The sequence below is a fragment of the Budorcas taxicolor genome, chromosome 5 (genome assembly GCF_023091745.1).
Source record: "Budorcas taxicolor isolate Tak-1 chromosome 5, Takin1.1, whole genome shotgun sequence".
NCBI lineage: Eukaryota > Metazoa > Chordata > Mammalia > Artiodactyla > Bovidae > Budorcas > Budorcas taxicolor.
The window spans coordinates 112513841-112658019 of record NC_068914.1 but is presented as its reverse complement, the minus strand read 5'-3'; the positions used below and the strand labels follow the sequence as shown (position 1 = coordinate 112658019).

Sequence of the window (144179 nt, the reverse complement as noted above, 5' to 3'; positions counted from 1 at the left end):
TCTTGCAAAGAAGTTCTTCAATAATGTTGACTGGGAGACTAATAGCTTTAAAATCCAAATCAAATTCTCACCCTGATATTTAAGAACCAACTGAATGCAGCTATTTACAGTTCTTTCTTAAGACAAAAATAACTTTAAATACAACAGATCTTTTCTCAGACTGTCAATGATATAGTAAAGAAAGGTTTTTTTAAACCCATAAAATGTCAATAAGTATCTTTTGTATGAAAGGTAATTTCTAAAGACGTATTTATTTCCCCAATTTGAAAAATAAACATGAAGGTAAATCAACAGTTTCTATTGGGTTCCTTTTAGAGTTTTGCAAAACCAAGATTTTTCTCTTTTGACAGCATTCTTCTTTCCATAAAAGAAATAATGTTTAGGAGCACATTTCATTATTTACAAATGGAATGACCATGGCCACAGACTGAGAAAAGAACATGCAGGTCTGTTAAGCATCTTGAGATGAATGGTTCCCTTGGAAACTGACAACACCCCCTGTTTCCTCCTGTCTACGGCCAAGGGGAGGGAGCCACACATCCGCTAGGTAAAAGGGTTGATCTGGGGCTTGCATTTGGGACTAAAGCACAGACTGAGGGCAGAGAGAGCCATGAAGCCATCTACGGGGCCACAGAAGTTCTCTTGTGCTACTTCTTCAAAAACTGTTTAAACCTCTGGGCATAGCAATCTAGATCCTGTTTGTATAATATATACTTAATAATGGGGTAATTATCTGACATACAAATGGGCCTTTTCTCTCCTGCTGTAGTTGGTAATATGTTACAGTCCCAGATCAAAGTAAGCATAGTTAAAAAAAAAAAAGTAAGCCCTGTTAAAGCTACATTCAATAAGAGAGCAGTTGGCCTGGTCTCAGGACCCCAAGGACTTCATATATATGTAAAATTTGTTGAAGGGTTACTGTGTGCCAGGGTTTGCTTGACATACATTTTCTGCATTAATGCTCACAGCGGCCTGATAAGGCTGGTATTAATCTTTAGGCTTAAATACTGAGACAAAAGAAGGTTAAAATTTTGCCAGGGATCTTCCAGCTAGTCATGGCGTTCAGATTAGCTTACATTGACTACCGTGGTTAATGATGCATCTACCACCAGTATCCCCCTTACAGCCCTCACCAACTCAGTGTGCTCCAGCTGATGGAGCTCGAGCATGGGCATCTTGGGACCTAAAGGGCTCTTTTTGGAAACCTTTAAGGCACTTGCAATGACATGTGTTTGCAGCAGGCTGGAAACACCAGGAAATTATTGCAGCTTTGTCTCACTCCAATGACCCTCCTGCTCAATCTACCCCAAGCCCTTGTCCCTCAGGTAGGATTATTCTGAGATGTGTGTTTCATACTGTTTCCCAGAATTTCCCTATGGTATTATATTTCAGTTGCCCACTGAGGCCACTGGTTTCATAACACCTTCTTTACTGGCTTCATCCTTTCCCCTGTAGCACTTGTCCACTCTCCTAACAGTGTTCCTTGTACTTGCCAATAAGCAACTTAACATTCAAATCCTTGCCTAAGGGTTTGGTTTGGGAAGAAACTCTAAGACAGTCATGTAACCCAGCTCAGATATATAACTAGTCTTCAGATCCATAACTAGTCCTTAGGAGTATACTTCTTCTCAGGTTTCTACAAAGATCACAAATGAAGAGTGTAATGGAACACCATATAGAAGGAGAATTATATGCATTTTATTATTCAGTTAAAAATAATGGTATTGATAAGGACAGGATAGGATGATCAAATAGTTAGCTTAGAAACCCTTAGAGAATTGTTGATAGAGAACTTTAGGGGAATTTGGCAGACCACAGTAAGACTAATGATCACTCAAGAAAATAATGGGAAAATTCTGAAACAATGTGAGCCTGCTTGACTCATAAAGTAAAACAAGTCACTTTGCATCAAAGTCAGATGGGCTTGCCTAATGATTAAATCAAGCTAACTTGCTTAGCAACAAAGCCATGCAACAGAAATAGGAGACATGCCCCCAAACAATAGAACATTGGTGGCATGAGACCCACATCCTACCCAGGGAGCTCAGTGAATTAGTAACCACAAAGTATGTTCTTTGTACCATGCCCCCCAAAACAATAAAACAATAGTAGAAAATAAGGCCTACCAACTACCCAATGAAATCATCAAGTTAATGACTTCCAAAACAGGTTTGTGCACACACACACACACACACACACACACACACACACACACACACACAAAACGGTCATTTATGGGAAGGTGACTTTTCAAAATGAAAGAACCTCATTGTACTGACACCCGAAAATATTTTTCCAAAGTGTTAATGACAGTCCTGGCCTGACTGTATAGGGAGGGACAAGTAAACTTCCCTGCCCTACCTGGGGGAGGAACTGATGAAGGAAACATGATGTCTACTCAAGAAAGACAAAGAAGATCAGCTCCCCCCCCCCCACCTTCTTTCTCTAATTATAAAAACATAACCCATTGAGTACCCAGGGCAGCGAGCTCAGTGTTTGCCTGCCAGTTTGTGAACCTTACAAGCATCCTATTCTAATAAATCACTTCTTATCTATCACTTTGTCTCTCACTGAATTCGTTTCTGTGTTGAGACATAAAAGACTAAGGTGCCAGAGCTCTTCAGACACCTATAACACCTAACGGTTTCAGTATCACCCACTACCTCGTAGTAGTCTGAAGCCATTCATTCTGCTGATGTTCCGTGTGCACAGTTCTGACAGGATGCAATCCCTGCTAATGGACTTTTTCAAGCATTAACTTACCTACCATTTTCAATCAATTGCTCCCCTGTGGACGGGCAGGGATCCAATTCCATTACTCTTGATGGACGGTGTAACTTCCTGGATGCAGTTCAGGAAGATTCTTCCCTGGGACCTGATGGTAGGTAACATCATCAACTATAATTTGGGACCACAGGAGTTACTGCTCAAGGCGGCTTTCTTCTCCATTTCATTTTCAATCCTTTTCTTGCTCAGTATGCCATGAAGGCAGTGGTTCCCAGTCTCATTTATCTAGTGTCATTTGAGAGGTGACGGAGTTTTCTAATGATTTACACTTATGGTTTTCTAAATTTGAGAAGATTCCTGTTATCCTTCTAATAATTGGGTTTTCACTTTGTTTTCCAAAGAGCTTTCTCTAGTAAGAAAGAAAGGGATGGAATTGAAGCTAAACCCCAAGGGCCTGGAGATGAAAATTTCCTTAGCACATGGGAGTAGCATGGGGAGGACTGAGAACTCCTGGGAGGGCAGGCTCCAGTCACATGAGGCAATGCTCAGCATTTGGGAAAGCTGACATGAAGTGGGGGAGGGAAAAGGCTAGGGACTCAGAGACTTGAAGTTTTACCAAACAACAACACAACGATTTATTACGGGCCTGTCATTATTTAAAGAGCTTTATATGTATTATCTCATTTAATACTCAAACAATAAGAAGCATTTTTACTATCACACTCAATTTTTTTTCCCAGAGAGTTAGAGAACCTACCACAAGTCACAGAGCAGCAGGATGGGAACTGAACTTGGCAAGTCTGACTCCAGATTCCGTGGTCCTCAAAATACTACATCACTCTGATTATTGAGACTCATCTCGAGAGTTTCTTCGTGTTAATTCCCCTATTTCCAAAACCCACCCCTTCTGTTAATTACATGAAATTAAAACAGAGAAGAAGGCAGGCTCCTCTGCTACCATCCTCACTCACTCATTTGCTCATCCATATATGACACTGACAACTTTACTGAGCACCAACTATGTGCTAGGTGCTCTGCTCCCTATGTGAGGATACAGCAGGAAACAAGACAGAAAAGACCCCTCCCCTCTCAGGGGAGTTATACCCTTTGGGCTTGAAATTGACAATAAATATATAACAAATAAGAAAATTGAGACAGTGATAAGTTCCCAGGATATTATAAACATAAATGATGGAGAGGGCCTAAGGGGCGATTTTAGATTCCGTCAGCAATGACATCAGGGCTGAGACCTGAGTCACAAGAAAAGCCTTAATGACAACATCCAAGTAAGACAGCCCCAGTCAGAAGATAAAAGAACCAACTTGATGTCTTTGAAAACAGATGAAAGGGCAGCATTCTTGGAGTGAAGCAAGTCAGGTTCGGGTCAGGGAGCATAGGTAGGCAGGGACCAGATTAGGCAGAACCTCACAAACCATGGAAAAGACTTTAGATTTTACAGAAATTTGATGAGGAAACATTGGAGAGCTTGAACTGGGAAGTTAGATGACCTGCTTCACATTTTTAATGCTTTTCATTCCCCTCCGTCACTGCTTGCAGAAGGCAAAGTTCCCTCGTGATTCATAGACACTTATCTTTGCCAGTGTTGATCCTCAAACAGGTAGCTACCACTAAGTTCCTTTCCTGATTTCTGGAATTCTGTAGCATGTGTGCGTGTTCAGTAGTATCTGACTCTTTGCAAACCCGTGGACTGTTTAGTCCACCAGGCTCCTCTGTCCATGGAGTTTTCCAGGCAAGAATACTGGAATGGGTTGCCACTTCCTACTCCAGGGGATCTTCCCCACCCAGGGATCGAACCTGCGCCTTTTGCATCTCCTACAGGTAGATCTTTACCACTGCAGCACCAGAGGTAGTCTTAGCGGTACAGCTCCCCAGTTTGTGACTTACTCTTACAGCCCATGATTAGGCTACAACATCGTCAGCCAGCCCCTAAGGCAGTGCCCAAACTCTGTTTGGCCTGTGTGCCCCTCAGTGTGTTGGGAGCTTCCTGGGCGTCCTCTAGCTTCCCAAAGAGATCCCTGAGCCATGTCTGCTAAATTGTACCCTAATCTTTGTGACCCCATGGATCATAGCCCACCAAGCGCCTCTGTCCATGGGATTCTCCAGGCAAGAATACTAGAGTGGGTTGCCATGCCCTCCTCCGGAGGATCTTCCCAACCCAGGGATCAAATGCAAATTTCTTATGTCTCCTGCATTGGCAGGTGGGTTCTTTACCACTAGCGCCACCTGGGAAGCCTGGAAACATTAAATTCACAGCTCATCTGCATGACAAATATGTGGTGTGTGTGGGAGAATCCCTGACGAATGACTCCATTTGAAAAAATTAATAATATTTGAAAAGATAATATTGGGCAGATACATATTGAAAAAAGTTTGCACAATGTGAGAGTTTTAAGTTAAGGTTTATTTGGGGGCAAAATGAAGACTGCTGCCTGGGAGACAGCATTTCAGATAAACTCTGAGAAACTGCTCTGAAGAGGCGAAGGGAGGAGCTGGAATGTATAGGAGTTTTCCATCTCTCTTTACATTTTACTTTTACATTTACTCAGTTGAGAAAACTGAGGCGCATGAGGGCTGTATGCTTTGCCAAGTCATACATTTAGAACGTGGCAATGTTGGGCTTTGAACCAAGATCTTTTGACTTCAATAACTGGATTCTCCTCTTCAGCACACATTATATTAAAGAAAATGTTAAAGAAGCATTTGCTTCACCTAGATGTCCATCAGCAGATGAATGGACAAGAAAGCTGTGGTACATATACACAATGGAATCTTACTCAGCCATTAAAAAGAATGCACTTGAATCAGTTCTAATGAGGTGGATGAAACTGGAGCCTATTATACAGAGTGAAGTAAGCCAGAAAAATAAACACCAATACAGTATATTAACACATATATATGGAATTTAGAAAAATGGTAATGATGACCCTATATGCGAGACAGCAAAAGAGACACAGATGTGTAGAATAGTCTTTTGGACTCTGTGGGAGAAAGCAAGGATGGGATGATTTGAGAGAATAGCATTGAAACATGTATATTATCATATGTGAAACAGATTGCCAGTCCAGGATTGATGCATGAGACAGGGTGCTCAGGGCTGGTGCACTGGGATGACCCTGAGGGATAGGATGGGGAGGGAGGTGGGAGGGGGGTTCAGGATGGGGAACACATGTACACCCATGGCTGATTCATGTCAATGTATGGCAAAAACCACTACAATACTGTAAAGTAATTAGCCTCCAATTAAAATAAATAAATTAATTTTTTTAAAAAGAAGCATTTGCTTCAAACATAAATATATTGTTGGAAACACAATAATGACATTAAGTAACATTTCTTTGAATGTTCATTATGCATTGGGCACTCAGTCGTTGCAGCAACTTATGATGTAGGCAACTGAGACACAGAGAGGTTAAACAACCTGTCTAAAGTGACACAGCTAGAAAGCGGCAGGGCTAGTATTCAAACCCAAGGTTCACATACTTACTAGCATACAGCCCCTCTGGCTAACTGAGTCTACCACCTTGCAACCTCTTGTGCTGGAAACCTAGGTGTGGCTCAGCTAGAGGAAGACCCTGGCCAAGAGGTTGGTGGCTTCTTAAGAGTCAAAAACAAAAATCCTTGGACTTCCCTGGCAGTCCAGTAATTAAGACTCTGCACTTCCACTGCAGAGGGCATGAGTTTGATCCCTGGTCAGGGAACTAATATTCTACATGCCATCCGGAGTGGCCAAAAATGAAAACAAATCACAAAAGTTCCCAAGACAGGAAAGTGAAAAAAAAAAAAAAGATCAAAATTGTATCTGACTTAGGAAATGGTAATCCACAGAAGCTAATTGAAAGTAACTTAAAAGATAGAGAGAAAAAAAAGACCATCTTGAATACAAATCCAGTGGGCAACAAGAAGTTTTATAAATTAATAGTGACATTTATTGCTTGGGAAACTTTTATTGCATTTCCTTGAAATTACATAGTGAAATTATTTCAAAATGGGCCATTTAAGTTGATTAGCACTGAATATCCCTCCCTAGCATGAAACAAAAGAGTCTAACACAGTTGCTGCTTTTATTTTGCTTCATCCTTATTTTTTTCTGCTGAAAGCAGCATATTTTGCATACAGACTTTGTATCTGTCTCTTGAATAGACTCTAGGCTTCTCACAGTCTCCCATCCCAACTGCAGGAAGGTTTATGTCACACTCAGCAATGCCTTGGATGGCTGAATACTTTTTCTTCCCCAGATTCTGATGAACTGAAGTCCTTCTGTGCTCTTTTAGAAAGAAGTTCTTCAAACTATCTTGAATCCAGTTTTGACATGTGGTGGCTTCTGTTTATAGTGACAGTTCTGTAGCATCACAGTCTACAATGTTTAATTTTTTATCCAGATGCATGATAAAGCTTTATCAAGACATTTTTCACAATCAACTATAGGTATTTTCAGCTTGTACATGTGAGTTTATGTTAGAATGTATACATGCTGGAACAGAATAGAAAACAAATTGGAATTTGAAACATTACATGTGTTAAACAGAATTTGAGAAACAGAGACCTGATTGAAATAAAAAGACGTTTATTTGGGGTTTGTTGGGACTATAGCCTGGGAGATGCAGATTCAAGAGGCACTTGAATTGCTTTCTGCCAGACTACAAAATGGAGCAGACCTATATAGGCAAAATCTCAGGCTTACAACTGGTTACATGAGTTATTTATCAAGAATTATAGCTGGATCTGCAAGGAGATCAAACTGGTCAATCCTAAATGAAATCAACCCTGAATATTCATTGGAGGGACTGATGCTGAAGCTGAAGCTCTGATACTTTGGCCACCTGATGCGATGAGCAGACTCATTAGAAAAGACCCTTATGCTGGGAAAGATTGAAGGCAGGAGGAGAAGGGGCCCATGAGGATAGGATGGTTGGATGACATCGCCAACTCAATGGATATGAGTTTGAGCAAACTCCTGGAGATAGTGAAGGACAGGGAAGCCTAGCATGCTGCAGTCCATGGGGTCACAAAGAGTCGGACACACTGAGAAACTGAATGATAGTTGGATCTGGCAAGAAGTAAAGGTGTTGTTAAGTAAGGATTGGTTGTAATCCAAAATGGTTGCATAGATACAAGGGGAAACCTTGAGACCATAAGGTTGTAGCTGGCAAGTGATGTTCTGAATATGGCTGACGATATCCTTGGGTCTGGTACAGTACACAGAAAGTTCAAGTTCTCAGTGCAGAGATCTGCCTGAGACCAGATCCTCAATGTACACTCAGTTCCATGTTTATTTGCCTGAGCTGTGCTCCATTATTATTTCAATTTATCATCACTTGTATTCAATATAGAAAATTCCACATCCACATTCAGAACAGGCTTAGTAACTGAGGGAACCTGACATTGCCAGGAATGAGAAAATCTGAGTTCCTTCCATAATAAAGCTCCATGATTTGGGAAAGCTTGTTAACTTTACAAATTCATTTCCCCATTTGTAATCATAAATTGAGATTGATTTTATTGCCATCACTGAAGCTTTTCCCCCGGAGCTTTGATTACTTTCTCAATGAGATTATTTTCTATATTCTAGCAGGAATTTCATATCATATAAACTTCAGCTAAGTCTGACATTTAATACTGTTAATCTGTTTCTAAAAAGAATCTTTCTGCCCCGTATCGGTTCAGTTCAGTCACTCAGTCATGTCCAACTCTTTGCGATCCCATGGACTGCAGCATTCCAGGCTTCCCTGTCCATCACCAACTCCCAGAGCTTGCTCAAACTCATGTCCATTGAGTCCATCTCATCCTCTGTCATCGCCTTCTCCTCTTACCTTCAGTCCTTCCCTGTATCAGGGTCTTTTCCAAGGAGTCAGTTCTTCACATCAGGTAGCCGAAGTATTAAAGTTTCAGCTTCAGCATCAGTCCTTCCAATGAATATTCAGGACTGATTCCTTTAGGATTGACTGTTTGGATCTCCTTGCTGTCCAAGGGACTCTCAAGAGTCTTCTCTAACACCACAGTTCAAAAGCATCAATTCTTCAGTGCTCAGCTTTCTTTATAATCCAACTCTCACATCCATACATGACTACTGGAAAAACCATAGTTCTGACTAGATGGACCTTTGTCGGCAAAGTAATGTCTCTGCTTTTTAATATGCCGTCTACATTGGTCATAGCTTTTCTTTCAAGGAGAAAGTGTCTTTTAATTTCATGGCTGCAGTCACCATCTGCAGTGCTTTTGGAGCCCAGAAAAATAAAGTCTGTCACTGTTTCCATTGTTTCCCCATCTATTTGCCATGAAGCGATGAGACCAGTTGCCATGATCTTTGTTTTTTGAATGTTGAGTTTTAAGCCAACTTTTTCACTCTCTTCTTTCACTTTCATCAAGAGGCTCTTTAGTTCCTCTTCACTGCCCCATATACAGTATGCTAATAATTAGCACTTCGTGAAAAGTACTCAATATTTCAGGGGGAAAAAAATAGGTTAAGACCATAAGTGGTCCAGCCAAGTTTCATCACTGAAAGTAAAAAATGATCATTGCTTTACATTCTTTTCTTCTCCCTCGCCATTCCATTTCTCTTTAACTCTTTGCTTGAATCCACTTACTTAAGCCAAGCATCCCTTTTCTATAGTGGAGAATGTTCCCAGCAGTCAGCTTTGAGCTCAATTCTGCTCATTTCTAAGAAGGTTTTCTTTATCTATGAAGGTCCCAAACAAAAGTTATTTTCCATGAGGCCTCCTCAGGCCATCCCCTGTAACCCTATCCCCCAGAAAGTTTAATCATTCCTTCCTCCATATCCAGTAACACTTTGTAACCACTGCTGGTACAGCACATAAAACATTGTACTATTTTTGGGGAGGAACTGTTCCTTACTTATCTTTGTACCCTCAGTGCCTAGATTTATGGCTTGTATATCAGTGCCAAGCATAATGCTAGGCCTTATTATTGAATTTATTGAAAAAATGCAGTAACATTTTAGGGACCTCACTTAAGATCCTTGATTATGATGAATATCATGAGGAGAAGGATGGGTTTTTATGGCAGAGACTGTGTACAATCTTCATTTTCCATTTCCTCCATTATAATAGAACCACTGGTTTTTGGTTGGGCATATGGCAATACAGAATAAAGGTTGAATTTCTCAGCCTCCTTTGCTGTTGGGTAAGGCCATGTGACTCAGTTCTGACCAATGGGTTCTAAGCAGAAGTGTCATGTGATAGCTTCCAGGGATCCTCCTAAAAGGAGGGCAAGTTTATACCATCTGTTCTTTCTATTTTCTACTTCTTCCTGCCTTGAATTAAATTTGATGGATACATCTGTGTCTCTTTTGCTGTCTCACATACAGGGTTATCGTTACCATCTTTCTAAATTCCATATATATGTGTTAGTATACTGTATTGGTGTTTTTCTTTCTGGCTTACTTCACTCTGTATAATCGGCTCCAGTTTCATCCACCTCATTAGAACTGACTCAAATGTATTCTTTTTAATGGCTGAGTAATACTCCATTGTGTATAGGTACCACAGCTTTCTTATCCACTAAGTAAGCTGGTACAAAACTGAAAAAAAAAAAAGAAAAATTTGATGGATAGAGTCGAGCAGCCCTCTTGGGTCAAGAAGTGACTCAAGAGGTCAATGGATGGTGAAGCATCAAGACAGAGAGAGGAACAACCTAAGTGTCTGTGGATGGATGAATGGATAAAGAAATAGATAACTATACATTATTCATTTAAAAAGGAATGAAATCCTGCCATTTGTGACAACATGAATGAACCTGGAGGGCTTTACACTCAGTAAAATAAGCCAAACAAGGACAAATATGGTATGTTTCATTCTATGTGGAACTTTTTTAAAAAGTCAAATCATAAAAACATAGTTGAAAGGTGGTTGTCAAGGGCTGAGGATGCGGAAAATGGGGAGATGTTGGTCCAAGGGTATAAACTTAGTCATGAGATAAATGTGTTCTGAGGATCTAATGTACGTCATGGTGACTATAGTTAATAATTATGTACTGTGTACCTGAAATAGGCTAAGAAATAGATTTCAAGCATTTTCATAAAAAAAGTAACTATGTAACATGATGAATGTGTTCATTGACTTGATTGTGGTACTCAATTCACAATGTACACATGTATTAAAGCATCAAGTTGTACACTTTAAATATACATACTTTTGTAAATTATACTTCAATAAAGTTGGAGGTGGGAGGGGATTAGAGACAGCCTAAATCTCTGAGGACCTCACAAAGTGCCATCCTGACATTAGACTACCATTTCTGGGCTTTTATGTAAGAGAGAAATTTCTATGTTGTAGAAGCCACAGTTATTTGAGGTCTCTGTTATTGCTGAACCTAATCTTGATATTATATTGCATTTTGTTGCTTCTTTGTTGGTATATTTTGTAATATCTCATATCCCAAAACCTTCCCCCAGAGGTTTAGATGAATCATATCTGAAATCTCTAGACTAGAAAATTAAATTTATTATGTCATCAATTACACACACACATGCATTAGGGGCATCAATTAGCTTTTGTTATTGACTGCTTAGTGTAGGCCAGATTTGATGTTATACTTTATGTGCATGATTTTATTTAATTATTATAAAAAAGCTTATGATGTCAGGACTTTTATTAACTTCTTATCAGTGAGGAAGCTGTAGATCAAGAAGCTAAGTAAACAGCTGGCTGGTAACCAAAGCAGGGCAGCCTTCCCTCTAAACCCATGTATTCACTGGACACTTGCTACAGGAGGGTCTCAGGAGAGACCCTTCCTCTGTCTACCCATCAGAGAGCTTTACTTGAAAATCCATTGACTGCCAATGCTGCAAATGCCAAGAACTCCAGGAGTGAAATTTTGCTATTGGCCAGGTAACCTGATACCCTCCTGGGAGAGATGCAGAAAACTAAAGAGTAAGGAAGGAACCCTCTGCTGACCTCTCTAGAGAAAGCCAGAGCCCAGAGGAACTCACCTTTTGGTGAGTAAATTGGCGGGGGTAGTGGGAGGTGAGCGTTGGATTCACAGCACAAGCAGAGCTATGAAATGAAACCTGAAGTCAGAATGACACAGGCACACAGAAGCTATCAAATCAGCTTCATATCTAAAGATTTAGAGCATCATGGACCTGAAACTCACATTCACAAGAAATGCATTCAGAAAAAAAAAATGATTTATACGTTTTGCTACCCTGACCACAATGATAACGCCCCAAACATGCTGAAAGGAGTTCGGGGTGGAGATTAGGAATAAAGTATCCTGTGCTCTGGGAAAAACTGGCAGAACAGGCTTTAAGAGAGTTCAATATTTTCAGGAGGAGGTTTTATGAGCTCGAATTCTTGCATCTTGTCATATCTACAAAAGCACTAAAATCGTTAACAGTGACATCTGCTCCTCATGACTAGCAACAACCCTCTGCCAAAACGTGTGTCTGACTGCACGTACCTGCCTCTCCACTAAAACCATCTGTAACACTGACCCTCCCACCTCCTCTTTGAAGCAGTTCCTCAGAGCTATCTGAGAAGCTGTCGCCCCCTGGGGTATAGTTCTTATTTTGCCCCCAAAGAGCTCAACTCACAACACTCATGTGCTTTATATATTTTTTTTCAGACAACAGTGATTATGTTCCCTTCATCATCCAAGGCATAAATGCTCATTCATTCAAGAAATATGTATCGAGGGACTACAACATGCAATGGCTTTGCTAAGCAGGGACTGGGTCACACCCAGATAGGAAGGAACCCTCCAGGATGGTGGCATCAGGTAGGAGACTCAGCTGTAAACAGATCTTTATAGCGCAGGGTGCCATCCACCTTTATGGAGGTAGGTACAGTGAGAAGCCATCTTCGGGTCAGTGAGTGTCCAAGACGATGGGGCAGGAGGGACATCTAGGAAAGAGTGGCAAGAAAGGGAGAGAATGCTCCTAAGAAAGGAAGGTGCAACTGTGCAGGCTCAAGAGAACCTGTTGCCTTCCAGAAAGTGTGCTTTCTTAGAAAGGCTGGAGCCCAGGTGTAAGGACAGAGAGTAGTTCTTAAAGTGATCAACTTCATGAAATGCTGCAACAAATTTACATTTTGCTGGTTGACCATCATTCATAGCTCCTGCCTTCACTTTTCATGGTGTTTGAAAAACATGATTGTTTCAAACTTCTCTCCTCCAAGAACAATGCTGTAAACCACTGTAACCTGGAAGGGTTAATTTTCACTCCATGCTGGATCTGTTTCTATGACTTTAACCTTTGTTTTTGTTATTATATTCATACATAAACCTAGACAGTGTATTAAAAAGCAGACACATCACTTTGCCTACAAAGGTCCATATAGTCAAAAGTATGGTTTTTCCAGTAGTCATGTATGGATGTGAGAGAAGGCCATAAAGAAGACTGAGTGCTGAAGAATTGATGTTTTCAAACTGTGGTGCTAGAGATGACTCTTGAGAGTCCCTTGGATAAGAAGGAGATCAAATCAGTCAATCTTAAATGAGATAAATCCTTAATATTTATTGGAAGGACTGATGCTGAAGGACTGAAGCTCCAATACTTTGGCCACCTGATGGGAAGAACTGACTCATTGGAAAAGACTCTGATGCTAGAAAAGATTGAGGGCATGAGGAGAAGGGGTTGACAGAGGATGAGATGGTTGGATGGCATCACTGACTCAATGGACATGAATTTGAGCAAATTCCAAGAGATAGTGAAGGACATAGAAGCCTGGCATGTTGCTATTCATAAGCTGGCAAAGAGTCAACCCACTGCCACTTCCAATGTGTCAGAGCTCAGCTAGGGTCATCATTTAAATGCAAGAAGTCTAGCGAGAGACTGAGGCAGTTGATATGGTCTGTCTGGACTCTCACAGGCCCTGGAGAGACCCAGACTATTCGACAGTGACTAGCACTTAATAGATGTGTGTGGAAATTATGACCTCTGCAGACTAAGAAGTCCAAGATCAAAGTGCTGGCCAATTCCTGGTGAGAACCCTCTCCCTGACTTGCAGACAATCGTCTCTTCACTGTGCCCTCATATGGTGGGGAAGGAATGACCTCTCTTTCTTCTTGTAAAACCACTAACCCCATCACAAGGGTCCCACCCCATCTCATCCAAGTCTAATGACCTCCCAAAGGCCCCATTTCCAAATACCATCACATTGAGGGGTCAGGGCTTCAACATATAAATGAGTCGTTGAAGTTTACTTGCTAAATCATGTCTGACTTTTCTGTGACCCCCACGGACTGTAGCCCACCAGGCTCTTCTGTCCCTGGGAATTTTCTGGCAAGAATGCTGAAGTGGGTTGCCATTTCCTTCTCCAGGGGATCTTCCTGACCCAGGGATCAAACCCATGTCTCCTGTGTTGCAGGCAGATTCTTTACCACTGAGCCATCTTGGAAGCCCATATGAATGGGGGGGAGTGCATAATTGGGTTCACAGTATGCCCCAAATGAGACTTCATCTCTTAAACATTTCTACGATTCTCTAAGTCATAAATAACTCCTGAAAGTGAGACTGGTCCAACTTCCCAAAATATTTGTTTTTTTTAGCCATGATTAAGTGTGAAACATTTTATCTCAGCTGGGAGAACATCAGGAAAAAATCAGTTCTGTATGAGTCAAAGTTCTTTAATATAGAGGCTTTGTGACATTCCTCTTTCCTCAAGAACACTTAGAAGTTACACGAGGGCAGAAGGTCACAGAGAAGTGAAGGGAGGATGGAAAATAAGCCTATGTCACCCAGAACTCAAGCGTCCAAACAGCTCTGTTCTCTTGCTCGTTAGCCTGAGCTCAGCTCTGGAAACAATTGCACAGCAAATGAGACACACACAGTTTTGATTACAAGGAAATACCTCTAATTTGTTTATTTTGGCTGTGCACAATGCAGGATCTTGGTTCCCTGAACAGGGATAGAACCCATGCCCCCTGCAGTGGAAGCACAGAGTCTTAACCACTGGACCACCAGGGAAGTCCCATAAATCTCTAGTTTGTGAGATAGAAACAATTAGGGGAGGGGACAAGATTAAAAACAGTAGTCAGCATTGAGTGATTTTCTTGAACTGGGGGAATTATCCCTGGAATAATTTAGTGAGATGGCCTGAGCTGGTGCAGGGGCCAAAGGGCTGATTTCATGTTCATTCCACATTGATCTCTGCAGTGGTTGAAAAAAACGAAACAACTCTGGCAAGATCAAGCATCCATCTCTTGGTACCTGACAATGAAGCAGAGAAAGAGAATCCTGAGCAGAAGGTGGAAATAGAGAAAGTCTTAAAATATGTATGACTGATTTGGTTACCTCTTAGGAGGCGCTGGGGAAGAGGGAGGAAGTGAAACCACATTTCTTGAGAGTTCACTGGAACATGAGATCTTAGAAGGAAAGGAGCCGGTCCGTTTGTTCTCTAGTTTGTTTCCAGCTCCCAGCATAGGTCCTGACGTGCAGCAGACATTCGCTGTTTGTTGAAGGAAGGACAGACATGGCATAGAGCAACCAGTGGCAACCAGTAACTATTTTGAAGGAATGAATCTATCAATGAATACCCACTGTATGCCAGGCACTGTGTCATTCTTTCATTCAATTTACACTGAGTAATGTTTTACTGAGTGAGCTCCTATCATTTGCCAAGCACTCTACTGGACACCGAGGATTCCAACAAGAAAAGAAGCAGTTCTTGCCCTCAAAGAGCTTACAGTCTCGGCAACATAGACCTACAGGCAATGGTGATGCAATATATAACGATCACAAGCTGTATATCAGAGCTCAGGCACGCATAGAAGAGGTCTTAAACCTTCCTGGAAGAACCAAGGCAAGCCCCACAGAGGAGGCAGCCTTTGAACTGAGACTTAAAATGCGTGAAGGATCTCAGACATTTCAGGCAAAGAGGATGGTGTGAGAGAAACTTGTTTACTACAAGAAGCTCATCCTTGGAGGAGGAAAAAATTCTGTGCGGCAAAGAAGTGGGAGAATGGATAGAGAAAGGAAGGAAGAGGCTTCCAGCTACTCATAAAAGGTCCAGTATTTCATTTAAAACAGTTGAACTCACCCTACAGAAAATAGAAATCAAGTTCGGCTTCATGGGTGTGTAGCTGATGCAGTCCCACGGGACTTCATGCTTGGTTGGGCCCCATGCTTGGTTTAATGCTCTGCTGCCAGCTGTTCTGAAATTCTCAATAATTTAGTCTTTTTTCTTATTTATTTATTTAATTGAAGTACAGTTTTTGATGTACAGTGTTACTTAAATTATCCTCATGTTTAGTTGTGTCTGACTCTTTGTGATCCCGTAGGCTATAGCCTACCAGACTCCTTTGCCCATGGAATTTTCCAGACAAGAATACTGGAGTGGGTTGCCATTTCCTACTCCAGAGATCTTCCCAGCCCAGAGACTGAACCCTCATTGCCTGCACTGGCAGACAGACTCTTTACCACTAGCATGAATTATACAGTGATTCACAATTTTTAAAGATTTATGGTTATTATGAAATACTGGTTATATTTCCTGTGTTGTAACTTACTTTTTCTAAATTTCTTTTTCAAAAAATTAATTAACTTAATTGGAAGATAATTACTTTCCTTGTAGCTTACTTTATACATAGTAGTTTGTAACTCTCAACCCCCCATCCCCACGACCCCTATGTTGCCCCTCCTACCTTCCCTCTCCCCACTGGTAACCACTAGTTTGTTCTCTCTGTCAGTCTATTTCTTTTCTGTTATATTTGCTAGTGTGTTGTATTTTTTAGATTCCACACATACGTGATATATATGGTATCATGGTATTTGTCTTTCTCTGTCTGACTTATTTCACTTTAGCATAAGACCCTCTAAGTTGACCCATGTTGTTACAAATGGCAAAAGTTCATCCTTTTTTATAGCTGAGTAGTATTCCATTGTATATATATATGCGTATATATCACATCTTCTTTATCCATTCACCTGTTGATGGAAATAATCTTATCTCTGAATTTGTGTTTCGTAGTGAAGTCCAATAAGACAGTGGTGTATACACACAAGCAGAGGAGGTATATGCCACGTGTACTTCTGCATTATCTTGCTGTTTCACTCACCTGCAGTCTTCACTGATGCTCCATGAGCACAAAATTAAAGTAGGCACACTAGAGCCCCCTAGGCATTCTTAGCCCCTGAAAGCAAGAACAAGGGAGGCATATTATGAAAGGCTCCAGCTCCCCCTAAGTGTTGATAGACCATGTGCATTTTAAGAAGTGAGATAAAACAGCTGGGCTAGTTTTGTTCTGTGGGCTACAAATACAAATTATATCACTTCAGTGATTCCTCATATGACTTAAACACTCATATTTCCATTTAAAACTGGCATGCGCAGATGAACAGTAAAGTTCATGCTAACCATTTCTCATGCAAAATTTTCTTTTCTTAGAATATTGTGGCAAATAAACATACCATGACACGTTGAAAAAGAGATGACCGAAAAGGGGAGAACTTTATATTTTAGTAAATTTAATGGCACTCTCCCCTTGCTTTCTCAATATTTTGCGCCAGGTCCCATAAGCTATGTAGCCGGCCTCGATGGGGAGCTGTTAAAAAATCTTGACCAGGGAAGAAAGACACAAGACAAGTTATTTTTTCTTTAGAAAAATAACTCTCAGCAGAGTGGGGAAGTTAATATAGAAGGAGTTACAACAAAAAGAAAGAACACCTATTATTACCATCACACAGATGAAGGATGGTGAGTCCTGTGCCAGGGCAGTGGCGGGGGATGGAGAGAAAGTGATAGATGTGAGAGGAACTTGTAGACAGAGTTCAAGGGCTGGGTGAGTCATTCCACTATGGGAGGGGAAGATAGCTCGACTCCAGACTCCTGGCTTCAGCTACTGGGTGAAATTATTCACTGAGACGTGGAATAGAAGAGAGAGTAGGGATGGTGAGGGAGGAGGGATAGGTTGAAGGCTGAGTTTGGTCTGGGAGAGGGGGTAGACTCCTTAAGCCTGAATTTATGCAGTACTTCCTCTGTTGTCTTCCGGTAACCCCATCTCCTCCAGCATCAAGGGTGTGGTCCTGACCTGGGCCAAGCCCTTTGTGTTTTAAGGTAGCATGTGCACACACAGCCACAGTTAGTGATCCAAGGAGTGGATAAGTAGGGGTCCTAAGGCAGGATTACCAGAGTCCTTAACTAACTAAAGATGGAGACATTCCTTTGCTCTTCAGTGCCAGAGATGAGCCTGCAGCTGCCAGCAGACACGCTTCTAGAGCCTGGGACTCAGGGCTGAGAGAAGAAAACCCACATGGAGAGGATGACTGGTGGGGAGCCAGCCCTGAGGATTTTGAGTTTCTCCTTCCAACAGTTTCCAGCTTCATGAGTGCCCTTCCTGGTTAGACAGTCTCAGAAATCCAGCCTTCCCTCATGCCCCTCCACTTTCTCCCAGCTGTTTATATTTTCCTTAAGCTAATCAGAGTTCTGCCATGTGTGACTGAAAGAGTCCTATTTAAAACAGTACAGCTGGTCAGGTGCCCATGGAAACAGGCTTTGTAGATACTATCATTCCCATACCATACAGAAGTGATCTGAGGCTCAGAAGGTTTGGAAAACTTGAATAACTTGCCTGACAGTTTCACAGCTAGCAAACCACGATGCCAATGGTTGAATATAGGTCTAACTGCAAAGTCAGTTATCTTTTTATAATGCCACACTTTCCTCATAATCTGTTCATTATTCTTAGCATTCTTTTCTATAAATAGGGGGCTTCAACTTTAGGGATGGTCTTCCTACTGAACATCCAAGTTTCTTGCTTCATAACCAAATGCTATGAGGACCAGACAGTGGTTACTCTGGAGCATTGCCCAGGCTCTGACTATTCCAATTTAAAAGTCACTGCTAACAGAGAGCCAAGTTGTTAATTTTGCAGAAGTTTAAAGTCAATGACCTTATGACCAAGACACTATTTTCTGAAACTGTTTTGTTTTATGAGTTCAAATGGAAAGTCATGTCTTTAATCTTCAGCAAGGAGGTGATGATAAACTGAGCCCATGGCATTAGAACTTGAGAATATCTCTCTGGGAGTTTTCTCAAGCCTGCTTCTCTGTTCATGTCACGTACTCTTCTTCTTTTAAAAATTGAAGTATAGTTAATTTATAATGCTGTGTTAGTTTCAGATATACAGAAAAGTGATTCAGGATACATACATACAATCAGGTTCTTTTTAATATGGGTTATTATAAGATATCAAATATACAGTAGGTCCTTGTTTATCTATTTTATATATAGTAGTGTATATGTGTGGAGAAGGAAATGGCAACCCACTCCAGTGTTCTTGCCTGGAGAATCCCAGGGACAGAGGAGCCTGGTGGGCTGCCATTTACGGGGTCGCACAGAGTCAGATACAACTAAAGTGACTTAGCAGCAGCAGCAGTGTGTACCTGTTAATCTCAAACTCCTAATTTATCCCTCTCCTTTTCCCTTTGGTAACCATGAGTTTGTTTTCTATCTGTGAGTCTATTTCTGTTTTATAAATAAGTTTATTTGTATAATTTTTTAGACTCCATATATAAGTGATATCATATGTTTGCTTTGTCGAACATACTTCACCTAGTATGATAATCTCTAGGTCCATCCATGTCACTGTAAGTGGCATTATTTCATTCTTTTTTATGGCTGAGTAATATTCCATTCCTAAAGGAAATCAGTCCTGAATATTCAATGAAAGGACTGATGTTGCAGCTGAAGCTTCAATACTTTGGCCACCTGACTCACTGGAAAAGACCCTGATGCTGGGAAAGATTGAAGGCAGGAAGAGAAGGGGATGACAGAGGAGGAGATGGTTGGATGGCATCACCGACTAAATGGACATGAGTTTGAGCAAGCTCCGGGGGTCGGTGATGGATAGGGAAGCCTGGCGTGCTCCAGTCCAAGGGATTGCAAAGAGTCAGACATGACTGAGTGACTGAACTGAACTGAATATTCCACTGGGCTTCCCTGGGAGACCAGGGTTCAATCCCTCGGTTGGGAAGATCACTTGGAGAAGGGAATACCCACTCCAGTATTCTTGCTTGGAGAATTCCATGGACAGTGGAGCCTGGTGAGCTACAGTCCATGGGGTTGCAAAGAGTTGGACACGACTGAGCTACTAACTCTTTCACTACTTTTCAATATTCCATTGCATATATTTATCACATCTTCTTTATCTGTTTATCTGTTGACGAACATTTAGGTTGCCTCCATGTCTTGGCTATTGTAAATAGTGCTGCTATGAACATTGGCTGGAAAGTCCCAAGGACGGAGGAGCCTGGTAGGCCACAGTCCATGGGGTCACTAAGAGTCGGACATGACTGACCGACTTCACTTTCACTTTTCACTTTCATACATTGGAGAAGGAAATGGCAACCCACTCCAGTGTTCTTGCTTGGAGAATCCCAGGGATGGGCAAGTCTGGTGGGCTGCCATCTATGGGGTCGCACAGAGTTGGACACAACTGAAGCGCCTTAGCAGCAGCAGCAGCATGAACATTGGGGTGCATGTATCTCTTTGAATTAAAGTTTTTGTCTTTTCCAGGTATATGTTCAGGGTTGGGATTACTGGATCACCAAGGTACATTCCCACCAGCACTGTAGGAGGGTTCCCTTTTCTCCACACCCTCTCCAGCATTTATTATTTGTAGACTTTTTGATGATGGCCATTCTGACTGGTGTGACGTGGCACATATTCCTCTTTACAGAATTTTTTCCCCTTTTATTCAAATTAACCTAAATGCAACCCAAAGAGAATCATCAATTAACTCATTCTAGGAAACTATAGCAGAAATCACTGTCCCCAAATTATTACTCCCCTTTCTTTTTTTTCAATGATTGAATAGTATACCATAACACCACATTTCATTTATCCATTAATAGTTTTTTAAATAAATTTTTAAAAATTGACATTTTTGGCTGTGCTGGGTCTTTGTTGCTGCATGGGCTTTTCTCTAGTTGCAGTGAGGGGGGCTACTCTCTAGCTGTGATGTGCAGGCATCTTAATTGTTAAGTGACTTCTCTTGTTGCAGAGCATGGGTTCTAGGGTATGCAGGAATAGTAGTTGCGGCTCCTGGGTTCTAGAGCACAGGCTCAATAATTGTGGTGCGTGGACTTATTTGTTCAACAGCATGTGAGATCTTCCTAGACCAGGGATTGAACCCATGTCTCCTGCATTGACAGGTGGATTCTTTACCACTGAGCCACCAGGGAAGCCCTATCTATCGATAGTTGATAAACATTTGGGTTGTTTCCCACTTCTTGGCTATTATGAATAATGCTACCCTGAACATTCATGTATAAGCTTTGGTGCAGAGAGATCTTTTCAATTCTCTTGTGTTTACACTAGGAAGGAGTTGCTGGGTCATTTGATAACTTTATGTTTAATATTTTGAAGAGCTGCCAAACTATTTTCCACAGTGCTATGCCATTTTACATCCCCACCAGCAGTATATGAAGAGAGTCTTTGGTTTTAGCTGGGCATACTAAGCCTGGGAAAAGGTCAATTTTGTAGCTTCCCACATATCTGTGTGTGGCCATAAGAGTAAGTTCTGGCTTTGGAGATGGAATGTAAGAAGAAGAAGTATGTACACTTTCTGGGGGAAGCATGGCCCCTGCTGGTTTATTCAACCTGCTGGTTTGGAAGGTAGACTTAATGACCAGAATGCCAGCAGCCATCTTGGGCCATGGAGTGACTTTGGGAAGGGAAGCTGGAGGACAGGATCGAAGGAATCAGTGACTGATACTGTGGAAGGCCATGCCACCACCTCTAGACTTCTTAAGTACTTAAGAGAAATAAAGTTCTATGGTGTTTGACACCATAATCTTTTTCTTATTAGTTACAGCCATATTTAACTCTATTGATACCTCACTGAGCAAATTTTCATTGAAAGCCAATTATAAATCAAGTCCTAAGCTTGGTGTTGAAGAAATAAAGATGTGTGAAGTAAGTCCTGAGAAAATAAAAGCAATCAGAAAAGAGCTCCTCCATTTTTCTCCATTTAATCTACCAACCTACTGTCTTATCTGTCAACCTGAATGCTCTATCCCTGCTTCTATTCCCCCCATGGGTGACTAGGTTCCCACTCCTTTTTGTCTGCTCAAGGATTGTGTTCCTGCAATTATCTCTCCACCCTTCTGTATCTTCCATTTCCCCTGTTCCACTGGTTCATCCTCATCAGTGTACATAAAACCTAAGAAATACAGTCTTCTCATCTCTCCGTTTCTCCCAGACCTTTATGTTTTCTCTAAGCAAACAGGAGTTAGGTTTCTGTCAGTTGCAACTGAGAAAGTCCTGACTAATACAGGACACATAGATAGTTGCCTATGGAAACAACACTTGTACTTTTCCCCATTGGTCTTCAATGGGTAAAAAGATTGAAGCTCCGTAGAGTTCAGCTGTCTCACCCCAGAGGACATGGCAACTCTAAATTGTCCATTTCTCTACTTCCTGTCAGCAGCCTCACAGCTGTCCAGGGATCTCAGATACAGCTGGGTGGATGTTTGCAGTCTACCCTCACAAGGGGTTAATAGGGGCAGATACTTATAACAAAAAATGTCTCTTGTTTACATAAAAACTCCTCTTACATAGTTTTGTACAGATTAACTATTTAAGAGGAGAATCCTTGGCTTCAGAATTTACATGAGAATCACAAAGAAGGCAGTAAAATAAGTGGGAGACACAGTGCTTAACATCGAGCAGCCTATATTTATTACATGAATGAATAACTGGATAAATTAATGGAATTAATTAAACAGTTACAAATGTGTTGTATTTCCAGGTTGGTTTTATAACTCAGTTGTTTTGAATTTGGGATGCATTTTCCCGTAGAAACAATTTTATAAATGGTACTTAAGTGCCAAGAAATCCCACTAAGGCTGTTTAGCCCATAATGTAGCAATAAAACATAGAAAAGTAATGGCATCATGTAAGAACACAGTTTAAACAATCTTGAATACTGGTGTTTCAGGAAAAGTAACTTTAATCAAGAGATGAGGGGTGCATGAAAAATGTTGTGGTAATTCCCAATGGAACTTCTGAGACCTTTCAAGTATTCTGTTCCCTTTTTATACCTATTTCAAATAAAAATGCATGCAATATCTCTCCCTTGATACACTCTTGTACTATTCTTATCTTCAGGACTTTTAGTGTTTGTTTGGTAGGCAGTTAACAACTGTTGTGTTTCCAATTGAATGGAAGGGTAGAAACAAAAAGCAAGATGGAAGGTTAAGGGAAATTCTTCTTAATTGGAAAGGAGTTGGAAGAAATGAGTGTGCTATAAATAGCAAATTTGTATTTGTTATTATGTGTCTCAGTATTCAGAATAGAGGGAAGGTGATAGAGACTCACTATTTATAGACAGAGTAAGACCTGCATATTAGAAAGAAAAGGCCCTACCAAGTAAGTCATGCTGGATGACAATAAAGTCACATCAGATGACAGTCAAGACTCAGAGGAGGTAGCAATCTTTGGTGCCAGGAAGGGAGAAGAAAGTGTTTGAGTCTGACCTTGTGGAAAAGGATTTCAGTCACAAAAGAGTTGGGAGGGGGTATGCAGTGAAATTAACTGAATGATGTGCATGAGGGCTAAGCAGCTTGAGTCGTGTCCGACCCTTTGCCACCCTATGTACCGGATCCTGCCAGGCTCCTCTGTCCATGGGATTCTCCAGGAAAGAACACTGGAGTGGGTTGCCATGCCCTACCTGTAGGGGATCTTCCAGACCCGTGGATCCAACCAGCATCTCTTACACCTCCTGCATTGGCAGGTGGGTTCTTTACCACTAGCGCTGAATACTTGATAGAAAATATAGGAAAAGGAAGAAACATGGTATGAGCGTGATTCTATTCAACAAGAAGAAAGAATATGGTGGGGAAATGTTGGTGGATGATTTCCCCATGGAGCCTACACCATGGCTCAGGAAAGGTTAATGCTGTCTAGAGCCAGACAGGGAATAATGGGCTTGGAGTTTTCAAGTGATCAGGCAGAACATCACTGGCTTTTCAGAGGTGTTTGCAATTCAGACTGTGCCTTAATATACCTAGGTGTTTCTATAAAACACAGAATTTGTATTTTTTTAAAAAGTCATATTCTGCTTGCCTTTTTTGTTTGTTGGTTTGGTTTTGGTGTTTTTGTTTGTCTGTTTTTGGTGATATGTCCTATTACAAAAATCTTAGATTCCTAAAGGAGGAGATTCTGAAACCCTTGCCTTTGGTATAAGAAGATACCAAGTTTCATTTGCCAGTATTCACCATCACCTCCTCTTCCCTCTTTCTCTTCTTCCTCTAGCTTCCATTAACTGACTCTGACCAAATCATTCTTAGGGTCCCTTAAAAAAAAATCTCTAAATGACAACACTGAACTAGATCATCTACCCTAAAAACTTAATTAGGACATTTTCCAAAATGATAAAACATAGCAGTTCACGAGGATGAGACCTAACCATATTAACCAAATAGCTGTGGTTTCCCAAAAGGTTACTACTAAATACCACAAATGATTCAGTTACCTACTTTTTTTTCCCCTAGAACTAGCTCACCTCTCTGCTCTCAGAGCTGTCCCGAGGGCACTGAGATTTTTCTAGAAAAAGTGGTACGGGGAGCTTAAGATTTTCACACAGCACTTCACAGATTTTCAAAACCTATCGGTTGTTAATCTCCTTTACTCAAAAAGTCTGGGTACCACAAGCAGATAAAACCTTATCTTTGCGCTCTTGTGGCTTAGCTGGTAAAGAATCTGCCTGCAACGCGAGAGACCTGAGTTTGATCCCAACCCAGGAGAAGGCAAAGGCTACCCACTCCAGTGTTCTGGCCTGGAGAATTCCAAGGACTGAATAGTCCATGGGGTCGCAGAGTCAGACATTACTGAGCGACTTTCACTCACTTCCGCTCTTGAGTTCCCCCTCCTGGGCTTTAGATGCATTCACGAGCTTAAGCTTAAGCTGCTGCTGCTGCTGCTGCTGCTGCTGCTGCTAAGTCGCTTCAGTCGTGTCCGACTCTGTGCGACCCCGGAGACGGCGGCCCCACCAGGCTCCCCGGTCCCTGGGATTCTCCAGGCAAGAACACTGGGGTGGGTTGCCATTTTCTTCTCCAATGCATGAAAGTGAAAAGTGAAAGTGAAGTCGCTCAGTCGTGTCTGACTAGTAGCGACCCCATGGACTGCAGCCCACCAGGCTCCTCTGTCCATGGGATTTTCCAGGCAAGAGTACTGGAGCGGGCTGCCATTGCCTTCCCCGACGAGCCCTCACACTCTACTCGCTCTCTGGGAGCCGGGCGGGGTATGCGGTTTCCCGCGAGAGAAGGGCTCTGGCGGAAGAGGCGGCCGCCACACTTCCGGTGGCCGCGTAGGGCGCTCGCCACACTTCCTGTTGATCCTGCTCAGCTGAGGGCTGGGCTGAGAGGAGGGCCGGCGGGCGGACGGCGGCGGCCACTGGCCAGGCGTGGGCGCGCGCGGGGCCACCCAGGGCACAGAGCAGACGCTCGTCGCCTGAGCCTGGAGCACCCTCGACTGCCGTGCCATCCGCTCTCCGTCCTTCCATCCGGCCCTCGGCTCTCCGCGCGGCACCATGCCCGCTGTGGACAAGCTCTTGCTAGAGGAGGCGTTGCAGGACAGCCCCCAGGTACCTCCCGCCGCCAGGGTCCCCCTCGCCCGAGGGCTTGAGGCCGAGGAGGCCCTTCCAGCCTCGGGGTGGAGGCGGGGAGTACGCCGGGCCACCTTGGGGGCAAGGAGGGGCCGGGTCCCGGCCCAGAGTCCTGAACCCGGGATGCTCCGGGACATGGCATCCCTCAGGCAGAGCTGGAGACACCGGGAAAGCAACTCTCAGTCTTTGTGTCCCGAGCCCTTTCCAAACTCAATTGAAACTGGGGCTGCTTGGCCTACACCTGGGCTCCACTGCTTACTAGCCGAGCGCCCCGGGCAGATAATCTTTTTCTGCCTCAGTTTCGTCATCTGTAAGATAGGGATAATAATTGTACCTGCCTTCTAGAGTTGTTAGAATTAAAGAAATGCCTGTAAAGTTGTTAGCGAGTAATGTCTGGCACAGAATAAGAAAGAAATCAGTCTTATTACTGCTGCTGATATGCTGGGACCTGGTGGATTTAGGGCCAGAGTGAGAGGCAGAGAGCCTCGACCTCTTTCCCAGCGGTGCCAGACCTCCCCTTGGCCCTATTTTCCCATTTGTGAAGAGGAAATTGTAATAATACAATACCTCTCTCATTTGTCGCAGAGGGAAACTTCATTAGCACTCCCGAGATGAGATTCAAGTCCTTTGAGCTCTGCAGAAAGCTGGTGTGTAAATATAGTGAGTGCAGAAGGACTTTAGTTCCTAAATCAGTACACCTTTCCCCAGGGAAGCTGTGTTCACCTTCATTAACGTTTCCCCAGCTTCTTATTTACCCTAGTGGCTCTGCGTCCCTGGGTTATATAAGTAAGGCTCTTTATTGCCTAGTATCTCAACTCTTAAAAAATGGGAATAAGATTTTAAGAGGAAACTGTTTTCCTCTCACAGCTTCCCTTGGCTTTTTACTTCCTTTCGATTTGCTTCTTAATGTAGTTGGGCCTCCTGGAGATGATCCTTTGAAGAACTTACCCACTCTGCATTTCTCCACTTCGGGCTTAGTAATCGAAGGACTCTGAGCTTAGAAACTTGTGCCCATTTCTTTGCGATCTTCCTTACATAGTCAAGAAATCGTAAGGAAGCCGTGATTTATTATTTTTTTTAATTGGCATCCTCAGGTCTGATTGACTTTTTCAAAGACTGCTTTGAAGTCTCTGCACTTCTGGCATTTTGATGGGACAAAAGCCCTTGGTAGAAGGCATTTTGTCCATCCTCAGACTTGTTATGTGGGATCTGAAGATAATAAAGTGGGATTTGTATCATTTTGAACAAGGATTTCCACTTGCTTTGTAGTTGGAGAAACTGAGATGCAAAGATACATTGCTTTCCTAATGGAGCATGGTGATGGCTGAGCCAGATTAGAGAGGCTGCACTAACTGAATCTCAGTGTTGCCCTCACTGAGGAGTTAATATTTGGAATTTTTGGCTCTCACCTCTGTGAATATGCACTAGTTCTGAGTGTTTTCAGGATGTACTCAGCTATCAGGCAGGCTAAAGAGGACTGACAAGCAAGTTGGGACACCTGGGTCCTAATTGTGGCTCTAACATTAACTCATCATTTGATTTGGGTGAATTCCTCATCCCTGTCCTGTGACTGGGGCTTCCCAGGTGGCACAGTGATAAAAAACACACGTGCCAATGCAGGAGACACAAGAGACCCGGTTCAAACCCTGAATCAGGAAGATACCCCTGATGGAGGAAATGGCAACCCGCTCCAGTATTCTTGCCTGGGAAATCCCATGGACAGAGCAGCCTAGTGGGCTCCACGGAGTTGCAAAGAGTTGGGCATGACCGAGCGGCAGCACGAGCCCAGTCATGTGACTGGGTCGGTTTTTCCCATCTGCAGAATGAGGAGCAGATGATCTTTAAGGGGCTTAAAGTTTTATCATGCTTGAGGAAGAAGAGGTATGGAGGCCTTGTCATTCGTCTTTAGGGTTCCTCTTTATGTGATGAATTTGTCATTGCTTTTGAGATGTGAATGCCACTTACAAGGGTTCTTAGTGAGGTTTGAAAGGAAGCTAACTTCTAGGACGATCTCTGATAACCATCAAAGTATAGTGTTCTTGTGTGGGGCCTGTGCCTAATGCAGCTTTCCTCCCAAGAGGTCCATAGACTTATAATTGGAAAGAATCTAATCCAACTCCTTTGTTTTATCTATAAAGAATAAAAACCACAGCAAACACCTGTATCATATATGCATTTTATGTGCCAGGCACTGTTCTCAATACTTTACATATGTTAACTCATCTAATCCAACAATCTTTTGAAGTAGGTCGTCTATTAAAATTACCAAGGAGCAGAGAAGTTAAGTAATTTGCCCCCAAGATTATACATTAGAGTATAAGAGCCAGGATTGGAATTCAGGCAGTCTGCCTATGTTGTTGAAGTTAGCCCAGCCACCTAGCACCTGGCTTTTCTGTCATCGGTGACCTAGAATATTTCACTAAAAGGAAGCATTCTTAAGAAACCATCTATTGTTTGTTTCCTCTTGTTTTATGTGGAGTATTTATGAGGGTTACTCCAGTAACCTGGTTGCATAGGATTCGTTAATGAACACAGAAGCTTTTATGTTTAAACTCAGTGACCCAAGAGGAGCTGAATAACAGTTCATTGACCTTAGATACATCTGTTCACGTCCTTTTTTCTTTATAGTTCACAGCCCTGCACAATGTATAAGACTAGTTGATGAGTGTACATGTATTATCTCTGGTTCAGTTCAGTCGCTCAGTCATGTCCGACTCTTTGCAACCCCTTGGACGGCAGCATGCCAGGCTTCCCTGTCCATCACCAACTCCCAGAGCTTATTCACACTCATGTCAGTTGAGTCAGTGATGCCATCCAACCATCTCATCCTCTGTCATTCTGTTCTCCTCCTGCCTTCAATCTTTCCTAGCATCAGGGTCTTTCTAAGGAGTCAGTTCTTCCCATCAGGTGGCCAAAGTATTGGAGCTTCAGCATCAGTCCTTCCAGTAAATGTTCAGGACTGATTTCCTTTAGGACTGATTGGTTTGATCTCCTTGCAGTCTAAGGGACTCTCAAGAGTCTTCTCCAACGCCACAGTTGAAAAGCATCAATTCTTCAGCGCTCAGCTTTCTTTATAGTCCAACCCTCACATCCATACACGACTACTGGAAAAACCATACATAGCCTTGACTAGATGGACCTTTGTCAGCAAAGTAATGTCTTTGCTTTTTAATATGCTGTCTAGGTTGGTCATAACTTTCCTTCCAAGGAGTAAGCGTCTTTTATTTTCATGGCTGCAGTCACCATTTGCAATGATTTTGGAGGCCCCCAAATAAAGTATCTCTCTGTTTCCACTGTTTTCCCATCTATTTGCCATGAAGTGATAGGACCGGATACCATGATCTTCATTTTCTGAATGTTGAGTTTGAAGCCAACTTTTTCACTCTCCTCTTTCACTTTCATCACTTTCATCTTTAGTTCTTTGCTTTCTGCCATAAGGGTGGTGTCATTGGGTGGTTATTGATATTTCTCTCGGCAATCTTGATTCCAACTTGTGCTTCTCCAGCCCAACATTTCGAATGATGTACTCTGTATATAAGTTAATAAGCAGGGTGATGATATACAGCCTTGATGTCCTCCTTTCCCCATTTGGAACCAGTCTGTTGTTCCATGTCCAGCTGTAACCGTTGCTTCTTGACCTGCATACAGATTTCTCAGGAGGCAGGTGAGGTGGTCTGGTATTCCCATCTCTTCAAGAATTTTCTACAGTTTGTTGTGATCCACACAATCAAAGGCTTTGGCCTAGTCAATAAAGCAGAAGTAGATGTTTTTCTGGAACTCACTTGCTTTCTCAATGATCCAGTGGATGTTCACAATTTGATCTCTGCTATATGAGCAACAGAAAGTTTTAGGGATTAAGATACTTGTCTCTGTTGCTGTTTGGGAGCCTCTGATCCTGGCTGTTCTGTGCTAAGTCACTTCAGTCGTGTCTGACTCTTAGCAACCTTATGGACTGTAGCCCGCCAGGCTCCTCTGTCCATGGAATTCTCCAGGCAAGAATACTGGAGTGGGTTGCCATTCCATTCTGCAGGGGTTCTTCCTGACCCAGGGATTGAACTTGTGTCTCCTTTGTCTCCTGCATTGGCAGGCGGGTTCTTTACCACTAGAGCCACCTGGGAAGTCCCCTGCTCCTGGCTAAGTGCTGGTAAATGCTGGAATGTAATGACAAATAAGATAAGAGTGCCTGCCCTCTGCTGGTTCACAGTCTGTTCTGGGAGACAGATAAGGAGAGCAGCAGTTCCTGCACTGTGTGAATACTACTGTGATAGGAACACAAATGCAACTTTGAGCTGCTGCAGCTTGCCCTTCTCCAGGGGCTCTTCTTTTTCCGTATGTGGTGTGCTTTTGATATAAAGTGAAGCGCTGTTGCTTGCTGTTTTGTTATGGTGTTTGTTTCCTTTGCAGTTGGCACAACTGAAGCACAGACAATGTTAAGACTAAGTTCTGAGATTATGCAGTGAGAGGTCCAACTGGGAAACCAGGCCTTTTTTAGCTCAGGCAAGATGCATCAGAACATTACCTAGTGGTTTTGTCTTCATTGTGGAAGACTTTTGTCCTGCTATACTCTTTGTTTATAATACATTTTTATTTCAGTAGACTTGGTTCTCAGGGCAATGGCACCCGACTCCAGTACTCTTGCCTGGAAAATCCTATGGACAGAGGAGCCTGGTAGGCTGCAGTCCATGAGGTTGCGAAGAGTCGGACACGACTGAGTGACTTCCCTTTAACTTTTCACTTTCATGCATTGGAGAAGGAAATGGCAACCCACTCCAGTGTTCTTGCCTGGAGAATCCCAGGGACGGAGGAGCCTGATGGGCTGCTGTCTGTGGGGTCACACAGAGTCGGACACGACTGAAGTGACTTAGCAGCAGCAGCAGACTTGGTTCTACTGAGACATTTCTGTCCCTCTCCCATAATATGGGAATAAGAGTTTTGTTTTTACCTTAGATATAATATGTAGTATTTATACTTGTATATATTATATGTGATAAATATTGAAACATTTTAAATATATATAAAATATACACATACGTGTGTATAAATTTTATAATCACAGCTATTGAAGTTGTGCCATTATATAATTAGATGCTGTTTTTAGGTGTGAAAAATGTTTAGGACTATTTTATTAGATTACACTTGGTTTCTTTATTGTAAGATAGAAGGTAGTGTGGAGCTAAGGCTAAGGTGTTTGGTTTTGTTCTTCTATCCAGGCATACTCTTGAAAGTACAGAGTAGTAGAGAAAGGATGGAATTTAAATCTTGATCCAGCAGGTGACTCAGCCTCTCTGAGCTTGTGTTTCAGCCTGTGTAAAATCACAATAAAATACTTGCTTAATTCTTATGAAGAATAAGTAACGTACGTAAAGTATCAATATCTCCATGCTTGCTTGTTACAGTAACTCCATAAAGGATTGCTGTCATTGTCCTTATAATTATATGCAACAGTGTCCTCTGGATTTTTTGGTAGAACTTTCCAGCAACTAGTGTACCTTTGACTGGTCCTATTCCTTCTTCATATCTCAGAACATTCCTGTTGTTCCATGTATAAGTTTAAACAGATAAGAGAGCTGATAAATGTGGATATTAAAACAGTGTCTGAGATAGCTGGGTATTTTTTTTCAAGGATGATCGTGGCCTCGTGCAGTTAGAAAGGGAAGATAGGAATGTTTTTGTCAGTTTTAATGAGTATCATGATAAACATGTTCAGGATATAAAAAAAAGATTTGTGATGTAGTTTTGGCTGTTATCACAGGTAAGAGCGTGATAGTAGGATGACCAAAGAGAAGCCAGCTCCAGACAGCTGCATCCTGCCTCCAGACAGGATGGGGGGCTGTGGGCCAAGGAGCATGCCCATTGACGAGACCCACCTTTGCTGGGTGATGGGTGCAGACTCCTGTGGTGGGAAAAAGGTTGGCCATTGGTGCCAGCCTGACTTGGGTTTACATTGCAGCCCTGCTGCTTCCCAGTTGTGGGAGGTTTCTTAACCTTGATGAGCCTCAGTTTTATCATCTGTAAAATGGGTTAGTTTAACTGTGGTATCTAATAAAGTTGGTGGAAGGATTAGATGAAGCAGTATTTAGTGCTTGACACAGTGTCTGATACATAGGACATACAGAGTAAATGGTAGTTTTTCGTTTTCTTTCTGCTCTCTTTGTGGAGGATATTTATACAAGCCCTCTCATTTCATCCTACAGCTCATTTTCCATTCTGTTTTGTTTCTAAGAGTTTTAAAAACAGTAAGTAAGATTCAGCTAAATGGTTGTGAGTAGTGTTTTAAAAAATTAAATAGCCTCGATCTAGTTGTATCACTCTTTCTTTCTCTTAGACATACTGTTATAGCAAAGAAAGGAGCCCGAACCATAAGGAACATTGAAGAACTCCGTCATCATTGACGCCATGAGTACCGGAAAGGTCTCTCCTATTAGCTGATGTTTATGTCAGTAGTTAACTGTGTAGATAATGTTGCCGTAGTGTTGAAATGAAATCATGCGTGTGAAGCCAATGTGTAATAAGCAACTGACATTCATTATCTGCTTCGTGATCACTATCCTCTGCTGCCACTATGTGTTAGACACTGGTAGGCACCTTAAGTACTTTTTCTACTTCTAGTGCTACCTGCAGATTAGTGTTAGGGCCTGAACCTGGACCCAGGACTGACATGGTCCCAAGGGGATCGCAGAGCCTTTGAGAGGCCCCAGTAGACTATAAGCTTCTGGAGAACAGAGTTGGTTCTGATCACCACTGAATCTCAATTCCCATCACAGTGTTTCATCCAGTATTGGATGAAGGCCGAAGTATATACATGAATGAATGACTCCAGAGTAATAGACTAGTCACTGTAGGTTCCAAAAACATCTTTTAGCAATCTTTTTTTCAAATAGTATATTTGAAAGAGATATAATAAAGAATTCTAAACCAATGTTTTTCACCTACTCATTGACATCCAGTGATGGATTAAGAGATCCAGTGGGTCACAGCCATGATTTTTGTTTTATTTGTTCTGATCCTTCTGTTGATAGGAATTGGTACTGAAGAGTTTATTGGTTTCAGAGAAGGTATTTTTAGCCATAAAGACCTCAGGCAAAGCCAGGATAATATATACTGCTGTGAAGTGCCCCAGAGTTTGTCAACAAAATCAAAGGTCAGACAATTCAAATGCCTGGATTTCTCTTCTAGTTTATTGGGGGATGCTTTTGGGTCAGTTATTGTTCTCTTGCCCAAGATAAGTTAGAAAAAGAAAGAAGGAATTGAAATTAATTTGCAGGGAAATTATGCACCTTAATGGATTGTTCTTTGTAAGCTGCCCTGGAATCACCTTATTAAAGACATTTCTGTAGTTGCCTCTCTGTTCTGTGCCTAGTGGGTTGTCTTCTGAAATAGAGATCCCATTGTCACTAATGTTTCCCATTGTGCTGGACACATTAACAGTAGTCCCTTGAACAGACATGGTCTCTTATGTGATGCCGTGATACTTCTTTAGACATCTTCCAATATATAACTGTTTTCTTAGTGCTCAGCAGATCAGGCACTCTGCATGAAAATGGTAGGAAATACCTTTCATCTAAGACATTGCTCAGCTGTTCTTGAAACCCTGAGTAGTCTTCCCAAAGGAATGGAGCTAGCGTTCTAAGTTTCTATTTGAGTTTTGTGCCCAGAACTTCTGCTGGCATGCCCACAGTACATGAAATTTCCTGGCCGTGAGTTTTAAAACGTGGTTTACTAGAGTGTGACGAAAGACATGGAGATTGATTGTAGTGTCTTAAGCAGAAGGAATGACACACTCCTGCAAGACACTCAAGATTGCAGAAAACCAGACAGATGGTTAACTACTGTGATGATGCAGTGCTGGGTGACCACACCCCAGGTACACAGACAGGACTGACACTGAGTTCAATTTATGGGCTTGAAGGGAGAGGCTGCCCTTTTTAACACTATTTTATTGGATGAACTTTACTGGTGCTTAGGTAGAGGCTAAAGTCGAGACAGATAATAGCCCTTGAGTCTTAACCCTTTAGAAACTGGCTTTCCTTCTCTGTTCCCAGTACTCGAACTGTATTCAGGTTGGCCTTGGCCTTGCACTGTAGTCTAAAGGATTAGAAAAGGAATTCTAAATTAAAGCTCCAGGAATCAACTTGTATCAGTATTAGCAATAAAAAAATAAAGCCAGAGAACAGGCATCTGCCCTTCCCAGTTCTGTGTGTGTATGTGTATTTGTTTTACTTCTTTTGTAACTTTTCCACTTAGAAATAATATTGGCCTCTTTTCTTGCAGACTCGCTCTTTACTGAGTGTATTTGAGGAAGATGCCGGCACTCTCACAGATTATACCAACCAGCTGCTCCAGGCGATGCAGCGCGTCTATGGAGCCCAGGTATCCTCCTGCCCACTCATCTGGCGAGGAACAGAGTAGGAGCCCTCTGCCCTCACCTTGAACTTCTCTCAGGAGGTCGAGAGATTTGAGTCAGAACATCCCCCTTTAAATTTTTAAAATAAAATCACAATTGTTTTTCTCTTCTCTTCATCTCAAAAAACTAAGGACAGTTTGCTTTCATAGCCTAAGAAAGAGGGTAATTTTCCTGTAACTAGTAGAACCAGTAGAAAGGTACATCACTGCTTTTTAATAGAAAAAAAAAAATGCAGTCCCAAAGGGAAACATTTGGGTCTCCTCTTCCTACTTGTGAATGAGTGGGTTCAGTATTCTGAGGCATGGCTCTTTTGTTTCTCATGAATATCAGTCTTAGATGTCAGTGCAGGCACATAGAGATGTTTTTTCAAGTGCTTCCTCTGAAAAGACTTGAGTCACAGTTCTAGAACAGTTGGGTGGTTCTTTGTTTTGAGGAACAAGTATCTTTGTCTTGCAAAACCATGGAAAATAAATTGCTGAGTAGCAAAAGTGAATCTTTTTAAGATCAAGAATTGCCTATGTATGTTACTTTCTAGGATAAAACTTGAGAGTTACTTTAAAATTTGTTACCTTACACATCAAAATATTATGGCAACCGGTTTCATTATTAATTCCTAGCTGACTTAAATCTGTCCATGTTACTGTTTCTTTTTCTCACCTGTGATCTCTAAATAAATACCACATTCAGTGTATAATAGTATATATTAGTAGTCATGTGTAGTCATTTATTATTACTTATTCTTCATGTATAACACTTATATCATTGTTTTATTAATCATTTGTTCTTATCATATATGGGAAAAAGACTCAGTCCTTGCCATTAGGGAGCTTACAGCTGGGTTGGGAGACAAAGCAGTTAGCAAAGAGTGTAGAGGTGCTGGGAGAGAAAGGGTGCCTAACCCGGAGGATTGTGCTGCATACCCAAAAGGAGGACGATTGTGACAGTTGAGATTTATTGACTACTTCTTAAGGCCCAGGCACAGTTTCAGAGGCTTTTACCTGTAATCATTTCATTTAAATTCACTCACAACTCTGTGAGGTGAGTGTTGTTACTATTTTCTTCATTTTCTAGGTCAGGAGATTTAAGGATTCTGATGATGAATGACTTCCCGAGTCCACCCTGTTAATACATGGTAGAGCAAGTCAGCCTGAAGCCAAAGCACTGACATCTAAGACTGATATTCATGAGAAACAAAAGAGCCATGCCCAGAAAGCCAAAGCAGTTAAGAAACTGCTAAACATAAGAGTGGTAGCCTGAGCTAGGGCAGTGGCAGTGGCAATAGGAAGAGGGAGACTGGTGATTGACTGAATGTGAAGTGGTCAGGTCAGTGAAGAATGAATCAAGAATGATGCCCAGGTCTCTGGCTTGAACGACAGGGTGCACAGTTGGGAGAACACAGGAAGAGGAGCAGGATGTGTGTGGGGGTGTGTGTGAGTGTGTGTGTGGATGTGTGTGTGTGTGACAGTGACAGGAATGGCAGAGACGCCAATCTTAATCCTTGAAAGGCTGAGGTATCCATGGGACATCAAAGCGGGGAAAGAGGGCATATTGAAGGTTCAGATCCAGAGTTCAGGCTAGAGATAGAGATCTGCAAACTACTGTGTTATAAAAGTGTTACTTATTAATTGGAACTAATTTTAGTGACCAAAAGAATCACACAGTTATTTGTGGTTTTGCTTCTGAGGTAAAGCATTCAGAAACTAGGAGACCCACTTCGTCAGTTTTTCAAAAACCCTATTTATTTCGATTACTTTTTTTGTATTTTTTCCCTGAATATTCAAAATTTAAGAGAATAGAAAATTTTTTTACTGAAATTTGCTTGCTGTTCAGGAATTTGAATACTGTTGTCAAATGATTGGTCTGCTGTTTAAGGTTTTAAGAGTCCCAAGACTTAAGGTACCACAACTCCGCCTCTCCCAAGAGTCTGTGCTCTGCCTCTCCTTGTCTGTCAGAATCATTTACTTGGAGATGTCCAGACACTCTCTTATGTGTTTTTTTTTTTTCTTTTGAGCCCAGAAAACTGCATTTTGCCAAAATTAAGTGGGTCTTGCATTCCAAGAGACTGTAACCAGCTCTCAGTTCACACCACATGATCATCACATGGGCTCTTGTGCTGGCAGAAACCCTTCCTTCTGCCTTGGCGTTTCCTGTGGCAGAAGCTTAGCAGGAACGTCTGGCTAATGCTGCCAGCGCAGTGACGGATTCTGGCAGTGTCCGGTGGCACTCAGATTGGCTGAGGTCAGGGCTAGTTGTTTTTCAGGTTTATTTGAACATGTTTTGTTTCTTAAGAAAACTTCTCTAACTCCTCTTTGATCCATTTGTTTATGTCCGTGTATGTGGTTGGGAAGAAAGAGAGAAAGAGAGGGAGGGAGAAAGAGAAAGAGCTGCTACGATTTTCATTCAGTGTTTTCCCCTTAGGTTATGTTTTCTTGGTTTTATTTAACATTCTTCCTTAAATACTTTACACCTAGACCTGTTAAATTATATTAATAGAGTTTTGTAATTTCATTTTAAAATACAGGTGCTTAGCAAGATGTTTTTCATTATTACATTTTTGAACCAGGTTAATGCTGTTAATAAATGATAAATGTTCATAAAAGATATTTTAAATCAAGCCACATGGTAATTTTCTGGATTTTAATACAGTGAACTTGACCATTTGGGCCTTAGTTTTAGAAAGAGGAAGAGTGAAAAAAACTAGAGGAAAGTTCTGTGAGCAGTTTTGCTGATATTGGCTGGTTTGGGGGAAATCTGTAATTTTGTTTGTCTTAAGCAGTAGAATGAAGCTATGGGCTCTAAGCTGTTTTCAGCATTTTGCAGCAGTCCTTGGATCGCTTGTGGTTTCCTAAGTGTCAGACACGCCATTGCGCACACAGGGGCTGCGTACTCTATTGTGGGTCATCTGAATGAAAGAATTTATCGCCTGCTGCAGAGATGGTTTACATACTTAGAAATCTCTGCTGTCTTTCAAACTATTGACTAAGTAAGTTTAAAACTTACATAGTATTTAAATATATGCATGTGTATACATACTCAGTAAAAATCTGCCGAAGTTTTGCATTTAATATATTTGTTTTGATTTCGTGTATCAGCTGTACTTTTGTTTCTTTCCTAGAAAGGTTAAGGTTTTTAAAAATCTTTAAAAAATGGATTTATTAGGATCTGGCAAGTTTACTTTGGTAATACAACTTCTCTCAGACACTGTACTGAGGAAACAGGGGAAGGTCAAATGATGTTACCAGCAGTGTTAGTGAAACCTGGCATCTCCTAGAACCTGTCTTTCTCCTCCAACAGATGACAAGCCTCTGTAGTTGGTGCCTTCAGTCTGGATTGGTTTTTTCGTTTGTTCTGGTGTTTTTTTTTTTTATTACGTTTGGATGGAATTTTTTGACTTGAGAACCATGGTTCAGGCTCTTTCCCTTTCCTTCAGCAAAACTGGCTTGCTTAAACATGGTCTCATCTCTGCAGCTGTTCCTTTTTTATTTAACTTTTTTTGTTAAAATTTTTTTACAACTTTAAAACACACCCTGCAGCATATGGGATCTTAATTCCCCAAACAGGGATCGAACCCATACTCCTTGCATTGGAAGGTCAAGTCTTAACCACTGGACCACCAGGAACATCCCTTTGCAGCTGTTCTTAAACAGACCTTTTGGCATGCAGAACTCCTGATCCTAAAATATAAAAGTCCACACTGGAGTTGGGAATCATATCTTTTCAAATTGGGCTTAGGCAGCGGGAGGGGATAGGAGTAAAGTACTTTGCAAGATATGCGTACATTTGTTATTATAAAAAGGAAAATACTTTTCTTTAGAAATGATGATATATATATATAGATATAGATATAGCCATCAAGCTAAATAAGTCAGTGTTCCTCTTGGGAAACAGAGTAGTGGGCATCCAGGAGTGTAAGCTTGTAATGGAGAGAGAAGGATTTGGAAGGCATAGAGGATCAGAACTGTGTATTTTAATAATAAAAATAGTACGAGACACATAAATGTACCACACACTTGGCAAGACACCTCTTGTGTATAATTTCATTTAGCTTGCCCAATAAAGGAGAGGCGTTATTATAGTAGGTGTTTACAGGCAGGGTAACTAAGAGAGCTTATGCAGCTTGCCTGTGATCATACAGCTGATGAGAGTCAGGATCAGAATTTGAACTCAGGTCTTTGACTCTAAAACTTTACTGCACTCGCACGCTATACCGCCACGCTGTACTCTCTTGACATACTGGTCTCTGGAAATGTCAGCCGAGGCTAAGGAAGTGGGAGTCTTCAACAGTTGTTCTTGTCATCACAGAACAACCCTGCTTAGCAGCCTAGCAGCTCTGTAGTGTCTTAAAGGTGGGAGCCAGCTCCTTTATGTGTCCCAGGGAAACTCCCCTTGTTTAATTGGGTTTTGTTCATAATGGTTTCAATCAGTGAATTTTAACAGCTCTCAAAGCAGTCACATTGAGATTCATATGACAGGGATAGAGGAATATGTATAGCTCAAGGCTGAGGTACAGGAGCAGAGAGCCCCTGAATGGTTCCTGGAAGCAACCTCAGAGACCTGGGTTTTTACACTGGGTTTGCATATGGAATCTACACCCTGCCCTCATGCCAACATTGAAGGCTTTCAGATTGGTAGAGAAGATTATTCTGGGCCAGGCTCATTGCTTAGGTATGAGGTTTAAGTGTGTGACCTTAGATGTATCAGCTCTGAGTTCCAGTCTTGGCCACTTGCTGGGTGACCTTGAGCAGGTCACTTCATTGCCTGCGTTTCCTTATCAGGTAAACAGAGGTCATAGTAATATTAATAACCACCTCATAGGTTGTTGTGAGGGTTAATGGAGCTAATCCCTCTAAAGTATAAGATCAGTCCTTGGCAGGAAGTGCTCACCGTTAACATAACCACCTTCTCAGCCTTAGAATAATCATAGTTACGATAGCACTGTTACCCTGGGTCCACTGGTTGGATTAAATAGAACTTGGTCCTCTGATCTTGACTTTCCTGAAGGAGCAGTGTAGCTGCGTTCCTGACTCCTCACTGCGTTGTTGATGTTTGCTCCTCATTCTAGACTTCGTCCCCCACTGGCTGCACAGGCCGCTTAGTGCCTGATTCCCAGCCCCTGTCCACCTTCCCTCCTGGGCAGACCCCGATGCTGGTACCAGCGGCCCCTGCACAACTAACTGTCTTTGGTCCCTGTGACAGTGTCTCTCCCGAGTCTCTGCCCACCATTCCTGATTATTTTCTTGTTCTGGCACCATTTGCTGCCTACCCCTTAAGTCTAATTCCACAGGAAGCCTTCTCTGGTTAGTCTCTACTAGCTTGCTGGGCAAGGTCACTGCAGCACAGCCTGGCCATTTCAGAATCTATTTCTAGCCCTCATCTCTAGGTTCTTATTCCAAACGACTTTTGCCTCTTGTCACTGTGGAGAGTGAGTTTTCCGCTCTTACCTGGGCTACTGCAGCACCATCCTAAGCAGTTTCCCTGTAGTAAGGGGATTGTCTTTCACTCTTCTGTCCATTCTTTACTCTCAAGCTACCACATCCAAACCTTCCCTCCCTCCCTTCCTGTCTCCAGATGCTTCTGTGGCTCCGAGATGAACCCCCTCAGTAAGGCACGCAGAGCTCTTTGTGCGCTGAGTCTCGGCCTGCTCCTCTAGGTTCGTCTTCAGCTGGCCCAGTGTGCCTGGCCCTGCACACATCTTGAGACTGTGCTGTGCCATTCCTGCTGCCCGGAATCCCCAGGGGCCCCTTGTCCTGGCAAATGGCCTTCCCAGCAGGTGACTTTTAAGGCTGACTTCAGATCCGAGGTATCTGACGCCTTTCCTGTGTTCCTTTTCTCCCTTCTGACCAAAGCACCCAGACACCCTGCGCTTTTATGGGTCAGAGCTCTGAGGGACAGCGTGTGGGATTTTTTTGCCTCTCTGTGCACCGTGAGCTCCGAGAGCTGGGCACTTTGTCTCCAGTGCCCAGCACCTTGCCTGGCCTCATTCACTATTTGATAACTAGGTGTTAAATGAAGGACTGATGAGAATGTCGCCGTACCCTCACTGTGTGCTTGGTCGTCCCTCCCAGGTCTGGGCCCCGCGATCAGCACCTTAGCCTGGGGCACTGCCATCGTGGGTCATCTGGCCTAGGGTCCGGCCATCTTGGACTCCTCCTCCTCCCCCATTCACTCAAGCCTGATGTTTTTGCCTCAGCGACCCCAGGCAGATCTCTGCTGCCTTCTCTACTTTCTGGCTTCAGTTCAGTTCAGGTCAGTCGCTCAGTCGTGTCCGACTCTCTGTGACCCCATGAATTGCAGCACACCAGGCCTCCCTGTCCATCACCATCTCCTGGAGTTCACTCAAACTCAGGTCCATCGAGTCGGTGATGCCATCCAGCCATCTAATCCTCTGTCGTTGGCTTCAGCCTTTTCTCTTTCTCACTCAACTTCAAATGGTCTCCTGACTCTCATGTCATCCTCTTTCTCCCTTCAAGGTTTCTTTTACAACACAGCCACTTACGGAATTCTGCTCACATCTGACCTTGTTATTCTCCTGCCCAGGTTCCTCAGGGCTTCCCTGGTACCTGCAGAGTACTGTCGGAGTCCTCAGCAGGCATCCCTCAGGGCCTGCCCCAGTCAGGGCTCTCTAACCTTTCTTCTTGCTGCGCTCCAGCCTGGGCTCCTGATCCCATCAGCTTGCTGGTAGTGCTGTGATGAATGAGACTCTCAACCACTTGACTTTAGGTAATGCTTCTGGCCAGATATTTGGTGGAGATCACAGCAGTGCCTATGCTGTGACGGTGACCCTAGTGGATTTCCTCTGCCCCCACTCCCGGCCTCTCCTTTCCTGTCCAGGGGCCTTCAGGCGGTTTCAGGTGACAGTTGCAGTTGGTGAGTGCTCCATGCCACCATGAGGTAAACAGTTCTTTGTCCAAATCTCAGTTTTCCTCCTGGGTTTGTCAACCACTGGACTTTCTGCTTGGCACCAGCCTTGCGAAGTGCTGTTTAAATAGAACATTCTGTCAGTAAACCCTTCGTCAGGTTCTCTCTCTAAGGATTCCTATGACACATCTGATAGAGTAGATAGTAACCAGAGCGCTATCCCAGAGTGCTGAAGGACTCTACTCCCAGAGCTCCATTATCCATAGAGTCTACATTTTAGACCACTGCTTTTGCTGAGCTACAGCTAGAAGAATAGAGAATTTATGCTGATATTTATAGGCCCTACGAGACCTGCCCACGGAGTATAACTAAGTACAGTTTTGGACTTTGGATAGGAATAGTATTGGGTTAGCCAAAAAGTTCTTTTGGGTTTTATAAATGAACTTTTTGGCCAACCCAATATATTGTTAAGAACTTGCGCTTTAGATTTTGAGTCTGACAGTTCTGAGTCGAGTTGTTGCCATTCTGGTTACTAATTGTGTAGTTACAGAGGAACCTTTCTCCTCATTTGTATGAAAGTAAGAATATTCTCTATATTGTAAGTGCCTTATAAGGATTAAATGTGATGGTATATAAACAATGCTTAACAGCAATTCAGGTACTTAGAAAAGACTCAGTAAATATTAGCAGCTACTTTTATTATTGTTACTACTAATATTTACTCTTCACACAAGTTCCAGTTTTACAGGTCTTATTGCAGAGATAATTAGGCAGGCTTACCTCACAGGGTGTGGATTAATTAATTGATGTTGGTAAAGCGTTTCGTGAAACCTTTGTGTACAATAGATTAAGTATGAGTTAAGATTAAAGTTGGTCTAGTTTAAAAAGACTTCATATCATGTGCTCTGTACAGGGGAGTTTCATTTCTTTTCAGGGCAGGTGACAGGCCATTTTGTAACATGTATTTGTCTTTGATGGAGTCATGCTTGTAGAACAGAATCTTGGTGCCTGGAATCACACACATCTGAAATACACAGGATTTTCAGAAACTGTTTCTAGTGGAGACCTGGCAGAGGCCACTGTGCACAGGAGTTTTGGAAGCAGTCGTGTGGTGTTTGCTCTGCCCCTTCTCCCTGCGCCTCAGTGGCGTTGTGCACATAGCGCATGAGCACCTCTCCCCATGAACACCCCCCCCAGGCCTGGACACTGTCAGGTGCCGGCAGCTCCCTGGCAGGTATCTCCACTACATGTGAGGGTGCTTGCCAGGACCCTCCAAAGCAGAGAAGGATTCAAGCAGCCTGTGGCCCTTGCTTGTTATGAAAGCAAGGAGTGTGGTTATCATGTTGATTGGTCTCTAAGGAGGCAGATATGAGGCAGTAATATTTTAGACTTAGCTACAATAAAGAAAAGAATGGGCTAGAAGTGCAGAATCTGTTCCTGACTCTGAAGAGTTGTAGCTTCATGGAGAGCCTTCTGAGGGAGGTGAGGCCGAGGACAATCTGTGAGACGTTTACTGTCTAAACAGGACCAACACTTTATGACCCTTGGACTGGGCTCTTATTTGTAAATAAAGTTTTATCGGAACAAAGCCACACTCTTTTGCCCATGAATTATTTATGGCTGCTTTTGTGTCATGACAGAGACCATCCGTCCAATGAGTCAAAAATAATTGCTCTCTGGCCTTTTATAGGAAAAGTGTGTCATCTCTAGCCCAAAGTTGTGGTCTTCTCAGGTCTTTTGTCTTAGCAGGACTTAGGATCTTAAGAGTGTGGGTTTTAGACTCAGACAGACCTGGACTCATATCTCAGTCCTGCTGCTAACTAGCTGTGTGACCTTGGGCAGATGGCCTAATGTCTCTGTGCCTCCATTTCTTCTGTAAAATCAAGTTAATAGTTAGAACCTGCCTTACAGGGTTGCCAGGATGAAATGACACAATGCCAAGAATGCACTTAGTGTGTGGTATCTGGCTTGAATTAAGAGCTCTGTAAATGTTCACTGCTGTGCTTAGGATGATTCTGTGGCTCTGCAAATCATAGTCTCCATTGTGCTGTCTGGGGTGACTTGAATAGATCCATCTCAGACCCACTGCCATGAGCTCAAAGAAGAGGAGTAGGAGGTTTTCTCACACAGCAGAGTAGCAGCTCAGTGAATGGGCTGAGACCCTTGTTCCCCTGCACCCCGACCGTCAGAACAGCACTGCTGAAGATGGTGCGCAGACTGTCTCCTGGCTGACTGCATCATCCCCGTCCGCTCTGTATTCTATCCCCCCCTTGTTTGTGATGTTGCCTTATACGATTAGGAAGTATTTTCGTCCTTATGCTGTGATCCCAGGCATTGTTTAAAGACTTGAAATTAGATGAGGCTTCTCGCTGTGTCTGTTCCTCATTCATAAGCACTTGTGGAGTGCTTCTCTGTGCCGAGAACAGTTGCACACTCCTGTCTAGGTCCAGGCGCAGTGCTTCTGGATTTGTTCCTTTGCCTCCCTCTTGGCTACATGACTGCCAGCTCTAGTTTGTTTTCAAAGTGGTGGCACCCCAGTAGGATGCCAAAGCTGGGAATTTTCGTTATGTTTGCTGACTTTATCCTGGGGGAGAAGAGAGCATACCGCATTTCAGGGTCTACTGATGGCTGTTTCTTGGGACAGAAGAAGGAAACTGGGGAACAGGTTGACCAGTTATCTGCAAAGAAGGCCAAAAAACCATGGGATTAGGCTCTGATGGATCTTGCAAAGGAGGCCCATGAAAAATAAAACAAGCCCTGGCAGAACTCAGGCCTTCACCCCTAGGGCACAGCAAACCCAGGAGAATTAGAACAGCAGTGGAGGTCAAGGCTGGCCAGTACCCTCCCCTCGTCTGGCACCGTTCCTCTCTTAGGAGTATACCCTAAACCTAAAGAGAATCCTTCACTGAGCTATAGACATGTAAGACACGTTTTCTAGGCCGGATGTGTTGATGCTGGGAGGATAGTGGTAGACAGCTGCTGTGTAGCCAGAGATTAGAGAGAGAAATACAATAAGGTGAAAGTGGACCATGTCTGCCAGTGAAAAACAGTACAAAAGGGACCTTCCCAGGCACTGTAGCTGTGCTTCTGAATTGCCATCCATCATTGGTAGCACAGTGATAACACATGGATAACACTGACTTAGTGCTGTGTTTTTGGTAGAATCCAACTATGTGTCGTGTTGTAATGCTGCTTACAGCTGGGCCACAGAGTCCTGCATGCCCTCACTCTGCCTGCCTTGCCAGGCTTGTCTCACTTCCACACCCTGTACCCCAAGCTCTAGCTACACCCAGCTTTATAGCTTTTCAGACATGCTGGGTGCTTTTCTACATGCCCATTCCTCCTGGAAAGCTCATCCCTGTGGCCAGTTCCTGGTCTTTCTCCAGGGATCTGTCTGCTTGAAACATCTCTTCATTAGAGACCATCCAGCCCCTCCCGTCAGAGCCTCCTAATGCACCCAGTCTTTCCTCTGTGGGTCTCATCATGCTTGTAACTAGTTTTTAATGTCTGTTTCCCCAACAAACCCTGTGAGGGCAGGGACCAAACCTTGGTTGGATGTTTGGCACACTTTAGTGGTTTACTACATTTGTTTACTGACTGAATGACCAGAAGGAGCACTGATTTATAAATGGTGGGTATGAGAAAAGCTTTTTTATAAAAAAATTTTTTTTTTGTTTTGGTCTTCTCTTTCAAATAATTTCTGAACAAAGTATTTTATTATTTTATAGATACATATTATGTTTAAGGGATTCTCTGACATGGCATTATTTTCAGTGACTGTATGTGTGCTGAACAAATCTTACTTTTCTCTTTTCCCTACAGAATGAAATGTGCCTGGCTACTCAACAGCTTTCTAAGCAACTGCTGGCATATGAAAAACAGGTAACTTGATAAATATGTGGCATATGTCTTAAGAGAGTCCTAGGTGGAGTTCTTACAAAGGAATGTTCTGGGGGCATCCTTTAGAGACCTTCCTTCTAACTTTGTTTTTTTCCATAGGCCAGTTCCATTTTTTCTTGTTCTTGCCTTTTCTTATCCACTGATAAATTCTAACTGATGATTATCCGAAAGTCTTTATGATATATTCTTATATATGTATTCTTAAAATTAGCTTACAAAAGTAATCAACTGCCCTAAGGGTTCGTATTTTTTGAGGGACTACAAGTGCATCAACACTAAGAATTCCAGGCAATAAACTGAAAGATACTATTATATCTAGATAGAAGGGTGACGACCAACAACGGGATAGCCTGGGAAAGGCAGCTGACAGCGTGGCTGGGGCAGAACAAGGGAGAGCTCTGGTTCTCTGCAGTCAGACACTCTGACGTCATGTGCTCTTGGGAGGGGAGGAAGTCGATGTAGAGGGCAGTGTCTTGTGGGATGATGCTATAGTGCTGAATCCCCTGGCATTTAGCTAACACCTGGCACTTTTTTCCTTTGGTCTTAGAATTTTGCTCTTGGCAAAGGGGATGAAGAGGTCATTTCTACACTCCACTATTTTTCCAAAGTGGTGGATGAGGTAAGATGGCAACATGGCAATTTTTTTTTTTTTGATTGAAGGATAAAGGTTTTACAGAATTGTGTTTGTTTCTGCCAAACATCAACATGAATCAGCCATAGGTATACCTAGCAAATTTTTATTTGATTCTTTTTTTGAACTTTCTTTCCTCTTTATTTCGGCCTACTTTTTATTTTTAGGTATCTACTTAAATATCTGAGAAGGTATCTCAGCCTTATCTTCCAAGGCTCATTTCATAAATGAGATTTGTATGCGGTTATGTTTGATTTTGGCTTGAAGGGACAGGCCTTGGTACACATAGCAATAGATTGAAAGAAAGACTTCTAAAAATTCAGTTTCCTAAGGAGGAAGAATTAGTGTCTCGGGGCTGCTGTAATAAAGTTACACATAGGTGGCCTGAAACAATGGAAATGTATTCTCTCACAGTTCTGGAGGCCACAAGTATGAAATCAAGTTGTTGGCAGGGCCACGTTCTCTCTGGAGCATCCAGAGGAGAATCTGTCCTTGCTCCTCCCAACTCCTGGTGACTCTGGGTGTTCCTTGACTTGTGGCAGCATCACCCCCGTCTCTACCCCTGAGTTCACATGGCCTTCTCTCCCTACCCTGCCACCATCTGTTTGCTCCATGTCTGTGTCCTATTCTCTTATTAGAACACTTGTCAGTGGATTTAGGGCACACCTGGATAACCCAGAGTGATCTTATTTTAAGATCCTTTATTGTATCTGCAAAGATCCTTTTCCCTAAAATTCACATGGTATAGACATCCCTTTGCGGGGAGTGTGAGTCAACCCACTACAGAGAGATTTTGACAACTGTTCTTATGGCTCTGTTGTATAATATATTTGGAATATTTGTGAATAGCATGTGTTGGTATAGGAGAAGTGTCTACATCCTGATCATAAAAAACTTAAGAGCTCAGGTGCTACAGGTGCTGGGCAGCACCCTCTGCCAAATTAGATGAGCGTAAACGACTTCATTTTTCAAGGCGTTTGTAGCGCTTACAATAGAACATCTTCAGAGAATAAGCAAACAAGACAGTGCACAGGTGCCATTGCATTGCGCCACCGTTGATACGAAGGTGACGCTGTCTTCAGTTTAAAAAATGAGAAACTAATGTTCACATAAATTTGTGCCAGTTGTCTGTTCATTCAGTTCACCAAGTTGATATTCATTCAACAAATACTGACCACCTGCTATTTAGCAGATGCAGTTCCAGGCACTAGGGATGTGGATACAAACTGTCCAGTTGGTAGTGAGCTTTGTCCTCTGTTCCACTGCTGGGGCTCTTTGTATAATAATATGGATGCATGTCTAGTCCAGAAGAGGAGGAAGATGAATGGAAAATGGAATTAGGGAAGAGCAACAAGTAATTTTGTTGAAGGTTAGAAGAATTTTCCTTAGTTAACAGTAAATGAATAGCCCAGGGGGAGAAGCGGTAGTCTGCACTCACTGAAGTTATGTTTTCTTGACCAAAAGAGAGTTGCTAAGGAAATGTGGTTATTTGTGAAAACCCTAAATTAGGATTTCCACTTTAAGATCTTTACTTATAACTATATTTTCCTGGGCAGGAATGATCATTCTTCTTTTTTTTTTTTTAATGAATTGATTTTTATTGAAACATAGTTGATTACAGCAAAGTGATTCAGATATATATTTTTTCTTTCATATTCCTTTCCATTATAGTTTCTTACACAATATTGAATATAGTAGGACCTTGTTGTTTATTTTATATGTAGTAGTTTATATCTGCTAATCTCAAACTCCTAACTTATTCTTCCACACCTTTTCCTCTTTGGTAACTTTAAGTTTGCTTTCTGTGTCTGTGAGCCTGTTTCTGTTTTGTAAATAAGCACATTTGTATCATATTTTAAATTCCATGTATAAGTGATACCACATGATTTCCATAGTAGCTGCACTGGTTTACATTCCCACCAACAGTATAGGAGCCTTCTCTTTTCTCCACACCCTCTCCAGCATTTATTATACCTCACTATAGCTTTCATTTGCATCTCTCTAACAATTAGTGATGTTGAGCGCCTTTTCACGAACTTACTGGCCAGTGATGACTCTGTCAGTGGGGAATGATTATTCCAAAAGGATGGAAGCTTGGAAGTGTGATTTTTATAGGCAGTATCATAGCCTTCTGGAAACTTAGCACTGTGACTTTTCACACAAGCCTGTTGATGTCAAGACTTAAACCAGTGAAAGCAGTTAACTCAGGTGGGAAGTAGAGAGTAACTTTTGAGGTAGTTTTCTCTACCTGGGTCTATATCAGATTGACAATTTTTCAAAAGAAGTAATTTGACTCAGAAATTGAAAAATCCAACTAAAAGTAGAGATTTGTGTCACTTATATTTAATAGGATGTGTTGGATTCAGATCTTTGATATTATAGGCATATAGAGATTTTTATCCTTGATGATTTCACCAAAAGCAAGGTTTCTAGATTACTTATTTTTAGTGCCTCTGAGACAGGAAATTTTTGACATTATTGATTCCATTGCCCAGTGTGTCAGGCCCTCTCCTCTGAGTGTTACTTATTCACGTTATTGTTTTATCCTCAAAAGAGTCATGCAAGGAGCATGCTGCGTTGCCCATTTTCTGTGTGATGATACTGAAGAGCCAAGAGAAGGTCTGTGTTCTTTGCATACTTCTCAGCAGAGGTGGTGTGTTTGGAAGTGATTATTCCTTACCTCCCAAGGCCCCAAAGGAAAGAGTTGGTGACACAGATCCCTTGATCCTTCAGAAGAAATTAGGAAGAAAATGAATAATTCGGAAATTTGCCATTCCTGAGGTATATAACCTTTGGAAAGAAAACCATTTAACCTCTCTGTGTTTTGTTTTTTTTCATCTGTAAATGACAGAAGCAGGATAGTCCACTTAACCAAGCTGTTATAAAGATTATAGTAAACAATTAGAGCATTTGATGCAGAGCCAGTTCATTGAATTCATCTAATTAATTGTTAGTAAAAAAAAAAAAAGGTACATTTCCTATTGCAGTTATTCAGGAAAAGTAGTTAACATGTTCTATCCTAATGTGTTTTTTGGCATGGCTGTCTTCATGTGTTCCCCCACAGGGAGAAAAACAAAAAACAAAAAACTGCCATCCTTTGGCTTGATTGAAAGACAAGGGGAACATTGACTGGCCAGCTGCTCCCTTGCCTGACAGATGGTTGACCTTAGGCCAGTTTTTAATCTTGTCAGAGCCTCTGAAAGCACCACCCTGAAGGACCAGATCTGTTGGGAGATCTGTGTGCAAAAGGGGGATGTGGGTGTGTCTTTGATCGCTGCTGAAATAAACTTCGCCTAACATTTACCCCAAAAAACAATCCCTGGGTGATTTCTCCTTATACACCCAACAGGAATCCCAGAGCATCCTCATAGTATCTGGAAGTCAGGGCCTTCCACTGTATTCATTACCAACTACCACACGTTAAATGTTTTGGCCACTTTGTGAGCATGAAAGACAAACTGTATCCCAGACAATGTTTTGAGAAGAGTGTGAATTTTAGATCTCAGTAGCCTGGTTCCAAATAGGAAAAGGAGTACATCAAGGCTGTATATTGTCACCCTGCTTATTTAACATATGCAGAGTACATCATGAGAAACGCTGGGCTGGAAGAAGCACAAGCTGGAATCAACATTGCTGGGAGAAATATCAATAACCTCAGATGTGCAGATGACACCACCCTCATGGCAGAAAGTGAAGAGGAACTAAAAAGCCTCTTGATGAAAGTGAAAGAAGAGAGTGAAAAAGTTGGCTTAAACCTCAACATTCAGAAAACGAGGATCATGGCATCTGGTGCCATCACTTCATGGGAAATAGATGGGGAAACAGTGTCAGACTTTATTTTTTTTGGGTTCCAAAATCGCTGCAGATGGTGACTGCAGCCATGAAATTAAAAGATGCTTACTCCTTGGAAGGAAAGTTAATGACCAACCTAGATAGTATATTGAAAAGCAGAGACATTACTTTGCCAACAAAGGTCCATCTAGTCAAGGCTATGGTTTTTCCAGTGGTCATGTATGGATGTGAGAGTTGGACTGTGAAGAAAGTTGAGCACCGAAGAATTGATGGTTTTGAAGTGTGGTGTTGGAGAAGACTCTTGAGAGTCCCTTGGACTGCAAGGAAATCCAACCAGTCCATTCTAAAGGAGATCAGCCTTGGGTGTTCTTTCGAAGGAATGATGCTAAAGCTGAAACTCCAGTACTTTGGCCGCCTCATGCAAAGAGTTGACTCATTGGAAAAGACTCTGATGCTGGGAGGGATTGGGGGCAGGAGGAGAAGGGGACGACAGAGGATGAAATGGCTGGATGGCATCACCGACTCAATGGACGTGAGTTTGAGTGAACTCTGGGAGTTGGTGATGGACAGGGAGGCCTGGCATGCTGCAGTTCATGGGGTCACAAAGAGTTGGACACGACTGAGCGACTGAACTGAACCGAACTGAGCCAGGGATTAACATCCTAGCTGTTCCACTGATTTGCTCTGTAGATTTAGATATTTATTTGCCCACTTATAAAACTGAGTATAATAAATAATACCCATCTGACAGAGTAGATGGGAACTAAGTGATATAAAAGCACAGAAAGCGGGCACACAAAGTGGTGCATGAGGTGCTCCAAAGTGTTCATGCTGGTGGTGATGATTTTTATTTCTCCTAGACCTTTTACAAAGACAGGATTTAGTAAGGCCTTGAGATGGAAGAGAGGAAAGAATCAAGAGCTGTTAAAATTATCTGGTGAGGAGGAGCGTATCTGAATAGAGCCTTCTTGCTCCTGGAAAGGTCTGCAGTCTGGCTGGTTGTCTCCGCAGGGAGCTTTCTCTCTCCATAGCATTTCCCAGGTCCCCAGTGCCTACACTTGCAAGGTAGGTAGGTTCCGAGCAGGCCAGTCTTTAAGGTATGACCTCAGCCCCATCTGAGAGAACATGCTCACACAGAGGCCTGGCAAAGTGCTAACCTTACTGCCCACACATCAGAGCTTTTTCCTTCTCTAGGGACATGTGGCTCATGTCAAGAACACAGAGCCAGAATTTGCACAGTAAACAAACAATAACCATGGGCTCAGAAATTCCTTTAGCAAACTTAAATGGTGCATTGGTCAGTTAGAACCTTGCCTTTGGTTTTTAATACCTCTTTGCCTATGTCATTTACTGCTTTATGAAGGGTAATTTATTTGCTGAGAAGTCTAACTGAGCTCTTTAATCACATGGAAGTGTTCAGTGTGATCGCTCGGTGAAATAAGACAGAGTCAGAAATAGTAGGTATTATTTTCTTCAATAGACTTCTCTTTCTTTCAGCTTAATGTTCTCCATACAGAGCTGGCTAAACAGTTGGCAGACACAATGGTTCTACCAATTATACAATTTCGAGAAAAGGATCTTACAGGTAAAGTATCTGAGTTCAATGCCATATACTTTCAGAATATTAATTCTTTTAGTATTTTTTTTTTCTGCAACTATTTCTTTTAAGTGTGTGGATCATTGAGAAATACCCTCTTTTTCAGCTTTTATTAAATCCTCACAGTGTTCTTGGCTCACCTAAAGGAAGTCAAAGGCTAATAAGAAAACAGAGTTGGAAACAATTGTAATGTGACTAGGGCAGCTTGATAGGGCTGTACAGGGAACAGAAACCGCACATAGAAAGGCGTTATTACCCTTTGGAGGGTAGGGTGCCAAGGAAGGCTTCCTAGAGAAGATCTCTGAGCTGGGTTTTGATAAATAAATGTTTACCAAGTAGACAGAGATAACAAGACTCATATTACAGGTTGTTGTTGATCAGTCGCTAAGTCATGTCCAGTGTTTGTGACTCCATGGACTGCAGCAAGCCAGGCTTCCTTCCGTGTCCTTCACTGTCTCCTGGAGTTTGCCCAAACTCATGTTGGGGGCATTTGTAAAGGCATGCTGTTCCTGTGGAGCCATGAATACTTTGGAATGTAAGTGGGAAGCTTCAGGAGGAAAGGCCAAAGTGGGGACCATGCGGTATCCATGCTCGATTCTGGGATGTAGCTGTGAACAACAACAGTGGAGCTCACATTTAGTGGGAGGGAGTACCTGCGACTAGTTCAGAGAGCCTAGTTGCTCTTTTGGGTTAATTTTGGTTCTTCAACTAAAATAAAACTTTAGAATAATTTTATATCATTTGAAATGAAGGTAGTGAAAAAATGTATAATCTTGAAAAAACTTAGTTAATATTACTTTTGGGAATGTGGGTTTTCTAGTCCTTTTGTCCGTTTTTATTTCATTGAAAATGTTCATTGCTCAAAGAGTAAAGAATTGTATTTTCTACAACACCGATATAAAAAATTGCAGAACAGAAAGTCTGAACCTGAGTACTGAAGGCTCTGTTGTTCAGGATAGTACTTCGTCTTTAAAAATACAGCACCTTAAAGTTTTTGTTTTAGGCAGAAAAGATGCCATTCATGGAAGGCCAGATCTTAAACATGAAGCTTTCTTCCCCCTCACTTTGAGATCCCCTGTGATCATGTCACCCTAAACTCCCCCCAAGTAGAGTAGCACTTGGCAGCAGCAATGCTTGATAAATAAAACGTAATACATGTCAGCTTGTATGAAGAGAAATCTCAACTGAGCAGGATTTTTCAGGTTTTTTAGTGTTGCTCATCTATAATCGCATGTAAATCCCAGACCTAAATACAGTCCTGTCCTGTGCTGTTTATCCAGTGGTAACTGAAAACTTCATTGAGTGCATTTTAAAAAAAGATTTTCTCTAAATGAAACTATTAGAAACATGTAGGGGTGTCATTTGAAAAACAAACTCTTAAGTCTTTTGGAGACAGAAGAATCCCCCCTGACGACTTGTATGGTCAAACTGATGTTTCTCAGGTTTGTTGGTGGGAACCTCAGCCTGACATGCCCTGCAGCCTTGATGACATGGCCCTTGTTAGTCCAGAGGGCTCAACTTGTGGAACAGTAATATTTACCAGGATGATAATTTTTTTTTTAAGATAATAAAAGTATCCAGTAATAGTGAAAAGAGAAGTCTCTTAGTATTCATGAAAAAAGTTGTTATACTTTTCTGATAACACCAAGACAGAGATTTGAAGGGTTTGCCTTGGGTCATACCAACTCTTTAGTGACCCCATGGACTGTAGCCCACCAGGCTTCTCTGTCCATGGGATTTCCCAGGCAAGAATACTGGAGTGGGTTGCCATTTCCTCCTCCAGGGGATCTTCCCAACCAAGGGATTGAACCTGGGTCTCCTGCATTAGCAGGGGAGTTCCTTACCACTGAACTATCTGGGAAGCCTGCTTACCCACCAGTAAGTACATAATCTGAATGAATATAATGCAAGAGTTTTTAAGCAAGTGATTTAAAATTGATAAGGAAAAAACTCTAAAACTGCTCCAACGGGAAGTAAAAGATGAGAAAGAAAGAAAAAGAATAGAAAGGCAGAAAGTAGCCTCCATATTAGAAAGAATAACAAAAATGTGAAGAGAAATTTATAAGCTGAAAGCAGTTTTGAGACAAAAAACAACATAGAAAATGTGAAAATGCTTTTCTCTGTTGATAAAGTAAAAATGGATTATTTTAGAATTGTAGAAAGTGTTGCTTCCTTTTAAATATCTTCATGCTTTTAAGTTTTTAACCTTGGATGGTCATTGCTCTCTAACATTGACTTTGTTTTTTTGGTCTTACTTTGTTAAGCCATCTTTATACATGATGTGTGTGGCACCTACATGGGGTAATATTTATTGGTGTTGACTTGTTGCAAGTACAGTATACTAGATCGCTTCAGAAGTTTTTCATTAAAGCAAGCATCCCCAGTCACCAGGACCTGGGAGTGCTGGTGAAGACTTTCCCCTTCCATGTACATATCTTTATTTTCCTGGGAAAGCACAGAGCTCTGGGTTGGCATACTTTCTTTTTCTTTGTTTTAAGATGTTTCTTTTCTCTTATTCAGAAGTAAGCACTTTAAAGGATCTTTTCGGACTCGCCAGCAGCGGTAAGCATCTTCTCTAGTCTTGGTATGAGGGTTTAGTTTGTCTGTGGGTAGAGATGCTGAATGAATGTTCTTGCCTTTCAACCCATCTGGGTGCTAAAATGTCTGTTTATTTTTAGAGCATGACCTCTCAATGGCAAAATATAGTAGGCTTCCTAAAAAAAAGGAGAATGAAAAGGTAAGAAAACCTACCTTCCATGTTACTTTTCACTTCATTTATTTAAGCTCCTTTTATGTTTTCCTGTTATGAATTTGTGGCATTGAGGGTGTCCTGAGAATTTTTTTTTTCCTACACATGGATTTTTAAAAATACTTATTCCAAATCTCTTAAGTAGACTTCTGCTTCCCTGTTCTGGCTTTTCAAACTGGTTTATTAAACATGAACTTGGAACCACTGTAAAATGATAATCATGTAATGATTCTATCTTAAGCTTGATACCTCATATGATTATCTGACTCAGATATACTCAGGCACTTGATCTCCTTGCCCTGGATGTAGCCTCTGATTCTTTAACTCATGCTTTCTAGCTTCTTAGGTGCTATAGAGAATATCGGGGACTTCCCTATAGCTCAGATGGTAAAGAATCTGCCTGCAGTGCAGGAGACCCGGGTTCAGTCCCTGGGTTAAGATCCCCTGGAGAAGGAAATGGCACCCCACTCCAGTATTCTTGCCTGGAGAATCCCATGGACAGAGGAGCCTGGCGGGCCACAGTCCAAGGGGTCACAAAGAGTTGGACACAACTAAATGACTGACACACACACACACGGAGAATATCGAATATTTTCAGATGTATAACTTGCACTTCCATTCCATGATTTCCTGGGAATACAGTCTTATGAGTGAAGCAGAATGTGTATGGCTTTGATTGCATGCTGCCATATTATTCTCCTAAAGGACTGTAGTTCTTTGTAGTACTGCCAGCAGAAATTCTTGGCTTCACCCTCACAAACACTGAGATGCCATTAATTTTGGTATTTTTAATTTGACTTCTTAAAAAGTTGGGGGAGAACCTTATGTTTTTTGTCACAAGTATTGCTCTAATGAATAAACAAACATATTTTGAAGTTGCCAGCCCGTACAGAATTGCCGCTTGCTTTGGACAGCTTGCCATTGGTTTTCCTTTCCTCTCTTAACCAGGTGAAGGCTGAAATCGTGAAGGAGGTGGCAGCAGCCCGGCGAAAACAGCACCTTTCCTCCCTTCAATACTACTGTGCCCTCAATGCGCTGCAGTACAGGAAGCGTGTAGCCATGATGGAGCCCATGCTGGGCTTTGCCCATGGACAGGTAGGGCTGTCCCCCTGCCCCGAGGCCTCAGACCTGACCAGCTGTGGAGAACAGCGTGGTGTTCTGCTGACGAAGCCCCTAGGAGACATGGAAGCATCATCAGAGAAAAAAACACAGATGCACAGCCTTCCTAGAAGCTACTAGATGCCAGCACTTGGACAGCTTCCAGAGGGGCTGGGTCCTCAGTAGCTGGACTTGTTAGGCTGTATGTGCAGGAAACAATGGCCCGTTCCCAGGACTCCCGTGGGGAGGAGCCGGCATGGCCTTTGTGTCTGATTCCAATGAAAGCCAGGCGTGGTCCAATTTTCTGAGAAGCCTCTGACTCCCAGATTGGTAGAACTGGGCCTGCAACCCAGGACTCCGCATGTTCCTTTGTCTTCTGTGTGGGAAGGGCTCTTCTCACAAGATAACCTTGCTGAGGTTATTGCCAGCACCTTGGCTTCTGGGGCATGGGGAAACATTGCCACTGCCTGATGAAGTCTCTGTAGAATACTGATCCACCTTCTTCCTCCCATTTCATGGACTACTGAACACTCTGCAGGGAGGCTACAGTTTCAGGATGAGGCCTTGACCTGGGACACCAGCCCTCGCACTTCACCCCTACCTACCCTGCGTTTGCCCCACTTAGCTTGGCTCCAAAACCTCACTTGGGCATGTGAGAAACACACCTGGGAATCTTCCCAGTTAACCTAGGGACTGAAGGGAATGTGAAGAAGCAAAACGTTGAGAAGAAAAAAAGCAACTTTTAAAAAACCCCCCATGTGAGCATCTATTATTTTTAAAATACATTTTAAGAATACATATATTTCCAAAAAATAAAATATCCGTTTCATTCAAAAAGAGAATAAGAGAGAACCTTCAAACATTTAAGCTCAGCTATCTTCTCAGTATGTTTGTTACATTGTTTAGTGGTAGGGACAGTAAGGTCAGCTTATGTCTTTGGAGGTAATATTTAACTAGGGCAATATAATCTGTGTGTCAGCTGAGTAAAGCTGCATTAAACCAGAAACTAGCGCTGTCCAGCTGTGGGCCCCAATCCTGAGCAAATCCTCGGGCACTGCCCAGCTTCCTCGGAAGGGGCACGTGTGCCTGCTCGTGTATACTCGCACTCTGCTGCCCTCCCCTCTTCCGCTAAATACTGTCCCTCTGCCCCTGCCCTTGTCCTGGCATTGTTAGAGAATGCCAGTACTCCCTTGTTCTCTCTGACTAATACCTCTTTCTACATCTGACCTCCTGGATTAGCAGTTCTTGCCTTTGGAGCAGTATTCTTTCTCAGTTAGAGGCCCCAAGTCAGGGAAGGACCTGGACTCAGCATCTCAGAAAGATGAACAGCTCCAGGCCTGACAGGTCAGTGCTTGGGGAGCTGGGTTGGTCAGAGGAGGGTCCTCACAAGGCCTGAAGGATGGGTTTGATACTGACTTGTTTCACTGGCTTTCACAGCCAAGGATTCTAGCGCATCTCCCAGCCTGGCCGCAGAGGGGAAGACATCAAGTGCAGTAGCGCGGTGTAGCCCCTGCACCTAGGAAGGCAGACCAGAGCACACCATCCTTGTTGGGTGGTGGCAGCATCGTTTTCGAGGACTGAGGATGGCATGTTTCATTTTTTATATGAAAAGTATGCAGATTTCAAGACAGAAGGCTGGATGAAAGTCTCACCCTGCAGACTTCTAAATTCTGGTAAAAACAATAGTTCCTTCCTGTAAATGAGGTTGTTGTCTGACACCGTGAATCTCTGGATGATTCTGAAGCATTCACTGTCCTCCTGCCTCATCAGCCCTCTGTACCCACTGCCCACGGAGCATCTGCTTTGGTAGCTGATGGTCATGTGACCACAGTACTTCTGCTTTTCACAGAGGGCCACAAACTGAGGGCTTCGGATGATGTTGCACCAAATGAGACTTCTCAGCACCATCCACTTCAGTGAAGGTGGTTTGACTCCAGTTTTTCCTTCTCTGGCCCTCGGTAAACAGGTTTCCAATTAAGCTATGATTCAATCTTGATGCCTACCCACAGATTGAGGTTTTGTAATCTGTGTACAGGTACATGAGAACACAAAAAATGTTGTATTTACAGGGTGAGTCGTACATCACGTGGTTGTAGAAGCCGGTGGTGAATGCCTTCCTTCCGTCAGGTGGTTTAAAGGACTGCATGAGCCTCTGCCCTCAGCCTTTACAGAATAGTAGAGGAGCTGAGGTATAGACTTAGTATCAATTCCAAGGAGTTCAGGGCGGGGAAGCAGAGGAAAAGCCACCTTCATGCTGTGCCCTCAGAAATGTAGAATGCTTATTTAACAGACTTTGATGTTTAACATTTCTGGGACTCAGAGTGGCATTTACAGTGTTGATCTCTGTATGGGTCCAAGATCATGGAGCCAGGGCATCTCCCTGCAGGTATTCCTCGCATTAGGAATACCCGGAGCCTTGTGTTTCTGTACCGTAAGAACTAAGTACACTGGTGTATGTGCCTCCCCAGGGTGTCTGGGGGCCCAGGTGTGAGGATGTCAGAACTGTACCAATGACACCTCCTAGCCTCTTAGAGGTGAAAGGTGGATTTCCATGCCCACCACCCAGATAAGACCTGCTTCCAGGTCAGAATGTTGGGGAGCAGGAGGGCCCCGCCCCCAGTGTCCAGCACCTACACAGTGCCACAGCCCTGCTGTGTCCTCCTCATGCACGATCCCCTTTAAGTTGATGTCAGAGTTGGAAGGGCCTTTTAAGGATCTTCAGCCCCATTTTCCTTCTGCAAGCTGGCAGCCAGGTCACCATCTGTCTGGCCTGTGTTCAGAGCCACACGTGGCTCAGTGAGAAGAGGCCGTCAGTGTGGCCTTCCCTTCACTGAGAGCTGCACACTGCTTCTCTGCTTCTTGCTGGTGCTGTGCATGTCACCGTGTTGGCTGCTGGAGACCCAAAGGTGAATAAGACCTAATACTGGCCCTGAAGAGATGACTCTACATTCACACAGGAAAAAGGCAGATGATAATATCTATATAATTATCAGTAGTAGTTATTGATGAGGGGGGTATGTACCAAGCCCTTATACTACCTCTGGTCTTCACAGCCTTTCAGCAAGCTAGCAGGCTTCACCCCCCTCCCTCTACCGATGCACTGAGGGCTTTGGGAGTAACTCTCGGCTGGTGAGGTGGGCCTCAGCTGGAAGGCAGTGAATGCTGCGGGCAGGAGGGCTCACTAGTGTCAACTGCCCTGATGCTGTCAAGCTCACATTTCATGAGTTTTATCAATCACCTTTTCCAGACAGTTTTCAGAATGTCAAAATTGTATCTTTCAGATTAACTTTTTTAAGAAGGGAGCAGAGATGTTTTCCCAGAGTATGGACGGCTTCTTATCCTCCGTCGCAGACATGGTTCAAAGGTAATGCTGTGCTCTGGTTTGAATCTCCTTTGCCTTTTGTCTCTTCTCCTGAGTCAGTCTCTCTGCAAGGTGAGGGGAGGGCCCCACAGAGCCCCCGACCCTGACCGCCTCCACTCCAAAAACGCTCAGAGACGGCACCCATCTTTTCGCTGTGCTCTTTGTGAGTAGTGTGCTTGGAAAGTCATGATTTCTGCAGTTCTTGACTTGGATGGAGCCAGAGTCCTATCTACTACAAATTCTAAATAAAAATTAAAACATCCACAAGGGTACTTTCCCATTAAGTCCAAGTTCCTCTTAACATCTTCTTTTTTAATACTCAAGTTTCACGTTATAAGCCTGTGAGTCCAGTTTAGAAGAGTGGCTTGCTTTTTTCTTTGAGAGCTAATGGGGTTATCAGCCAGAAGTGCTGCAGCTTTTCAGGAAACTCAGCATCATTTGTGAATGACAAATAGATAAATAAGACATTAAGCCTTCTTAAAATTCATTTACCAAACTGCAGCTCAGCTTTGCAAATGCAGACCGTCCTACCCACGTTTAATTGAGGCTGCGGCTGCTCTGAGTCTTCTCGCTTCCTGTCATCAGTGTCCCCGCTAGTGAGCTCATGGAAGGCGCCCAGGCACCGCCAACGCCAGGCTCATTTCATTAACAGCACAGACGTGTGGTCCTTGAGCACGCCTCACGATTCCTGGAATACAGAAATGTTGTCTCTCTGTATATATAGATGTATAACTGACAAGTCAGTGTACAAAATAGAAATATAAGTATAGGATCTTATTTTGTGTGGAAAAATGAGTGTTGTCCATTTTCTTGAGGATGCTGCATTTCAAAGTATCTTTAAAAGGCCAAGGAGCAGAATTTGTTTGGGCAATACATGGAGAGCTGCGGTTCAGGAAAGCGTATATTCCTTCGTGAAAGTCCCCAAACTGTTTTTTTCCTCTGATTGCTGCATGCACATTAAATTTATAATTATGCTAGAAAGCAGTTTGTGAAATCTGAATTCAATTTCGTGCCTTGTAATTTGATTGTGAACCCCAGGAGTGTCAGGAGAAAGTGAAAATAGGGAGCCCATTAACTTGTCACTGCAAAACGCTCTCCTTTATCTCTCGCCGCCTCTCTCATCCTGCTTAACTCTCAGAATCCCATGGTTTTCTGTGTCTCTGCGAGAACTACTTGTGCTTCAGGGTTTTCTCGTGGACTAGATTTTTTTATTAGCGGGTGGCAGGACGTTTGTGCCCATTTCCGGCACGCTGCAGTGCTCGCATCCTCTCCTTGTTGGCGTCTCTCTCTCTGAACTGTCACCAGGGCACCAGCTGTTCCCACAGTCTTGTGACTCGGCCCTGGCCACACACCTGCTCCCGAGGGCTGGGTCTACTTTTGTGAGTTGTGCTTCTGCTGCCTGACGAGGCATTTTGCTACAGAGGCAGCAGGTGGGGTTCCCAGCTGAACCCGGGAGCCCCAGAACCTCCTGGTTCAAACAGTGAAAGCATACAGTTAAGAATTCTCATTTTCCTATCCCTTACATTTTGTTCTGGTGAGTAGATAAATACTGCTGCCCCCCACCCCCGCCAGCCTATGAGAAGGGTCTTACTGCTGCACTGCCATATGTCAGCAGCCACCCCACCTGAGAGGCCAAGGGATGAGTGTCTCATGGCGGCTCTGGGCTCTGTGATGCTTCCCCTGGAGATGGATGCCTGGCCTCCCATACAGGTGTGAGAGGATTCAGAACCCAGCCTGAACCCACATGGGTGGTATTTCAAACCACCTCTGGTGCCAGGGGCTTTGCTTTTAATCCCTACTCCAAGTGATAACATGTCAGCCTTTTTCACTGTTTTTTTTTTTTTTTCACACACACTTTTTAATTAAATAAAACATGATTTTGTAAAAAAAAAAAAAAAAAAAAAACTTTGAAGGGAACATTTGAAGATGGTGACTTTTCTCCCCTGTTCTCTGAATTCCTGCATTAGCTCAGAATCTTTGAGCCTGAGTCCACACGGCTGGGGGAGGGGAAGGGGCTACGAGCTCCCTGCAGTTGTGCGCATGATGTGGTGGTGGTTCACATGAGGGCTCTTCTGGGGGAAAGCATGCTTACCTTTCATGAGCTCTTCAGAGGCTTCTCACAAAAGCTGATGAGCCTACCAGATTCTGTATACGTTTGGCTTCCTCTTTCTACATCCTTACCGCTTAATTTTTTTTTTTTTTTCTCATTTCTTTCTCTCAGCCTTGGCAGTGACAGGCAGGTTAAACTAATGAGGTTCATTGGTGGAGCCCCAGGCATTCCATTCAAATGTCCAAACAGCCAAAATTAACTCAGACTGACTGCTTGTATCAGGGCAGCGTTAAACAAGACGGCAGTAGACAGGCAGTAGACACTGAACCTCCAAGAGGAGAACGTGGAATGACCAAGCCTGAGCTCACTCACCTGCAGAGCGCTTTTGAAAGGAAATGCTGAGGAGCTCACTCTCAAACCCTGGACTCAGTGGCCCCCAGGCTTCGTTCTGAAATCAACAGTGGAGTTCAGTCCTGCCTCCTTACTGCAGTGGGGAAGTGGAACAGTGCCTCCAGTTTGTTTTCTTGGGTGGAGGGACCATCCTGGCAGATTGCGTTTAAGACTTTATAACCCAGGCTGTCCTCACTGGGTGTGATTGCTGTTGGGGCCTCACCTTATCAGGGAGAAAGGGCAGCTAGCTGCTTGTTTCAAGGTAAAGCTTCCAGGTTTTCCACACTTCAGGGCACAAGGAAATGAAGCCAGACCATAGGCAAATTATGGCCCGCCAGCCAGTGCCATCTCTGGGCAGTTGAGTAGCTGTCACACAAGGGAGAAGCACTGGCCTTGCCTTTGTGTTTGTGCTCTAGTTGCTTTCCAGTCTCCAGTGGCCGTCTCCACTCCTGCCCATAATGACGGCCGTCTCCTTCTTGCCTCCCCGGCACTTCCACAGCTGCCAGCACCTGTGGCTCCCGAGGATGGGCTTGCCTTCTCAAACTCACACTGGTAGTTCTGAGCCTGGACACCACTGTGTCAGCAGAGTAACTGCTTACCTGGATTCAGGCCTCACCCAGTGCTATTCAGTTCAGCTCTGTTTGAAAACAGCCATCTTGTTAACACTTTAGGTGACACAGACTGGAGTCCCTGTGGTCTTCAGCTTTCAGGGCCTCAGGTGGAGCCTTGTGTATCCTGTGTGAGCCAGGAAGCCATGGGGAGGCTCCACCATCTGCTGTGACAAGTGACTGATCTGACACCTTCTGTCTCAAGCATCCAGGTGGAACTAGAAGTGGAAGCAGAGAAGATGAGGGCATCCCAGCAAGAATTACTTTCTCTCGACGAAGCTGTTTACACCCCAGACTTCGATGTGGCTGCACCCCAGATCAACAGGAACCTTATCCAGAAGGCCGGTTACCTTAATCTTAGAAAGTAAGAGTGCTCTGCCCGCCCCCTTCTAAAAGCTGTGTTCCCTAGCAGTGGCTGAGAGCACCTGTTACATGCCCCATCAAAGGGTGGGGGTGTGTGAGAGTGAGGAAGAGCTCCCACCAGGCGCCCCTCCCGCCTGGGACACAGGACCTGGACCGGGTCCCAAACTGTGCTGAGAGATGGGCTTGAAACAGTTGTGTGAGTAAGAACCTAGTACGTGGACTCCCAAGACACCACAGGCCACCCCTTCCTGCTCACCAGGGCCATTTGTAAGTAGACTGCTCTTAGTGGTCATCGTCCTAGACCACTGAGACCCTTCCCCAGACTCCCAGTGGGTGAGAGCAGTGTGCCAGTGACCCAGCACTGAGGCCAGCGTCTTGAGGGCCAGGAACTTAATCAGAGTCGCCTAGATTTCTATAGACTGAATCTCATATTTAACCTTCAGGTCTTCCAACTGCCCATTTCAAATGAACAAGACACTCAGGTTTACCTGAGCCTAAGAGCAGAGCAGGTGCAGTGGTGAACTCCCACTGGTCAGACGCCCTGGCTGGGCTGGGGCCCCGATCACTTCATTTATCAAATAGAGCTGAAAACTGAACCTACATCATAAAATTGTTACAAAGATTAACTGAGGTAATTCCTAGCAGGTATAAGCACTCCAGTGTTAGCTGTTACCATTTTTGGAAATTGTAATTATTGAGGCTGGAAACCTAGTGCCCTATACATAGTCACACTCCGTACACACTGAATGAAGTAAATATATTCGACGCCCCCCAAATGGAGGGGGCATGAAGAGAAATTGCCAGCTGCTTTCCTTCCAGGGTAGAGCTCTTCGAGAGTCCGTAAAGCTTGTCAAGATCACAAGCCACATATCTCCTTTAGTTCTGTACCGAAAACTCCACAAGGTTCTGGTGTTACTGGTCAGGAACTGGATTTTTCTCTTGTAAACAGCCCACAAAACAAGAATAACATCTAAGCTGAAACAAAACCCAGTCTGATAAAAAGCACCCAGGATTCTGGGGTATGTGCTGTGGGCTGAGGTGACCCTGGTAACTCTGTAACTAGATTTCGAGCAGTTCAGCTCTGAGTCTTCAGAGAAGTGGTCTTCGAGGTTTTCAGTGTCCGATGGCTGACACTGGGTTGAGAAGCCAAGTCTGGCTGCAGTGGCGTAGGTGCCCCGCACACATCCTGGAGCTGGCCCTGGGACCAGCAGAGCCTGTCAGCTCCCCACTAACTCAGGCTGCACTGTCCCCCCCACTGCTAGTCTTTGCACTTGAGTTCTTTTCAAAGCACTTTTGCTTTAATGTCAAGAAACCCATCGTTTCTGAAACACTGAAGTGAAGTGAAGTCACTCAGTCGTGTCTGACTCTTTGTGACCCCATAGACTGCAGCCTGCCAGGCTCCTCTGTCCATGGGATTTTCTAGGCAATAGTACTGGAGTGGATTGCCATTTCTTTCTCCAGGGGACATTCCCAATGCAGGGCTTGAATCCGAGTCTCCCGCATTGTAGACAGAGGCTTTACCGTCTGAGCCACCAGGGAAGTCCTCTGAAACACTACCAGTACCCATAAAGAGGCAGCAAGACTCTTGAGGTGCCGTTCATGCTCCTAGTGCTCACGGGCTTTTCACAATTCAATTCTCACAGTAAAACAGGGCTGGTCTCAACCACCTGGGAGAGACTCTACTTCTTCACCCAAGGCGGGAATCTCATGTGCCAGCCCAGGGGCGCCGTGGCCGGGGGCCTGATCCAGGACCTGGACAACTGCTCGGTGATGGCGGTGGACTGTGAGGACCGACGATACTGCTTCCAGATCACCACTCCCAATGGAAAAGCGTAGGCCACGCGGGTTTATGTGGGAGGAATGGGCAGTGAGTCCACCTCTGCGAGGGCCTCCTAAGTCACTCTGTGTGTTGGCCCTCCTTGGGGGAGGCCCCGCTCTGGGTGATGTTGACCTTTCCTGAGGGTTGTTTTATGTTCTCTTTAAGCAAGGATACTGGACCATATGGAGTCCAGCCTGCCTTTTATAAGAAGTCCCAGGGAGGAGACTTCCCTGGAGGTCCAGTAGTTAAGACTCCATGCTTACACTGCTGGGGGTGCAGGTTGGATCCGTGTTCAGGGAACTAAGATCCTGCATGCCATGCAGCCAAAAAAAAGAAGTCCCAGGGAGGGTTTGTGTGTGGCTTTGGAGAAGGGGTGACCTACATGTGTAGAGCGCGATGGAAGGAGCTATTGATCAGTAGAGACTCAGAGAGAGGGGTGGTGCCAGCCTGCCTGAGGCGTCCACTGCTCCAGCTGACACAGCTGACGTGAGCAGGACGTTCGGCTGCAGCAGTGTCGTGTCATTAACACGCTTGTCCCCACATACTGCTGTGCACCTTGGGCCCAGAAGTGACCGATCACACACTTACACATATCATATCATCACAGTAGACCCTGTCTGAGCGAGATCCCCTCTCACTTGGAGCAGTGGTCTGAAACTGCTTCACGGAGTCCGGAGCCCCGTGAAGTGTTCTAGGCCTCACCTGCTTGTGGGGAGGAGTGGCCCGTGCTCAGCGCTGCTCTGCTTACATTCCCTTTCTCCACTGGGCTTCTGAGCTGAGATTCTCAGGGGAGGGGGCAGTGTTGTATGGTGTAGACCGTCTCTTCTCCCAGAATGGCAGAGCGTATTCAGACATCATCCTTCCTCCCTGGGTGCTGGGAAATGACTTGGGAATGAAGATACCGGATTCTAGTCACAGTCCCAGGCAGTTATGAAACTCCTCTGGGCTTCACTTCCCTGCGATAAGAAATAGGGATACGATCCACGTTCCCCAGCTCCCAGAGACGTGATGAGGAACGCAGGAACTGGCAGGTGTGGAGTCCCTTCAGGAGCGATGCCTTTATGGAAGTAGGGCAGGATTGCACGTGTCTTACTCCCAGTCCACGGCATGCAGAGATTCAGTTCTTAGGAAGGCGTGGAATGGCTGCTGGTTCTTTGGGTGTGGCTGGAGGAGTGGTGAGGCCACAGTTTTGGCTACCTTGGATCATCTACGCAGGGCCACAAGATGGTCCACGCTGCAGAATCATGACCTTTGGCTAGCAGGTCTGAGTCCAGCTTGCTCACTGTAGAGATGGGAAACCTGAGGCCCAGGGGAGGGAAGTATGCCCCAGTCACAGAGATCTGGGAAGCACTTACTTAGATGTACTTTATTTCAGGGGAATAATCCTCCAGGCAGAAAGCAGAAAGGAAAATGAAGAGGTAAAGATTTCATTTGTTTCCTTCTGTTGTAGTATGGTGGGTGACTTTGGGATTCAGCAGGTGTTTTTTTTTTAATGTCCTTTGCAGTGGATATGTGCAATAAACAACATCTCCAGACAGATCTACCTGACTGACAACCCAGAGGTAATTCACAGCCACCACCCCTGCATCTCAGCACTTTTCTTAGTGTGAAAGGTAAGCGTCCACCTCCTGGACCTGAGTGTGTCTTCCTGTGGATTTTTAGGCAGTCGCCATCAAGCTGAATCAGACGGCTCTCCAAGCAGTGACTCCAATTACAAGCTTTGCAAAAAAACAAGAAAGTCCATGCCCCAGGTAACTAAAGGACAAAAGAAAAGTAGCTTTTATGGAGCCAAACTTTGTATTAGGAATTTCACATGTACTAGAAATTTCATCCTTCCAGACCTCCCAGTTCAGCCCTGTACTACAGAACCAGTAACTCTGACCAGGAAAGGGTAAACACTTTGCTCAAGGTCACACCACAGATGGGGGGCCAAGCCAGGATTCAGAGCTGTCAGCTTTCAACATCAGCGTCCTTCCCAGGGCCCATGCAGCTCCAGCCTGAGCAAATAGAATGTGCATTGAGTGTCTAATAGGCGTTCTCCCCACATTTGTATCAGTATCAACAGAGTTAGGGAACCAAAACAAAATTTTTTAAAATAAGGAAGAAAATCACCTTTTGTGTGTCCATGTTACAGCTGCAGGCCTTATCAGCACATACAGTGTTATTTTCATATGTGCATTTGTTTCACATACATATTTTCATATTTTTACTTTTTTCATAATTGTTGCTTTTAGTTCAGTTCAGTCCCTCAGTCGTGTACGACTCTTTACGACCCTATGAATCACAGCACACCAGGCCTCCCTGTCCATCACCAACTCCTGGAGTTCACTCAGACTCACGACCATCGAGTCAGTGATGCCATCCAGCCATCTCATCCTCTGTCGTCCCCTTCTCCTGCCCCCAATCCCTCCCAGCATCAGTTTTCCAATGAGTCAACTCTTCACATGAGGTGGCCAAAGTACTGGAGTTTCAGCTTTAACATCATTCCTTCCAAGGAAATCCCAGGGCTGATCTCCTTCAGAATGGACTGGTTGGATCTCCTTGCAGTCCAAGGGACTCTCAAGAGTCTTCTCCAACACCACAGTTCAAAAGCATCAATTCTTCGGCGCTCAGCCTTCTTCACAGCCCAGCTCTCACATCCATGCATGACTACTGGAAAGACCATAGCCTTGACTAGATGGACATTAGTTGGCAAAGCAATATCTCTGCTTTGGAATATGCTATCTAGGTTGGTCATAACTTTTCTTCCAAGGAGTAAGTGTCTTAATTTCATGGCTGCAGTCACCATCTGCAGTGATTTTGGAGCCCCCCAAAATAAAGTCTGACACTGTTTCCACTGTTTCCCCATCTACTTCCCATGAAGTGATGGGACCAGATGTCATGATCTTCGTTTTCTGAATGTTGAGCTTTAAGCCAACTTTTTCACTCTCCTCTTTCACTTTCATCAAGAGGATTTTTAGTTCCTCTTCACTTTCTGCCATAAGGGTGGTCATCTGCGTATCTGAGGTTATTGATATTTCTCCCGGCAATGTTGATTCCAGCTTGTGCTTCTTCCAGTCCAGCGTTTCTCATGATGTACTCTGCATATAAGTTAAATAAGCAGGGTGATGCTTTGACTCCACACTATTCCATCAATTATTGTCTGTTTGACTACATTGGTTGTCTTCCCTTCCTTTACTTGCTGTTGTCATTTATAGTGAGCATTTTCACACAGACAGCTATCCTCTTGTTTAGAATGCTGCATTAGGATTTATTCTAGGAATGCCCCCCTGTATCTAAATGGGATTTTCCATTAGTTAAATAATAGAAGGCTGATTTATCTGTTATGCTGATGAAAGTGTGGTATCAAAGGGTGAGTTAAATCATGAGTGTATCAGGCACCCATCTTCAATGGCATGGTAGAAAGAACCCCGTTACGTGTTTTACGGATACCGTCCAGTGATTCCAGAAGAAAGTTGTCAGAAAGCTCAGTTAAGTAACTTCCCAGGGTCTCAGTGCTGTGCAGTGTGGAGCCAGTGTTCACGCACCCAACACGGGGATGTGAGGAGGAAGAGCATGAGATGAAACAGAAGACAGGTTGAGTCTTGAAAGAATGGCAGCAGAGCAGGACTGCAGGCTTTGAGAAGTGGGGAGGCAGTCGGAACGGCGTGGGAAGACTGCTTGGTGACCGTTCCTAGGAGAGAGTGGGTGGGGTGGGAGAAGAGAAGGGCAGAGGGCCCCATAGAATGTCCTGTGAGGAGAACTTGAGCCAAGGGAATGAAAATGAGGAGGAGGCAACAAGTCTTGAGAACACTCCAGTGCCCTAATTTAAGGATATCAGTTTACACACAAGTAGCATACTTATCAAGTGCAGCTTTAAGGAAAGCACTTTATGAATGGAGATGGAAATACAGATCGAGCCAGTGGGGCTCCTCTCTGAGCCTCGGACTGGGTCAGTGTCGGTCCTCTCTTTGTAAAGCCAGGCGGGTGTGAGGGGACAGAGTGGAGAACATGCACTGAAGTCAGGAGACGTGCTCTGCTCTGAACACAGATAGATGTCCCTGAGTGAGTCATCAACACTCCAGGCCTCTGTCCCGACTCTGACATGAAATGAATTAGACCACCTCCGAGACCACCTCTTCCCGCTCTTAAAACACCGTCTTTCTGGGGTGCCAAAGTTAGTAATTAAAAGGTGTGATTCGCTTTCTGAAAAACAGTTTGCAGCTCAGATTCAGTAACTGATTTTTCTCTTCTGCTCTAGAATATGTAAACCACATTCTTAGAAAGGACCCCATAGAAGAATCCCTAGAAAAAAAAGACTAGCCAGCTGGCTGAATCTGCCCAGAGATTGGAAGGGTGACACACGGCTGCCAGGTGGTCTCTGAGCAGTGGAGGGGCGGGGTACTCTCTTAGGGTCCACTCATTAAGGATAAAGAAATGTTTTGATGACAGGGAATGAAGCAGAGAAACTGTTCTTGGGGACAAATTGCGTTCACTTCCAAGCAAATCTCGTGTGGCCTTCACTCGTTCTGCAGTTACTTATATCTGATATTCATTCATTTATCCTGTTGTTCAACACACGTTTGTTAAATTTTCAGTATGTGGCCAGGCAATGAGCTAGAGCATGAAACTTACAGACTTCTAGGGAAAGACAGGCAAAAGGTAAATAAGTTGAAATACAGAAAGCATTATGGTAAAGATAAGAATGCTGTCATAAAGAATAAAGAGGAGACCAATTTAGGGCCTGTCGGGGGAGATAGTATTTAAACTGAGAAGTAAGAGATGAGAAGTAGCCTCTCTTGCAGAGAGCCAGACGTACTGCATTCCCGACATCAGCTGTGGAGGCTGAATGGCAGAGAAGAGCTTGGTGTCTTTTGGGAACTGAAAGGTATCAGTGTAACTAGATGATGGTCAGCCAAGGGGGGCCAGAGAGATGAGCTTGGGAAGGAGGGAGACGGACAGACTGTGAAAGAAGTCAGACTCACACCTTCCTCCAGTGAGTCACTTGTATCACACTCCCCTCTTAAAGACTGCATTGAATAGCAGGTGTGACTCTGTCATTCTGGTTACTAAGGCAGTGTGACACTGTGGGAAAGACTCAGTTCTTAATCTAGCTCGCCCACCAGATGACCGAGCGCATTCAGGATCATCAGCTTCTCTAGAGGCCATGGATTCCTTTTCTGTTAACAGTGGAGGTTAAACTAAGTGTCTCTCCTTGTACTGATCATCTACTCTTCTGTCTATTGTATCCCTGTCCACTTTCCATTCATTATGCTCATTTGTCAAGATACTATAAAATAGTTCCTTACAACATATTAAGTTACTGACACACTTGAGAAATTTGAAATACTGATATACAAAATATCAAATGAATGGAAAGATACTGAGTCTTCTTTTGGTTCAAATAATGTAAGAAATCAAAATACTTTTACTTTCTTTGCCCCTCACAGGCATTTACACTCTAGCTGGGGAGAAAAGACTGTAAACATATGAAAGGTTAAATTATGCTGACACTGGGAAGAGAACAGACAGAGTGAATCACTGTTCAGACAGTGCTCTACTGTCTGGCCACAATCTCCCAACAGCATGTGTGGGTCCAGTGCTAAGCCCCGGAGGCACAGGGAAGTCCAAGACTGTCCTCCTGACTTCCCGAGAAGAAACGCAGGACTGCAGAGGAGGGAGAGGGTCAGGCTGGCTTGCAAGGCCTGGTGGATGGAGGGCGATCTGAGCTGACGCTTGCAGTGTGGGAGAGAGTGGGTGAGCAGTGGAACTGAGGCAGAGTCGGTGGCAGGAGGAGCACAGTGGAGGGCGCACTGAGGGCGGGGAGAGGGAGGCCCTCAGGAGAAGGAAAGCCAGGTGGTTGAGTGCTAGGCCAAAATGTAGTGTTCATTCAGCAAACATTTGGGAGTGCCTACTGTGTACCAGTTCAGCGTTTCTCATGATGTACTCTGCATAGAAGTTAAATAAGCAGGGAGACAATATACAGCCTTGACATACTCCTTTTCCTATTTGGAACCAGTCTGTTGTTCCATGTCCAGTTCTAGCTGTTGCTTCCTGACCTGAATACAGATTTCTCAAGAGGTAGGTCAGGTAGTCTGGTATTCCCATCTCTTTCAGAATTTTCCAGTTTATTGTAATCCACACAGTCAAAGGCTTTGGCATAGTCAATAAAGCAGAAATAGATGTTTCTTATATGCAGAGTACATCATGAGAAACGCTGGACTGGAAGAAACACAAGCTGGAATCAACATTGCCAGGAGAAATATCAATAACCTCAGATACGCAGATGACACCACCCTTATGGCAGAAAGTGAAGAGGAACTAAAAAGCCTCTTGATGAAAGTCAAAGTGGAGAGTGAAAAAGTTGGCTTAAAGCTCAACATTCAGAAAACAAAGATCATGGCATCCAGTCCCATCACTTCATGGGAAATAGATGGGGAAACAGTGTCAGACTTTATTTTGGGGGGCTCCAAAATCACTGCAGATGGTGACTGCAGCCATGAAATTAAGACACTTACTCCTTGGAAGAAAAGTTATGACCAACCTAGATAGCATATTCAAAAGCAGAGACATTACTTTGCCAACTAAGGTCCATCTAGTCAAGGCTATGGTTTTTCCTGTGGTCATGTATGGATGTGAGAGTTGGACTGTGAAGAAGGCTGAGCGCTGAAGAATTGATGCTTTTGAACTGTGGTGTTGGAGAAGACTCTTGAGAGTCCCTTGGACTGCAAGGAGATCCAACCAGTCCATTCTGAAGGAGATCAGCCCTGGGATTTCCTTGGAAGGAATGATGCTAAAGCTGAAACTCCAGTACTTTGGCCACCTCATGTGAAGAGTTGACTCATTGGAAAAGCCTCTGATGCTGGGAGGGATTGGAGGCAGGAGGAGAAGGGGACGACAGAGGATGAGATGGCTGGATGGCATCACTGACTTGATGGATGTGGGTCTGAATAAACTCCGGGAGTTGGTGATGGACAGGGAGGCGTGGCGTGCTGCGATTCATGGGTCACAGAGAGTCGGACACAACTGAGCGACTGAACTGTGTACCAAGTGATAAATATGATTTAGCTACAGCTCCTGCCCTCAAAAACCTGTCTTAGAGAAAGATACAGGAAATTAACAGGTAATAGAAGAAGCAGTCTAGCATCATGTGGAATCTCATGCATAGAACCAGCTGTAGGTAGTGGGAATATCCGAGGAATTTTAACCACGGACGTGAATGACATCTTAAAGGATTTATTGGAAGAGTAAGTTAGATCTTCTCCCTTATCTACCTGTAAAAGTCACATAGGCATTCGACATGTATTCATTTGATTGTAAACTTAAGGTCAAAAGGCATTAAAAAAAGTTTTTTCCAACTTTGTACTCCAGCCAGAATGTGAAAGGTTCAGAGATGGAAAATGACAAGATAGTTCCGAAAGCAACAGTCGTTATACCTGAAGCTGAACAACTAATTGCGCCTGGAACACCTATTCAGTTTGACATTGTACTTCCTGCTACAGAATTCCTTGATCAGAACAGAGGCGGCAGGTATGGGCTAATAAGGGGGGTTATTTCTGGGAGAATGTCATTCTCCTCCCGCCCCTCACCCCCACCCCCACCCCCAGAGACCGTCCCCTTCTTGCGTAGAGTTCAGGTGTTAAGCATTCTTTGAACTGACCCCCTTGGGATTGTTTTGACTCTGGCTGTCCCCCTAGGCGTACCAATCCCTTTGGTGAAACTGAGGATGCAACATTTCCAGAAGCAGAAGGTAAGTGGCTTGTTCTGTGTGCTTTTTCTTTCCCCAGCACAGAATAATCAGGGCCCTTGAATGTGAAGTCATGTTCCAAAAAGCTTTGACTTGAACTGTGAATTGAAATTATGACCCACAGGTGTTCTGTGTGAAAACTCATTAGGACAGAATGCTATTAGGACAGGTCTAGCGTAAAAACTCGGAGAAGGCAATGGCACCCCACTCCAGTACTCTTGCCTGAAAAATCCCATGAATGGAGGAGCATGGTGGGCTGCAGTCCATGGGGTCACTGAGAGTTGGACACGACTCAGTGGCTTCACTTTCACTTTTCACTTTCATGCATTGGAGAAGGAAATGGCAACCCACTCCAGTGTTGCTGCCTGGAGAATCCCGGGGACGGCGGAGCCTGGTGGGCTGCCGTCTGTGGGGTCGCACAGAGTCAGACATGACTGAAGCAACTTAGCAGCAACAGCAGCATAAAAACTGAGGGGTGGTTGACAGATTTTCTGCAAGCATTGTACCATTTAGCCACATCCATTACCTTTTTGTAGCTCCTGCAGAGCAATGTTGCCAAATCTAAATCTGCTATCATATTACTGCAAAACAGACTCCAAGAGGATAAAATCCAGATGTCATAAATATGCTATTTCATTTTAGAAAACCAAAAGCACAAAAACAACTCATTCTTAAATTTGAAGATGACATGAAATTGGGGGGAAAAATAAAAGGTATTTAATTCATTATAACTCAGATTGTTGTTGTCTGATTTACATTCTTGTAAGGTACATAACACACCCGATAGAGCTAACCATAACCTGCTTCCCCACAGAGCTGCAGCTCCCAGCCGGGACAGTTTATAAGTGCTGGCAAGGCCTTTTGTTTTAACATGGCTTCCTGACTGAATCCACAGAATGTCATTAGAATGAAATGCCACTTATTTAAAAGTAGGACTTGTGAAGAGGCAGTCCTCACAGCTTTAGGCAGAAAAATGAAAAATAATGTTATTACACAGGCTGTGCCTCAGATCTGACTCTCTAGCTGACTTTTCACACAGTCCACACTGTTTGTTACCGGTCTAAACAGAAAATATCAAACTTGTAAAAACTATCTTCATATGGGAGTAACCATTTATTTATATAACATGTCAGTTATATTTCCCTAATGTGTTTTTTCACCAGTTGTTTTTTAGGGGCTAGGATACTAATAGGGAAGACAAGTGAAGAAAATGTAGGCTTCTTACTTTCAAATGGTGGAAAGGAGAACTGTTGTTCTTACAGGAAAAAAACGATCTTTCAAACCTTCTTCATGATTTCCAGTTGTGATTGCTGTTACTGTTTGTCAGGTTATGTGTCATTATCAAGAAGCAAATACTGTAAGCTCATTAGCATCAAGTAAGTTAACAGTTTGAGACCTCCCAGAGTTTATGGAATGTCATCACTGCCCTTCAGTAATAAATGATGTGCATAAATTGAGTGAGATCCAACATCAGGTCTTACTTTCTTCAAATAAATTTTCTTCTATAAGAGGATTTTGTCAGCAGGCCAAATGTTCTATTATCTGGAAAAGCTCATTTTCAGAGAAAAGGTAAGATGATACACTTTCTCTTACATGTGGTCACCTAGAGTTTTAGTGCTAGAAGGACATTCATCTGGTTTCTTTATAGATGAAGAAAAAGGTGCTTTTCTAGTCTAATGAATAGTTCCAAACAGACAAAACATAGACAATAGAAGATTCAGAGCTTTGGCAGTTTGTGGTTTACATAATCAGAGTATTGAGAAGTTTTGGCTTTAGAAAGCCCTCCAGAAAGCAAGGAAAATCTGAAGTTGGCCTGTCCTCAGACCAGCACGTGTGCCTCTTGTACGTGGGTCGGCAGGCAGGAAGTGAACATGATCCTGAGCAGAAAATGCTCTCTTGCAGACTCCCTTTTGCAGCAGATGTTTATAGTTCGGTTTTTGGGATCAATGGCAGTCAAAACAGACAACACTACGGAAGTGATTTACGAAGCAATGAGACAAGTATTGGCTGCTCGGGCTATCCATAACATCTTCCGGATGACAGAATCTCATCTGATGGTCACCAGTCAGACTCTGAGGTATGTTCAGTTTCATTTTCGGACTTTCTTACAGCTTCTACTAATTCCCTGTTAAGTCACGTCTAATCATCTAGAATGTTCACAGCAGAATACTTGCTTGATTGGATTAAGTGAAGACACTATTCATGTTTCTGCTTTGCTTTTTATAATACATTTCAATTTCATAAGATACACTGGCTAAAAGAAGTGCCCTTGAAGACAAAAGCTGTTATTTTTAGAAATTGGTGTTTTTAGTGGTGAGTGAATCCTACCCCATTATGCATAAAGATGCTGTCATTTGAGTGTTTCTCTCTCTGTCAGAGCTTACAAATGAAAGGGGTTTTGTTTTTTCTTTTTCACCTCAGTGTACTGTGTAATAAAAATTTAAAAACTGTGAAAACAGAACACGAGCCTACCTGAGATAACTAGACCACCACAAGGAAAACCTGGTTAATATTTCTTGGGCTGAAAATAAACAAGTCAAGCCATATCAACTATGTGATTTAGGGTTTCAAGTAACAAGAGCTGTATGAATGATGGCAAACAGTGGTCAAGCTGTGGTTGGCACAGGTTTTATTAAGACCTGCACTGTCCATACTGCAGCTACATGTAATATCTGAAACCTAAGTCATCTGAACTGAGAAGTGTAAAACACATACCAATATTTAAGCTCTCATACTATCGTACCCACCTCAAAGAGAAAGCAAAGTAATTGTTATGTTAGTAACATGTCTAGCTGATAATAGTTTTGATCTATTATATTAATTTCACTTGCTTTCACTTTTTTTTTTTGATGCAGCTGCTAGAAATTTTTGAATTACATATAAGGCTTGCATTAAATTTCTATGGGACAGCAGCACTGCTTTAGAGCCTTATTCCTGACTCTGGCATTTATTAGTTGTTTGAACTTGAGCGAGTTACTTAACCTTTGTGCCTCGGTTTCTTCAGTTATAAAATGAAAACAACCATATCCTACTCCACATAGTGTTGTCATGAGGAATAAATGAGTTAATTCATGTAAAACATTTACAGCCATGACTGGCACATAGAAAGTGCTCAATAAATGGTAAGTTTCAAAAAAAGTTAACCAGTACTTTGGCAAAAATCAAATATAGTTTCTTCCATTTATTGAAATCAGTCCTTTTCATTTGTTACAAACCTACTAAGAATGAGGGGTTTTTTTAATTATTCATTTTAATTGGAGGCTAATTACTTTACAATATTGGGGTGGTTTTTACCATACAGCGACATGAATCAGCCACGAGTGTACATGTGTCCCCCCCATCCTGAACCCCCCTCTCCATCCTCCCCTCAACCCCTTTGGGTTGTCCCAGAGCACTGGGTTTGAGTGCCCTGCTTCGAGAATGAGGTTCTTACGAATAAAAACTTACATTTATTTAAAGCTTTTCTCCAAGTATGCCCTGGACCTTTCATAGGCATTGGCTCATTGTTCTTACAATCATCACCAAAAAGATTAAATTTATGTAAAAGCACTGAGAAAAAACATAGTGCATCAAAGAACACAATCCAAAAAAAGTGCAAGGACAACACACAGAATGGGAGAAAACATTTTCAAATCCTTTATCTAATACACAGAACTTTCACATATCAACAAAGGAAAAACTCAGTTTAAAAATGGACAAAGGACTATCTATTCCTCCAAAGATATGTAATTGGCCAACAAGCACATGAAAATATGTCTGTGTCATTAGTAACTAACATGTAAATCATATCCAGAACCACTTCATACCCACAAGGATGACTATAGATTAAAAAAAAAAAGAAAATAGCAGGTGTTAGCAAGGATGTGAAGCAACTGGAACCCGTTGCTGGTGGGCATGTAAGATGGTTTAGCCACTGTGGGAAGTAACTTGGCAGTTCCTTTGTAACTTAAACATAGAATTCAATTCCTGAGTTGATAGCCAAAAGAATTTAAAACAAGTATTCATATAAGAGTACTATACACAATAGCCAAAAGGTAGAGAAATAATCCAGTGTCCATCAGAGACATTTGATGGTATATACGTACAGTGGGATACTACTCAGCCTTAAAAAGGAATGGAGGTTCAAGAGGGAGGGGACATATGTATACCTATGGCTGATTCATGCTGATGTATGGCAGAAACCAACACAATATTGTAAGCAATTATCCTCCAATTAAAAATAAATTGTAAAAAAAGGAATGAAGTATATACTACATATGTAGTATATACAACACAGATGAACCTTGAAAACATTATACTAATTGAAAGACAGACACAAAAAAGCCACATACATCCAGAATAGGCAAATCTACAGAGACAAAGATTAGTGAGAAATGCCAAAAGCTGAGAAGAAAGGAGAATGGGAAGTGACTGCTCTAATGGATACAGAATTTCACTCTGAGGTGATGAAGCTAGAACTAGATAGTGGTGATGCTTTTTCAATCCTGTGATGCGTTAAGTATCAAGAATGGTCAATTTGATGTTAGGTCTATTTTACCACTATATACACACAAACCCTTGTATGGGAATTCATATGTTTTTAGAAGTCACACAGAAAATCAGATCTTTAAAAGCAAATACAGGTTACCTGTTATACACAGCAAACTAAAAGTTTTAAATTTCCATTTATAGAAAACTTTTACAAAATACTTCGGTTATCCGAACTTGAGGGAAATGCTTATGATGTGTATTTTAAAAATTATTAAATTCATACTCACTAATGAAGACATAAATAATTATTTAGCTTTGCAGCTTAAAATTCCATGCATATTTTGTTAACCACCTCTTTGAAATTTATGGAGGTTCTTATCCCGGTTTTACAAAGCAAATGAGAGAAGTCACGGTGACTTGCATAAGATCATAAAGTTAGTATCCAGGAATTTGTCTTGGGCCCTCTGATGATAAATATTGTGTTTTAACAAATATAAGTGTATATTTTTCAAATTGTTACCATGGGGTGGGGGACAGCTTTGTTGAAATATAACAACATACTGTATAATTTACCTATTTGCAGTGTTTTTTAGTATGTACATATTTGTACAACTGTCACCCAGTTTTAGAACATTTTCATCATCCCCCCCAAAAAAACTCACACCCATTAGCAGTCACTCCCTTTCCCCTGCACCCTGCTCAGTCCTAGTCACTAATCTGTTTTAACAGATTTTCCTATTCTGGACATTCCATATAAATGGAATTATAACCATCTTTTAACAGAGCGAATAGATATTTCACTTTCACTTATGAAGTAGCACATCAGTAATAATTTATATACACAATACTATGTTTTAGAAAGTAGAAATTTTTATCTATAAAATAACAGTAAATTCTCTAAGGTAGTTTTCTCAGACATGGATGATCCTTAAAACGCTGTTAAGAGAGTATCTAGAATACCTTCCTAAAGTTACTCCTCCTACACCCAAACTGACAAGTTTGGTTAAATCTGGGAACAGCTCTGTTAAATCCCTTAACTGTTCTCACCTCTACCCCATGTTTTTGAGAAAACTTCTTAAAACTGAGAAGTATATGTTTCTGGTACTTTAAGGGAAACAGGCTGATAGGAATTTCTGAGGAGGCTGCACAGAGTATTACCCATCCCTGTTAATTTTTCTGGAGAATAATAATGCTGCCTCTTCGGATAAGCACTAAAATACTGTGAAATCCACTATTTGCCATCATCTTCCATTAAAGATGCCCTGAGGTTTACCTGCACAGGTTCGCTCAAGGCAGAAACCAGAGCACTCACTCCCTTTGGATGGTCCCATGGTGCTCTCACCTTGCCCTCAACCAGACAAAAACGTGGAAATATAGTTTTCATATTTAACGTTTTGTGTGGTTTCCTTCTGAAGTTCTACAAACTCATCTAAGAAAATAATTTTATCCAACATTTGTGATATAATGAATCTCTTAAATTTTCAGGTTGATAGATCCCCAGACTCAAGTAACAAGGGCCAATGTAAGTACCCTGTTGCATGCTAACTGTAGTGATTACTCTTTAATTCACCTTTGTAGTCACCTGAAACAGTGTGCACTTAAAAAAATTTACTTGCCAGATTAAATGTCACTAGTAATGTGCACTGTTTTTATGGAAAGTGAAAGTGAAGTCGCTTAGTCCTGTCTGACTCTGTGACCCTGTGGACTGTAGCCTACCAGGCTCCTCCGTCCATGGGATTCTCCAGGCAATACTGGAGTGGGTTGCCATTTCCTTCTCCAGGGGATCTTCCCAACCCAGGGATCGAACCCAGCTCTTCTGCATTGCAGGCAGACGCTTAAACCTCTGAGCCACCAAGGACCCTAATTCCAGTCTGTTGCATAGTAATAGTCTATTCCTGTTTTTTTCTAGTTTGAACTCACCAGTGTCACCCAGTTTGCTGCTCATCAAGAAAACAGGAGACTGGTTGGCTTTGTGGTCCGCTTGCCTGAATCCACAGGCGGAGAGTCTCTGAGCACATATGTTTTTGAAAGCAACTCAGAAGGCGAAAAGGTCTTGTTATTTCCTTCATCTAAAGATGCTGCAAAAGTGGCCGAAATAGCAGCTCAGTTGGGATAGCATTAGACCGAAGATGCCAAATTTCAGTCCAAAGATAGATATTTAAAGGGTTATTTTGCACAAACCTCTTCAGCATTTAGTTAACTATTCTTCAGGTCCCCACTGAGAAGTTTAAGAATACCTCCTATGAAGGCCCCACTGAAAATTGGAGTAAAATTTCCGTATGGAAAGTACATATCAAGCAAAAAGAGTGAAGAACTTTAATGGTGAAATATAATTGCTTAGGAGAGATCAGGAAATGTTAAAAAGCAGTTCACCTCAGATTTCTTCTTTGCAAAAAGTTACAATGGAGAAAATCTTTTCTCAGGGAGGAAACCAAGGAAGCAGATGTGAGGAAAGTACATCTAAACTGTTCTTTGCTTTAGTACGAAACTTTGTGGCTGCCTCTGCTACTAGAATTAATCAAAATGATTCAAACTTCTTTCATGAAGTATCTGTTAAGCACTGTGTGTATGAACATGCAGTGGCTAAATATGGCTGAGAGGAAAAAAGTACCCGGTAAGAATTTCAGACTGTTTAATACGGTCAGTTTTCACTTAACATTAAGTGGCAACAGCAGGCCAGTCCAGGTGGATGCTAGTGTTCAGAAGCCCCATCTGACGAACTTCCTGCAGCCAGATCCTCTGCCTCCATGGTGATGTGAGCAGACTGTGACCTTGCTGTACTTTCAGAGTCACATTTTCTTCTAAAGTTCTTATCCTTTTCTGCCTTTGCCAAACACTTCGTTTTTTTTTTTTTTTTTTTTGCAGATATGTTATGCTATTAATTTGGGAAAAGAAATCATTGAGGTTCAGAAGGTAAGGTTCATTTTAGTGCTGGCTGAACAACTCAAAGTTATCTGTATACTTACCTTTCTCTCAAAAAGAAAAGCGATGCTCACTAGGCAGGGTGGCCACGTCTGGGACTTCCTTTTAAGCCTTCTGTGTGCCAGGCATTTTTGATCAGCTAGTTCCTGTCACTAGAAACACGTGGCGTTGCTAACAAATACCACGGATACAGCTCCTGCAGTGGTTGGCTGGGTTTCCTGTTTCAGATTAAAGGACACTAACCAGTATCTGCCGTGTGCTCTAAGGCCTCACTCCCCAGAGTGGTCACAGGCCCAGCAACACTGAGATGTTATCTGGAAACTGTCTGGAAGTGAAGACTCTCAGATCTCTCTATCAGTAGTTTATCATCTTTCATTTACCCAACTAATTTTTGAGAGCAAATTCTGTGTAAGAAAAACCCTTGCAGTTATAGCAGTGAGCCAGAGACACAGTTCCTGCCCCCAGGGGCTTCTAGTTCAGCACTGCCCAGCAGAACTTTCTGTAGTAACAGAGACGGTCTGTTTAATAGGCAGATTGAATGTGGCTAGTGTGACTAAGGAACTGGATTTGAAATTTTTAGTTTTAACTAATGTAATAGTAACCTGTAGCTAGTAGGTATCACACTTGTGCAGTTCTAATCCATCAGGGAGGGGCAGGCAGGTCAAGGATTAGGACCAACATAATGAAAAAAGAACACTCACGGCAAGTTTGTATCTTATGGTGTAGATCAGAGTTGGCAAACTTTCTATAAAAGGCCTGATGATAAACCTTTCCAGGCTCACCATCTCTGCTGCCAAACTACTCAACTCTGCTGTTTTAACACAAAAGCAGCCATAGTATGTAAATGAATTGGCATGGCTATATTCCAATAAAACTTTATAAAAACATGTGATGAGCCAAACGGCCATAGTTGGCAATTCTTGGTATAGAGTAAAAGGAAAAAAAAGGAGTTTAAAGACAGCGGTCAGCGCTGTGAAAGAAATTCCTCTCTGGACTCTTTCCACAAAGATGATTCTTGAGTTTGCTATGTAAACGATATTTTGGCTGACAGGTACAACCTTGGCCTAGTTTTTGGGAGAAGTAATACAATTGAGGTGTGTTTTTTTAAGAGATGCAAGAAGGCATACCTAAGAGTCAGAAGAAATGAGGCTAGATTACAGAATATAATGACAGCCAAACCAAAGGGGTTTTAAGTGCATTTTAAGTGTTTTCTTTTCTCCTTCTTAAACTCCCGTAACTTCAGGATCCAGAAGCACTGGCTCAATTAATGCTGTCCATGCCACTAACCAATGATGGAAAATATGTACTATTAAACGATCAACCAGATGACAGTGATGGAAGTCCAAGTGAAAATAGAGGCGCAGAATCTGAAGCATAACTTCCTTGTGCCTCTGGGTGAAGAGCACCCAGGAAGGAGAGCTACCTCCTTAAGGGTTTTCAACTTCTCTGATACATACAGGCTCACCACCTGGTTTCAGAATGCTGACAATCGCTTGTGGAATGTACTCTTGATGCCTTGATACTGAGACTTGGGAGGGAAACAGTAAGAAATGGTTGACAACATACCCATCTACAAATGTTACTTTAGGTGCTTTGTGGTAAGTCCTTTTCTTAGATTGCATTGTTCAGTGCTCAGAATGAAAGCTATGAAAAAAAATGCATTGTTCACTTTATTTCAATGTCATCTCTTTTTCAGTATCCTTTAAAAAAATGGTAAAAGTCTAGATTTATAATTTGATAGACACTAAATATTTCCTATTAATATAATCTATTTTTGTATTTTAATGAAACTGTAAGTGCCTGTCATTCTGAATTGGTCTGTTTATAATCAAGTCTGTCTCATCATTTTGACCTAACAGAATTAATTTGTGCAGTCAGGTGATGAGCCCTGTGCTTTGAAGTCCGCGAGCGCTAGCAGAAACGCAGGTCTAGTTCTGGTAATTGTTCAAACATCACACAATAAAAAGACAAGCAGATTAGTACCACAAAAGATGTCTGATTTTACAGTGGAACCTTAACGAACCAGCATTTGGAAGTGTATGGGCCTTTAGATACTGTTTTTAGGGGTGGAGCACCATGGACAGTGTACAGCTCCACTAATTTCTATTTCTTCTGAGCCAGACCCTCCTTAAAGAAGGGACCAATGAATTTTTAAACTCACTTGAAGCACAGCTGGCCGTGGGGCTTGGTAGAAAAGTTCCTATTTTCACCCTGACACATAGGTTCCAGACATCCTAGCCCATTAGGAAATAAGCATAATGATCTTTAATTGATACAGTGTATTTAATTATAACCAAGCTCAACAGAAATACCAGTCTTTGTAATAAATTAACCTAGCAATAAATGCTAGCAAATAAAAACTATCATTCTGTTTCTTTTTCTTTTTGTGGTTATTTTCTACAACATCCATGAAAGAAAGCTAAAGTTGCTTCTGTAGCTTTAACAGCTAATTAAAAAAAAAAAACCAAACCCCAGGACATAACGAAATCACAGCAGAGGGTATGTATGATGCAAGGTGAATCAAATAATGTGATCTCAAGGCCAAATTTTTAAAAGGTGCTGCTTTTTAAATGAATTAATAAAAGAACTTTTGTAACTCAAAGAGGCACCATCAGAAACACAGTGAGCTGGTCAAAACACTATGAAATTATACACCATAAAATCACAGCATAACTATAGTAGCTCATAGCTCAGTAAGTTCTGACAAGCTTCAAGAGCTACACCCTCTGAATTCTTGCTTAGAACTGTTCAGGGTGTAAAATAATATATCTACATAATAAAACTCAATAAAAATCGATGTTTTTAATGTAAAAATTTAATAATGTGTAGCCTATGGAAAGTATGGAAGTTTCTTAAAAGATGAAACAGAGCTACCATATGATCCAGCCATTATCAGTCCTAGGTATGTATCCAGTAAAGATGAAAACTAAAAGATTCATGCAGCACTATTTACACAATAGACAACTGACTTAAGAAGATGTGGCAAGCACACACAGGCATATTACTCAGCCATAGAAAAGAATGGAATATTGCCATTGGTAGCAACATGGATGGACATAGATGGTACTATACTCAGTGAAGTCAAAGAGCTATGTGTCACTTATATGTGGAATCGAGAAAATAATATAATTCTATATACAAACATAAAAACAGACTGAGGTACAGAAAACATAGAATGAAAATACAAAATTAAATACAAAATTAACTGAGCTTCCCAGGAGATAGTGGAGGACAGAGGAGCCTGCTGTGCTGCAGTTCATGGGGTCGCAAAGTCACATGACCTAGTGACTGAACAACAAATTAGCAAACACACATGAACAAAAATTAGTATCCAGAATATATAAAATATCCCTAAAATTAGTAAGAAAAAAATGAAAAAAAGTCATGAAAACATTTCATAGGGAAAAAAGGCTCAAATAGAAACATGTTAAATCATATAAAAATCAAGGAAATGCAAATTAAAACCACAGATACGATACTGACCAGACTGCAGAAATCCAGCTCCTGGCAGGGAATGGGAGTCACCTCACCCACTTCTGGGATGGGTCAACAGCCTGGCATTCTTTTCCAATGAACCTGCAGGTAACCTGGCCCTACCACCAAGGAGGTTCACTTATGACACACCCCGGGGAAACTCAACACACATTCCCAGAGACAAGTACAATGACGATTAGAGCAGCACTATTCACAGTATCCCAAATTTGGAAATAACCCCGATCTTGTCAACAGACTAAGTATCTGTGTATTCATGTAATCCAGGATGAGGGAAATAAAGCTAAATGAACTAGCTCTATATACATCAATGTGGATGAATTTCAAAAGTGATACTGAATTAAAGTCGTAAGCACACAGTAAAAATACATTTATATTAACTTTAAAAAATAACACAAACATCACCATATTATTGTTTAAAATAATGACAGCTGTAACCCTCAAGAGAAACGCAGTGCACTGTGGTTCCCTCTGCAGCAGAAAAGGGAGCAGGGCAGGAATAATGGGAGCGTCCAAGCTCATAACCCACCTGGTGGCTACACAGGCATTCTTTTTTCAATCACTAAATAGTACATACATACTGATATGTTTTTGCATGTATCTGATTTTTAAATAAAAATTTAAAATTCAGAAACAATGGGTGACTTCCTTTCTGTCAACTGAAATGTGCATTAATGCATAGGAAAGCCCTCTGAAAAATTCACAAGTGCCATGTAAATGAAAGGTGGAGGGAGGAAAATGAGACCTTTTCTTAGGCAGCTAGCCTCGCCAAACTGCATCTCCCAGCACTGCCTTTTCATCGTTAGCCACCTGTCAGACCACCTTCAGGGAGGAGCAAGACCTGCCTCACACTGTCAGCACTCCACTGAGTTATTTAAAAAGGAAGATTTTATGAGACCAACAGAGAGTCAAATACAGACTGTTTATCTTCAAACTTTTCAACAGCTAATAATTACATGCCAAGTAAATTTCTGCCAATAGGAGCAACCATAATAATAGTATTTATAACAGTTACTGTTTCCTAATAAAGTGGCTTTATACATATTAACTAAATCCTCAAACAATCTATGAATGATATTATTACACTATTTTAGGCCTCAGGAAATGAAGCACAGAAAGGTTAAGTAAACTTGTAAGCAGCAACTCAGGATTCAAATCACTCCTGGTTCCAGAATATGCTTCTGCTATATTAGCACACAGGAAACCAGAGACAAAACAACCTCCAAATGTTTCAATGCATTCATCTCTGAAGATTCTGATATTCAGTAATTACATCAACTTAAAAGTGCATCTTTAATGCCTTACTACCTTTCGTACAGATTCTGAAATGTTTACTGTAATACTGCCACCTTTATATAAACAGGAGATTCTGGGTACAGAAGTGTTAACTTTTTGGCCCCTCACATTAATGATAATGACTGCATTACCAGAGAATGTTTCAATACACAAAGATCTTACATTACAGACTCCAGAATTATGACATCGGATCTACACGGATTGAGAGAGAAATTTCACCTATTTTCCCGATTATATTCTCCACTCATGGGAAAAACCAGTGCTATTAGGTAAACTAGGTGATAAAGAAGAACCAAACTATTACAATAGAGGAAAATGTCTATATACTTGCCCAAATCAACCTTTCCTTTAAGAAATTTCTGTATAAACTAAATTCTCATTTGTCATCACCATCTCTGAGTTTACTGCACAGTTCTATGACTTCAGTTAACCGCTACAGACCCACTTATTCTGGACTTCTTTTTTAAAACAAATCTGTGACAATCTAAACTTTTAATTGTCCTAACATCTGAAAACAAACAAACAAAAAAATGTAGCATTAAATCTCTTAAGAAAAGGAATACCATCAGTCCGAAACTTCAGCAACTTAAGCTGGAAAAAGAACTAAAATTATTAAAACTGGCTAAAGTTCACCATTTATATTTGGCCAGTCCAGCATAAAAAAGTAAGAGGACAATGTATGTGATGGTATTGTCTCACCTTTCCCACAACCTTACAAATTTACCACCTCAGAAGAGAAAAGCAGAACATTTTCTCCAGCATAGTATTTAGAACACTCTCCTTTATTATATTGTTCCAGTCCAAGTCATGACTGCAAATGGCACTACAGCAACACAGATTAATGATCCCTTCCCAGGAGTAAGATTTAAAATGATACATTCATTTGGGTTCTTTTATTTGAAAACAGCAAGCAACAGAAAGATTAAAAATATAAAAAGGAAAGAACAAAAAGTCCACCTGGGCTACACAGAGGAGCCAATACTAACTTTATACTTGAAATGTCTTGCCTATATGCATGCAAGTATTTGTTTAAAGACATTTCCACATACTATTAGATTAAAGGGAACTCCAGAAAAAGTAAGAACTACTGGTTTAAGACATTCAATTGTGAACAAACATCCAAAGGAAGTAAATTTTGGAAATTGCATTTATTAATGTTCTATTATACATATTGTATTCTCTTAGAACTGGGAGAGAGGAAAGCCCCCCACTTGAGGGAGATAACAAATTTACCATCTTTTATAAAATCTAATTAGAATTGACAATGTTATGGTTAGTCTTTAATTCCTGAGAATTTGAACATTAAGTTTTCTGTGAATTTACAACAAATGCTCACACAAATTTTAAATTGCAGTATGTCTGAAAAAAATGAAAATGTTAACATTAATACACTGGCAAGGAAGACCATCATCTAAACGTGTGCACATCTAACTTAGGTGTGAGACACTCAGCCCTGTTGCTCTGCACTTTAACAGCTTTTAAATACGCTTAATCTTTTTCAGAGATTTCAAATAAGTAAACTTACTATACCTTATCCAGTCTGCAGTGACATGATTTTGAACTAAAGGTAAAATTTGATCTGTCACACTTTTTGTAATCATAGGTATCCATGGAGTCAGCATGCGACCTCTATCTAGTACGGATAAAATAACTGACTTATGTGGGGAAAATGATAGAAACCTTTGATTCTCTTCTAATTAGAATTTCTATTAAAGGAAATGATTTTAGGGAAGTTAGAGAAGAAAAAAAAATAATACTGTTGCTATGAAATGGTGACCAATTTGACAGAGTCAAATGCAAGATCATTACTATAAACATTTATGATAATAAAAATATAAATTATTAATTATGCAGCATGCTTCAGGGCCATTTCTACAGTTAGTATGAATTACAAATATTAAATGCCTTTAATCCATCCATTGTACATAATTCTATAAGTCATGTTGAAACAATAAAAAACATTTCCTACCTATTCTGTTTCTTCTGAATTTTAACAGTGAAAGTGTTCATCTTGAGCTGGGAAAGTTACCCTGACTGTGATCAATGAGAACAGACACGGCATTGTACACCCATTCCAAAAGCTGGAAATCAAACGTTAGAATTACTCACAAAATTTACCCAAAGAAATGCTTTATAGGCAAGTGCAATGGAAAAATCAAGTATTTCCTAAAATAATATTAGTATTACATGTAAAGTTTCAAACTTTGTTTTCACTGTAAAGGTATCACTGTATTATATTAAAATATTATAGGCCATGATTAACCATTTTACTATTAACTGATATAATCTTTACAAAAATAAAGCTAATAATAGCTTGTTCGGAACTAAATTTATTCTAAATCTTTCTGTACTTTTTAAATCAGTAAATGATTTAGTTATTTAGAACTTCATTCTCACAGTGGTAATTTTTTTAAAGCCTGCACAGTGCTAAATCTGATTTCTTAGATTATACTTGGTTTAAAGAAAAAAAATCTGCCGAAACCATCACCAAGACTTCAACTGAACCTAATGTAGAAGAAACCTGAGTTTGGATGTAGAAGTAAGAGTTCATTCAGTTTTCTCGGGTATCCTATATGCCTTCAGCCAAAAGTAAAGCGTCAAGCAGGACTCTATGGCTTTATCTGTATTTTCCTCCATCTTGAGTATTAAGTAAATCTTAAATTTAAAGCAGTTGTTGGAGGTTAAATAAGTTCTCAAAGCAATGTAAACGAGTTATAAAATATCTCACCGGACAGCAGCAGCTCTTGTGAGCCACACGAAATTAACGATGAACCAGTGCACACTGGACATAAAGGATACACTAGTGCCTCATCTCTAGTATCAATACCATCTTCATATGTCCCTTTTATAAGAATACTGATATTTATGCTTCATGAATTTCAGGCTCAATTCCTTTTGTTTAAACATATTTACTGGCTGTACACAGTATATGCACTGAATTTCCAATGACTGAGACAAAAATACGGATCAAAGACCTATGCAAATACAAATTATAAACATTCATGTAGATTATAAGAGATCTGAGGTGGCAGTTTAGGAATGTGGGTTAATAACCCTTTTAACACTTCATTTCAAATACCAGTTCCCAAGCAGGCACATCAAGCCTAAAAAGTCCAAGAAAAAAATCTAATTTTAAAATCTCATTCTCAACCTTCGAGAAGTACAGCTTTTAGACGGAGAATGGACTTCACTTTAGAGCACTGCCTTAGAGAGATGCAGCATCTAAATGTTTCCCAGAGATGTGGCCCAGGAAACACTCTGTTATTAGCTTATAATATCCATTTCACGTACAATTCTGATGATCTCACAGGGGCAACGCATACCATCAGTATCATTTGACAACAGGATCTGCAGACACAGTGCTGTCGGACAGGTCTCCGTTGCTTGTTTTAGTCTCTTCTGAAAGCATGAGTAAAAATAATGGACATACTTATGTTCATTTAAAAACCACAAACTAAAGTCGAAAAGGACAATATTGCTAAATTTCAAATGAACAAAATGTTGCATCTACCAAATATTTCTCTAATATCACAAATTATATGCAGTTTATCTACCTTCATGTTTTAGAACTCTAGGCTAAATACTGCAAATGTGATGTTCTGACTAGTTTGTAATCAGGGTGTGGAACTGTTGAGACATCAGAACTGTGTCTGGAATGGGGTTGGTTTCACACTGCACATTCCTCCGCATGGGCAAGGAAACTGTAGTGCTGTTACTGGTAAAAACATGACTGCAAATTCACATATAAAACTGTCCAGAATGAATACCTTCCCAATTATGTTTATAGTTTATTTTTAAATGTGATTTTTTATTATGAACATAATAAAATGAATTCTGGCTTTTTGTGCAAAATTTCATATGCATATACTTCATTAACAGAGCAAAACTATTTAGCTAATACATTTAGCAACTCTGAGCAACCTTTAGCTAACAGCCCTACAGGACAGCCACCACCCAGACATCAGGCAGATATCTGGGTGACATACATTAACCCCAAACCCCAGAGAGTTCCTAAAGAATACCAGTCCAAAGCAAGGAGCTCTACTGAGACTGCAATGTTTATTTTGTCTTAATGCTCTAGGCTTTAAAAGTAAATATCCAGTCCACCTGCAGACAAAGTTCTGGCATCATGACAGGCCTGAGCACAGCCTATGCAGTAACTGAACTACTGAATCTAAACGCTTAGATACTAAGAGTTCAGTTACTGAATCTAAACTCTTAGATTCTAATCTAAACTGAACTCACAGTTCAGTTACTACTGACTCAGATTCTTCCAGATGACTCTGCTAAATATTATTTTTAAATGAACCCCAAAGTAGTAAATATGTATTTTTTCATTTAATAAATACTGAGTATCTTCCAGGCAACAGCCTGAAATCATTTTTCAAGCACACTTACTTAGTATAGATTCCAAAAATGCTTGCATATGCTAGTAATACTGATGTAACATTATCAATAGGGAACAGGGTAATGGATGTAAGTGGTCTACTGAAATGAATGATGTCTCTTTGGTGTGAAATACATATTTTAAAAATTTAACTGATAAGATTAATAAAAATATCATAGTTCATGAAGTTCTTTTATTCTTGATCACTGTGAAATAAATACGGGCAAGAAGAAAAGGAAGCAGAGCAAACATGAAACCCGTCAAGTTGCTGTACGTAGTTTTGAGTGTCCACAGAGGAAGCCTAAGCGGCATAACTTCCATAACAGAAAAAAGGAAAATTACCATTTTTCAGAGAAAACAACTGGTGTTAAATTTCAAATCTGGGAAATGATCATGAGGGTCCCTTAAGTATGAAATACTGAAGAATTTACACCTGCATAGATGATATCAGACAGAATCCTCTCCCCAGTGACCATCAGTTACTATGGCTGTACTGCCCTGATTCTCCAAGCTCCGGCTATAGAGGGGCACAGGAGGCTATTCACTCTGATACTGAAAACGTCCTGAGTCACCTGGCCTGGCATTCAGTCAGCATCCAGTCAGCAGTCCTGCCCTCAGAGGCATTTAGTCTCCTCTAATCTGTTCCTTCTCAACTGCTAACAGCTGAAGGGCGAAAGAAAAAACCCAAACTTGGTGCCATTTTAAATTAAGAGAAGATGAGCTGAATAAAGTGTTATTCCAGAACGAAATGCATGTTAAATTTCAGTTTCACAAATGATCCACTTAGGCTTTACTTTTTAAAAAAAGGACATTTCTAGGTTTATATATTTTTTCAAAAAGAAAAGTCTGACTCAATAAAATGGGGTATTCATATCTATTATTGATGAAAGATTTACTAGTCTTTCCAAATAAAAGCCACTCACTAACCTTCTTTCTCTTTCTTTTCTTGGTTTTCTTCAGCTGCAGTCTTGTCAGCTCTGAAGAAAATTCTTGCACTGCTCAGTGAGAAATACAGCAATTCAAATTCCTAAGTAAATAAAAATATCAGAAATAAAAGTTGAAAATATATATTTTAGCAAAATATCAAAATTACCATATTTAATATCTCTTCATTTTTCTAAAATGCTCTAGTGAGTGCAAATCATAAATACAGAAACTGAACTAGGCAATCTATCCATTTTTAAAGATATGAGTCAAATGGCTTCCAAGTATCATTCATTTAAAAATATACTCTTTATGACCATTATTCATTTCACCTATTAAAATGGGAGTTTCAATATGATTGACATTTTTTCAGTGATCAAGAAGTAATGGGTATTAAAAAGTCAAACCAGATTTGACTATTATTCTCCTCTACCTGTAGATAAACATCCAGTCGTTTCTGAGTGAGATTCATGGTTTGTAGTAGTTTTTCATCCTGACTAGTTGACTGTACATTCTGTTGCTTAGCAACTGCTCTCATCTCCTTCAGGTATTTCTCTCTAACAGACTGGAACCAGTGAAGTGAGTCAAATTCCTGGTACTGATCCAAAAGCTTCAGAATGTAAGCCACACCTAGAGTCATCAGCAAAACCAAATCAAATTACAGTGTGTACACAAACTGTATTCCACTCTACCAATAATTCTTAAAATTAAGGCTAACCATTTTAAAATTAATCCTCTTTCCAATTATGTTTTACAGCACAAATGAGAAACTTAGCAACATGGCTTAATTCCTCCTTAAAAAGATGTGATCCTATAAAAAAATTTTTTTTTAAAAAGCCAATCAGGAAGATAAAAAGAAATAATATGGCTATGAAGATCTGCAGATCACCTGGAGATAACATAGGGCTGTAAGAGTGGTTCTACTGCTAAAGAGACAAGTGAGGAAACTATAAGGAAACCAGAGAGACTAAATAAAAGATGGTCAGACTGTAAAACTACAACAAAAACAAAGCCTAAATAATTAATCCAAGTGATTAGCAACACCAAAGGAGCATGAACAGTACAAATGATGGGAAACAAGTATCACCAATCAGATGACCCACCTAAAAAGTAAACAGTAGATAAACACAGCTTGTGAAAAACAAGTCTACAAAGAGCACATAGATCTATTCTCAAGCAAACATTTAGAAAAATTCATTGTAAGGTAAGCACAAAATTCATGGGAAAAGAATTTCATTAAGCTTACCCATGGCAAAGCCATCATCAGTAAAGGCAGCTCCAATTTTATTTTTTTTATTCAATTTCTCCTTGCAACTAATGGAATGCTCTACAAAGTTGAGGGTCTAAAAAGATATAACAACATATCAGAGAAATGACTGTGCTAAAAAGAGTCGTCAGAATTTAGTTCCTAAGACAGACATTTCAAAAATTATAAATAGGATCTCTTCTAAGTTCCTGCCTTTTTGATTTGAAACACTTGCCTCATATAAAAAGCCTCTTGGTGAGGTCACAGAATGTGTAAGTATCTCATAATGGCTCTTTTCCAAATCCTTTAAATGTCAGCACTCCCTCAATCACCACTTAACCCAAGCACAGTGCCTTGTTATAAGATGCTTACTAAAATATGTACATTTTACAGATGAAGAGACTAAGACTTGAGAAGTTTAGTACCTTCCCTAAAGCCATAATCTAAAGCAAAGTTGAGTCAGAAAAGTAGGTCTGCTTTATTTAAAAGCTTGAGTGAAGTCTCTCAGTCGTGTCCGACTCTTTGCGATCCCATGGACTATAGCCTAACCAGGTTCCTCTGTCCATGGGACTTTTCAGGCAAGGATACTGGAGTGGGTTGCCATTTCCTTCTCCAGGAGATCTTCCTGACCCAGGGATTGAACCCAGGTCTTCTGCATTGTAGGCAGACACTTTACTGTCTAAGCCACCAGGGAAGATCAACTTAAAAGCTTAAGTACTCTTAAACACAGCAATGCTTAGTTCTGCCCACCCAATTCATGCTATACTACTATTTCTTACCATATTCTTGGCTTAAAAAGCTTAGTGGTCATTTGGATTAACAAATTCCGGCCCCCCTTGAAAAAGCACTTCCCTAAAAAATTTAGCTCCTGTAAAATACCTTAACTAATCACAGCATTTATTCAACAAAGATTTACTGCAACTTTATGTGTGCTCAGCTGCTTTAGTCTCGTCTGACTCTTTATGACTCTCTGGACTGTAGCCTGTCAGGCTCCTCTGTCCATGGGGTTCTCCAGGCAAGAATACTGGAGAGGATTGTCATGCCCTTCCCCAGGGGATCTTCCCAACCCAGGGATCGAACCCATGCCTCCTGTGTCTAATACACTGAAGGTAAATTCTTTATCCACTGAGCCACCAGGGAGGCTCAATGAAACAATTACAGTAAAAAAAAAGAATACCATCTAACACTCTACAGGACAACACTCCTGACAATGACAGAAATGCAGCGCCTCTACACGGCCCGCCCAGTAAACCACCGGCCACATCTGGCCACTGTGCACTGGAGATGTGGCTGGTGAAACTGAGCAAGTGAACTTTTTATAAAATTATAACCAATTAAAATTTAAGTGGCCACTTGGGGGCTACGATAGCACAGCACAGGAATAAAGAGAGGCCTGTTTTAAAATAACTGTGGTACAATATGATAAGTACTACACTAGCTTACACTGGAAACAAGATTATCAAGTTTCACTTTTTTTTTTGCCTGTAAAACTTACTTGGCAATGAACTGCATTTTGTAAAATCTTTGTTAAAGATTTCTTCCTTAGATATTTCACGTTTTTTTCTGAAATTAGATTAAAACTCAAGAAAAACAATAGTGTCCCATACTTTTCTTCTTTGTAGTGTTCTTAACCCACCTGTTTTCTCCATCACTAACTGAATTTTGACAGCTGCCCTGCAAAACTCCACTCTTCCTCAGACCCACAAATGGTTCCTCACTGATGTTTACTATGGCTTCAAATTTATAAAGAAATATGGTGATAACTCACCGTGAGTTAACTACATTATTACTGAAATATAACTAAGGTAGACTTGCTTCCAGTCTCACAACTATCTGAATATGAAAAGATAATGCTTATCAGATAAATATGGACATTTTTGCTACATGGTATAACAATTATTATGAGAGAGTGTTAACAATAAATGTATTTTAAAAACAATAGAAAGGAAAATGCATGAAGAAAAAAGCCGTCCATAGCCATCAAATACTTTGAATTCATAATAATGGTTCTAAGTTGGCAGACTACAGTCCATGGGGTAGCAAAGAGTTGGACATGACTGAGCGACTAATACTTTCAGGTTTCCCTGATGGCTTAAGACTGTAAAGAATCTGCCTGCAATGTGTGAGACACCGGTTCAATACCTGGGTCAGAAGATTCCCTGGAGAAGGGAATGGTTACCCACTCCAGTATTCTTGCCTGGATGATTCCATGGACAGAGGAGCCTGGCGGGCTACACTCCATGGGGCTGCAAAGAGTTGAATATGACTGAGCAACTAACAACAGTATGTTAGAATATCAGTGTTAATTCAGGCAGCAACATGAAAAAAGTTATTACTCTTGATCAAAGTTAGATGTAATCAGAAGTTACATCTGCTCAGTGATATTTAGACTTTAAAGCTATTCTTTTACAATTTTTTAAAGAAAGAGCTTTGTTAAAGAAACCTTTAGAGAAGAATAACTCTTTTTCCTAATATATACCTCTCTAATCTCTTCACTCCATTTTCCTCACTGTAATAACTGTTTTCATACTGCAATTGTGGTTATTTTTAAGATGTCAACTATAGAATTAGAGTGCCACACACTATACATGATAAAAAATTTAGTTTAGATGTTAATATTTACTACTGAGTAGAGATATGCTATGCTATGCTAAGTTGCTTCAGTCATGTCCAACTCTTTGCAACCAACGGTCTGTAGCCTGCCAGGCTCCGTCTGTGGTTCTTTACCACTAGCACCACCTGGGAAGTCCCTTTAAATAGTATGCTTTTAAGAAACACTTCATATTTTAACAGTCTACATTAATCACTTAAAATGACTATATAATTCAGTCCAAAGATTACATGGTATATATATAAAATGGAGTATATGCAAGTAATTTCAATCACACTAGGATTCCTCTGGCAGTTATTAATAAGAATCTATCTTAATTATAAAGAAGTCTCATTCTGCATAGCTAGTAAGTAAAAATTCTAGGACACATTCACTGAGACCACATTTAGTTTTATCTACAACCAAAAAGTCAACAATACAGTCTGTGTGCATTTCTTGCTGTAAAAAAAAAAAATTGGATCTATTTATTAATACTTTAAAAAATTCATTTTGTGTATTAAAAATACTCACCAGAGGGGGAACAATGATATAGAAATTTCGGAGATGTATATTCTTTGGCCTTCGAAATTCTGGAGCAAAAACATCCACAAGCATTTTGAAATATTCTGTGCCTTCAGCAGAATTTCGTGTGTGATCACTGAGGACTGAATCCAAATGCCTAAAATGCAAAAAAAGAAAAAAAGTATTTATTTGGCTCCTTTCTCAAAAGAAGAGGAAGCTTTTAAAATCCATCTCTTATTAGTTAAGAGCACTCAAAAATATGAATTACTTTAAGACATCTCTAAACTTCCTTGGAGTAAAGGATGAACTTTTTTTTTTTAACGGACAGAAGCTTATCATTGTTTAATTAACTTAGTCCCTAAAAGAGAACATGTAGCGCCTCTTGAAATTTTAGTTTTGTATTTTCTTCTTCTCAAAATGAACCGTGCAGAAGTCCATTTCATTGTAAATAAACTCCTTTTCATTTTAACTCTCTTCACTAACACTTCTACACTTCCTGACTTCAACTGTAATCGATCTCCTTTTCAAGAATCTAGTTTCCCACTCAACCTTCAGCCTTCCCTCATAGCTCAGTTGGTAAAGAATCAGCCTGCAATGCAGGAGACCCTGGTTTGATTCCTGGGTCAGGAAGATTCCCTGGAGAAGGGACAGGCTATCCACTCCAGTACTCCTGGCCTTCCCTTGTGGCTCAGCCAGTAAAGAACCCCCCTGCAACATGGAAGACCTGGGTTTGATCCCTGGGTTGAGAAGATCCCCTGGAGAACCGAAAGGTTACCCAACTCCAGTATTTCGGCCTGGAGAATTCCATGGACTCTATAGTCCGTGAGGTCGTAAAGAGCTCAGACATGACTGAGCGACTTTCACTCATTCACTGAGTCAACCTTCAGAAACATTAGCTGCTGCTTCTACATCCTTATGTATGGCTATTATCACTTTCAAATTACTATTCCTCCACCAATGGTAGAAATCTCTCCTTTGAGATGCATGTGACCCAACTATATCCAACTATCCAACCACTCCCTCCTAAAAGCAGGCATCTATTAACTGGTTTAACCACTGTACTTCATTTATCTTGAACTATGATACCTGTTCCAGAAGACATTAATGTCCATTTAGAGAATCAATTTATTATCATAACCTCATAACTCCCTGACATCACCTGCCATAAACTTTGTTTCACTTGATGAGTAAACATCAAGGCAAGAACACAACACAGGTACTCGCCATTACACTGCATCGGGGGCCCTGTGTCAGCACGTAAGGTGGATACATCAGTCTCTCCATTGGGAAGGTGCTTTTCCCCCTTGGGAAGGCGTTTTTCCCCCCTTCATGATTAATAATCAGTTTATGAGACAACGTTTTCATAGTGAATACTCTATTCTCCAAAAATGTTTGAGAATTCATTGATGGTTTCTGTCTGATGTCAAGTACTACAGTGGTAGTTGCAAAACTGGTTTTTTCCCTAAATTTTCTCATCCCTTTCATATTTACTAGCTGGCAAGCACTGTAAAAAGGAACTTCCCCTCTGTCACTCCAACTTTTATTATCACTGTATCACAGACTCTTAAATTCAATATTATGATCAATTACTACCATTACTCTTTTTGATATTCAAATTGTTTCCACTTTGTCCAAGGGTGCCCCTTCATACCTGACCCAGTAACTGTTATAGTTATTAATAAGAAAACCCGGATTTCTAAATATGTAACAATTCTGCATGCCTTTTCAAGTTTTAAATTGTGTTCCAAAATCACTACTTATAAGTCTATACATCTGCACTGTTCAATAAGACTGTCATTAGCTATTTAAATTTAAATGAAATAAAGATTTTATTTCAATCCCCTAGTCCATTAGCCCTATTTCCAGTGTTCAACAGCTACATTCGGTAGTGACCACTGTACTGGACACTACTGCTCCAGATTACATAAAAGGACGGAGCAGTATTAGAACCATGCTGGCGAAGAGGAATATTAAAAAAGAGTGAAAAGAAAGGTAAGGGGCTTCTCTGGTGGCTCAGTGGTAACGAATTCACCTGTCAATGCGGGAGACACGGGTGTGATGTCTGATTCGGGAAGATCCCACAGGCCGTGGAGCAACGAAGCCCATGCGCTACAACTACTGGGCCTGTGTTCCAGAGCCTGGGAGCCACAACAAGGAGACCAGCGCAGTGAGAAGTCCACGCACCACAACCAGAGAGTGGCCCTCACGCGCCACAGAGAAAAGCGCACGCAACAACACAGATGCAGCACAGCCAAAAATAAGTGAGAAAATAAAATTATTTTTAAAAATAGGTGAAATGAATTTTGTTAGTGAGATTTTTTTTTTAATTTCTTCTTTTTAAAAATTATTGGCTGCACCCAGTCTTAAGTTGGAGCACAAGAACTCTTCGTTGCGGGGCTTGTGGGATCTAGTTTCCTGACCAGGGATAGAAGCCAGGTCCTCTGCATTGGGAGTGAGGAGTCCTAGCCACTGGACCACCAGGGAAGTTCCAATTCTGTTAATGAGATATTTGGCATTCTTTTTTAAACACTAAATCCTCAAAATTAGTTATGAACTTTATACTTGAGCACATTTCAATATGGACTAACCACATGTCAAGTGTTGAACAGTCACATGTATTTGAAGGCACCGTCTAGAAGATCCCTTTTAGTGACACTGGAAAGATCTCAGAATACTGTAGTCTTAAAAAAATTGTATCCCGTAAACAGACCATCATTTGCATAATAAGAACACTGACATATCAGTTTATATGTTATCCTCTAGTCTTTACTGTTTAAATGATCATACATTTTTTAAATCTCCAAATTTAACTTATTTTTCCAAAGATTAGATTACCTTGCTGCTTTTAATGTTTCTTCTGCAAGACCTTCTTCTTTGACTAGTTCTTCAAAATTTACAATATCTTCAAGATCAGGTACAAATCTACGTTAAGAATTTTAGAAGGCATTTATTAAAGCAAATTAAATATATGCAACTGACAGACATAAAAGCAGTACTGTAACACTGAACTTTTCAACAATATTTTTGGAAAGAACTTTGCACTTCAGTTATATTATTAATATCACCAGTTTATATTTGGAACAACTGAGTTCCAAAACTCAATTTTAGCATTTTTAATTATTTACATATAATCATCAAATTATAATCTTTAAAAATCATGTAGTCTATAGAACAATTCAAACTGCATTGATAAAAGAAATTAACTTCAAAAAATACAGCTTTTCAAGTCTGCTATAGTCTTAAAATTTGAGAAAAATATTTAAGTAGTAGGATTAATGGTTTTCTTCCATATTTGATCTCAAAATATATCCACAAGAAAAGAAAAAAGCCCCTTCTACAATATCACTTACAATAAAGACGGATTTAAATGACGTAAAATTTCTAAATAGCATAAATAAGGCAAAAAAATTCCATCCATACCTAATGGCATTGCTGCTACAATGAAGGCCACCAGATCTTATCATTCGTACATAGCCCATAGCATTACCTTAAAAATCACATACACACAAAAAATCAGATGTTTATACAAATAACTCTAAGTTCTAATGATCAGGAATACAGTTATATATAGCAGTCAATTACAAGGTTTCAACTCGTAAAAACTAAAGAGATTTTGCTGTATTTTACTTCAGTTTTGCTCCAAAAAAATATAACTTATGTATTTGTGCACTTAAAATATTGTTGCTCAGTCATTAGTGTCCAACTCTTTGAATATAAATGTACCTAAACTTACACCATCTATATTAAATATTTTAAAAATAAGTGTTTGAATTGATAAATGCATTAAATTGAGCACATTTTAAAAAATCAAACATTTAAAGATTACTGTTATCGTCTGTCTCTCTCACACACACAGAGCTGCAAGCGGTATCAAGAAATCCTTATTTGATTCCTCCCAAATTAGTATCTCCAACCGAGACTATTCCTCTAGGCTTTTTTTTATCCCATGCCTACATCTCCATGTCTAAGAAGAATTTTTAATTTAAGAAGTTTAACTCCAACTAAAGATCTTCACCCCCAATTGTATTTTCTTCCTCAGAAACTGACAAGTCTATCCTTCCAATAGCTCAGGCCAAACCCAGGGAAGTCATCTCTGCCTCCTTCCTTACCCTCAATGTCGTCGTTTAGTTTAGTCAGTAGTGTCCAACTCTCTGTGACCCCATGGACTATAGCCCGCCAGGCTCCTCTGTCCATGGGATTCCCCAGGCAAGGATACTGGAGTGGGCTGCCATTTCCTTCTCCAGGGGATCCTCTCTGTGGTTCAAACCTGTCTCTCCTGCATTTGCAGGAGGATTCTTTACCACTAACCAACAGGGAAGCCCTCCTTTCCCTCATACTTTAATCAATGGCAAATTACACTGGCTCTACCTTCAAAATGTCACCAGAATTCAACCAGTTTTCCCAACCTTCACAGCTCTCACCCTATTCCAAACCACCAGCAGTTCTCGCCTAGAATATTACACTATGCAATGGTTTCCTGATCTATTTCCACCTTCAGTATGTCACCCCCCGACAATGTTTCCTTTATATAGCAGTTAGTGGTTCTCTGATTCTGCCCCTTGCAACTGTTCTGATACCACACCCTACCATCCAGGTCTTCACTAACTCCATTCCAGCCCCTGACTGGTTTCCAAAATTGCTAAGCAGACTCGGGACTTTTGCATTTACCACCACCTCTTCCTGGTAAACTCTTTCCTTAGCTATGCACGCACATGGCTTATTCCCTCATGTTATTTAGGTTCCTGCTCACGTGTCACCTACTTAGAGCTTTCCCTAAATATCATTAAACTATATCATCCCCTGAATATCATTAAAATCATTTAAAATCATTAAGTGTTTAATGACGTGTCACCTTACTCAGCACCTATTACTGATACGTATCTTTCTGTCTGTATCTCCCCCGTTAGAATGCAAGACCTATGATATAGCTTTTGTGTTCTTAAACTGCTCCACCCCTAAAGCCAACATTTCCTACTCAAATGAAATGAAAATACTTGTAAGAACAGACAAAAAGATAAGAAGCAGTCAATACTTCATATATTACAATAATATAATCATGCACTTAACAGATACCATCTGATATTGTTAAAAACCTTCAATTAGGTATCACTGAATCCAAGGCTTATCCCAATATAATGATGTTAAAATGCTTTTTTTATATGCATCTTAGAAAAATGAAGTATCTAGTTTGATTGTTTTCCATCAAATTGTTTTCCTCCAAATTGGCTGATTAAAATTTGCTGCTGCTGCTGCTGCTAAGTCACTTCAGTCGTGTCCAACTCTGTGTGACCCCATAGATGGCAGCCCACCAGGCTCCTCTGTCCCTGGGATTCTCCAGGCAAGAACACTGGAGTGGGTTGCCATTTCCTTCTCCAATGAGTGAAAGTGAAGTTGCTCAGTCATGTCCGACTCTTAGTGACCCCATGGACTGTAGCCCATCAGGCTCCGTGAGAAGCAAATAGGGAGCAGCAGTAAAGAGTAAATCTGTGAGCTAGACTACTGGGTTCAAATCTGAACTCTGTGCTTTTTAGCTACAAAACCTAGGTCAAGTTATAAACTTTGTACCTCAGTCTCTTCAGTTGTTAAATTAAGCTGTAATGGGTTAAAGACTGGGTTTACTGTCATAGATATTACCCGCACCTAGAAATACTGTACTGTCCTCAATAAATGTGTGGAATGAATGAATATAATACTTCATAGCATTGAGTTTTACATGTGTTAGAACATATAAAGCACTCAGAATAACTTTGGCACATAATGAACGTTCAATAAATGTTAATGGTGGTGGTTATTCATTCAGCAGGCAGGTTATAAGACAAAAAGACTTCTCATTTTGCTCCCAGCTCTAGATTCCTTACTCCTTTTCTCAACAGAGTTAACAGACTCAAAAGCACATTACAATTTTTATGGGCAGAGGTAAAGAACTTTTTAGGAAAAACACTGCAAGCCTAACGGAGAAGGCAATGGCACCCCATTCCAGTACTCTTGCCTGGAAAATCTCATGGACGGAAGAGCCTGGAAGGCTGCAGTCCATGGGGTCGCTGAGGGTCAGACACGACTGAGCGATTTCGCTTTCACTTAAGAAAAGGATAAAGAATAAAATACTGGAACAAAGTGAAAAGGATAATATTCACCAACTGTGCAATACATGCCACGGGCAGAAGTGACATGATTTTTGGGTACTAGGGAAAAACGTGTATTTTGATGTATATTGGGGAGGAGGGGGGAATGACTAGCGTCCTAAGCTCATGAATTAATGATTATTTCATAGTACAAAACTACTTTTAGAAAATGTAAAAACATGAAATAAGTACTACCACAAGCAGTAGTCACAAGGGGAAAAAACTTATTGGTGTGTGAATTTTAAAGTTTTAAGCAACACTGCTCTGAAGAAACAGTTCTTAATTTGAGTACCATGGACTCTAGCTTTGGGCATCTGACCTCTGGTATGTTATATGCAAAACTGTATGTGAACATGCATAGGGGCATTATTCTGAGGAAAATCAATTCAGTATTTTCATCAAATTCTCAAAAAGAGTTAAAAACTATTGCTCCATAAATTCACAATCTAATATGACATTAAATATCACTATGAATAAAACAATACTAGACAGTATCTTACTATTAAATTGTTTAAAATTAAAAATTTACAAAGGTAAAAGCCTCTAAGTTCTTGTACTAATACAAAATAGAAAGTTTTAATGTGTAAACCAATTAATTTATACAACTTTAGCTAGTGCTCACTGACTTTATTCCCTAACCAAATGTTTATCATACCTTTCCCACTAGTAAACTTCAAGCCTCTTGAGAACAAAGGCTAATTGTATTTTCAGCATCAAGAAAAATATCTGGTATAACAAAGGCTTTATAAATGTTTGATAAAGGAATCAATGAATCTCAGGAGGCCAAATTTTGCCAAATTAGAGTCAATAAGGGGCTTCTCCAATGGGTCAGGCGGGAAAGAAACTGCCTGTAATGCGTAAGACCCAGGTTTGAGTCCTGGGTCGGGAAGAACCCCTGGAGAAGAAAATGGCAACCCACTCCACTATTCTTGTCTGGAGAATCCCAGGGACACAGGATACTGGTGGGCTACCATCCATGGGGTCACAGAGAGTCAGACATGACTGAACAGTTTCAGAGTCAATAAGAATTTACTGAACTGCTTGCGGTCTGCAACTGTGAAGAATACAAAGCATCTTCGGACATGGAGCCGAAAAACCCTGGTTAAAATGCCAGCAACACCACTTATTTCTGAGTTTCTCTTTTTTTTAATCTTTAAAAAGATGATTACATGCCTATCTCAAGCGTTACTGTGAGGACATTAATAGAGGTAATGCATATGAAAAGCTCAAATAAGTATACAGTTTTTTTAATCTCGGATTATTTTTAAGTGAAGTTCTTCCTTTTAAATAGTGTTACACATTTCAGAAAACAAGTTCTACTTGTAAGCCAGACAGACAACTCAAGAAATTATATATAAATATAAAATGATGGATCATAGGAAAATTATTAAATAACTTTTCACATAAACACTGCATATCTTTGGATTTAGGCTTAACCTAAGGGAATCTCTTTTAAAAGTCTGAAATAGGACCTTGAAAAGAATAGGCACCCAATAAATAATTACCAGTTGACTATTTACTATGAGTATGGCCTTTGAGATGAGTTATATTTTTAATTTAACTGAAAAGGTTTTATTTATCCACAAAACATTTATTTATACTATTTTATTTATAAATATTTTATTTATCTATCAATTATTTGTGCACCAACCATCCAATCATACTTGAAAAACTTTTGGTAAGGAAAGGAATTTACTAGTGGAATAAAGCCAAACTTAGGCACACACATATTAAAGTTTATTCCTATGAGATATTTTTAATATATCAGACAGATTCTAGGCATTTGTACTTTACTTTCCGACATGTTTACAATAACTTACCAATTTGACTGATGAGCTGCCTGAACTGATCAAGGTAGCTTTGTCCCTCTGGGGTTATTCCAAGTTTTCTGATGCCTCGATTGAATTTTTCTGCTCTTTCAAAAGGATACTGAAGAGAAAATTTGAAGACTGCCATTATTAATAAAGACTCCTAAAACATAAAATACCTACTAACTCAATCATACCAATATCACTGTTCTAATTTGGCATTTCCATTGTGTTCAAAAAAACAATTACTGAATTTAATGACAAAAAAATTATATATAGCACAAAAACTACCAATATTCAAGGTCAATATAAATATTTTTAAAGGGAATAATTATGAATGCCACCAAACTTACATTTCCCATTACCAATATTAGTCTTCCAACTGCTCTATCAGATAGATAAAAGAAATCAATGCTTCCTAGAAACATCTGTTCAGAGATTTGTAGTACGTTTCCATGGGCTGAAAAGTATTCAGTTCAGTTCAGTTACTCAGTTGTGTCCGACTCTTTGCGACCCCATGAATCGTAGCACGCCAGGCCTCCCTGTCCATCACCAACTCCTGGAGTTCACTCAAACTCACGTCCATCGAGTTGGTGTGCCATCCAGCCATCTCATCCTCTGTCGTCCCCTTCTCCTCCTGCCCCCAATCCCTCCCAGCATCAGGGTCTTTTCCAATGAGTAGCCTTGACTAGATGGACCTTTGTTGGCAAAGTAATGTCTCTGCTTTTGAATATGCTATCTAGGTTGGTCATAACTTTCCTTCCAAGGAGTCAATGTCTTTTAATTTCATGGCTGCAATCACCATCTGCAGCAATTTTGGAGCCCACAAAAATAAAGTGTGACACTGTTTCCACTGTTTCCCCATCTATTTCCCATGAAGTGATGGGACCAGATGCCATGATCTTCGTTTTCTGAATGTTGAGCTTTAAGCCAACTTTTTCACTGATATAAAAAGGTTTTTCAAGTCTTAGTCAATTTTTTTTAATTATTCATTTTATAAAAGTAACAAATGGAAACAATTCTTATATAACAGCACCATTAATTTCTCTGAACATTAATTTCTGATTCAATAAAAATGAGTTAATATAATTTCCTGCTAACTAATCTATAATTTTATTAATTATTTTGCTGCCCTGACAATGAGAAGAATGAACAGCTAATATATAAGAGGGCTAGAACCAGGTGATGCTTAAGAAGAGTAATAAAAATAGGTCTGGATGTGGCAAATCAAACATAAAATCCATCCAAGCCTGCTCGTTTCTCTATCCACATGGCTATAGGTGGCCTCTGTACTGTTAACACTTACAATTCACTTCACTACAGGAAAATTCAGTCCAGAGGGTGAAAGTAAAATAGCATTCCTATAAATTATTGGTGGGATTGTCAACTGGTGCAGTATTTTTAGAGTACTTGGCAACATGTGTTAAAAATTTAAATAATCATATTCTTTGCCCTTTTCCGCTTCAAGGAATCTGTCTTTCAGCAACAGTCCCTAACACACGGAGATATATATGCAAGGATGTTATCTATAGCACTGCTGGTAGCACAGCGAAATCACAAGCTACTGAGTGAGTATTTCTCAGCAGGAAGTTAAAGGAGTTACAGTATGCATCTTTACTATCAACTGTGCAAAAGACTGAGGTAGATCTACAGGTACTGACATGTGATAAGCACACTGCAAAACAGTATGTTTAGTATCAGTCCATTTTTGTTAAGGAAAAAAGCAGTATTTGTAATGCACAAATACATGTTTATCACACAGACATCTGGAAGACGTTTAAGCAACTGCTCGCAGAAATGGAATTGGGAGAAAACAGAAATGAAGGAGAACATTTAGTTCAAATGTTAAACAATACACTGTTTAAATGTTTCAAAATGAGCATGTTCTGCTTTTGCATTATTTTAAAATGAACAAAAGTAATACCTGGTTACATTCATCATTTCCTTTTTCCTTACACTTTCACTTACAAAGAATGCAAAGGGTAAGAAATTACAAGGGAAAATACAGAAAACTGGAAGTCAAACCAGGGAGTTATGTGAAAAATAAAAAAACAAAATCCCTAATAGAGTAACTCATAATGAATTTCAGCATAAACATTTGCTATATAGGCAACTGCTGAAGATATTGAAGGTTTGGTTCAAGACCCTGCAACAAGGCAAATACTGCAATAAAGTGAGTCATGTTAATTTTTTGGTTTCCCAGTGTAATACAACAGTTACGTTTTCACTGTACTGTAGTCTATTAAGTATTCAATAGCATTACATATAAAAAAAATAACATACATGCCTTAATTTAAAAAAACTTTGCTGCTAAAAAAGGTAACCATCATCTGAAAATGCAGGTTTGCCACAAACCTTCAATTTGTTAAAAAATATAGCACCTGCAAAGCACAAAGAAGTAAAGCACAGCAATGTAAGGTATGTCAATATATTCAGTAGTTGAATCAAACCACCTTTGCAAAAGAATATGTAAAATACCTTATGATCATTTTGGTCCTTGATTTCCCTGAAAAACCGAATATCTTTAATCAATCTGGATTTGATATGTTCATCATACATAAACTGGCTAAATATATAGAACTTCTTTTTCAAAAACTGGTAGGTGAAATTGACCTATAAAATTAAAATTGGAAAAATTAAATATAAAAATTAATTTCAAATCAGTACTACTAAATAATCCATTTATAAAGTCTAATGCATTTTGGACCTGAAATACTTAAATAAATGAGGTTTTTATTGCCAAAGTTTATAGAATCTTCTAAAAGCTCCTCTTAAATATTTTTATGACACAAAAAAAAGAAATTAAAAAATATTCACATAATAATATGACTAAGAGCTATAGTGAGAATCATAAACCAGATTTGCCGACACGCTAGGTTTTATGTCATAAACCACATTCAGGAGATTATTACCAATCTGCATGAATGAACTGATACTAAAGTAAAAAACATGGTGCTCTTTGACCTTTCTTAAAGGAAGACAGTAAACATTCAATTATTTACCCATAAATATTTTGAGCACCTCTTACGTGCAAGACAATGTACCTGCTCTCATGCTAGACACTGCCCTTGTCATCACCAAGTGAATTCCAGTGGGAGGGACAGGCATTTTAAGAGAAGTATAATACATGTTAAATAAACTCGGAAATCGCAACTGCAATAACCTGTAAAATGATAAGTTTAGATGTTTTGAGAATGGATTAAAAGGCCCTGATCTAGACTTAGAAAACACTGAAAAAGTAGGGTTTAAGTTGCGATTAAAGTCAAAATAAGATTAATTCTGATCCACAGATGAAAAGAAATGAAGCTGCTCAGTCATGTCCGACTCTTTGCAACCCCATGGACTGTAGCCCACCAGATTCCTCCATCCATGGAATTTTTTAGGCAAGAGTACTGGAGTGGGTTGCCATTTCCTTCTCCAGGGGATCTTCCCGACCCGAGGATCAAACCTGGGTCTCCCACACTGCAGGCAGACGTTTTACCATCTGAGCCACCAGGGAATCACCCTTGCATTAATTTCCATCCCCACCACCTTCAAATATTGCCAATTATTTTGGCATATGTACACCCATGTTAACTAACAGTCTTCATCACCCAGTTATAGAAATGGGTGCTTTCTCAGAACTTTTCTTGCAGCTTAAAACATTGCTTTTTCTTGATCTCCTCAGTTGTAGTAGCTCTTAGAAGATTATTACCCATCTTAATAGTGCGTAAATCTGCCAGTCTCTGATCTTATTTTTCCTGTGCTCAGATCATCATCACCAGACATCAGGAATTTACATTTATTACTGTGGTTAACTAATTAACAGCTGCTTCTCCCGCCAGAGTACAATTACTGAGACCAAGAAATGTCTGTTTTTCTCATCTCAGCACCCAGCACAGTGCCTGAGACACATAAAATACAAGCATAATTACACATTACATGAATGGTTGATAGATGAGGTCAAAGAAGAGTTTGATCCTGAAAGGTTCAGAAATCTCTATGCAGATGACTCCTGACTTGAAATCTGAAATTCCATCCATGTCTCATTTTTCTACTGGTAACCACTAACAAAGAGTTCCAACCATGTTACTTATCAGCTCAAATACGGCTTCTCCACTACACTAAAAATGGTCCTTTGCAACCTTCCAGTCATGTAACTTCTCCTTATTCCCTTACTCCCAAATATACTTAATAATACTGTACTATTTAAACATTCTCATTATTCTTTCCTCAAGGAGAAACTGTAACCTGAAAAGCAGAGTAAATTAAAAGAGTTCTCTTTTTCCAACAGAGGAAAAACAGCATATAAGCTCAAATGATTCATTCTCTCACATGACTGCCCATTTTTAAGATGTGAGATATTTTTAGCAAATTGCTATTTTTAAGGGTATCAAATAACTAGTAAGTACCCTCCCCTGAAAAAGAGCATGCAAGTGTTAAGTGTTCGTCGCTCAGTCGTGTCTGATTCGTTGCGACCCTATGGACTATAGCCTTCCACGCTTCTCTGTCCATGGAATTCACCAGGTAAGAATACTGGAGTGGGTTAGCATTCCCTTCTCCAGGGCATCTTCCCAACCCAGGGATCAAACCTGGGTTTTCTGCATTACAGGCAGATTCTTTGCCTGGTGGCTTTGCCACCAGGGACTGATGTTAAATAAACTATCAATGATTTGCTTTCAAAAGCAACTTTTCAGAGACTATCAGACAATCCACATAGATATATATTTATGCTGATGTCTTCAAATTTCCGATGTTATTTATAATGATCTTGAGATGGTAAGACATTCTAAAGTGACCTTTGAATCACAAAGCTTCCATTTCCATCTTACACAACTTCAGTGCCAGATACTTCAATTACAGCAAACAGAAAAATGGAAATTCAGGTATAATATGAACAGTTTTTTCAATGAAAAAACTATTTTTAAACTTCCAAATTAAACAGCATCAAACATTTGTACAACACCCCCTCCCAGAAGGTTCTTACTGTTGTATTCATGATTCCTGTGCCATGTGTTCGAATTGAATTAGCAATATGCCGAATATTAATAGTGTTCAAATGTTTGTTATTACTTGTTCGTTCAATAAAAATCTGTAATAGAACAAACACAATCCATAGCAAACACTGGTCAGTTAATCTAAGAATTTTAGAACTCTATTTTATTAGAGATAATAGGAAAGTCATTCAAGAAGATAATACAGTCAAATCAAAGAAATAAATAATATCTCTAAACAATCATTGTTTCCTTTATTTTGCTAACTTTCGCTGCTAAGAATCAATTCTTTGCCCCTCAGCCTTTCCTACTATACACCCACCCACATTAAAAATTGTTTTTAATTTACTTACTTGATTATTGAGATTATAGAGGTATCGAGATACAAATATATGAATGTTTCTCATAATTTCCAAGACATCCAGGCCCTACAAAACAATCCATATAAGTTCTATTATTAGTTTAAAATAATCAAACTTATCAATATAGTAACTTACTGCTTACATTAAGTCACCCAATATTTTAAAATTATTTTAAAGAACTACAGAAAACATACAGCCAAAGGTTAGAATAGGCTTCTGACACACACAATCAGGACTAACTGCTTGGGGAAATCTGACTGTTATACCTTTTGTGTAGAGAGGAAAAGTTAAAACTTCAAAGATCCATGACTCACATCATTTCCCTACCACTTCTGAGAATATGTCTTCTCAAGGATTTTTTTCTCTATTTTTTAGAAAGTAAATTAACAGCCAGATTCTAAAAGGCAGCCAGAATATGTGGTCATCTCTAAAGTATACACTATTTTTCAAGCACTGTGCAAGGTTCTTTACACGGAATTCTCAAAAAGAGATTATTCTTCTAAATTCCACAGCTGATCACCCTCTGTTTTTTCAGTCTTTTATCTTTACTGAGGCTTTCAATGGCTAAGTTAAAGATCTCTCTTGGTAAACGACACATGGCACTTGAAAATGTGTGGACTATTTTCAAGTACCTTTTGATACTGATTTCTAACATAATTCCACAGTGATAAGATAACAGACATTGTATGACTTCAGTTACCTTTAGACCATGAAATTTTTACACTTTGTTTTATGTCCCTGGATATGTTCCAGTGTCTCCTGGTTTATAGTCTATGGGAACTTAAATAGAATTTCTATCCTCCTGTTGTGTGAAAATTGTATAAATCTTAATTATGTTGAATTGATTCATAGTGTTTTTCAGGTCTACTACATCCTTCTACTTTTCTATTCATTTTATTAATTTTTGAGAGTCTGATAAGGAAACTCCAACTAAAAATCTTGATTTATCTTAAAAAATAATTGTATAGTGGACTATATGTAACTTTGTTCTGTATTTTCTAAGTCTCCTATAAATGTGTTACTATATTTTCATAATTTAAAAAATGAAAAAGGACAAAAATAAATTCCACAGCTTAAGAAAATGAAACTAAGAGTTCTGCAAAGTCAAAGAGGTAGGAAGAGGCAGAACCCAGGGATTTTAGAAAGTCTAATTCCAAATCTTTATGCTTCTTTTAATTATACTGCTGCTGCTAAGTCGCTTCAGTCATGTCCGACTCTGTGTGACTCCATAGACTGCAACCCAACAGGCTCCCTCGTCCCTGGGATTCTCCAGGCAAGAACACTGGAGTGGGTTGCCATTTCCTTCTCCAGTGCATGAAAGTGAAAAGTCAAAGTAAGTCGTTCAGTTGTGTCTGACTCTTCGCGATCCCATGGACTGCAGCCCACCAGGCTCCTCCATCCATGGGATTTTCCAGGCAAGAGTACTGGAGTGGGGCGTCATCACCTTCTCCGTTTAATTAAACTAGACCATCCTGAATATAAGGACTTCTCAAATGACTCAGTGGTAAAGAATCCTCCGGTCAACGCAGGAGACGCAGGTTTGATTCCAGGGTCAGGAAGATCCCCTGGAGAATGAAATTGCAACCCACTCCAGTATTCTTGCCTGGAAAATTCCATGGACAGAGGAGCCTGGTGGGCTATAGCCCACGGGTTCATAAAGAATAGGACACGACTGAGCGACTGAGCTCACCCATATGTACCTTTAATATACAAGTTACCTAATAAGAATCCTTCATTCTTCAGTGATTACTCTAATATCTAATGAATGGTATCATGCAAACTATTCCATAGCTTTTCTAACTGGGGCTCAAAGTAATATCAAAACACCCCTTTGATTAAGTTTTTATTATAGACTTTCTCACATTTGAATCTAAAAATTTATTTACTCATTATTTTTCTTCCACTAGGCTACAGGTACATGAGCTAAGACTGTTTCTATTTATTTTTGTATCCCTAAACATACTGAGGGCTTCACAGGAGACCCAGTGGTAAAGAGTCTGACTGCAAAGCAGGCAATGGGTTCAATCCCTGGGTCAGGAAGACCCTTGGAGAATGAAATGGCAACCCTCTCCAGTAACACAGTGCAGTGTCTAGCAAATTTTTGATAAATACTAATTTTATAAATAAGTGAATGAAAGGATATACAAACTGATCCTGGAACTGGCCCCTATATATATGCAGTAAGATGAATGAAAAATTATGATCTTCAAATTTTGAAACTGAATTAATGGATTTTAGTAAATATTATATCTGGATTATCTTAGAAGTAATTACATGCAAATTAACTGAAAACAAATCTTTGTACTCCTGAGATACAACCATACTATAAATTAGCTTACTGAATTTATAAAGCTAAATATTTTGCACTCAAGTTACATTTGTCTAGGATATTAAAGCACATATATTATATCTAGTTTAAAATTCTTAACTGTGACCTTGACTAAACTTGTAAAAGTTCAGCAGAAGTCACCTCACTATCCTGATTTGTTTCTGAAAAGCTGTATGTAAAAATGTATGTACCAAAATTTCAACAAAAGGTGAAGTACAAACATTTGGAAGCATGTGATAAATTCTTTCATAAAGCAAATCAGCACTAATTTTTTATTCTTCTCAACTATGAGCTTTTTATATATAGCAAATATTTTCTTTTCACTTTCAACTTTGAAATATAAACACGGTACTAAATAATTTTTTTTTAATTGTCTTAGAGAGATACTATTAAGCTATCATTAGACTATACTAAGAACACTTTCTACTATACCTGTTCCAAAGTCTGACTAGGAAGATGGGCCTCTGTCATAACCAATCCATAACGCTGAGTAGCTAAATTTCTCATTTCACTGTAAGTAGCCCAGTCATGAAGAGCTACTGTCGTTAGATTGTAGAAAGTCTTGTCTAGGTAGTGAGTTACATAAGCTTCAAAAGAAACAAACAAAAAATTCAAAACTTTTTTTGATTCATGGTAACAATAGGAAAGGAAGAAAAATGACACTAAAAAGCAAACAACTTGTCTCTGAACATTAAATTTCTTCCTTTAAAATAAGGTGCTAGGAATGGGACTTCCCTGGTGATGCAATGGATAAGAATTTGCCTGCCAACACAGAGGACACGGGTTCAATTCCTGGTTGGAAGATTTCACAAGCCATGGAACAACTAAGCCCGAGCACCGCACTACTGAGGCTGTGCTCTAGAGTCCACAGGCTGCAACTACTGAGCCATGTGCTACAACTACTGAAGCCTGTGCTTCACAAGGGAAGCCACCACCACGAGCAGCCCACGCACTACAATGAGAAGTCCCTATTTGCTGCAATTAGAGAAAGCCCACACACAGCAACAAAGACACAGTCCAATCAAAAATAATAATAAAAAATGAATTAATTAAAAAGAAAAGACTGAGAGCTAAAAAGTGTTCTTTAAATAATAAAATAAGCTGCTAGGAAAACAAAAATGAAGAAACAAAAAGGAATTCAAGAATAAATGGACTAATACAAAGAAAGATTTTTCTCAAGGTTTTGTTTTTGTTATTTGTTCTTTAACAGAGCAAACACATATAGAATACAACCCTAAGAAGAAAACCAGAACACTCACCTCGAATGTCAATGAAACGATTGAAAAACCGAATTGGATTCAGAGAGAAAAAAAGGGCCAGGTCTTTCATGCCAACTTTGAAAGGGTTTCTGTCATCCAGCTTTAAATGAGTATGCACAGAAAGTCGCAGGTCCTTCTCTATTTCTTTGCACAACTTGTCCAACAAATGCTATTCAGAAAAGAATTGATATCTTAAATTTTCAAAATGATATTCCAATTGTATGATTCTTCTAGATGTCCATGTTCTCAATGTGAAGAGCTTTATACTCAGTACAATGACGAAAAAATTTGTCAAACTGTCCAACTAAATACTCCCTGGTAAAATACTGTTTCACTGGGAAAGTCAAATTATTTTCCTATCCATTTTAAATCAATGACTCTTTTTAACCAGGAAGCAGTCAGATGAGTTCTAATGAGTTCATTAGTATTTTAAGTATAATACCCTTGCAAAGAAAATCAAAAGCTAATCTCTGGTAGTTTCACCAAAAGAAACATGAATATACAACATGAAGCATAAAATTTATATAAACCAGAACATAGGAAGAAAGATCCTGAGAACATTCAAGAGGAAAATTTTTGAATGCTTCCATGTAAAATTATTAAAAACCCACAAAACTCACGGAGTTAACGGCAATGAAATTAATCATCTTTTCTGGTGTAACATGGGGTTCTAAATACTGACCAAGACATGTACCTTATTTTCTAAATATGAATATTCAGCACAAGAAATTATATTAAAACTCTCACATTTTTATCAAACCTGAGTAAGGTTTATATTGTAAAATTCACTCATTTTTAATTCCTCCCTCTATATAAAAATACTGCTGGCTGAAAATACAGTTTTAAAGATGGCAGTATTTATAACACACTTCTTTAGAACAAAGAGAGATTCATTTAAATTGTTACACAAGAAACAGGATTTACTTTTAAATATAAAAGATTTCAGTCATTAGCTCTCAAAATGAAATTCAACATTGATAGTTGTCTTAACTGTATTACCATGAGCAGCAGACAATATTCAAACCAATTTTGCGTTTGCAGTCTTCTAATGAATAGGACTTTGATTCAAATATACTACTTACTAAAGTAAAAGAAAAAAATAATTCCAAATTCCTAATCTGGATTTCTATACAAAAAATTAGGAACTAAAGGCCAATTACAGTTCCGTTGTTCTAGACAGTGATTCGTAAGTAAGAATCATAAATTTGTGAAAGTCTGCTTCAACCCAAAAAGTTTTTCCAAACTCGGCATTCTAAACACATCTTACGCTTTTCAATCTCAAATGTTACCTCATTTAAAATTTCCGTAATTTCCTTGTCATAGCAATCGAGAAGCATCTCACAGGACTCCAAATGCCTTGCATGCATCATGGCGGGCACACAGTCACGTAAAGCGCTGAACATGTACTGACGGGGGGGAGGAGAATGTACATGCATTTAGAGAAACTACGTCTTTGAATTACATTACAGAAGTTACCTGTCTTAAGACAAAGCCTCAATCTGAAGGCTGTTTTTCTACCCATGACTACCTTACTTTCCTAAGTAAGAGCTGAATTTTACTCTCCAAAGCATATGCTAATACCAAAAAAAAGCAATCACATTAACTAATCCTTTTTATCTTAAGCATTCAAATACGTTCATTTCCACAAGGAAATGGAAAGATCTGAATACCTTGCTGACAAATAAGTCAATTATTTTGACACAAACTAAAACCCAGTGAAATGAGAATGATTAGGAATATGAGAAGAGTTAAACATATATTCAAATTAATTCATTTGTATTAATATAGAATTTATATGCATAGCACTGTTAAAAAAAAGCACCAGTTTTTAAATGGTTTATTAAATGATCTATTTTAAAATTAATTAAAATGGTTTGCACAGTGAATAACAAAAATGAAGAAATAATGCTCTTTACACTATTCTTTTACTTACATGTAGTCTGGCTGCATCAACAGCATTTTCATATACGTCATCTAAATAAATTGGGAAGACAGCTCGATGCCAGTACAGAAAACAGCAGTCACACTGTGTCTGGACTCTACAATGTAAAGTAGTAATTAATGCTACCAAAAGTGAAGTAAGCCCCCAAAATAATGAAAAGAATGGCATTATTTACTGTAAAGGTAAGAGCTGTCTATTCATATCTGTATTCCCTATATCACTTAACCCAAAATTAGCATAGAAAAGTCATAAAATAAGTATTTTTCAAACGGTAACAAAACAGTCCAGTATCTGACACTGTTGGAATTTTATAAATGCATTTTAGTTTTAAAGCATACTTTAAAAAATGTAACTTTACCACAGTTTAAATTGTATTATTTGATATGACCAGACTCACAAGACCTGCACCACACGCACCATTTTACCTGTCTCAAAGCTGAAAAGGAGACCTTTCAAAAAACTGTGACCAAAACAGCAACAACAAAAACCAGTGGCACTCAACCTATTTATCATCTTTGTCAAGTGACTATTTCACACTTTATAGGGCAACAACTTGATCATAAATATCTTATAGTGAAGAAAAGTTCAGTATTTCTTCCATGGATAGAAAGTGAAATGCCACAAACTACAAAAATCTGAGCGTCTCAGAATAACAAACACATTATGCTATAAATACGAGCATTAAATAAAAATTGTGCTGTAATCTTAGTTTGACTGGAAATCAAAATTCCCCTCTAAGAAACTCAATGCTTACTTGATAAAAAGAAAACAATAAAGCCACAGGAGTTATACAAATAACCAAAGATGAATCCATCTTAGTGACTGTCTAACCAACGATGTAACTCAAATTCTGTCCCAAATAAAATTATGGAAGACTATGTGAGATGGCTCTAAGTCTCTCACAAGTAGATGAAGCTTTGTTACAAAGCAGCAATTCTGAGTCTATTAGAGATACCCATCACAATAAGCACAACAGTTCCAGAGTCTGCCAGATGCTCTAAGGCCTATATCACATTTTTCAAGTGAGTTCTTCCAAAAGCTACATCCTTACTACAGAAGACAAGTAAAAGAAATACAAACCCTTGCCAGAGTCTCATTCTAGTCATGCCACAGAAATTACGAGGAGGAACCAAAGGTCTACCTAGATTACATTCCTTCTACTGCTAGACTACTAAAAAAAAAAAAAAAGCCCTGATGTTTCCATCACCCGTATCTTTTGTTACCATTAGCTATCCCTACTTACCTTTCTCGAAGTTCACTGATAAGATCCAGCTTCTTCATGACTACTTGAAGTGGAAAGAGTTCTTCATCTTTAAATGTTTTCTATTAGGGAGGGAAAAAGCACAGAGAAGTTGCACTTGAAGGACAGGTTTCTTAAGCCAGTAAAAAGGGAAGCGTGAAATCTCAGGTCTCATTTTTACTCTGTAAGTAACAGCAATACACTTACCATTTGTGTGCCCACACTCAATGCCAAAGAAACAATCAGTCGTCGCTGCTTTGTGCTTGGTCCATTTAGAGTGTTTTCAGCCAAAACTAGAGCAGAGAGCACATCAAGACGCTGTTCACTATATTTTTTGTCAGAAATTACTCTTTTCTTAAAGATAAAAGGAAACAGGACATACCAGCTTTAAATTCGAGGCAGTAACACAAGACTCATGAGGAAAAATTTTCCAGTTATCTTTTCCATGATTCAACTTAACAGCACTTAAGACAAATACTTTCCCTGTTCACTTCTTATGATGTCAGATGCTTTATTTCCATAACATTCCTGCTAAGCACCATCAGGAACAGCAAATTACTAGGCGTACCTCAAAATTACCGTATCAATTTAACAAGGAAATAATTTAAGAAAGACACAATGTTATTTTAATAATGCACAGTATGTCCTTTTTTAGTAGAACTGTGTTAGTGCTGGAAATTCAGGCTAAAGATAATCCTGATCACTCTCAGTAAAATCATGGAATACCTTGGAGATTATAACCAAGAATACTGTGGATAAACATGCTTAACTAGAACACACAAAACAACAGAAGGGCAAACTAAAAAGACAATATAATTATGCTTTTATACCTTGGCCACAGAAATAGAATTAAGAGCCTGATGCTGAAGGTGCTGTGTTATATGTGAGACTGAATCAGCCACAACCATGCTTCTCCTGTAGAACATATGCTCTATTGCCTAAAAAGAATCAGAAGTGATTCTGTGAGAATCAACTTAAAACTTAAAAATGTTTAGGCACAATTCTAGAATATCTTTATGACTTTGGGCCTGGTAAGAAATTTATAAATGAGATGAAAAAGGCACTACTATAAAGGGTAAGACTGGTCAATCCAACTGTATTAAAATTATAAATTTCTGTTTATCAAAAGCCACTATAAATAAAATTGAAAGATAAACCAATGTATGAGAAAATACCTGCCACACACAAGAGATTAGTACTCAGAATATGTGGACACCAAACAAATCAAACACTTTTTTTAAAAGGCAAACAATTCAACAAATACCTGAACAAAAGAAATGAAAATATTTCTCCAAAAGAAGCAGTTAATAATATTTGAAAAGATATTATCATTAATCATCAGGGAAATGTTAAGCATAAAGTCATCTATAAACACTAATTCATAAGTTGACATGCACACACACACAAAAAGTTGATAATACCAATGTTGGCCAAGTAGGGAACTACAGAAATCTAATATATTAACAGAGGTATGTAAACTGATGTTAACTACCTGGAAAAATAATCTAGCATCATCTTAAAAGCTGATTATATACACAGCATAAAACCCAGCAATCCACTCATAGGTTTATAACACCTCATAAAAACTTTTGCACAATTACACCAAGAAACATAATACAAGAATGGCAACATAATTTAAAATAGCAAAAACTGGAAACAACCCAAAAGTCCAAGCCCAGGAAGACTACACAGTAATGAAACTTAATGAACTACAGCTACTCGTTCCAACATGGTAACACCCTTGAGTAAAAAGAAACCAAGCCAAAGAATACATGAGACATCCCTCCATTAATAAAAACTTCAAAAACATTTATAACTAAACAATGAGTGGTTGATGAGTTCAGTCATATGCCACAAACTAAAAAGAAACAAGGGAATGATAAAGTTCAGGACAGCAGGTCCTCCAAGCGGGTAGATTAGGATGCAGTCTGGGAAGGACAAGACAGGGGGCTTTGAAAATACTGGTAACATTCGCTTTCCTAAATGGGATGATAGGTTTTTAAGTGTTTAGTATTTTTAAATTATGCTTACATATTAAATATAAGATATACATGCATTTATGTATACATATATATACTTCTGTATTTGCATTTCATTAAAAATAAATATAACTAATAATACCTTAAAGGAAAAAATGGCTAAAAATCTAAAGACAAGATCTCCAAACTATATTTATTTCCTAAGCAAATCTAAAGAAAGTGAAGGTGAAGTCACTCAGTCGTGTCCGACTCTTTGCGACCCTGCGGACTGCAGCCTACCAGGCTCCTCCGTCCGTGGGATTCTCCAAGCAAGAACACTGGAGTGTGTTGCCATTTCCTTCTCCAAGGGATCTTCCCAACCCAGGGACTGAACCCGGGTCTCCCACATTGGAGGCAGACGCTTTAACCTCTGAGCCACCAGGGAAGCCCTAAAGCCACTATTAACAGAAATTCACTAGCAAATCTTTAGCTCAGGTTTTACAAAAAGCTACATGTACGCTCTCCCGCCTATAGTTTTATTTTTTTACTTATGAGTATGCTAAGAAACGTTTTACCACATTTTCAAAACCTTTCAAATCCCAAGATTACAACACTTCCTCTAAATTACAAAATAAACAGCCTCATGCTGACTAGCCTCATATGCATTTTAATACTATAACGTTTTATGTGTAGTTTTTAAAACTCATGCAACACATTTAGAACTTCCATGAGTAAAACTACTAATATTTTGACTAATCTTTTCCTTTTCCTTCTTTTCTCTTTGACTACATGTTAACTTTTAATAAAGTTTAAGTATATTGGCCATTCACAGAAAATTATTCAAGAAATTTCTGTCACTGGCTAGTTCCTTTATCTAACTAAGAGACAAATATACATTCCCATAATTTTTTATACTCATAATCAAGAAGTCAAACCTTACCCCCCAAAATCCTACTTTATGCTTGGATCATTTCTCAGTGATAATGGCAAGGTAAAATAATCCAAAACTTACCTTGAGAAGTTCAACAAGCCTGCACAACGCCTTCACTGATGTTTTGGTCATTGGCTTTTGCATGGACATGTAGAGATTCATTGTGGTTTTAATAATGGTACTAATACTATAAGCATATAAAAAGCCCTATAAAAAACCAACATAAAACATCAATTAAAATCACAATAAAAGGTTTCATTTCTTCAAGATTTCATTCTCTGTGTGATAATAATTCTTCAACTCGCCAATATCTAGTGCTTCTAGAGTGCATTTAAGATTTTGAAATACTCTTTACATGCAGTATTATACATGGTGGTGAAGTTTCAAAGTTATGCAACCTATTTGCTGCAGCTTAAGACACGAGCTGAGGGCTCTAAGGAAGTAGGAACTGAAAAATGAGGAGAAAGAGAGCTGTTCTCTGGCCAGTACAGACGTTCCATAGCATTCCTCAGTTCCAAACCAATCTCCCCTTTCTTTCTCATCCAGAACCAACCCCTACCATCCATCTGCTACTATGTCCCCTGCTTATTGCTGCTAATCGACTTTCTCTCCTTCCAGCCCCAAGAACAGGGTCTCTCTTACCCTTCTACTTATAAAGGAAGCCAGAAGTCCTGTGAGGATTAAAAAAAATTTAGTGCTAATAAACCCAAGGAAACATAGAATACAAAATAAGAAAAAGGGTATTACTTCTCAAACATATTTTCATTTAGATCCAAAAGGGACACACAGAAACAGAATAATGCAGATTCTTTGGGTTTATAGAGAAGGACCAAAAAGAGATAAATGTACAGTTTAGAGATGAACCTAAACTATATTACTGTGAATATATCCAAGGAGCCAGGGCAGCAGCTATATGCCAGTGATTCTCAACCTTTTTCTCCAGCTCCACCATGAGTAACAGTGGCTGACTAAAGGAATGACACAATGCAGGGAGGGGGAATTTTCTGTGAACCAATAATAATTGTGAAGAGACGCAACACAATTAAGAAATGAGAGAGTAGGTAGCTTCCTAAGAGGTGGCAGTCAGATCAGAGCTTGGGGGATACATGCAGCAGAGTCGCAAGTCTTACCTTGCCAGCTACAGGGCTATTACCCCAGACCCTGAACCTACTGCAGCACTGGGCACAGTGAAAAAGCAGAGACAAGGAACAGGGAAAGTGTAGCTCTAAGGCAGGCAGAAAAAGAGGTTTTTTTGGGGGGGAGAAGTGGGAGGAGGCAGAGAGGTCACAAGCTACTATTACCTCATTCCCAAATTAATTCATGGCCATTAATTTGTGAAGGATATACGTGAAGGATGACTTTTAAACACCTAAATGGGATGGGGGAAGGTCTGGGGTCTGTTTCTGTAAAAGGCAGAATAAATAAGTTGGACCAACGTTCCTGTATAAAACCACCAGAAAATCTGGACAAAACATTTTCTTTAACTGTTGGAAGGTATCAAAGAGCTATCAAGAAAATAAGAAACCACAAGGCCTTGATAGCAAGAAGACAGAAACCCAGAGACATGAGCTCGGCATTTGAGGCTGCTTTCCCATAGAGGCATTTGCCCATTCCAAAAGAGGATAACAAAGACGGAAACCAGACATATCTTTCAGGATCCCTGAGGATAAAAACAGGAGCTCATGGCCCATCAAGGAGAGGAGGGAGTCCTGCTAAATCAACCAGGGTCTGAATTGGGATTCTTAAAAACTTTCCCCTAAAAAGTCAGGGTGAACTAGAAAAAAACAGCCATCATACAATTTAGGTCCTGATTTAGATCATCTAAACCCAGGACCGGGCTGAGGTAATCTCAGTTACTAGTTGTCCTAGACTAACGTGTATTGGAAGCAAATATTAAATTCTCTCTGGAGGAAGAAACACAATACCCAGATCTTCAAATTATTTCTATAGTTCTATATACAATTTGGGTTATTAAAAATCACTAGGCATAGAAAGAGATAAGATATATTCAAAAAACAAACAAAAAATAGATTAGAAATAGCTAGATAATGCAATCATTGGACATGAGCTTCAAAGTAATTACGCTAAGTATGCAAAATGAAATAAAACACAAAATTATTTCAGAAAATTGGAAACTATAAAAAAGAAACAAACTGAAAATTAAAACTAAGAACTAAGAAAAAGTTTTAAAAGTCAGTAGACTTAATAGTAGGTTAGATGAAGAAATAAAAAACAGAGAATAGAACAGGAACAGTACTTAAGGAGTTGATGACTGAGAATTTTCCACAAATTCCAAAAGCTTTACAAATCCCAAGTAGCAAAAACACATAGAAAACCTCATGTAGGTGCATCAAAAAATACTGCTTAAAAACCAAAAAGTAAATTTTATAAGCAATCCAACAAAGACATATATTGAAAAAAACAGCAAAATTGACAGCTGCCTTGCCCTCTCAACAAAAACAAAGGAAGCCAGAAAACAATAAAAAATTAAGTGAAATTTTAACAGGTATTCCACAAGTAGAAAGATGAGGGGATGCAAAAAGGATAAAAAGCAACAGAACAGGTAAATATATGGGTAAATCTAAATGAATACTATTAAAAAAAAACAGCAACAATGCCTTACATGGTTTAAAATATACATAGAATCAAAATACACAACAGCAGCATAGATGAGAAGGGGTAAATAGAACTAAAAGGGCTTAAGAGCCTTATCTGGAGAAGGAAATGGCAAGTACTCTTGCCTAGAAAATCCTATGGACGCAGGAGCCTGGTGCAGTCTATTGTCCATGGGGTCGCAAAGAGTTGGACACGACTGAGCGATTTCACTTCAAGAGCCTTATACTGTCTGGAAATTGAATTACTCATTTATATTGGAGTTGAATGTTCAATAATGCATCTTAAAATCTCTATAGTAACCACTAAAAGAACAGTAAAATACTGAATGAAAGTAACAGAAGGAAAAATAAACAATTCAAAAGAGAGCAAGAAAAGAATATAGACACAGAACAAGTGAGACAAATAAAAAGCAATTAATCAGGTGCTAATTAAATATGAGTATCAGTATTGACATACATAAGAGTTTCATTGGGGAGAAATACATGTTGCTTAAACACGACCAAGATGATCACAGTGGTGTGATCACTCACCTAGAGCCAGACATCCTGGAATGTGAAGTCAAGTGGGCCTTAGAAAGCATCACTACGAACAACGCTACTGGAGGAGATGGAATTCCAGTGGAGCTACTTCAAATCCTAAAAGATGATGCTATGAAAGTGCTGCACTCAATATGCCAGGAAATTTGGAAAACTCAGCAGTGGCCACAGGACTGGAAAAGGTCAGTTTTCATTCCAATCCCAAAGAAAGGCAATGCCAAAGAATGCTCAAACTACTGCACAACTGCACTCATCTCACATGCTAGTAAAGTAATGCTCAAAATTCTCCAAGCCAGGCTTCAGCAATACATGAACCGGGAACTCCCTGATGTTCAAGCTGGTTTTAGAAAAGGCAGAGGAACCAGAGATCAAATTGCCAATATCCACTGGATCATGGAAAAAGCAAGAGAGTTCCAGAAAAACATCTATTTCTGCTTTATTGACTATGTGAAAGCCTTTGACCATGTGGATCACAATAAACTGTGGAAAATTCCAAAAGAGATGCTAATACCAGACCACCTGACCTGCCTCAAGGCTGTATATTGCTTATTTAATTTCTATGCAGAGTACATCATGAGAAATGCTGGGCTTGAAAAAGCACAAGCTGGAATCAAGATTGCCAGGAGAAATATCAATAACCTCAGATATGCAGATGACACCACCCTTATGGCAGAAAGTGAAGAGGAACTAAAAAGCCTCTTGATGAAAGTGAAACAGAGTGAAAAAGTTGGCTTAAAGCTCAACATTCAGAAAACGAAGATCATGGCATCTGGTCCCATCACTTCATGGGAAATAGATGGGGAAACAGTGTCAGACTTTATTTTTCTGGGCTCCAAAATCACTGCAGATGGTGACTGCAGCCATGAAATTAAAAGACACTTACTCTTTGAAAGAAAAGTTATGACCAACCTAGATAGACAGCATATTCAAAAGCAGAGACATTACTTTGTCAACAAAGGTCTGTCTAGTCAAGGCTATGGTTTTTCCAGTAGTCATGTACGGATGTGAGAGTTGGACTGTGAAGAAAGCCGAGTGCCGAAGAATTGATGCTTTTGAACTGTGGTGTTGGAGAAGACTCTTGGGAGTCCCTTGGACTGCAAGGAGATCCAACCAGTCCATTCTGAAGGAGATCAGTCCTGGGTGTTCACTGGAAGGACTGATGCTAAAGCTGAATCTCCAATACTCTGGCTACCTCATGCGAAGAGTTGACTCACTGGAAAAGACCCTGATGCTGGGAGGGATTGGGGGCAGGAGGAGAAGGGGACGAAAGAGGATGAGATGGCTGGATGGTATCACTGACTCGATGGACAGGAGTTTGGGTGAACTCCGGGAGTTGGTAATAGACAGGGAGGCCTGGCGTGCTGCAATTCATGGGGTTGCAAAGAGTTGGACACAACTGAGTGACTGAACTGAACTGAAAGGAGACACACATTAAATAAAGGAGCCAAACAGGTTGCAAATAAAAGGATGGTAACCAATGGACCTTGCAGACAGACCTAATTAAAAGAAAACTGGTACAGCTAGCTATGTTACTATCACACACAAGAGACCTATGACAAAAAGCATTATCAGACATGATAAGAAGTTTGACTTACCACTAAGCTATAACAATTCTAAATGTTATGTGCCTATTTAGTCTAAAAATACATAAAATAAAAGTTGACAAAGCTACAAAGGATAAATAAGACAAATCTATAACACAGTGGGAGATTCCAACCCAATTATCTCAGTAACTGACAGACTATTCAGACAAAATAATTAAATATGATCCTTCTTGATATATATAAAATACCATGACCAACAAAAAGCAAACTACGTTCTTTTTAAGTGTACATGAAATGTTTGCCAAGGTTGTCCACAGCCTGATCCACCATGCAAATCTCAACAAACTTCAATACTGAAAGTATTTTCATACTGGGAGAAATCAATAATGGTAACTAGGAAATCCTCATGCATTTGGAAATGAAGAATTCTATTTCAAAACAGTCAAGAGAGCAAAGAAGAAATCACAATGATTTTTTTAAAGTATTTTGAAGTAAAGAATAATACAGATACAACACATCAAAACTTATAGGATACAGCTAAGAAGTCAGGACTTGGAAGGAGTATATATTTGCATATATCAGATGCATATATTAAAACTATATATTAGAAAATCTAAACAAGTCACACAGATTCAAGCTTACATAACCAAATCAATTTCAGTTTTAAACACAAAAACATATTTCACCCTTCCCAGTTCTTTCACAGTGTACCTTCTATACAGTGGATTAACAAATAAATGATCCAAACAGATGAAACTACCTGTATAAAAACATTACATCTACTGGTGAGGTCTTCAGCAAATTTATCCATTCTCTGCTCTTTAGATAAAATAGATTCCATTTTCATCATCCATGAGCTCACAAAGACGTAGTAAGACTGTACATCTCTAACAAAGGAAAATATTGAGGTTATTCAGCACAGGAAAGAAAATTTACTTCCATTTCTTCATACTGGCTAGAATAAAATATTTCCTGGCAGCAGTCAATTCATCTTTCAGATTTTTTTTTCAGATTTTCAAAATATACATGTTATACATACACACATAATTTACTTAAGCAACAAATATTCATTGAATATCTATACAGGCCAGGCATTGTTTCTCAGTACTAAAAACAAAAAACAGCAGTAAACAAAACAGACAAAAATTTCTGCTCCCATGAAGCTTATATTCTAGAAAGAAGAGTTGTGCAATAAAGCAATCAGTAACTGAACTCTGAGATGTCAGATATGTGCTTCGGAAAAAATACAGCAGGGAAAAGTGACTGGGACAGCAAGTACAATTTTAAACACAATGATCAAAGTAGCCTTGTTGAAAAAGTGATCGTGAGCCAAGATTAGAAGGAGATAAATAAGTAATCCATGCAAATATGTAACAGATGAGAATTTTAGGAAAGTAAACAACAAATGCAATCATCTCAAAACAGAAGAGTGTGTGCCATGCACAAGTACTAAAAGAAGTCAGGATGACTGAAGAGCAGAGAAGAGGGGTGAGAACAGAAAAGGAGATCAGAGATACACAGGGGTGAGTGGGCTGGAGGAACAGGTAAAGTGGAGAGCAGAAAGGGACTTGTATAAGGCCTGGTAAGGACTTCAGTGGAAAGCCTCTGGAGTGAAGTTGCTCAGTCGTGTCTGACTCTTTGCAACCCCATGGACTGTAACTTACCAGGCTTCTCCATCCATGGAATTTTCCAGGCAAGAGTACTGGAGTGGGTTGCCATTTCCTTCTCCAGGGGATCTTCCTGACCCAGGGATCGAACCTGAGTCTCCCACATTGCAGGCAGACGCTTTACCTTCTGAGCCACCGGGGAAGCCCCTCTTTAGACTCAACCTTGTTGGTACTAAAGGGACCAGTTTTATGGGAGATGATTCTCCCACAGCCTGGGGGAGCTGGAGTGAATGGTTATGGGATGATGCAAGCACACTGCATTTATTGTGTACTTTATTTCTATTATTATATCAGCTCCACCTCAGGTCATCAAGGCATTAGATCCTGAAGGTGGGGGATGCCTGCTAGCGGATTTGAGCGGACTGATCTACTCTAACTCTGAGGAGTATCAGTATCACTTTGGTTGGCATACTGAAAATAAACTATATAGGGGACAATGGTAAAAGCAGGAAAACCACTTAGGAAGTTCCTGTGATAATGCAGAGGAAAAGAGATGACAGCTTGAACCACAATGGAAGTATTTAGAATCTGAAAATATAAGCTAACATTTACTGAATGCTTACTAAATGCCCAATCACTGTTATAAGCACTTTACACAAATTAACATTCAATCCTCACATTAACCCTATGAGGTAACTAACATATTATGATATCCATTTTACAGAACAGGAAATTGACACACAGGGAAATTAAGTAATGGGCCCAACATCATACTAGTACTCAGCTGAGCCAGGACTTAAGCCCAAATCTAGGAAACTGTCCCAACCTGGAAAAGCTGAATCAGTAATAAAATTCTACTAAGCAGGTTGCTTATTAACACTACATCACTCTATCAATACATATCAAATCACTCAGATGAGAACTTTCAGGGCACAACTATTTAAGGTATACTCCTCTTTTATTTTAAAAACAATAAATTAATTTCAATTAATTCAATGTGTTTTAAGGAGGTGAAACCTCACCATCAAATCTGAGAAAAATTATTTTGAGCCAGGATTCCATTAAACCACCACCACCAACAGTTGTACTCTACCTCAAATGGTGCTAAAATTTATTATTTGACTTGTGGATAATTTGATTTAAAAGTCTGGAACACAGATAAAGGGCAGAATCCCAGGGCAACGCCTCCACTTTGAGGAGAATGTGATCAGGACTCAAGCAGGACTCCTCTCTCCTGGGCTTTACTTCAGTGTTGTGAATCTGAGGTTTCTTTGACAGAGTTATGACAATGAAAAAGACACTACCCCCTTCAGCTCAAAAGAGCTCTGCAGTGACTGTGTAGGTATATTTTTGAAAAAAAAAAAAAAAAAGAATTTGGAAACATTAAAATGTTATCATATGGGGGGAAGGAATCTTTGAAAGTCAACTTATTCAATATTTTACTTAAGAAGACTCAGTTCCTATAGCACCTTAGACTGACAGTCCTCTATGTTCTGCCTATGCAGCTCTGGTGTAAGGGTCATTAGTCCTCAGGGCAGCTTACACAACTCTGCTGCAAAGGCTCAAGAGCAGACTGGGCACGGGTCTGCCTGGCCTCTCTGACATGTACCTAGCTATGTGCCCTGGCAACATTCATTTCTCTAAGCCTGATTTTCCTTACCTGAAAATGGGATGAAAATAGTACATTAGAGTAGTGTTAAGGGCTTGCGCTCTAGAGTTGAACTCCCAGCTCTGCAACACATTTGTTTAAATTTGAGTAAGGTCACTCTCTCTGTGTCTCAATTTTCTCAGTTATAAAATGGCCATAACAACAGTATCTACCTCACAGGATTTTCTGATGATTAAAAAAGATGACACATATGAAGTTCCTGGAATACACTGGCTTACTGAGAGCACAGGATAAATATTAGTTATGATTTTACTATTTCCCATATGAGAAGATTGTTACAGGGTTTATGTAAGACTGTGTTTAAATCCTTTAGCAGAAGGCCTACTGCTGCTGCTGCTGCTAAGTTGCTTCAGTCATATCTGACTCTGTGCGATCCCATAGACGGCAGCCCACCAGGCTCCCCTGTCCTTGGGATTCTTCAGGCAAGAGTACTGGAGTGGGTTGCCTAGATCAAGCTTAAAAACGTTGGTAATTACTATTAATATCTGCCATGTTCATCTTTTGGTTCTGATTGAACTTCTGAAGCCACAGGAATTAAATCTGCTCCCTCTTCAACCTGAATGCCCTCCAAATATTTTAAAAAAACACATCATTCTTCAGATTTCTCTTTTAAAGGTCAAACCATATAGAGACTTTTCCATTAAGTCTTCAAAGGTCATGGTTCTCAGATCTAACATCCTGATCAGCTTCATCCACGGATGCTGCACTCTGTGGCCCTCTTAAAATGTGGCACCACCAAACACTAATTATGTGACCAGTAAGAATTCAATGCAACTACCAATTCCCCTAGCCTAGACATGGCAACTAATTTCTAAAATTTGGGTATAATTATTAATGTAATCTAAATATAAACTGACATGTTTAGCAATTGTATTGCATTGTTAAAGAACGTTAAGCCTCTGGTAACAAAAATATCCAAATCTTTTTTAAGATTACTGCTAATAAATCTGATTCCTGTCTCTCCATCCTACTGAACGCATCTCTGAAATCTAACCCCAAACTTATGTCTTCATCTCTCAACTCTGTCTTAGCATGTATTGGAGAGCCCTGAAATCTCTGCCCTGAGTAGTCCTGCCTGAATTGAGTTGCTATCACTCTCCATGACTTTAATCACAGGACTTAGGAGTACTAAAAGATGCTTTAGGGGATCTCATACATTCCACACATACTCCTTCTTTCCCACTGTACAGGAGTGACACAACTTCCCCCTCAATAGTGAAGATCACCAGAAAGTGGGTAGTTTCCCATATTATCATATAACCACGTTACAGATAAAAACTGTGATCAGTACCGGGCCAGTGGCAAAGTCCCATGACACCTCACTTAAAATCTTCATCTAGGTCAACATAAAATTTTAGCACTATACTCCAGGGGGAACGCAATATACTCCAGTGAGTACGCAATATACTCCAGTGAGTAAACTTAACTGTTGAGCTAGATGATGAGAACATGGAGGTTCATTATACTATTTTTCTCTATTTTGTGCATATTTGAAATTTCACATAGGAAGAGAAGCTAAAAGATGTAAATATTAGAAGAAACTAGGAGTTAAAAGTATTCTTTTAGGGAACAGGACTAAGGTATAGGAGGCAATTCAGCAGAGGACAATTATTTTTCCCTTTGAGCCGTTAGTACTTTTTAACTTCTTAAATACATGCATACATTACTTTCATAAAAATAAAAAAGGATGGCATCAATCCTGCAAAACTCAACACTGAAGCATGTACACATGATGCTCTTAATTCATCAAATGGCATCTACTGCAGCAACTTCACTTCACACACAAAAAATATGTAATGCACCTGATAAAAAAGCATGTGTATGTATATATGAGTGCACACACATGTATATGTATTTCCATAAAGCATAACTTGTCCACATCTTAAGCTGAGGTTTATGCCTAAAACATTTAAAACAAGAACACACTCCTAGAAAATAAATCTCGGAGAGACTGCCCAGCCTTTTCTCTGGTAATGAGTAACTACGTTTGATCTTATAATTCAAATGCTTTTCATACATTCAGAATCAGTGTAAGAGCTGAAATATAAAAATATATAAATATTTTCATTATGGGTACTTATAAAACCTACTTGGTAAGTGACTGCGCTTTCTGCTGTAGGAAAGTATCTCTGTGTATTTTAATGGCCTGAAGACTTTTTTTGTCCAGAAGTTTGGCAGCTGCTGGTATTTTCTGGATCAAAAAATTATCAGGAAACCAAATAATATTAGCAGTTAGAGTGATCGCTGGTACCTGAAACAGGAAATATAATAAAGGGGGAAATCATTAAATGCAGGCTAAATAATGAACTGTTTAACAGTCTGACAACAGCCAAAGGAAGACAATTTATTTCAAGAAAATTATAAAAAGATACTCATTAATATGAAAAATTATGTTAACATGGCACAGAATTCATGGCAAGGCATTCCTGTATCTGGTGTGCAGCATGACATTAATTTTATTCTGCCTAAATATTAAACAACATACATATGCATGTGCACACACACTTAAACACACTCATGGATTTTCAGATGAACAAAAATATGTAAAAATTAAACAGAAACTTGAAACATTACAACCTTTACTTTCACTTTATATTAGCGAAAAAAATGCAAAATACATATCCACGATGGCTGGGTTCTCATGGTCACTATACTTGATTCTACACAATATTAAAATTTTCAACTTTGAAATCAGGCACCACACCATGGAAACAGCAATGACAGTAAAAAAAAATTATTTCATATTTTTCCTACTTCAATAATGGGAATGAATGACAAAAAGAAGGAAAAGAAAGAGAAGAGAAAAATGTAGTAATAGTAATAGGAAGTTAATGTACAGGAAAAGATCCAGAAAAGCACCTATTAATCTGTATTTATATTATGGAGTATTTTTATGTACAATGTTACTTATTTTTGGACAGCTTAGTTTTTTAAATGAAGCTTATGCTATTAGTTTTATAACTATTACAAAAATTACCATTTTTGTAAGCAGGAATAAAACACATTTTAAAATATCTAGTTTTATCCAAAATCTTTTCCATCTATTCAAATTGAAAAAAACAGAAGTTACAAATTCTTACCTTCTTACAAATGTCCAATAAAGACTTGTAAAACTTTTTATCAACAGTTCGAAAAATTTGAAAGTGCAATACAAAGAGTCCACAAACTCCCACATACTTGTCTCTCTGATCAATTTCAGAAGGTTCTCCTTATAAAACAACATGAGAGAAAAACAGGGTATACTTATAGTTCTGCTTTAAAGGAAATGAAAACTTTACAAACAAAAACAAAAAAAATGCATTTTACATTACCAAGTCTGGCTTCTACATTTGCAAAAATTGAGCGAATACTATGTGCAAATTCTTCAGCAAAAGTGCTATTTTTCGACACAGATACTCCTCCATTGAGAGAATCAAACTGCTGTTCTATACAGGCCTACACAGAAAACATTTAGAGAAATTTAGACTCTCATTAGTTATTATAACTTAATATGCTATGAAACAATTAAATATAGAGTGATAAAATCCTACACTCATCATTTTAATTTTACTGAGGCTCAAGTTTTTAATCTAATCTAATATCTAATTCTTTCTGAATGGGGAATGTGTATATACTTATATATCTGAGCACCAGTTATGTGAAAGTAATAAAACTGAAGTGAAAATCTGCAATCCTACATGAAGGGACACAGTGGAGCTTGGTAATGTACAGAAGGTGTATCTGATGAAGCATGGGAAAGCATGTTTTATTATCTTAATTTACACTTTTAAGAAGAGACTTAATTTTTTCTGGTTACAATTACTCTCTTAGCACTTTAATACATCATGTGTAGAAATGGCTCCTGGAAAAAGAATCACAGAAGAAAATTCTTCTAAACTTAATGGATTTGTACTTAAATTGGTACAAACAAGAGCTGTGATCATTCTGTTAAAATTGTGACCATCTAAAATATAAATTAAAGGTAACCTTGAAATAGATTTTAAATGGAATATACAGTTGAACCTTGAACAAGTGGGGGTTAAATCACATATAATTTATTGCTAGCCCTCTGTATCCGCAGTTCCTCACCATACTTGGATTCAACCAACTATGGATGGTGTAATACTATAGCATTTACTATTGAAACTATTCATATATAAGTGGACCCGTGCAGTTTAAACCCATGCTGTTCAAGGGTGTACTGTAATGCAACTTCTGGTGAACACTACCAAAGCAGTGCCATCTAATAGAACTTCCTCTGATGATGGAAATGTTTTCTATATGTGCTGACTGGTATGACTGTTAGCCACAGCTGTCTCTCCCACCCCCTCCGCCCCGTTTTACTGGGATACTACTGGCATGTAACATATTAAGTTTAAGGTGTGAGGGCTTCCCTGTGGCTCAGCAGCAAAGAATCTGCCTGCCAATACAGGAGATGTGAGTTTGATCCCTGAGTCGGGAAGATCTCCTGGAGAAGGAAACGGCAACCCATTCCAGTATTCTTGCCTGGAGAATCCCATGGACATAGGAGACTGGAGGGCTACAGTTCATGGGGCTGCAAAGAGTCAGACATGACTGAGCACACACACACAAGTGTGATAATTATATTATATGTGGCTATTAAGCATTTGAAATGTTCCTAGTATGGCAGAGGGTGATTTAAACTTAAATAGCTATATGTGGTTAGAAGCTACCTGAATTGTATAGATCCAAATTATATTCCCTGTGTAGGAAGAATTAAAACACACTTTTAAGAGGCTGTTTCACAAATCTAAAATCTAGAGATAAACAACAAAAAAATGCTTGACACAACTGTTTACATACTAATCCTCAAATAGTTCTATCATTTTACATAATTAAAAAAAACTTTATCCCAAATACAACCAGTATACTGTTAATTTCATTAGCTACTAGATACTGACATAATTATATTTTACAACATAATCAATGTTTTAAGCTTCAGCACTTTTAAAGAAAAATACAGTCACAATAATATGTTATAAAAGTGCCCCACTACAATTCTGAGCTGGGTCTACTAACAGAAGCCCATTTATTACAGTCTGATACAGCTCTCATACCTGAAATATCATTCCATCAAGTAACTGCCCTTCTAGCTTCAGCAAGAACTTTTCAAATGGCTTTAGCTTTTCTTCCTGAATTCCAAATTTTGAAGGATTGTGATGGACAGATTTCAGTAACCTTGTAGAAAAGGAGGGAAAAGACCTTCAATTTGCCAATAAATTCTTATATTAAAACTATCCCCCCAAATCAAAGTTCTATATTTGTCATTACTTATTTGGCTCTACACATTTGAAAATCTGAACAAAAACAATCCTAATATATTTAAATTTCTAATCACATACCTTTTTATATCATCTTCAATTCAGATACCTGGTACTCTCTAGATAAAATTTAGTGAAAACTTAATAGATTGAATAAAATAAAATGCCTTCACTTTAAAAAGTTTGGAATATAAAACAAAATAAAACCAAGCTGAGAATAAATGTTACTTATATAGAACAAGGAAAATAAACTTGGGTCCTAAAATAGTCAAATTAACATTCACTACACTTTAAGAATTAGGATGCTTTATACAAGTGTATCATACTCTCAAAAAGCCCATCTGCAATTAAAAGAATGGTTACTGTTCTCAAAGAAAATCTGAAATGAGATCCTTCTAAATATGTATCTTCAGGTCTCTTAAAGGATCTGTACTATTTATATTTATTTTTTAGTAATACATTAACTGTACAAAGAGAGCATCTTTAACATTTTAGTTGGCTCACCTTTTGTACATAGTCCAGTGGTCTTTTAATGTGATGTGGTTATCAATAATTTCATCCAGGGTAAGCAAAACTGTTAGCAGCTCTCCCAAGTGCTCATACATAGTCTGTCAAAAAACCTTTAATGATTATCATTTAATCACTAGTTAGAAGTTAAGCTTCATGTGGATTTTAAAGTTAAACACACTTGGGATAATTACTAGCTTAAAGCAGTAGGAAAGTTAAGCTACAGATGAAACTACTAATCCTCAAGGTGGAACAGCCTAAAATTGGAAAACCCCTCACCCAAATTTCATCCTTAATCACGATATGGTAGATTCTCTCAGACCACTTACAGCAGGGGTCCCCAACCTTCAGGATCTAATGCCTGATGATCGGAGACGGAGCCAATGTAATAATAATAAAGTGCACAGTAAATGTAATGTGCTTGGATCATCCCCAAACCATCCATTCACCCCCTTTCCCCCCACCCCTGTGGTCTGTGGAAAACTGTCTTCCAAAAAAGTGGTCCCTAGTGCCAAAAAGGTTGGGGACCACTGATTTCGAGAGACTGTATTGGGCCAATACTAGGAAGAGTTACACTCACAGTGGGTCAATAACGCCTCATCAAGTTCACAAATGAGAGAAGAAATGCAAAAGAAAGAAATCCTTTAATAGCTTTGCAATAAGTGTAGTACTCCCCAATCATATAAATGTCAAAGTAAAATACACTAAAAATTATTATTTTACAAGTTAAATTACTTTTACCTGAAAATGAACTCCAGTTGTTTCTATAATTTTGGGTGCAATCCTGTAATAAAATAACATCCAAGTTTAAAAGAAAACCTCATTTTTTGGTCACAGTTCATGTTTATTTTAAGGAAAAAGCCTCATGGAATTTAAAAATGTATTTACTTTTATTTAGGCTTTAGTCACTAAAATTTACACAACACAAGTTTACTATCATAGTCCACACCCAAAAAGAGAACTAACGTACTCTCCTTGCCTATACCCAACTCAGTGGGCAGGCATACATCAATACGTGGCCCATCTAGCTTGGGATGAAGCAGAGAAATAACAAAACTGATTCTCATTTATTGCTAAACTATTAGAATTTTCCCATTTTCAACTAGAATCTTTGCTATCCTACCCAAACTGGCATTTGGAAAGTAGTCCTCTCTCCAGTTGGGTTTATTTCTAGAGTTTTCATTCCTACTGAGAAAACAATGCATACAGATGGGATTACACCAAAATCAAAGCCCCAGGATAATTCAATTTTACCTCCCAGAAAGTCAACCTACTCAACAGTAAATAAATTCTTATACATTAAAGCACGTATAAATATTCTGCAAGATAGAATACTTTAAAAATTAAACACAAAATTCTAATAAATTTCATCTTTCTAGGATGGGGGTGTGGTAGAGAGGGGTCTCTCTGAATCACACACCAGGTTCTACGGGGGGCTGGGGTAGCTATGCTCTCATTCCCTTCTGCCATGAGGAGAACTTTAGTGAAAACACAGAACATAAAATAAATATCTGACAGAGCAGAAACACATGAGAATGAGAAACACACTCTTCCACTTTATAAAGAGTTAAGATGCAGCATGGAATAGGAAGAACAATGAATGGACCGGTGACCAAAAGAATCAGACTGAAACTGCTACGGAATTTTCGCAAATCTTTGGGCCTCAGTTATCTCTCTTCTCACAACTGACAACTCCTAATCATATACCTAAACAAAGGTATTTTAAGATTATAAGTGAGTGGGAAAAATTAAGTATAAAGTTTTAATCAAATGCAAGATATTACTCTGTGGTGGTTAGGAATACTAACTATGACAATTTGATCATTTTTCTTGATTTAGGGCAATGATATCCAAACTTGGAAGATCATTAGAATTATAGATTATCTAGTCCCCTCTCCCTAAGATTCAATAGTTTAAGTGTCACATGATTCTAATGAGCGAAGAATACTTCAATGTAAAGGAAAGCAATAAGTAAAGAGAACTCAGTACATTCTATACTAGCCCTTTTCTCTACAATTAAAGACTGTTCTGTCAACATTCTCATTCAGACAGATAATGGGTTCCTGCACCACGGTATAAACTGTCTTACCTCTGCATTATACACATCAAGGAGTGTTTAAAACATCATGCTTGTTCAAAGAAAGCTGAATAAGTGACTGAAGGAATGAGTGAGTAAACACACGAAAAACTTTTAGATATTTAGCTAGCTTAAGAAAAAACATTCCCCGCATCTCTATTAAAAATGCAAAATGACTTTTAAAATCCATTACTTGTTACTGATATAGAGGGCAGCCAGCTGATGGACCACATTCATCACCACTTCATAGCACCTCGTAACAAAACAAGACAGTTCCTGAAATGACAAGTTGAGTATATGTTACAAGTTGAGTAAATGTCATCATTTCTGACTGAGTTTTATGTTAACAATGCTAAACATGAACAAAACTGTTTTCCAGTAAAAATCTCCAGTTAACCTGCAATAAGACAACTTCAAGCATCCTTCAAGCAATCAGTTCTTCACTCACCTCCCACGATCATTTCTACCTCTTTGCCTCCATAGCATTTCATTCATCCTTGTATTTAAGTCTTGCTTTCACTGCTCATATAATTCCTAAGTGACAGAGGCTGTCTTACTCCCTCTTTAAATAGCCACTGTCCAATATGGTGGTTAATCTTCAACTGCTTCTCAATTTCTGCCTATTATATGAACATCTGAATGAATGAAGCTCAAAAGCTGCCAGTTTAGAAAGTGTGACAAGGAAGGGAAAGGGTCTTCAGAAATCACTCTGAAATAACTTCAAATGTTTATAACCTTTAACTCTACCTATTAACAAGCTTGGCACACATTAAGTGAAATACAGGTTTTCCCAGGAATGTGTGTGTCATTCTTAAAGAGATGGGAATACCAGACCACCTGAGCTGCCTCTTGAGAAATCTGTATGCAGGTCAGGAAGCAACAGTTAGTACTGGACATAGAACAGACTGGTTCCAAATAGGAAAAGGAGTACGTCAAGGCTGTATATTGTCACCCTGCTTATTTAACTTCTTTGCAGAGTACATCATGAGAAATGCTGGGCACAAGCTGGAATCAAGACTGCCGGGAGAAATATCAATAACCTCAGATATGCAGATGACACCACCCTTATGGCAGAAAGTGAAGAGGAACTAAAGAGAGTCTTGATGAAGGTGAAAGAGGAGAGTGAAAAAGTTGGCTTAAAGCTCATCATTCAGAAAACAAAGATCATGGCATATAGTTTCATCACTTCCTGGCAAATAGACGGGGAAACAGTGGCTGACTTTATTTTTGTGGGCTCCAAAATCACTGCAGATGGTGACTGCAGCCATGAAATCAAAAGACGCTTACTCCTTGGAAAGAAAGTTATGTCCAACCTAGACAGCACATTAAAAAGCAGAGACATTACTTTGTCAACAAAGGTCTGTCTAGTCAAGGCTATGGTTTTTCCAGTGGTCATGTATGGATGTAAGAGTTGGACTATAAAGAAAGCTGAGCGCCAAGAATTGATGCTTTTGGACTGTGGCGTTGGAGAAGACTCTTGGGAGTCCCTTGGACTGCAAGGAGATCCAACCAGTCCATCCTAAAGGAGATCAGTCCTGGGTGTTCATTGGAAGGTCTGATGTTGAAGCTGAAACTCCAGTACTTTGGCCACCTGATGTGAAGAGCTGACACTGGAAAAGACCCTGATTGAGGGCAGAAGAAGAAGGGGACAACAGAGGATGAGATGGTTGCATGGCATCACTGACTCCATGGACACGGGTTTGGGTAGACTTAGGAAGTTGGTGATGGACAGAGAGGCCTGGCGTACTGTGGTTCATGGGGTCGCAAAGAGTCGGACATGACTGAGCGACTGAACTGAACTCACAGCTATCTTATTTAGAATCTAATTAAATTTATGGCTGTTCTAAACAATAAGCTCTCTGTGGGCAGAAATTTGTTGGTTTTGTGCACTGCTGTATCCCAAGCACCAATAACGGTTTCTAACATATGCTAGGCTCCCAAAACATTTGTTGAATGTATAAAATCAAATTATATGCAGCTGTGAGATCCACAATTTAAATGTTTTAAAAGTGAAAATAATGCATTTCAATTTTACTTAGCTCCAGTTATCTCTTATTAAACTTCTATAAATCTAATAAAAGCAAAGCAAAGACTAGAAAATGCAAGACAAATAGAAAGCACAAAGCAAAAGGCAGAAACGAGTCCTGATACATAAGGGACTATAAAATTTAGAAAAAGAACCAATTAAAACACAAAAATTTTCAGATTATATAAAAAAGCAAAGTCCAAATAGACCCAGTTTTAGAGAAACACAACTGAAACATAATGACACTGAAAGGCTGAAAGAATAAAAAAGAATTTTAAAAAAAGAAAATGCTAACTAAAGTAGAGCTGGGGCAGTGACCGTAATATCAAATAGATTTTATTAGCATTAGTATAGCTTAATACGTATGTAATTATATATTATATACATAATTATCACAGTTTAAGAAGGTCATCACACAATAAACAATTAGATTTACTGGGAATTATTAACAATTCTAAACTCATAAGCACCAAATAAAATGTCCTCAAAATAAGAAATGCAAAATTTGACAAAACCAGAAGGAGAAACTGACACCTTCGCTTCAACCGTGCAAATCAACATTTCTCAGACCCCAGCTCAGCAGGCTTCCTGTTAGGCTTTGTCAACAGGTGGCACTAAAAGGAGACCTAAAGGCAGGAAAAGGACATCCTTTCTATTTCTTGCTGTTTTTATCAACATAATCCAGGCAGTAGCAGTTCAACCCAGCAATTACAACTTGCCCCAGGCTCCAGCTTCTTTCAGCACTGCTGCTGCTGCTGCTAAGTCACTTCAGTCCTGTCCGACTCTGCGACCCCATAGACAACAGCCCACCAGGCTCCCCCGTCCCTGGGATTCTCCAGGCAAGAACACTGGAGTGGGTTGCCATTTCCTTCTCCAAGGCATGAAAGTGAAGAGTGAAAGTGAAGTCGCTCAGTCGTGTCCAATTCTTAGCGACCCCAGAAGCAATATTCAATTTTAAACTCTACCAGCAGCAGCCAGGCAGCACTGATTCCTCAGAGCTATGATAGTAACACTAATTCCCTGGGGCTCCTCCTCCTAGCTCTCAGATTCTAACAACCTGAACCTTTTTCCTTTTTTACCCTAGATGTAGAGGCGATACTTGTGTCCTCTGGCTTACCGCACTGTTTTTCCTTTCAGCCCTCCAATTCTTATGTAACCAATTCTCTAGATTTAATATATATTCTTTTCTCCTTTAATTGAAGCACAGTTGATTTACAATATTTTATTAGTTTCAGGGGTACAGCAAAGTGATTCAACAATATATTTTTTTCAGGTTCGTTTCCATTATAGGTTAATTAAAAAAACTGAGTACGGTTCCCTGTGCTATGCAGTAAATCACTGCTATTTACCTGTTTTGCGTATAGTAGTGTGTACCTGTTAATCCCATACTTCTAATTTACCTTTCTTCCCACCTTTCCCCTATGGTGACCGTAAGCTTGTTATCTATGTCTGTGAGTCTGTTTCAGTTTTGTAAACAAGTTCTTTGTATTATTTTTTAGATCCCACACATAAGCGATATATTTGTCTTTCTCTACCTTCACTTATAGTATGATAACCTCTAGGTCCAGCCATGTTGCTACAAATGACATGACTTTATTCTTTTCTGTGGCTGAGTAATATTCCATTGTGTATGTATACACCGCATCTTCTTTATCCATTCATCTGTTGACAGGCACTGAGGTTGCTTCCGTGTCTCGGCTACTGTAAACAGTGTTGTATTACTGGGGTGCACGTTAACTTTTCAAATTAGGAGTTTTCATCTTTTCAGAATATATACCCAAGAATGGTATTGCTGGACCAAATGGTTGCTCTTTTAAATCTCCGCTTTTGAAATATCCTGTGTGATACTTGCTTTTGGACTGAACCCTAACTGACATGTACCATCACAGAGGACAAGTGCAACAAAATGCTCTCAATTAGGTGAGAAGACAAAAAACAAAGTAGTAAACATATAAAAGATTTGAACATATTAGCATGCCTGGTTCAATGAAATATATCAAATCTTATATCCAACAGTCAGAAGGTAAGTGGGATTATGGCTATTGTTTCCTGATTTCTAGTTTTTGCTTTCATCATATAAGCACTGCTTTTACAACAGGGAGGGGAGAAACAGAACTTATTTCATTCTTTTGATAAATCAAGAGACCTAGAATAACTTGACACTGTAAAATAAAACTTTACAGTAATGAAAAGTATATCTAAATTGAAACATCTGGTTAAAAGCAGCATTCGGTTAAAACTTCATCCTTGTCCATGTAACAGCTCAATGATCTCCATTCGCCACTTTTTCTAACATAAATTATCTTTTCCTACTAGGTACAAACTTTAAATTGTTTTAAGAGGCATGGTGATAAACTGTCCATAAATTAAATTATACAAAGAAACTTATTTTGATAGCTTATGTCACTAAAAATGCTATGAAAATCTTTCAGGAATTACAATCTCTTTAAATATAATCCAATGGCAACAAAGTGCCTTAACCTCAGAGTACAATTTCTTAGCATCTGACATTTCAGAACTCTTTTCTGATTACGTGATTTACTCAAACTTTTTTGGGGGAAAAAAAAAAACTCAATAAAAAGTAAAAACCACCTACCTGTAAGAATGAAATAAATCTCCCCATTTGAATTTGACAATCACCTTCCACCATGCTGGAATCTGTAGCTTTAAAAGGCAACATGAAGAATATTTCAACTTTTTATCTTAAAGTGAGTCAATATCAAAAAAGGAAAATGATTTTTATTCATTAGGACATCTTCTAATATGGCTAGTATGAAAAATAGAATTTTACACTAAAGAGAAAAATGAAACAATCGTTAATCACACAATTAAAAGCAACCATCTGTCCCACTATTTAATGAATTCAAGGAAAATCCTCATCTAGCTATTGTGCTTTGTAATTTATAAAAATATTCACAAATCAGTTTTACACAGAATTTGCTGCCGCTTGTTCACTGAGGTTTTCACCTATTTACTAAACAAAAACACAAACCAACAAAAAAATGTGACTGTTTACTGCTCAAACTAACACTTCATATGATCATAAAAGTCCTAGAATTGTCAGTTAACTTTATTTCAACCTCAAAAAAGGCACCACAACATTATAATGTGAAATTTTAAAACTTACCTCCTTCTCCATAAAACAAGAGACCATTATAAAATTTAGTTTCAGCCTGTTTAAAAAAATTAAAATAATTTTAAAGGTTGCTATTTTGTTTTTAAATTCCTAGGCTGTCTTCATTATCCTTATTTAATAATACACAGATGACTACATCATACACACAAATTTACTTAACGTCAAAAACTGCTTATAATATAGGTAAATTTAATCTATCTTTAGAATACCAAAGACACTACTGATACTCAAAGTTACTTCTTGATTTCTTTAGCCTTTACTTTGTTTTATCTGACCACTCTAATTGTCCAACGTCCTCTCACAAGTTCATGAAAGAAAGCAACCATGTAGTACCAAAAACGTAAAAAAGAAAAATAAACTTTTTAAAAAATCTAAAGAAGAAAAGATGAAGTTTACCATCTACCAGTTTCAATGGCTCATGGGTGAGGAAACGCAAAACATTAAAAATTCAAAACTTTTAAAAAAAAAATCAGTTATATCCAGAAGATCTGGTATATATGACAAGTAATACAGAAGGAATGCAGGCCCAGACTCAAACCATTACTACCAATAAAATGTTAGATGAGTGACACCCTTTTTAAGCTTCAGTGTTCTCATCTATTCCTCATGTACCTCCCGGAGTGGTTATTACTGTTAATAGGGTTAGCATGGTGTTTGGTAAATAGTATTTAGTGAATGGTCTCATTTATTATTGTTAAATATATAGCTCACCCAATCTTCATGAAATATTTGTGCACACTTACACATATAAGCACATATTTGCTTTCTTTTTCATATTTGCTTGTAAATCATGTTTTTAATGTCTTAAAGAGTACAAATAATTACCTCATATTTTAATTTCTTGATTTCACAACAAAGTGCAGCATAAACAGTGATGACTTTGTTTAGGACCTAGTTTCACGAAGAAAAATACAAAAGGAAAGAAGTAAATTACAGAAGACAAAGCATTTTAAAAAATAGATTTTTAGGTTTAGGAATCTGTACCTTGTTTTCGGTCTTGATGAGTTCCAAAAGGGAAGACTGTTCATAAGGCAAAAGCTATAGAAACAAAGGAAAATAAATTCTTTTTAATTTGAAAAAAATTATTAAAATTCTCAATACACAAATTGAGACTAACTCTATTTTACTGAAAGTTGTGTTAGACCCTGTACTCAGCACCCGTCCCACAGCTGACGGGGACTGCTTCCAGGTAGAGGATTTCTTTCTGGAGTGGTGAAAATGTTCTACAATTGACTGTGGCACAAGTCTATGGATACACTATAAACCTAAGAAATTGTATGATACACGAATTACATCTCAGGAAAGTTGCTATTAAAAAAAGTCAACATTGCTGCCTTAGGACAGCTGTCTAGCACATAATAAATGCTCAAAAAATGTTATTATTTTAGTAAGAGGCTATAGTTTCAAAGATGAAACAAAACAGAACCACCTCAAAATGGAAAAGAGCAGTTTATTTTATATATATATAAAAAAAAACTCCCATATTAAGAGCCCCTAAATAGCATAAAGGAGCTTTTGAAAAATCGTGGAAATATTCTTTATCTTGACTGGGATATGAGTTACAAGGGGACAGATGTTTGGTAAAATTCACTATACAATATATTTTAAATCTACACACTTTTCTGTATGTAAAATAGTCTTAATAAGAAAACAAAGCCCAAATATGCTATTCCAACCCTCTTCACTTTCTTGATAATGAAAAACAAACGTCAGCTCAAAGACTGGAGTTTGCATCATTCTTTAAAAAAAAAAACAAACCACATGCATGGCTTAGAGTAAAGGAAATTAACCATGTTTCTCCAAGTTTCTTTTAGCTCTCTAGATGCCAAATAAAAATATATATCCCATTTTTGAACACTGTTTTCAAGGCATATATGTTCTGAAAATGTATACATAAATTAAAAATGAAACAAATTCCAACCTTTAATGCTATAGGATCAAGATTAAAATCCCACACATCTCCAATGGAGTCGTCCAGTGCATCCTCAATCCTTCTCAACTGAGAGGTATACTCCTCAAGAAATTTCCCATAATTCTTAAGCTGGACTTCAGCATGAATTTCTAAATATAAATTTGAAAAGTTTGTGAAAAGTAATGAATTACAAGACATTTACTTCAAATAATCTCAAAAGTCACAGAAAAGTAGATACTAAGCATTGTTAATGTATCACCCTAGAATGTCTGGACTTCTTGAAAATAAAGTTCTAAAGTTAAACAGTAATTGAACTTTCTGTCTTTTCCAAGTACAATAATGGTACATACAGTAGATGGTACTTTAAGAAATCATCTTAAAACTATAAAGTACTATGAAAAAGTCACTATACCATTTACCACATAATCTAAACAATCTGAAAATGCCTTAGACAACTCAGCGTCCTAATTCTCTATTTTAATCATAAATAACTACTTTGTGCAAAAAACCTGATTTAGGTGCAAAAATCTGAGCTGTCATAGAAGCAAAATTTTTAACTGTAATGCTCACAGTTAAAAGTAAACTAAGTAAACACAGTAAACTAAGCCTAAAAATACACCTAAATATTGTTTTTGAAATGATTTTAGATCTGCTTCATCATATTATTTCTGTAATGCCCCAAATTTATATTGCTAATTTTATATTTATAATGTCCCAAGATATATTGTTTTAATTATCATAATAGAATCGGAAAAGCCAGTAAAGGACACAGAGTACAGAATATTGTATTGATATTTACAGACTTTACACAATAAAGGACTCCAGAAGTCACTGGAATAAACTGGACAAAAAAGTTTCCCTACTCATCAAAATTAGTGATAAAGAACCTGCTTGTCAATGCAGGAGATGAAAGAGATGTTGGGTTCAAAAAATCCCCTGGAGGAGGGCATGGCAAATCACTCCAGTATTCTTGCCTGGAGAATCCCAAGGACAGAGGAGCCTGGTGGGCTACAGTCCATAGGGTCGCAAAGAGTGGGACAGGACTGAAGGGACTCAGCACCATACATTATATCATTACTTATTCCAAAGGGAGCGAATTCAACTCCAACTCAGATTCTCTTACTGATGTGAATTATTTTATTCAATTGCTGACTTCTTAAAAAAGTAAAACTTCTCTCTCCTCAAATTAGCAATGCAAAGCAACTGTAAGTATGTTCCAACTCAGTGAAGACCTAGCTTCACATTCTCCCCTATTTTGCAACTAATGTTCAGAATCAGGTGGATTCATTTAGTTAATACCTGGAATCAGGTGGATCCATTTAGTTAAGGTTCCTGCTTTATTATAGCGTTAATCTAGGCAATTCCGGAAAACAATATAAATGAGTCATATTCCAAAAATTAATGAAAACCAGGCCCAGAGAAGAGAGCTCTTCCCTCTCTTATAGCTTAAATTTTAAAAACTGTGTAAGATTCTCAAAATCCCCAGTACCTGTCTAATTTTCAGTTACAAGGGAAATGACCAAAGCTGCATTTAACCAGCAAATGACTTCTTAATGACAACGCTAGAAAAACATGCCAATGAATTATTCATTTAGTCTGTTTGGAAATTAAAGTAGCAGGCAAGAGAAAACCTGTAATAACATTTAAAGTTCCTTGCCAGTAAGTTTTTAAGCTGGTAAAAGTTAAAATAAGATCTGAAATAAGAACTCTATAGTGATTCTTCAAGAGCTAAATTCCAAAAACCTATTAACATGCTTATCATTTCCAAGAGACTGAATTCCCTTTTTTATCTTTGTGTGGAAAATATCTTTGAGTGAATCAGATTGAATTGATTCAATCTACCTGAACCATTTTCAAACCCAAACATATCTTCAATCCAATATTTCACAGATACAGAACAAGGAACCGCTATCCATAAAACTTCATACATGACAAGGTGCAGTTCACTTTAACAAAGACAGAATCCTCTCCACAAACAAGTTGAAAGATCCTGTCACTACCACCAGGATTGTTTTTTCATGCTGTATAACAGCTAGTAACTCATGGAAAGTTTTGTGAGAAACTGCTAACCACCCTGAATTAAACTCACCCTTTTGACAGGCTAATAAAACCTAGATACATCAAATGTGTCTGTCTTTGTAAAAATTAAGCAAAATTTACATGTAATTTTTAAAAACTACACCTTTTGAGAAAACTACATAAAAAATCAAATTCACAAAGCAGTTAAGGCCTATTATCTCTTATTTAAATCACCTATACAGATTCATATTACCAAAGAAACAGACTGCCAATTTGTATTCATCTTAAGTAGTTTCAATGAAACAGCTTGACCTCTATCTAAATTTTGCTAAGTGGAACTGAATTTGTTAGGTTTTGGGGGGTTAGACTTCTAAATTAAAATGAGACAATCCAATTTTATGAAGTAAAATCTGCTGGAAGATATGCTGTTAATTTCCGAAACCTGTCTAGGTGCGCTGGAAACCACGGGGCGTCACTTTTTGAAAATTACCACTAAACCTAAATAAAAGACATGGAAGGTAATAAACTGACGTTCACGTGTTTGTTTTTCACGCGTGAGTTCTTTTTCGCTACCTTCTACAGTTCTAAGAACATGAAGGCAAAAGCACTCAAAACTTCCCAAAGTTGGTTTGGAAGGAAAACGAAGAAAAACAGGAAACCGAAACAGGAACCTGGACCTCAACCTCACCTAAAACTGCACGCTCGGAGGCTCTGGCGAGAGTCCCAGGAGACCGAGGACAAGGCCGCCTCCGCTCCCCAGGATGCGGACCTCCCCGGGGGTGCCCCGCCCGGGGCCCCGGCTGCAGCAAGTGGACACGCCGCGCCCCCCGGGCCACGGCGCGCTCCGCAGGACAGTCACAGCCCCATACGCCAAGCTCTGGCCGGGCCTGCCTGACCCACCATCACTGGGGCTCCCGACCCCGAAAGTTAGGTTCGCGAACGCGTCCCTCTCACACCCCAAGGCGCAGAAAGCTGCGCGCCCACCGCAACGCAAAGCCCTCCCGCAGGAGCGCTGCCCGGACGTCGGTGGGCCGATGAGCGCCCACCCGCAGCCCTCGCCCTGCCGCTCCCTTACTCTGTGAGCCGTCGTCTACGCGGTCGAACTCCCAGTCCGGGGACAGAGTCTCCACCGCCATCACCCCGGCGCCTACCACAGTCACAGCCCAAACCAGCCTTCGCTAAGACTGCGGCCTCACCCCGGCGGCTGTAGCAGCACGTGACTTCCGGCTTCGGCCCCGCCCCCGCTCGCGAGGGCCAGCGGGGCTAGACGCCCCTGCGGGCCGCGGGGGCCGCTGGGAAACCGAGTCCTCCGCGGGGGCCGGTGAGGCAGCCACAGCCGTGGCGGTGGCCCTTTAGGTGTCCCCTGGTTCCTCCTTGGGCGTCGCAACCATCCAGTTCACTTCTCACGCCACGTCTCTATACCTTCAATTTAGCCCTGCAGTCTCCAGGAACTTTTTAATACTAGAAGAACTGCTCCCTCATTCTAACCTAAAGAGGGCAAAATTGATGGGGCGAGGGCTTAATAGGAAGGCATGGTTCACTAGGACATAGCTGTCCAGGCACTTCTTACCAGAAGCTCGTTTAGCCAGCGACTTCCCGGTCGCCAACGTACGAGCTCTTGCCGCTCTTGTCCTGCACTCCCAATGCGGGTTGCTCTTGGGTGGGGTGGGGTGGGGGAACAATGTGCAAGAGGAGTTACTTTATGAACACATTTAGACGAGGAATTTTACTACTCTGTTTATCTTGTAATCAACAGCTCTCATCTTCCATGCTTCGTGCTCAGTCATGTCCGACTCTCTTCAACCCTATGGACCATAGCCCACCAGGTGATCTTCCTGACCCAGGGACTGAACTGGCATCTCCTGCATTGGCAGGTGGTTTTAGAAAAGGCAGAGGAACCAGAGATCAAATTGCCAACATCCGCTGGATCATGGAAAAAGCAAGAGAGTTCCAGAAAAACATCTATTTCTGCTTTATTGACTATGCCAAAGTCTTTGACTGTGTGGATCACAGTGAACTGTGGAAAATTCTGAAAGAGATGGGACTACCAGACCACCTAACCTGCCTCTTGAGAAATCTGTATGCAGGTCAGGAAGCAACAGTTAAAACTGGACATGGAACAACAGACTGGTTCCAAATAGGAAAAGGAGTACGTCAAGGCTGTATATTGTCACCCTGCTTATTTAACTTGTATGCAGAGTGCATCATGAGAAACGCGGGACTGGAAGAAACACAAGCTGGAATCAAGATTGCCAGGAGAAATATCAATAACCTCAGATATGCAGATGACACCACCCTTATGGCAGAAAATGAAGAGGAACTAAAAAGCCTCTTGATGAAAGTGAAAGAGGAGAGTGAAAAAGTTGGCTTGAAGCTCAACATTCAGAAAACGAAGATCATGGCATCCAGTCCCATCACTTCATGGGAAATAGATGGGGAAACAGTGGAAACAGTGTCAGACTTTATTTTGGGGGGGCTCCAAAATCACTGCAGATGGTGATTGCAGCCATGAAATTAAAAGGCACTTACTCCTTGGAAGAAAAGTTATGACCAACCTAGATAGCATATTCAAAAGCAGAGACATTACTTTGCCAACTAAGGTCCGTCTAGTCAAGGCTATGGTTTTTCCAGTGGTCATGTATGGATGTGAGAGTTGGACTGTGAAGAAGGCTGAGCGCTGAAGAATTGATGCATTTGAACTGTGATGTTGGAAAAGACTCTTGAAGGTCCCTTGGAGTGCAAGGAGATCCAACCAGTCCATTCTGAAGGAGCTCAACCCTGGGATTTCTTTGGACGGAATGATGCTAAAGCTGAAGCTCCAGTACTTTGGCCACCTGATGCAAAGAGTTGACTCATTGGAGAAGACCCTGATGCTGGGAGAGATTGGGGGCAGGAAGAGAAGGGGACGACTGAGGATGAGATGGCTGGATGGCATCACTGACTTGATGGACATGAGTCTGAGTGAACTCTGGGAGATGGTGATGGACAGGGAGGCCTGGCGTGCTGCGATTCATGGGGTCGCAAAGAGTCGGACACGACTGAGCGACTGAACTGAACTGAACTGAAGCCGCCTGGGAAGCCGCCTGGGAAGCCCTGGGTCTATTCATACCTCTTCTTAAAAAGCCAGAGGGAAGAAGTGCAGTTGAAGTGGCTACTTGTTGTTGTTGTTGTTGTTCAGATGCGCGGTCATGTCCAACTCTTGGAGACCCCATGGACTACAGCCCGCCAGGCCTCTCTGGCCCTCACCATCTGCTGAAGTTTGCCCATGTTCATGTCCATTGCATCAGTGAGGCCATCCAGCCATCTCATTCTCTGAGCCCTCTTTTTCTGCCCTCGGTCCTTCCCAGCTTCAGGGACTTATCCAATGAGTCAGCTGTTGGCATCAGATGACCACAAAATACTAGAGTTTCAGCTTCAGCATCAGACGTTCCAGCCAGTATTCAGGGTTGATTTCCCTTAAGATTGACTGGTTTGACCTCCTTGCTGTCCAAGGAGCTACCTGTGCCTACCTGTTAACAGGCTTTTCAGTGAGCAGGGATCCGTGTTACTCAGTAATGCTACATGTCTACATGTATTTGCACAGCAGTGTTCATTGCTGCATGGTTTTCAGTAGATACTAGTAAGAAACCCTGTGCATGTCCATCCATGGGGAGTAATTACATAAAGTTTAATATGTCTGTACTGTGAAATACTGGATAACTGTTCAAAGAAATGTGGTAGATTTATAGAGACATGAGAAACTTACAGGAGGTAGTTGCAGGAAAATGTGTATTTGTGGTTACCTTTGTGTTTTCATATAAACCTGTACTGGCATATGTGCATGTAAGTAAGAGAAAGAG

The 144179-nt window shown here is 40.1% G+C and overlaps 2 protein-coding genes across 3 annotated transcripts; one reads left to right on the top strand and one right to left on the bottom strand.

The window, feature by feature from the left end:
- Window positions 1-25098: 25098 nt before the first annotated feature.
- Window positions 25099-80380, top strand: APPL2 (adaptor protein, phosphotyrosine interacting with PH domain and leucine zipper 2). 2 transcript variants are annotated; one of them, XM_052639500.1, is made up of 21 exons: window positions 25099-25290; window positions 33583-33681; window positions 44396-44455; window positions 45021-45092; window positions 50394-50481; window positions 53014-53055; window positions 53172-53230; window positions 54191-54337; window positions 57622-57704; window positions 60955-61113; window positions 62756-62944; window positions 64307-64349; window positions 64437-64493; window positions 64594-64682; window positions 70282-70440; window positions 70608-70660; window positions 72560-72734; window positions 76613-76649; window positions 77037-77177; window positions 77993-78040; window positions 79509-80380. In XM_052639500.1, exons 1-21 carry the CDS (start codon window positions 25237-25239, stop codon window positions 79533-79535), a joined length of 1881 nt encoding a protein of 626 aa, XP_052495460.1. In that variant the 5' UTR covers window positions 25099-25236; the 3' UTR covers window positions 79536-80380. The 2 variants fall into 2 exon arrangements, with proteins under 2 accessions (XP_052495460.1, XP_052495459.1); XM_052639499.1 differs by having other exon boundaries at window positions 79293-80380.
- Window positions 80381-86113: 5733 nt separating this feature from the next.
- WASHC4 (WASH complex subunit 4) lies at window positions 86114-141476 on the bottom strand. The gene is made up of 33 exons (XM_052640442.1): window positions 141416-141476; window positions 138331-138470; window positions 137394-137447; window positions 137235-137300; window positions 136401-136446; window positions 135870-135937; window positions 131441-131523; window positions 129912-129954; window positions 129168-129271; window positions 128460-128580; window positions 126714-126837; window positions 126483-126610; window positions 125493-125653; window positions 120887-121013; window positions 115512-115637; window positions 113372-113479; window positions 112749-112895; window positions 112545-112624; window positions 111293-111398; window positions 110649-110765; window positions 109360-109528; window positions 108533-108687; window positions 105763-105837; window positions 105403-105507; window positions 102915-103049; window positions 100449-100557; window positions 95927-95993; window positions 95342-95428; window positions 92516-92663; window positions 89395-89491; window positions 88582-88778; window positions 88152-88251; window positions 86114-86236 (listed from the first exon to the last, which is right to left on the bottom strand). Exons 1-33 carry the CDS (start codon window positions 141474-141476, stop codon window positions 86169-86171), a joined length of 3522 nt encoding a protein of 1173 aa, XP_052496402.1. The 3' UTR covers window positions 86114-86168.
- Between the last annotated feature and the right edge of the window lie 2703 nt (window positions 141477-144179).

What these genes read in the sequence shown, in the direction of transcription:
- APPL2 (XM_052639499.1), top strand. Translation starts at nt 25,237, where the DNA reads ATGCCCGCTGTGGACAAGCTCTTGCTAGAGGAGGCGTTGCAGGACAGC. An exon ending in GGTTACCTTAATCTTAGAAA is followed by an intron (nt 61,114 to 62,755) that starts GTAAGAGTGCTC and finishes CAATTCTCACAG; the next exon opens with TAAAACAGGGCTGGTCTCAA. An exon ending in AACATTTCCAGAAGCAGAAG is followed by an intron (nt 70,661 to 72,559) that starts GTAAGTGGCTTG and finishes GCTCTCTTGCAG; the next exon opens with ACTCCCTTTTGCAGCAGATG.
- WASHC4 (XM_052640442.1), bottom strand. Translation starts at nt 141,476, where the DNA reads ATGGCGGTGGAGACTCTGTCCCCGGACTGGGAGTTCGACCGCGTAGAC. An exon ending in CGTAGACGACGGCTCACAGA is followed by an intron (nt 138,471 to 141,415) that starts GTAAGGGAGCGG and finishes ATTTATATTTAG; the next exon opens with AAATTCATGCTGAAGTCCAG. An exon ending in GATGTAATGTTTTTATACAG is followed by an intron (nt 115,638 to 120,886) that starts GTAGTTTCATCT and finishes GGTTTTTTATAG; the next exon opens with GGCTTTTTATATGCTTATAG.